At 33.1% G+C, this 137,815-nt stretch overlaps 3 protein-coding genes across 14 annotated transcripts; 2 read left to right on the top strand and 1 right to left on the bottom strand.

Annotated features, from left to right (window-relative positions):
* The first annotated feature begins 1,898 nt into the window (after positions 1-1,898).
* Positions 1,899-14,300, top strand: LOC143231907 (peroxisomal membrane protein 11B-like). 3 transcript variants are annotated; one of them, XM_076466723.1, is made up of 4 exons: positions 1,899-2,003; positions 3,944-4,150; positions 11,660-11,775; positions 12,780-14,300. In XM_076466723.1, exons 2-4 carry the CDS (start codon positions 4,116-4,118, stop codon positions 13,322-13,324), a joined length of 696 nt encoding a protein of 231 aa, XP_076322838.1. In that variant the 5' UTR covers positions 1,899-2,003; positions 3,944-4,115; the 3' UTR covers positions 13,325-14,300. The 3 variants fall into 3 exon arrangements, with proteins under 3 accessions (XP_076322838.1, XP_076322837.1, XP_076322836.1); XM_076466722.1 differs by lacking the exon at positions 1,899-2,003 and adding an exon at positions 2,179-2,408; XM_076466721.1 differs by lacking the exons at positions 1,899-2,003; positions 3,944-4,150 and adding an exon at positions 9,125-9,356.
* A 7,095-nt stretch (positions 14,301-21,395) lies between these two features.
* Positions 21,396-51,392, top strand: LOC143231909 (transcriptional repressor p66-beta-like). 3 transcript variants are annotated; one of them, XM_076466734.1, is made up of 4 exons: positions 21,396-21,776; positions 32,865-32,977; positions 44,148-44,360; positions 49,546-51,392. In XM_076466734.1, exons 3-4 carry the CDS (start codon positions 44,187-44,189, stop codon positions 50,443-50,445), a joined length of 1,074 nt encoding a protein of 357 aa, XP_076322849.1. In that variant the 5' UTR covers positions 21,396-21,776; positions 32,865-32,977; positions 44,148-44,186; the 3' UTR covers positions 50,446-51,392. The 3 variants fall into 3 exon arrangements, with proteins under 3 accessions (XP_076322849.1, XP_076322850.1, XP_076322848.1); XM_076466735.1 differs by having other exon boundaries at positions 21,396-21,751; XM_076466733.1 differs by lacking the exons at positions 21,396-21,776; positions 32,865-32,977 and adding an exon at positions 33,563-34,162.
* A 174-nt stretch (positions 51,393-51,566) lies between these two features.
* Positions 51,567-88,470, bottom strand: LOC143231908 (OTU domain-containing protein 7B-like). 8 transcript variants are annotated; one of them, XM_076466730.1, is made up of 9 exons: positions 88,313-88,470; positions 71,518-71,603; positions 69,352-69,426; positions 66,681-66,926; positions 65,168-65,266; positions 61,575-61,702; positions 57,773-57,897; positions 55,372-55,679; positions 51,567-55,179 (listed from the first exon to the last, which is right to left on the bottom strand). In XM_076466730.1, the coding sequence occupies exons 2-9, from the start codon at positions 71,588-71,590 to the stop codon at positions 54,335-54,337; spliced, it is 1,899 nt and encodes a 632-aa protein (XP_076322845.1). In that variant the 5' UTR covers positions 71,591-71,603; positions 88,313-88,470; the 3' UTR covers positions 51,567-54,334. The 8 variants fall into 8 exon arrangements, with proteins under 8 accessions (XP_076322845.1, XP_076322847.1, XP_076322843.1 ...); XM_076466732.1 differs by having other exon boundaries at positions 51,567-55,132; positions 69,352-69,570; XM_076466728.1 differs by having other exon boundaries at positions 69,352-69,570.
* Positions 88,471-137,815: the final 49,345 nt, after the last annotated feature.

Genomic DNA, 137,815 nt, shown 5'->3' on the forward strand with positions numbered 1-137,815 from the left:
CCCTTTCAGCCTTGGGGACGTTATAAAGTTACTGTCAATCCCACTATTCGTTGATGGGTGGTGATCACTAGCTGCCTTCCCTCTAATCTTACACTGCTAAATTAAGGACGGCTAGTGCAGATAGCCCTCGTGTAGCTTTGCGCGAAATTCAAAATAAACCAAATTATGTTAATAAAATTATACTTATTGAAAGATAATTTCCGATATATTAAATTATACTAGTAATCCCTGGATTCCAATAGAAAACTGTTGATTTTATCGAAATTTCGGCTAAATTATATCTTCTTCAGCATTATAGATTTTGGATTTGCTAAATCTGGTTTCGATTCTATGTGATGGGTAGAGCGTAAGTAGCTCACTGTGTAGTTTTACTCTAATGAATGTTGGATGTAACTTCTTTAGCTGCAAGAGAACTGGCGTGGAGCCCGAATACAGTCTGTTTAACTGCAAGAGAATTTATTTTTCGCCCATTACATGAGGTTTCATTCAAATTTTCCATAGTATTTTCACAGTCTGCCAAATAGTGTACACAACTACCCGCAAGTAGTTTCGATTCTTAATTGGTCATTTCCTTTGGGATCGTGCGCATCACCTAACAACAAAAACAAAACTGCTCATCCACTGGTTACAGATGGATCGGCAGCTTTTTCTCTTATATATATTACCATTTTCTTGTTATCTATATTTCATCAAAGTGCCGACTCACTTTCTTTTCAAGCAGTTCTAAGATTGATAATCATCCGCAGCCTTAGCACAAGCTGTCAAGGAATCATTTTAGTTCCGTTTTGTGAATGTAACGTCCATAACTTTCATAACCCTTTACTGACCTTCATTGCGTCAGTCTGATACAATATAAACACGCAAGTGGAAATTTTCCCAACATATTTCTCTTCTTGAGTCATCGTAGTTGTATAATCACTTTTTATATACTTTTGTACCTATACTTCACTACATCCCACTTTTTATTACGATGCATTTGAAATATTCAACAGTTCTTCAGTTATCAAAATTATCCGTCGCCATTTGTTAAACAAATTCGAACTTTATCTTTCTGCAAATGTTCTACAATGAAACAATGAACCTTCTAACAACTTCTTTTGCCTTTGATAAATCGAGTTCAGCCTGGTATCGGGCGAGAGAAGGCTCAGCTAAGTAATTGAATGGGGGCCCTCACAGAGTGTTTAATCAATGTGAATATAAGGCCATAATACCATTTTGACAACTGCAAACGAAAATACAACGAGCTAAAAAATAAAAAGATAACATTTGCCATTTAACGATGTGCCATAAAAAGGTTAACCAATTAAAATAAAAATTATTTTGTTAGTTTCTTGAAATCTCTGGTAAACAATACCAGGCAGAAAAAAACAAATAAACTTAAGTTTCTGATTAATGTTAGCGGATTTAAAAATATTTTTCTCAACTATATTTTTTAAGAAATTTTTACACAGCATGCAATGTAACTATAAAAATTAAAATTTCAATTTACAATGAAAAATCCAAATGTGTCAGATGACTAAATTCCGTATCTGATGGCATGACCAGGTGGTTAAGGAAATCGACTTGTAATCTGAGGGTTGCGGGTGTGAATCCCCGTCACACCAAACATGCTCACCTTTTCAGCCGCGGGATCGTTATAATGTGTTGGTCAATCCCATTATTCGTTGGTAAAAGAGTAGCCCAAGAGTTTGGCGGTAGGTGGTCATGGCTAGTTGCCTTCCCTCTAGTCTTACACTGCTAAATTAGGGATGGCTGGCGCAGATAGCCCTCGAATAGCTTTGCGCGAAATTCAAAACAAACCGTATCTGATTATTTGTACAATAATTATTGCAAAGTGATTCATTTCCAATACCACACGACCTCTGCGTTTATATTTGTGTTCTCAAGCAAGGGGATGCTATAAGTCCGGTAACGACTGTTATCGAAAGTTCTACACGATAGTTGATAATATTTATAACTTGATTGAAAGTGATAATTCTTATAAATAATAAATATTCAAACATGTATGTATGTATATAAATCTATAGTGTGTGTGTTTTTTTTATAATATTAAAAGAAGGATGTTTACATTCACTTTAAGGTTTAGTAAGTACCGAGTTATTAGCACCTGTAGTACTCTGCTATAGCACCAGCAGTTGGTGAATATGTATATATGCGTAGTAACAAAAGTAGTTTAAATTATTTGAAATACAGTGACAGTATTAATATAGGTATTTGAAACAGTCCGGAAAAGTTATCCAATAGTGAAGTAAATTAAATGTTAAATTATGTGAAATTTGTTTTAATCAATTTGAAGTTATGGGCAAGGGCTGGTCTGTCCCGGTTTTTGGTTTTGCACTCTGGTCGCACAAAGAAAATCACATCAAAAATATTTAATACTGGTGTATTGATATTTACGTTATGTTTAGGTCTGTAATCCATCATACAAAAATGAAACGTAATAATGAAAGTAGTGTTCAATTAGTTTCCACATTTGTTAAAGTAAGAATAAAGGTTTAATTTTATATGTATGACATCAGATACAATAGATGCAGAATATTATTTTATTTTGTGAATAATGTTTGTATAGCAGTAACTGATATTAATACTTACTTAAGTCTGTAACAAAATAGAGAGAACAGACAAACAACTGTGATCTTTCTTATTTGACCAGTTCTTTACCAAATACCATAGTTCTGTAGGAATTTGGAAACCTTTCTTACTAGATTTAAACTATTTTGAACATATTTTCTTTGGAGTAGAAAAATTCTGTGAGGAGATTTGATTCAGATTTTCAGAAGTTTTTGGAATTGTGTTTTTGATTAGTTGAATGAAAAGGATGGAAATACAAAGTTGGTTAAGAAGATATTAAGTTTAAACTTTGGAATCCAAAATCCATAGTGTTCTTAAACAGAAAGTTTAAATATACAATACCAAGTATAGTACTGTCATTCAAAAAAAAACAAAAACAAGTACAGCTCTAACAACTTAGTAAGGCAAAAGAACTTTCCTGATAAAAATGTTAATTGAATTCCAACTCTAAATACTCTTCAAAATAAATTTTGCTTTTGCAGTAACTTTGAATATATATCTAATAGTAAACTCAATTAATTAAACATTTGTTTCATGGTTTCTCCCTGGCATTTTTTTGACATCTTAAATAAATATCACATTGGTAATCTTCCATTAATTGTGAATTTTTTCAGAATTAAGAGAATTTTGAAAAGGAAAATAGTTTAAGCTCTCATTTCTATGCTTAACAATTAATCTTATTAGGTCCAGCAGCTTATTCTGGGTATTTCCCATGGCATTCTAAACAGCTTTTACAACATAATGAAATTTGATAAAATTAATTCTCAAATTTGAAATATTGGGAATTACCTCTTCTTCTTTTTTTTTTTTTTTTTTCTTTGTAGATCATTTATGTGCACAGGTATGGGTCAAAGTGTATATGCTATAACCTTTTACAGAGTGCCATTCAATATGATATTATGTATTTGATGTCAAGGTTATTTCATTTTGTGTTGTTTATTTATAGACAGTAAATACCATATACAATATACAGGAATACTGAAAAAACTGTAGACATAAAGTTTGGAGGTTATTGGAGCTATGCAAGTGATGCAGGCTGTACGATGGACCAAAGTGTTTTTATTCTTAACATGGACATCAGCTTGCACTCTTACTTTTAAATATCTAAGTCAGATCAATGATATCAGTTCATAGACACAGCTTGAAAAGATATATATTTGTACCGGTATTGTGCATTTTATTAAAAGGTTACCACATTTTGTGTAGATAGGTATAGAATATTAAAAAAATGTAGTTACCATTCCTTCTCCACTGAGAAGTTGATTCATTGGGCTAACTTTGTGTACATTCAGTTAAACTTACAGGATGAATCACTTGTCATATTTTAAGGTAAGATTGCTGTTCTAATGCTTGATTATTCCTTTCTTTGTAGGGAGTACAACAAGGTAATCATGCGATGAACTAACATCCAGTACTTCTAACTAAAGTAATAACTATGGACTGCTCAGAATTGAGTCACTACAGTGATCACACTTTAATTGGAAACTTGGAATCAGAGAAAGATTTAAACTCTTTAAATACAGATATTCCACATTCTCTCAGTGATGGTTCTGGTGGCAGTTGGAATCAGAATAATAATGTGAGTGACCTAAAAAAAGAACTGACTGTTGATCAAAGTCTTTTGTTTCAGAAAATGGTGAAAAGCGGTGGAAGTGTAGCCTGTGTTCAAAACTTTATACTGCTAAACATATTTTTGTTACTCACATTCTAGGCCATGCTGGAGTACGAAGGTTCACATGCGAGGTTTGCAACAAATCTTTTAAACAATAAAGTCATTTGAATGCTCACCGATTAATACACTCAGACAAAAGACCACACGGATGCCCAACATGCCAGAGAAGGTTCTGTCAAGTAGCTCATCTTAAACGACACACGTTAATACACCAGAGAGGAAATTTCCACAAGTGTCACCTGTGTGAATGTAAATTTGCTTTTCCTAGTGAGCTAAGGGTGCACTTAGAAAAGCATTAACAAGAGGACACATATGTGGATGGTGAAAACCAGGACCAAAAGACAGATAATATGGAGGAGTCCACTACAGGACAAAGACAAAAGGTACATCAGATCACGTGTGAGGTTTGTCATTGTGTTTTTATGTATTCAAGTGAACTGAACGACCATATGATTATTCATACATAGGCTTATCTTTATTCATGCAATGTGTGTGGAATGAAGTTTATGAAAGAGCATCATTTGAAGGCTCCGTAAAACCTTTCTTTTGTCCGATATGTGGACAAAGTTTGTCTCTTAAGGCAAACATGGAAAGACATCTATTGGTTCACACTGGAGACAGGCAATTTTTCAGTGAAATTTGTGGTAAGAAGTTCTCTCAAGTCCAAACACTACGATCACATATGATTTCCCACTCAGAAGTTAAACCTTATTCATGTTCAATTTTGTGGTAAAGGCCCTTCAAGAGACCATAACCTCCATGCTCATATGGCTCTTCACACAAATAGCAAACCCCACAAGTGCTTTTTCTGTGGAAGTTCTTTTACACTCAAAGGTAATCTACAAAGGCATACAAAAGAAAAACGTTAATGTTAAGGAAGCAACAACTAAAGAAGTGACAGGCAAAAAGATTGATTCCAATAAATCCCAGATGAACTACAGTAATGTTTTAGCACCAATTCAACCAATGAATAATGCTCAGGATTGCCACACACCATCAAATGAAGCTGAATCTAAAGAAATAGAACAAAGAAAATAACACCCCTGAGAGGCTGAAAAAAGTTTGGTTGTACTGAAGAAGAAAATTATCAGGATTCTGATAGAGTTGGCCCTTTGCAAGGACCTGAAAAATCTAATAAGGAGGAAACAGAATGTCCAGAAGTCTGTACTCATCCTGAATCTGTTGTTCCTGAGACAGTTCTCTCAGGAGAAGAGTGGAGAGAGTTCTATCACTCAGTCTTCTAGACAGGGGGATGTTTTTCTTCCTGCTATTTCCCACCTTTCTCTACACCTGACTGTTCCTCTGAATACAAACCTTTTACTTACCTCCATTCAGTACAGCATTGGCAAGTTCCTATGGTAACTTCTCCATATGGTCCTGTGAATCCTAGTCCTGTTTTCAGCACAGCCCCTATTAATTCTATTATGAGTTCCTTGGCACAGAACTACTATGTTGAACATCCAGGCTTTTCTTCTTGTCTCCCCTCTCCTGCTGATAACATCACCATAAAAGTTCAGGCCTTGCATGCAGCAATAGATGAGTTAGCAGGAAAACTGAATTCACCACATGACAAATGTAGCTGTGCATGCTGCTGTTAGTAAATTAATAAACTTCCCCTCCTCTACAAATGTGTTCCCAGTAGATGTAGGCTAAGTCTTTTTTTCCCCAAAGTGTATTGTTTATGTACATTTTTAAGTAATTCATTTCATTTGCATATTAATGTGTGTCAAATCTAATTTCGAATTCTGTATTTCTAAGCAAAATTACCATATACTGCAGTTATGGAGTGGTCAACCAGCATGGGACAGTCTATATAGTTAGGTATGCACAAGAGGACATTTAGTGTGTACAACATATTAAAAGCAATTGTGTTAATTATTTAACATATGCAATAAATCAAGATAAACTATATCTGTGTGTGTATATATATATATATATATATATAAATACATTTCAGGACCCTGCAAATCACAAACGTTTTTTGAATCGGCTGTGCACGTACAGATTACAAGGTATATACTTTAATATAGGCTGAATTAAACAAAGTGAAATATGGAATGTTTTATTGTATTTCTGTTTGATGTTTCTACACAAAATTAATGATAAGTATTACAACGAACCTTTCTAAAAACAAAAGGTATGATGTACTTAAACATTCAGAAGAAGAATGGTACTACAGTATTATAAGGTTTCAGTATAAAGACTGAATTAAAAGCTAAATTTTAAAGTTTACCGAAATCAGAGCTGTAGCTGACAAATTAAATGAAACCCCAATTTTGATTTGCAGTCAAATCGAAGCTTCTCAGGGCACTAATATATGTTATTTATGTTGTTTTGTTTATGTAATTTCGACCCAAATTTACATTGTCACCAAATAATATAAATATATTAGAATGGAACTCTCACGAAGTAATCTTCATTGAATCTTTGGGCAAATACTTAATATCCATATTTGCAGATGTAATTAATTATGTATAATGTTTATGTATTAAGTTGCCAAATATTATGTTTCATGTATGTAGCACACAGCATATTATACTGGAGTATTTTTCTGTGTTATATGATCGAGTCAAAATAAATGTCTCAGACTTAAAAACGTAGCTAAGAAAGGCATTTGGGGTATTCGTCTATTATTTTACCAATTGTTTGTTACCTAATGATGCAACATTTTAAAATGTCATATCTTTAACATGTTTTATTAGATACGATGTAAGAAATGATAGTAACTGTTTATTATTGTGTATCTTTTAGTTTGTATAGACATTTATACATTTGTGTGTAGGAGCTTGAAAACCTACTAGTTCATATATGTGTGTATATGAAAGTTGTTTTGTTTGTTTGTTTGCTCTTTCAGCCCTCTCAACTGTAAGCTCTTAAAATATGGTTACAAACTTAACTCATCCAAAATCTCAGTAGGTGATCACAAGTTAAAAAAATATTTATTTTAAAAAAGGTTGAAAAGATGCTCCTCATTTTCATATAAAACGAAGATGTATTTAATCACTGTCCTCTGGTGGATCACTGGTAAGTTTCATTATTTATTTAACACAGATAAATTCAGATAGTAATATATATCTGTACACTTTTAATTCAATTTTGAAAGAGTTTACATCAGAACTCTAACAAAGAAGAATTGTACAGTGTAATTAGTTTGTTTTGTGCTGGCACAAACATGAGGGTACTTGTTCTGTTTATAGTAGATACTGATGCTCTTTCACTCGATTAAAGGTGAGAGTTTATTGTTAATCTAAATATAGTTCATATAGAAATTATATACAGAATTTATAATTCTTATTGTATCATAACTTTTACTAAATCATCAATAAAAATTTTAACTGTGTAGAAAAATAAAGACTATTATTGCACTCTTAAGACTGTCGGTATGGGTATTAAAACTTTAATTAAAATAAAGACCAGAAACTAAGACGTGCCCAGCAATGGTCCACTGGAAACTTTTTATTAACCCGAAGATGACCTTCCGCAGTACTTAATAGTAGGGATCATGATGAAACAAAATGGCGGCCCCAAAAAACCATATTTAAAATATTTTAATATTACTAAAGACTATTTCACAATATCGGCTGAACAAACCTAAAATTTATTATACTTATAAAGCCGTCTAAATCGCAAAATACGCTTTTATGGAGCGAATCAAAATTTCTATGATATTTCAACGAATTTTTATCGAAGCTAGTAAGTAAACGAATTACGGAAAAGCAAACAGAAAGAAGAGATGAACATTCACACAGAACTCTCTCGTATGGAATCCCAGTGATTCTTTTTTTGCACCAAAAAGGATACTAATAAACATTTATAAAGCACTTTGCGCATATAATTAGCTTTAAGGGGAGGTTAGTGATATTCTGCTGAGTGATAAAATCGAATTGAGTATACGCGCGTCCCACACTTAGCATTGCTGGCGCACAAAAATATAGCTAATAAAAAGGGAACAAATAAGTATACAAAAAAAATAAATGTTCTAAAGAAAAAGGGGGATCAATATAAAGCTAGCTTGCCGTAGGAATATAAAAAGGTTTCATGCTACCAAAAGTACTGAAACAAAAAAGTCAAACCACAAAACGTAAGTTACTTATAATTAAAGATATTTATCCCTACTTTGGCAAATTACTGTAATTATGTTAGTCTTAGCCAAAGTAGAGATAATTTGTAACAATTTGAAGTAACTCAGTTGTTTAACACTCCTACGAAAAGTGGGGCCTAATAGGCCCCAGAGCAACTTGAAAGGTTATTAATATTAGGCTAATAATTTTGTATTTAAATGAAATTGCCATTTAAATCCATTAATGAATGGATTAACGAGATTCCCACTGTCCCTATCTACCATCTAGCGAAACCACAGCCAGGGGAACGGGCTTGGAGAAATCAGGACTAGAAACGTCTTTTCGTAGGAGTGTTAAAGTTTTGATTGTCCTACTTCATTCTATACGTTTTTTAGCATTAAAATTTTTATATCAGTATAGCTAGCCAAATTACGTATATATCGAACACCATTTGACTTTATAAGGCCTGACATGGCCAAGCGTGTTGAGGCGTGCGACTCGTAATCTGAGGGCCGCGGGTTCGCATCCCCATCGCGCCAAACATGCTCGCCCTTACAGCCGTGAGTGCGTTATATGTGGCGGTCAATCCCACTCTTCGTTGGTAAAAGAGTAGCCCAAGAGTTGGCGGTGGGTGATGATGACTAGCTGCCTTCCCTCTAGTCCTACACTGCTAAATTAGGAACGGCTAGCACAGATAGCCCTCGAGTAGCTTTATGCGAAATTCAAAAAACAAACAAACAGACTTTATAAAAAATTTTTTTTTTTTTATAAAGCGTTTATTTTTTTACTATTTTGGACCAAGCTCAAATTTTGTCGTGTTCTTGCGAGGGCATCTAGTAGTGAATATTTTACCTACTGAACTACGTGTCGTGAAATAAAGTATAATTTTCCTGGTTGTAACTATATTTTCATAACTTAAAAATAATCGCATATTTGTTGTAGCAAGAACAAAAAGTAATTAATATGGCATCAAAATCACCCCTGTCTTCAGATATATTGGGAAATTTAGTAAAGTTTAATTCCCAAACCGCAGGGAGAGAGAAACTGTTGAGGTATGTTCTCTCACACGAACAGTGGAAGCTGGAAGAAATTTGTTTTTTGTTGTAACAAGAGTTTGAGGAAATAAATTTAATATTTGGCTTATAATTGATGTTATAAAACAGGCATTTTAAATTGTTAATGTTAGGAATGTTATATCACGTAAGAAGTTACGCAAATCCTGCTACTTTTAATTTGTTAATTCAGTTATTTTAGTCAGATGTGTGTGAATAAAAAGTAATAAATTCTGTATTCATTGAAACAAGTCATAATAATAGTGAAATTTATGAATTAACAGTTTGTTTAGAAACATTAATTTTACTTTTTGACTCCAACTACTGTTTTTAAACTTAACAAATGGTAAGAATTTCCTGATGAAGGACTGTAAATGTTGAAATTTGAATATTTACACAGCCATTAAGACAATAAATAAATATACCTAGCACGCTATATGATTTGGCAATTAATTATGTACATTTATATGTCTAAAAATGTCTGATATTCAAAATATTCTCATATTTCAATGTTAGTTCTTAAACAGCCCAGAAAGGTGGTCATCAACACCTGATTTACATCATACTGAATCCATTGTCAAGCCAAGAAATAATTTGAAATTTTAAGAATTTTTGTTACTTGTTGCATAAATTAATTAAGATATTCTAGTATCTAGCTGATTTCAGCTCTAATTTTTACAATTTTCCTTTAGTATGGACAAAGGGCACCAAAACTGCATGTTTGATATACTGCTCCTTCAGAGGTTTAGGATATAGAAATAAATGTGTGTAATATTTTTAGGAAGTATCCTCTCAGGGCGGTGTTAGGAATGAATAACTAAGCAAGCTTAAGTCACAAATTATCATGGTTATAAAGTTAAAGTTAAAGGTGAGCTGAGATAGTTTATAGGGTGGTGATAAATTATATGCTAGAGATTGGGTCTATGTTAGCAGACTAGGTATTTGTTGAAAGTAATTAACTAAACTTATATAGTGGTGAGGGAAATTGATAGAATAGCTAGTGTAAAAAGATGTTTAGAAATATGAAGTTTAGAGTACAAAATGTTAAATATTAATTTATTAGAATCAAGAATAAGATTAGTTATTGTTATTCAAATGTTAGGAACAAATCAGTATTGTCCATAGCTTTACTTGAAATTTGAAATGGACCACAGTGTAATGGGATTCACTGAAACTTTATTACACTTGGAGATATTAGAGGCAAAATATTTTTAATTGGCAATTTTCTGTTATAGATCATTAGATCAGACATAATATCAATGAGAAATTGTTTGATAAAAGTTAAATTAACTCCCTTATATTTTTCTTTTAGGCATATGAAGTAGTATCCATTACATAGATGATTGTCAAGTGCCAGAGAATGGAAGATTATTGAATAAGTCCTTATTTTTTAATCACGAGCAAGATTATTTTATGTAATTTTAATCAAGAATATTGTGGTGAGACCTTATTTGAAGTACATTGTACAATGTTTTGTTTTTGTAACTATAACAACAATGTAGTAAAAACTTCAAAACATGGTAGTGATAAATGAGTATTAATCTGATTAGAAGAATGTCTGTAGTGGAGCCCTTCATACGAATACCTCACCAAAAGCAGGAATAGAATATTTCTTCTCATTTTTATCCAAATGGAGATAATTTATATTCTCACATCTTTTATCATTATGTTCTTTACCTTTAAGGTTCACTAATAAATATTTGCTTATAATTAATGAAGAAATAAAATGTGAAAAACGCAGTATGTTGGAGTGAATGTAACTAATTCCAATTGAAGTTTTGACAAATATGTTAAACATTTCTAGCTTTTAACTCTTTTTGCATCTCCTCTCTTACATTGTGTCATTGTGAATTTGTCTGGGGACCTTTTTTTAATTCATAACTTGTCAATCATTTGGTAACTAATGTTGTCAGTAAATTATTTTTGTAACATCGAAAATGTTTAATTGAGAGGATGCTGGCAGGCTTTGGTGAGTGGGCATGAGCTTGAAAAATATGTTTTAATAATGGAAAAATGTAAGTTTGCATGGCTAGATATGGATATGGTAAAATAACATCTCTTATGAGAAGAGCACTCGTCCTGTGAAGAGAAAATGGGTGGGTGAAAAAGACCTGTGTGTGGAGATGTATAAAACTTAACCTTTTATTTAATTTACTTTAGATAAAAGTAATTAAATGACAATTTGGAATCAACATATATAAACATGAAATCTACTGAGGTCTATTTTCAGAAGCTACATAAAAGATGACATTTGATAGGACATTTTCACTAACTGGTATACAATAGCTACTTCAAATTTTCAGGTTAGTCCAGTATGGAACAAGAATGTTATGGGCTTTGATGGAAAAATACTCTCATGACAAGGAAGTGGTTTTCAGATTAAAGAACCTTGAGCATACCTTCAGTGCAGCCAGAAAATGTAAGTCATAACCTCCTGACCTCCACCAAATAGAAAAGGGATATTTTTAGTATAAGTGCTTGTATGAAAAACAAAGAGCCAACATGTCTCTCGAAGTTATATGTGGGAAAGAATGGACAAAGGTATATCTCTACTCTCCTTATGGTTTGTATTACAATAAAATATTGGAACATAAAATTGTTAGGCAACAGAAGGTCATTCAGTGCCATTGTAGTCTGTTCTCATCCATATAACAAAAAATCATTATTGTTGTGGATGTTTTTTTTTTCATCTGTGAAAAGTGAACTTAAAGATGTTTCCATATTTTTAAGTGTAATTAAATATTTGATAGGCTACCATTGCTTCTTTCATGTAGTTCTGAAAAATACATGAAGGAAACCTTGTATGTTTTTTTTTCTCCGTGGTATGCTTCAGAACATGTTCCAGTTTCAAAACACTATTATTAATGTGTTGTTTTCATATAAACTCAGCAAAAATGAATAAAATGTTTTATTACAAATTAATTATTTAATAACATTGTTTACAATCATTTTGCGTCTTTCAAAGATTTACAATTAAGTATTAGAATTTTACTTTAAAAATCAATTTACTTTTTATACGAATTCAACAAGAAACAATTATTAAACAGTGAAATTATATATCATAAACAATACACATTGTGCTACGCAAAGATAGAAAGTTATTTTTAAAAAAGCAAGTTGCATAATGTCCACAAGCATTTAATAGGTTTTTCTTCAGAGAGTGGGTCAGTTGTTGTAAATGTTATCGTCTGTGATAAAAGTTAAATTCCTCGTGTTAACAGTTGAAAGTTTTTTAATAATTAAATGAATTATTGCTTAGTATTTATTGTTTATGTAAAATAACTAAGTGCATGAAAGTTTCTTATAAGTTGTACATAATGATGAGTGTAAACCATAACATCACACAGACAAAAAAACATTTAGCAGTTATAAATGTTTATTGTGTGTATGTCTGTAATGTATGTTTTTTTTTTTTTTTTTTAGTGTTTCGATTTGGTCGAAGCCTTGATGCCTTCTACAGTGCATTGTCGACTATAAACATTCCCGACCAGATGTTGCGTATAACAATCACGTTTTCTCGTATCAATTTAGCACTGTACTTACTGGCAGACCACGTATTGTGGCTTGGGCAGGCTGGAATTGCTAATGTCAATAAAGATAAGTGGTCCAAATTGAGCAACAGATTTTGGTTATATTCTCTAGTTATGAACTTAGTGCGGGATATGTATGAAATTTTAACCTTATTACAAATTCAGGGTTCACAAACGTGTGCTCTTTCTGTGTCTTCTGTTTCTCCTTATGCCAGAAGTTCGTGGGGCATTTTAATACAAACTCTTCTAGACTGGATGGTTTATCACCGATCAGTAACTGTTGAACTCATAAAGAATGGATGTGATATTTGGATTCCACTAACTAATTTAAAAATTGTGAAATTCTCACCAGCAGCTGTAGGACTTTTAGGAGTTTTGTCGTCAGTTGCTGGGATCTTGCAGTTGATTAATGTATCGTACAAACTCTCTCCAAGCTGAGGGTTTCAATTGTACTTTTCTTGGAATTAATATTTTCAAAAGTTTATCATCGAAAAGTACGCATTTTACTTTAGTTCATTTTATAAGTTAATAAATTTGTAATTACAACTTTAACTCCTTGGTGTCAAATGTTTAAATTGTTAATATTCATAATACATAGTTTTTGTGATTTGGGAAAGGTAGATTTTGTCCAGTACTGAGAATTATTGTTTCATATTTTTTAATCTGTAGATAATTTCATATGTGAGGAAATTTGGTATTATTGAATTTACATAAATACATCTACGGGCTTAAATCAATCATTATTATCATATGTTCATAAGTACGTAATATGGAATATAAAACTGTAGAAATTGAGTGTTAGATTTACTTTACTTTTCCCATTATTAACATTATGTTGTTAATTATTCATTATAGAAACCAATGTAAATATTACTCAAACATTATAGTGTAGAAAATTTTGTGAAATGGACAATAAATTTATTTCCAGATTATTTTTATAAAGGCATAAATATTTATTATTTGTTTTTCATATTACTCAAATATCTTGTGCATGTTCAAAACCATTAAGCCATATATTTTTTTTATAAAAACTATCCTCTATAGGTAAGTTGACCATACATATATTTTGCTGTAAAAATTGGTGTACTATGTTTGTCACCACTCGTTATTGTCTTTTTACCTCTCTGCATGTCCCTCGTTGGCACAGCTGTAAGTCTACGGATTTGCAACGGTGGATTCAGCAGATAACCCAATGTGGCTTTGCTATAAGAAAACACACTCACCTCTCTGCATATTTAAAAGGTTCTCATGTAGTTTTAGAAGGAATATTGATGTGAATATTTTCAATTCCTAATAACTAAGCATCAGTTACTGTGAGAATAATAATTAGCATATCCTTTATATACATACACTTAGTTTACTCCAAAGAATTTTCACAGTATAAACTGTTTAATAAAATATTCATGCAACAGGAGTCCAAAAATCTTTTTCCACTGTTGTTTTTATCTTAAAATATTTACGTTTTTGCATTTCTTAAAAATAAATTGAGTGAATTTTTTACACACTATTTTTCCCTTGCATGGAAAGTGTGTGTTTTGGAAAGTTGAAATGATGAATCACTATTATTTATAAATTATAAATAAATGAAAGAAACTAACTTCTGACGCATTTTTCAATTATAAAGGAAACAGGAATAAATGTTTTGAAATTCTGGTATTTATGTATAATAAAATCATGTACAAAAATCTCACATACAAATGTGACAATTAAGTAGTGCACATTTTCATTATTTGAAAGTTTTGTAATTTTAGTGAAAGGTATTTTTACATTTAAAAAAAAGGCATGGTTCTTTTGTATAAAAATAAATTGTAATTTATTTTCCTGAAGCTAATTTAATTACAGAAACTATTTTCTGTCATAAATAACAATCTGGTATGTGTGTATATATATATATATTTAACATCTATAACCATTGTTTTTTAAAAAAAAACACACATAAAAACACCTGTTACACCTATCACACAGATATTGAGCCTATTATATTTTGCAAATATAACATATTATTATACTCTGCCTTTGTAATGTCATGCCTACATTATTGGTAAAAAATGTTTTAGCATTTGGTTTATATTCCAGTTTTTAAACACCAGGAGCAGTTATCATACACTTAAAGTGGTTAATTTAATTTTTTTCTTCATTGTTAGATCAGGTAACAGAGCCTGAGTTCTCTTTAGGCATGAGAAGGACAAAAAAAAAAAGGTAAAATTTAATATGTTGCTGTTTAATTTTCATGTTTTGTAAAGCTTGTGTATAAAGATAAAAGCTATCCCAGTAATCAGCATGATATCAGAGGTCAGATAATTTAGTTTTTATGTTGTATTATCTTGGAGATCAGAGTTCATGGTCATAGAGGAGTCACGCCAGTTTATCTTATTTAATATAAAATATGAATGCAGTCAGGATAACCTCTTAGGTCAATGATGAACATCAGATAGAGGTCAGATTCAATTTTAATAGTTTTTTCTGTCCAAAATTACACTGCACAACAATTATTTTGAAAAGTTTTGCTTCCTGAAAAGCTTTTGCTGATTGTGACAGGTACCTGGTAGTTATGCACAAATATAGTGTTGGTTTTGCTTCATCACGTAGGAACTCTGAGAAATAGACAGTTAACTGTTTACCGGCAATAACATATTTAATTGTGTTTATGTTTCTAATACACAATTAAGTTCAACATAATTAAAAGTGTTTTGCTCCTGGTTTTCGTTTGTATTCAATGTCCGGTGCATCACGTTTCAGTGTCCAACAGTAGTCAGCAAACATTGAGTGATTCCAGTTGTCCTGATATCGTTTTTCCATTGTAGCAATGTCCTGGTGAAACTGAAGATTTTGATGAAACGGTACGTGATGGGCAAATATGGATGTGATTTTCGTGATCAGCAGCCAAATATCTATAAGGAACACCCAACAGTGTTAAAGAAACAAAAACTTTGTTGTGTAGTGTTATTAATATTGTAAATTTTAATTTTTTGTTTATAGTTCTAGCCAGACAAGTAAATATGAAAGTGGATTTATTGTTTTATATAATGTTTAGTCTGTATAGATGACATTAGAGACACTAATGTTTGTGGTAATAAGACAAGAATTATTCTTTTTTAAGTACATTCTAGTCAAGTAATTACTGTTCTGATTGGTGGAAAACTATTTGCTTACAAGGTTGCAGCCAATTGTACTATTGGTGGGTGTTTCACAGAGTTATATAGTTAAAATATCTGTATATATGTATTTTAGTTTAAGTGTCAAATAAGTTTGGAGGGCTAGAGTGATTATCCCTACACCTTCAATTTTCTGTGAATAATGCTTAAATATAAATTTCCATTACTCATTGTGTAGAGAGTGTATGGTTAATCACTTTCTTTGAAACAACTTGTGTAATAGAGAATGCATCAGTAAATACATAAATAACTTTTGTACAATGAAAAGGGGTACAAGACTTAAAAACCTCAGAAGTTGCAAGGTAAAAGTTGCAGTGCAAAACAAAAACAAATAATAAAAAAACTATTACTTGTTGTGAAATTTTGGTGCACCAATATCCACAATGTATTTAAAATATATGAGAGAATGCAGATTTCAGAAGTGTCTTGCAGAGAATAATTTCAAGTAAGGAAAGCGGAAGAAACATCACTGAATAAGTAAAACAATATCTTTATTCAGAACAAATAACTTTTTCACTCTTCAAACTTACCATCTTTTCACTTTATGCTGAGACATTACTTAGTAAGTAGAGTGGAGAGAGACTTTTCAAATACATCTGCAGAGGACAAGAATACCAAATATTATAATATACATTTTTAAAACATACAGAGGATTCATATGTAGTATCCCATAATCCAAAGCTATAAACATCACTGACTGTTCCAAATAACATATACAGGGGATAAAACTGCATCTCATGCCAATTTGTACAAGTATCTCTGTAACTTTTTGAGATGGGTTTTACCTCATGAAAGAATGGACATAAACACAGAGCTAAGGTAATAAAGATATTTAACAACTGTAGTGTGTGATCTTTATTTAAGTAAAAAGATGAGAAAACTAATGATTTTTCAACATCTGGTTTATGAGAATATTATATCTACAAGTAGGATCACCTGAATGATAGTTTACAAAAGTTACCAGTTACAGAAGGGTAAAATTTATCAGCAGTTTCAACTAAAACAATAAAACAGGTCTCACTTCCTTATTTTAGAGTCTTTAAGAGCTTAATATTAAACTTAATGATTAACATTAAAATCGTAGAACTACTAATAGGTTGCAAGATGCTATAATCTTGGTGGGATACAAAGTATTATGATACCTATGCAAAGACAACAAAGAGTTAACACAAGAACTTTAGCAGTCACTAAAAGTTGATCAAATTAAAATACAGGAAAGGTATGCCAAAATTATAATGACATAAAATACAATAAAATTAGAATCATAATTGCAAATAATGAAAACTGTACCATAAAATAAACTCGTAAAGCGAGACAATTTTAAACAAAATACTTGCACATAATTTATAAAACAAAAATTAAAGAAAATAATTATAACAATGAAAACACACATGCGTGCTATTCCAGTGTGTGGATGCTTTTCTTGAATGTAGTTCTTCAAGATATCCAACATTCATTCTTGTCTGTTCTGGTAGCTGCATCACATCGTTAGCAGTTGAAGAGGCATATGCTTCACTGACTTGTTTTGGGCTGTCACTGATGAAGTTGTTTTACATTGTGAGGCAGTGGGCTGAAGTCTACTGTTGGGCAACTGTGGTCCTCTCTTGACTGCTTACAATTTTAAGACACTTCACAAAATTTGCTCTGTTAACAAATTATGTTTGCAAACTGTAAGTTAACTCGGGCTTTAAGAGGTCAGAAGTTCAGGTAGCAGTGTAAGATTACATGTTACAACTCAACCCCTTTATTGGAAAAAAGTCACCTTGGTATAGATGTAGCACATGTGTGATGTCTTATATTATCCATCATGAATGTGCTCACCAACATGATGTAAAAATATTTTGTGTCAAGTATTAGCGGATTTGCAATTTACCTAACTTTGTATGAAGCAGTGCATGCACTGCAATCTTGAACAGACACATGATCATGCCAGCATCTGGCAACAGTCAAGAGTCATGGAGTTCACTTATCTCATGTACGTATAAGTTCTTTACCAGAGACAATGAAAGGGGATGAAATGTAATAAATATTGTACACTAGTAAGTGAAGTTAATCCAACTGATAAACAAGCTGTAACTGACCCAAACCAGCGTTTTAATACAAATTAAACATAATCTGAACAAACAAGTGAAATAGGGTCTAACTTCACAAAGAAATTTGGAATTATGTACATGCTGTTCAAAGAAAATTTATATTGAGATAAAATATTCAGTGACATCTGTCAAAAGTTTTAAAATTGTTTATGTGTGAAAATCAAAACTACTTTAAAACAGTATAAAAACAAGTTATAGTATTATGATTTCACTGTGTAAAGACCAAGTCATACAAACTGTAAATATTTCAGTTACCTTAATGGAAAGATATTTCTTCATCAGCACCACTGAAAGTGGTAATCATATTTTTCATTGACCTTTAGCCTGTCATGGCCAGGTGCATTAAGGCTTTTGACTCATAATCTGAGGGTCGCGGGTTCGAATCCCCATTGCACAAACCATGCTCACCCTTTCAGCTGTGGGGGCATTATAATGTGATGGTCAATCCCACTATTCATTGGAAAAAGAGTAGCTCAAGAGTTGGCAGTTGGTGGTGATGACTAGCTGCCTTCCCTCTAGTCTTACACTGCAAAATTAGGGACAGCTAGTGCAGATAGCCCTCATGTAGCTTTGTGCAAAATTCAAAAACAAACAAACATCAACATTTTTTTGTTCAGTGAGAAAACGTATATCCAGTTTGGGATCAAATTGTATATGCTTTTACCTCATTAAAAAACCAACAACACATACTTTGTTTTATATTTCAATGCTGTTCAAGCTAACCACTGCATTTTCCATCAAATGTACTTGATTTGATGGAAAATACTCCAAACTAAAGATCTTTGTTATCCTGGAAAGTTCTACTGTGATAAAACTCCATTTAAGATTCAGTGTGTGTGTGTGTGTGTATGTGTATCACATATCTCCTCTTGAACCTCTGGTCTCACTGACTTCTAAAGGGTACCAAATGAATCATCTTGGTCCCAAGGTTTGCTTGTCATCCCTTGGGGAATTTAGGGATTGCCTAAAAAACCCCTCTAAACTGCTGGACTCACCAACTTTTAAATGGTGCTAAACAAATCTTGGTGATGCTAGGGCTAGTTAATGAGCACCTTGATGTCCTTTAGAAATTTGTTCTTGAAGTTCTGATACTTTCAGAGCCAGTCCTCACTTAAACAGAAGCTTTCTTCTTTCTCCTTTAAGTTTTACAGAGTCTCAGAAATGTACTTACATGATAAAACATTTATCAACATTACAGTTATCAGAAGGTCAAATGGAAATAAAGTCTGCAATAACAAACCTTTGGTCAAGCCACCAAAGTTTTACTCTATCATTAGTCCCTGATACACTTATATCCACCACAGGGTTAAAAACTATCCATAAAAACAAAGATTTGTATCGTAGAGAATAATTTTAAAGTTAAACAGTAAAGGAAACAAAATTAAACAGGCATAATAACATATTTATTCACATACTTGGTTGTAAGGATGGAGAAAGGCTTTTCAAACAGTTCCTCACAATTATGCAGCACATTTAAGTCTTACATCAGAGTCCAGTGCAGTATCCCATAATCCAAAGATACACATTTTGCTAATCATTCCAAATAATATATACAAGGGAGAGATTGTATCTCTAGATGGCTGGTATGAGTATTAAAATTTTTATTAAAATAAAGTAGAGAACAGTGTTTCAAGAATGTTGTAATACATACTAAAATGTATCTATGAGATTCTAAACTAGTGAGAGAAGGATGGCATTGGTAGCTATTTCAGCTACAACATTATCTTTCTAAATGAGGATCTTTCCTCTTAATAATTCTTTCAGAAATGCTGCATTTGAGTTCAGAAATAGTAGAAAGCATTTGAGTTCAGATATGTTTATATATATATATATGTACCATTTTAAAGGTTTCTATGAGGTTTCTGAATGCAGTTTATCACATCCAGGTTGACTTGATGTCTCAAAGCTGTAAACATGTTTATCATACAGTCTACCCATTGCAACCTTTTTTCTTAAATCTAACACTAGTGTTTGTGTATGTTTCTGTATGAACGTTTTTGGAAGGTAGCTTACTGAAAAGGCAATACAGAACCTGTACATCTTACTAGGCTCATGAATGTATATATACCATTGTTTGAAGTCTGTAAACCACAGAGTTTTGGGCTAACTTTGTTTCACTAAAATACTTAAAACAGGTATTTCCACACTTCTGTCTCTAGTATGAAGCAGTATCCCATAGGAGAGCTTACAACCCTAAGAGACGATTGTAAGTAGGGAGAGTGAATATCATGAACCTCCACAAACATTACAAATGATAAACTCACCAAGAAGTTAACTCAAAATTAAAGAAAACTTAGAAATCACTCAAATTATTGAAATACCAAGTACCTCATACCAAGTGATAAACTACTTCTGAAATTCACTAAATTCAACTCACCTGTCTTCTCTGTCATTTTACCTTCCAGTTCCATCTTGGCTTTGTTCACACAAGGTTCATCTCCCATTTTATAAACTAACCATTGTAACTCTTATCTTTACCTTAATCCTACCTCATAAAAACGTAAATACTTTCGTCATTTTCTTCAAATAAACCTTTACAGACTGGATGAAGAGGGACCTCAAACACGAAATATTCTTGGGGAAAATTCATTATTTATATTTGTCTCTTGCTTTTAATTTTAATTTTCATTGTTTTGTAGCCATCAGCCAAACCTGGATAGAAGAAGCCCATTTAGTTCAAGTGACACAACATTGTATTATTAAATAAAGCATTTCTCCGATTCTAATTTATTGATAACATTATTGATGAACAGTTCAATGTAATTGATCAGTATTGTTGTTTTAGTTCTAGTTGATTAATAGTATTGTTAATGAATAATACCACATACTTGATCAACATTGTTGTTCTAGTTCTAAATCATTAATAGCATTGTTAGTGAACAATACCACACACTTGATCAGTATTGTTGTTTTAGTTCCAATTGATTAATAACATTATTGATGAACAATTCAATATAATTGATTAGTATTGTTGTTTTAGTTCTAATTGATTAATAACATTATTATCTGAACTTGTCGCCTCTAGAGGGAAGGCAGCTTGTCAACACCACTCACCGCCAACCTTTAGGCTATTCTTTTACCAACAAATAGTGGGATTGGTCACACTTTATAACGTCCCAATGAGATAAAGTGCGTACATGTTTGTTGTGACAGGGATTCGAATGATTTAGCTTATTATATGGGATAAAAATCAGCAAATTAGTTTCGAGTAATAGCCCTTATCTTAAAATGTAAGATGCCTTTACGGGGTGAAACGCGTTAGGATGAAAGTGACAAGTATATCAAGTTGAACTTCCGATCAAAATATGCCACTTTTTAAAGCGAAACTGAAACGTAACATGGTAATTGGTATAGCTAACTGAAGCTAGTTTTATTAGGTTCTTACTTACAAAGACTGGCCTTCAGTGGACCATTTTGATGTTACGGCGTATTATTATAATAAATCTGGTAACAATTATAAATTCGTTATCGCATCCTTGAACTTACTTTTGTAACCCCGTGTGTGCGCGATGATTATGAATAACGACAAAAATACGCCATGTTGTCTTGCGGATTGCTCGGTTCATTGGTATTAAATATGTTCATACTATCAGCTGCTTGGATTAAGGAAACAGAAGGTTTGTTCTAAAGCTGTTTCATTCGGTAATATTTATAGTTTATTAACATTCTATATTCAAGAAATTAATAGAAAAATAATAAAGTGTAGACATATGAAATTATTAATGAAATTAATTTTAGTAGTGACGAAATTATTATTTGTTAATAATAATAATATTTCAGTAGTTCAAGAACTATTGCGGAATCCATTTTTGTATTATTATTTTGTAACTGTAACGAAGTACGCTCGATATAGTGTAACTGTCAGCTTTGTAAACTTGAACAGAGCATTTATTCGTCGTTTAAACATAAGTTTAGAAATAGAATCTAATAAAATTAAAAGGAATCTCATTAAAAACCAACCTACTTTTGATTTCTGAAAATAGATTAGATTTTGATATTTATAATCTATATAGTCATAAAGTTACACTACCGCAATTTTTAACATGTTAGTAATAAAGGACCGGAAAAATGAAAAGTTTAGGTTCACTTTCAGAGGTACACCTTTTTAATCTTACTGTTAATATAATCTAAACTAGGGTAAGAAATTTACCGTAAGGCTTAATGATAAAGAAAAAGATTTACATGACACAGGATATATATCTAAAACTGTTAAAATTGTGTAAATTGGAACTTAAGTTTGCAATTAAATTTTAAGTTATAACTTATTGTTACACAAGTTACCGTGAACAGTTTTTTGTTAGACTAACTAGCACTTGGTATAAAGTATTAATGTTTTTAAGTAAATGGAAGTTAGAAAGTCTTGTACCTCTACTGTATAGGAGATAGTTCAATGTTGCTTTGCTGTAAGAACACACACATCTTTGCTGTAATTATAAATAAATATACATTGTATTATTTTCCTTTCTTTAGTTTTAACTTAGAATGTTAAAGTAAGTATTTCTAATATGCATATTTTATGTTTGAATAAATAAGTGCTTTTAATAAATTAATTTTAGACTATTAAAATTATGTAGTTTTGGTGTTGAATGAATGTTCATTAGCTAGATTTGAGGCTTTAAAAAGTTAAAAGAATTTATTAGGATGATGCTTTAATCCATCTAAGACTTTATTTCAATGCAATTTTCAGAATTCTGTTTAAAACATTCCAAGTTTATTTTAAAAAAGGTTGCATATTGATATTTCATATGATTCCAAGATGTTTTAAAAACTGTTCTTGCACTTAGTGCTACTGTGAAAATAATTTTATAGACCCAAGATGACAGAAGGTCTGGAAGATATATATGTAAAATGGCTGGTTTGGGTTGAGAAAATTTTTATGTAGTTTTATGTTGTTCGCTCCTCTACACAAAAAAAATTTTCTCAACCCAAACCAGCTGTTTTTACATGTATATTTTTCTTTACAAGTGGGTTTTCTCATCATCACTGAGAATATCTGGAAGGTTTTCATTCTTTTGCTGTAAGTGTTTAAAATGTAACCACCTTGATTTAGTTAGACCACTTGTTTTTGTAAATGAAAGATTGCCTTGATGATTCATATGTTCCTGTGTTACCTTGAAATTTTTACATATTGTGACAAGTCTGTTATGGAAGAAAAAGGCTTAGTGATAGTGTTTTCAGTCACTTGTTAAAAAAAAAACAATTTCTATTCAATTTTTGTATTATTTTTATTTATATAAATTTGAATGTTAAACATGATATATGAGTTTTTTTGAAGATACAAGTTGTATAGTAATATCATATAGAGTTTCAAACTAAATGTGAATATGTGTGCATTGTTTAAAGTGTCATCTTGGTAAAAAAACAAACACAAAAAAAAAAAATAAGAACAAAAACAGTTAATGGTAACTATATTGAATAAGTTGTCAATACAGTTAATGGTAACTATATTGAATAAGTTGTCAATACAGTTAATGGTAACTATATTGAATAACTTGTCAATTTAGCCAAGATGTTTTTCTTCTGTCATCTTAGCCACATCTGTGGTGGGTACACCCCCCACCCTCAAGTAAAGTTTAAAGTAGGACAAAATCTCCCCTTAGTAAAAGTAGAAAATAGATGGTGCTGTATAATGTCAGAGAAGTGTTTCATAACCTTTAAATAATTAACATTTTATGTTGTTATTTGTCTTAGTGGGTTTTTGACCAAGGGGTTTTTGTCCTGCACTCTATTTGTGGACATCACAAATTGAACTATTCTAATGAAGAGGTTTTTTGAATATTAGAAGACAAAACAAAGTGTGTATATTCCTTTATCTTTGACTTATATGGGCTGATAATAGTATATTAGATAATGCCAAAACTAATTGCAAAACACAATGTTAAAATGTGAATTGCCCTCCCCCTCCCCCCCAATATTGTTACCTACATATATTCATAAAATATGGAAAACACTTCCACCTAATGAATTATTAATCAGAGTATGAGTTTCCAATGAAAACTGCATTGAAAATGCAGTTCAAAATATCACACCTTTCTGAAATGTACCTTGGTATTTACATTATTATAATTTACCATCTATACTTCATATTGATGGCATTTTGGGAAGCCCCTACACAGTTTACCTCAGCCCCCCTCCCCCCACAAAAATATCCTGGTGCCACCACTGCTTACTGATATATGTTCATAAAATAGTAATTTGGTGATAGTTTGAATATGAGCCCACAAACATGATAACGTCCTTTGACCCCTGACCATAATGAAACTCGTAGGAATTGTTACATTAAAATTAAATATTAAAGGAAACCCTAAATATTGATTTTTGTGTTCATCATGTGGGGTGTTGAATGCAGAATTTGAGTTAGATGTATGTGATGTCCAAACATAAAGTGTGTAGTTTCTTAAGAATTAGAAACTTGTATTACTAATTTTGATGAGCTGGAATATAAAATAAGAATCTCTTAGTTTGTTTTCTATTCACTGAGATATGACTATATTTAGTGAATAAAACACTGTAGCCCTGCTCACCTCTTCCTTTTTTAGAAGTCTTTGCTTGCCCACATCTATTTTGATCTGTCGTATGTTTATAACCATTCAAATGTTCAAAATTTTGCCCATATAGCTTTTGAATGGTTATAAACACAAGACAGATCAAAATACATATTTATTGTGCAAAATTTTGCTCACTGAAGGTGTTAATTTCCAAAGATTAATATTTTTGTTCCTAATCTTGGAAATAAGGGGTAAGAGAAAATGGTGTTCCAATCAATTTTTTTAAACTGGAATAAAGCTTAGTTAGTAAGCTTGATAAATTACAGTAGAATTCTATGATATTGATAAAGTAGCTTATTTTTTATTTCAAAATTCATATATAAATGTAGTTACATTGCTTTACACTATATGTGTGAAATTTGGCAAGGCTTAGCATGTGAAGTATGGCAAATGAGTACAAACTTCTTCGCAATCTTAAGTAGTAGAGATGATTGTTTTATGTATTTCTTAATTTACGATCCTTTGTTTTAAGAAAATAACTGAAATTTAAGAGTTTGTAAATAACAATACTATATATATATATATAAAACTGTATTATAATTATATATTTCAAAATGGCTGGTATAGGTAGAGAAGGCATTAGTAGAGGAGCAAACAATGTTTTGACCTTCTTCGGTCATCATCAGGCTCACAAAGAAAGAAAGGGTTACTGACCAGTAACTGACTACATGTTTGAAGGTGGTTGTGTAATTTAGTGTAGGAATATAGAGGGCATGCTTAGATGTTTGATTATATTTATTAATATAGGTATAAAGGTATTTCTTTGAATTGGTTTATTTTGGGATTGAGTTGTTGTATAAGTGAGGCTTCTTTATTTTTGTGTTTATGCTTGTTTGTTTAGTATTTGGGTGTTTTCTATGGTTATGTTGTGTTTATTTGATTTGCAGTGTTTGAAAATGTGTGAAGGTGACTTTTTGTGTTCTTTGAATCTGATATCTATTTTTCTACTTGTTTCTCCAAGATAAAGTCATGTCAATTATCACATTTTATTTTATAAATAATGTTAGTCTTGTGTTTGTCAGTGTAGTTTTTACATAATATAGGCCTTAGTTTTATGCCTGGTTTTTGAATTTGGTATTAACTGGAATGTCATATTTTGTTACTAGTTTTTGCCAAATGTTGGTTATTTTTCTGCTGATGTCAAGAATATATGGTATGCAGCCACATATGGTATCATGATTTTTTAAATCGTGGGGTATATTTACTTTTGTTAGTTGATTTTGGTTTTTGTCTAGGTGTGTGCATATAATGTTTTCTATGGTTTGTGGAGGAATCTTGTTAATGTTGATGAAATATTGTTTTACTTTGTTTAATTCATTGTTAATTTTATCTGGTGAGCATAGTTTTATGGCTGTGTTTATTTGGTTTCTTAGTATGTTGAGTTTTGTTTTGTTTCATGTGCTGAGTCCCAAGAATGTATAGTCTAGTATGGGTGATTTTTTGGTGGATTTCTGTTTTAAATTGTGTATCGGTTCTTGTAATTTTGAGGTTAAGAAATGATATTTGATTGCTTCCTTCCTGTTCACATGTGAAGTTAATGTTGGGATGTATAGTATTAATGTGATTGAAAAAATTGTGTGTTCTATAGATGTAAATCCCTAATCGTGTCATATACACATCTGTACCAATATAATGGTGGATGTAATGCTGTGTTAATTGCTTGTGTTTCAACTTGTGTCATAAAAATATTGGCTAGAACTGGTGATACTGGGTTGCTCTTGCTTAGGCCATTTGTTTGTATATAGTTATGGTTGTTGAACATGAAGTTCGTCTTCATTGTGGTTAATTCTATGGGGGTTGCTAATTGGTTGCTGGGAACATCTACTGATGGGTTGGGGTCTCAGGTATAGAGTTCTAAGGCTATCTTGCAGGCTTCAGTGATTGGGACTTCTGTAAAGAAGGATATGGCATTGAAATTGGCCATTAAGGCTTTATGATTAAGGTTAGATTTGAAATTAAAGGAGTCTTTGATGAATGAGCTGGCTGATGTTACATATTTTGAAAATGCCCATGCTATGTATTTACCAAGATTGTAATTAAACAATTCATATGTGGACATTATTGGTCATAGTGGACAGTCTGGTTTATGAGGTTTGGGGATACTGTATATTTGTGGTGTGCGTGAGTCGGTCTTGTGTAGGTAGGAATAAAGTGTTTTTGAAATTGTGTTGGTTTTTTTCATTTTTAGTTGTATTTTCTTTAGTTATGTTTCATGTGTCTGTTGGATTTGTGTGTATTGTTTTAAATTTGTGTCTGATAGGATGTTCTTCATTTTTTGGATGTATTCATTTGTGTTCATTATGACTATAGTGTTTCCTTTATCTGCTTTTAGAAATTTAATGTTTTTGTCTTGTTTTAAGTTTTTTAATGGAATTAATGTCTCTTTCTGCAAGGTTGGTTTTTAGTTTTCTGTTTTGTGAAATTATATTGATGGTTTTGTGAGAAAATTCTTTGAAAAAATCATCTAATATGTTGTTTTCAGGTGTTACTGGAAAATATAAATTTTTAATTTTTCCTGAGAAGTTTGATTGTTGGATGTCAGTAGAATTGTCGAAGTTGTCTTCTTTCTGTTCGTTGTTTTTGTTTTCTGTGGAAAGTATCACAAGTCTCCTGGCTGGGTCTTCTAAACATACTTTAATTTCTAACATTTAGATGTACCTAGGTGCTATTGCAAAGTTAAGTCCTTTTTTAAGTAGGTGTATCTCATCTGTGTTTGTCAGTCAGATTTGTTAATTATGAGGTTAGTCGATGGTTTGTCATGTTGGTGTCTTTTCTGTTGTTTGCATCTTAGTTTCTCTAGTTTTTTGTTGTAGCAGATCTGTTTGTCCCTGTTGTTTCTAGTGTTGATTTGGTTGATGTTTCGTTGTATAAGTCCGTAAATCTCTGGTTTAATGCAGCATGCCAGTTGATGGTCTAAGTTCATTTTTTTGTTTTTGTAAGTCGTATAGTTCTTTGTATTTCGTGTTCAACATGGCTTTAAGTAGTTTTTTTGTAAATTTTGGATAATGTTTGTGCATTGATTAAAATTTTTTGATAGTTTTACCTTTACCAAGTTAGGGGTTAGTTGTTCCTTTCTACATTGTTGAATGAAATAGATGTCATTTCTTCTGTTGATAATTTTAATTAGACAAAATAAAACAATACTTCATCAACATTAACAAGATTCCTCCACAAACCATAGAAAACATTACATGCACACACCTAGACAATAAGTAAAATCAACTAACAAAGTAAATATACCCCACGATTTAAAAAATCACAAAACCATATATGGCTGCATGCCATATATTCCCAACATCAGCAGAAAAATAACCAACATTTGGCAAAAACTAGCAACAAAATATGACATTCCAGTTAATACCAAATTCAAAAACCAGGCACAAAACTAAGGTCTATACTATGTAAAAACTACACTGCAAATCAGATAAATGCAACATAACCATAGAAAACACCCAAATACTAAATAAGGAAACAAACAAACACAAAATTAAAGCAGCCTCACTTATACAACAACTCAAGCTCAAAATAAATCAATACAAAGGAACACCTTTATATCTATATTAATAAATATAATCAAACATCTAAGCATGCCTTCTACATTTCTACACTAAATTACACAACCACCTTCAAACATGTGGTCAGTTATCAGTCAGTAACCCTTTCTTTCTTTGTGAACCTGACGATGACCAAAGAAGATCGAAACATTGTTTGCTCCTCTACTAGTACCTTCTGTACCATTACTAGCTGTTTTTAAATATGTAATTTTCTCTAAAAGGAGGTTTCTCATTATCATGGAAAACTGTATTATAATTAAAATGTGACCATATTTTACAAGTATTGGCCAATTAGAACAAAGCCAAGACATATCGTTTTGTAAATGATTTATATTATTGGATATGGTAACGTGACATGCATGTGTGTCATGATTGCAAGTTTTGTAATGTTAGCCAGACATGGCTCAAAGGTTGATAAAATAAAACATCTAAACAGATGGATAATGTTACAAGATTTAAACTATTTAGAATGAACATTTGTATCCACAGTTGTTGCAATCTGAGGCCATTCTAGAATGAAAAAAATGTGTAACTTAAATATTATTTTCTAATTTTATATGGTGGTTACGAGGTTGGTCAATTTGACCAAGCCAGCACAGAGATAAGATAGAGAAAAATACAGATAAAATAGAAAGTTTTTTTTTAAATAAAAGCATTTGATATTTATCCAGATTTTATTAGGAGGTTATAGTGATTTTGCAAATAAAATTTAACAATTTTTTGTTACATATATTGCTTTATTTCCTCCTCTTAATTTTTATTCTAGCTTGAACACTTGTACATTGTTATGGTGTATTGTAAAGCTGCATTAAAAATTGTATTTAAACCTTTCTAACAATACCAGGACTAATGTAAAATCAACTTACTTGTGCACACTACTATTTTCTTAAAATGTCTCTAAAATAAAGCTGCAATCTTCTTAATTATATTCATGTTCATTCACTTTTATCTACCAGCTTCTAATTGAGTGTTCAACTTGTATTTAATAAAAAACAAACTGAACATACCTGTTTGGGATATATTACATGATTGCTGGATCATTACATCACAAAAGACCTGCAGGTTCCTCTAACTGACAGACTGTTAAACACCTTAGAAAAATACAGCTTACAATAATGTTGTAATGAATATTTTAAGTGTTTTAATATAGATGTTAGAGGGTGTGTGACATTAAGGTCAAGACATTTTGACTAAATCTGAACATGGGTGCATTAATTGTAAAAATTCACTAAGTTGTGAAGATGTTAGTTCATTATATAATATGTTATTTAGTGTTAGACAGTGAGAGATATCACGTCTATTCTGCTATTCAGTCACTTGCTGAATTACTGATCAGGCTTTATTTAGAGTATTATATTTATTATTTTTCTCCTTAACTTTAGGCAGGATATTGAATTGTTGGAAAGAGTTGAGAGGAAGGCTGCAGAGATAATACCTGGGATTGAAAAATTGTATTAAAAGGGCTGGTTAAGATCTGTGAAATGGTTTTTCACCTTGTAAACACAGAGCTGAGGTGATTTGATTGAAGTGTTTGAGATTGGAAAGGGAACTAATAGTGTTGATGAATGATCTTTTTTCATACTTAATTTTAAGAATGGTAGGATTAGGGAACATGGACATACATTTTCTCAGGGTAGAAGTGTTTTTAGTATATGGGACAGCCTGGATAGACCAATAAATTTATTATTATCCTTAAATTTTATGTTATTGTATATTTTATTTTAAAAATAAACTTTTAGGTTGATGTTGCTGTAATGTGAGTAGGTTTTAACATTCAACAGCTCAGAACACTATCAACTGAAAATTTAAGCATTTATTAGTACTGATTTCCATAATTTACTGTAACTAATATTTTAAAAATCCTTTTATATTACATGTAATCCAAATACGCTGAGATAGAACACTCGCATATAGTTTAACTTATTGGCTTGGTCATTTTGATGAACTTTTTAACTACCATGTTACTAATAGAATGTATATATGTGCTGTAGCTTTTAATGTAAAAAGTCTGTCTTTATAAAATTTCACAAACTCTTAATAAACATTATAAATCTTTTATAAACAAAAAAGCATTTTTTTTAAATTTAGTATTTCTACTAAATATTTGTGAATTTATTAGGTTATAGCCTTGTTTCTGACTGACTAATATGAGTAGAAGGTGATTAAAATAAATATTTTATAGTTTCCAAATTTTGATGTCATGACTTTTGGAGTCTCCAAATTAAATATCAAGAGTTTTATCAGTACATTTACATCTTGTTAGTTCTGTTTTCTATCCTAAACATTGTACAGGCTAGATCCATTTTACTGACTTTGTAACCTCGTAAAAAAAAATCTAAATTAACATTTTATCTTTCTAGAAGGAATGCAGATTGTAGTAAAAAAAATACAGCTATTTATCCAAAACAGCCTTAAGCTTCTAACAGTTTATATCTGTCTTATTTAACTGTATTGTTCTTTGAACCATGTTTAACTACCACTAAATGTGTACAGCAAAGCTGTTGCTGGTAGTAGGGTAAATAGGAGTTTGTATTTACAGAAATATTGGTAAAGGTTGTAATTAAATTTTATAGGTCATTAGTTGAGCCACATTTGAAATATTGTATTCAGTCTTGAGCTCCATACTTTAGGAAAGACATTGAATTGTTGGAAAGGGTTCAGGGAAGGATTAGTAGAATGGTGCTTGGAATGAAGGGGTTGTCAGATGAGGAGAGGATGAAATCAGGAGGGATCTGACTGAGGTGTATTAATGTTCTAAAATGAATTGGCAGTGTTTATACCTCATCTTGTTTTCATAATTAACAATGAGAACAGTAGGACTAGGAGATACAAACATAAATTTGGCAGGGTAGGAGCTGCCAAAGCTAATAGAGTATTATTTCTCTAACAGGGTAGATTGTTTTTTGGAATGATTTGCCATCAGATGTTGTACAGGGAATTGATAAAGTTTATAAAACATCTTTCTTATACTTAAGACAGAACAGTAGGACTAGGGGACAGAAATATAAATTTTGGCAGGGTAGGAGTCATCTTTAACTAAGGTATTATTTTTCTGATATGATGGCTGGACTTTGGGTGTTATGGAAGCAGTAAATTTAAAAGCAAGCTTGGTAAGTATATGAAAGTGCTGGCTTTTAATATTTTTCTAAAAACATTATTGATAGTTTTTGTTTAATTTAGAGAACAGAACAGCCAAAATGGATCAGTAGGTCTCAGAATGGCAGTTATAAATTTTATTTGGATTTAAATTACATGCTAGAAAATGTATGATTATAATAACCTTTGTATTTTATGACTTATAAATGGGTTTTTAAGTCATTGCACTCACGACTTTTTAATTAATCAGCTGTATGTATAAAACCTAAAAAATATTTTGTTTCATATTCTTCACCTGCAAAATTTTGAAAAGCTTAGCATCTGAGTTTAAAAGTCATAGCTACAAGAGAATTGTTTGTTTTACTTCTTTTTTTTGCTGTTTTGTATTTTAAGAAAATAAGTTTTTAATAACTTATTATTAAATGGAAGTAATAGACAAAATATAGCCTTACTGAAAAACAAAAGGTATTCAATGTAGGATGTTTCAGATATTACACAAATAATATTTGAGATTTTTGGGATAAAGAACAGTTTTTGGTTTTTTTAACTATAACATGAAAATCACTTCCTACTTGAACAAGTAACAAAACAGATTTGATATTTTTACAAACAAATCCTCAGTAGAAATACTGTTAAAACATTTGATATTTTATTGACAAAAAATGTGCAGTCTTAAGTAAAATCTACCAAATTTTGTGAAGATATAATTACTGCATCAAAAGTTGTACACTATCCAGATGTGTATATGAATGAGTGTATGTTATACAGAGCCAATCTAAAAGGGTTAATACTTGGTACAGTTTTGGTCCCCTTATCTGAAAGAGGTTTTGAACCTTTTTTTCTCTCTCTTTTAATAAAAGGAGCATAAAATTATCTGAAGGATTGATGAGGTAGGGGCTTTGATTTCTTTGTGCTTTGTTCTAAAAATAATGGAACACAAAAAGAATTTAGAACAGACAGGCTAGACCTTAATTAAGACAACTTTCTTTTAAAAAAAGGTTGATGTACTTACAAAATAAGTGGCTATTAGCAATAGTGGACACTACAGCTTTACCTAGGTGTATTGATAATTTCTAAAAATTCAAAGGGTGGGATTAAATTTTTACTTTTCTTGAGAGTCAGTTTCTTAGGAAAAGCCTTAAAGGACCAAATGGTTATGTTTCTTAATTTTTTTTTCCCACAATGTGAGTTGTGTAATGATACAATGTGCATGCCAACATGTTTTATATTCTAACTTCCTCATCTATAATGAGAAGAAAACAGGTTTAGCTCTGTTGGTTCGACTACATTTCATCAGTGAAAATCTATAAATGTGTGTGTGTGTGTGTCACAAGAAATAAAACTGGGTTAGAAATATTGTTTTTCTGATAATCATTTCTCCAAAAGTATTATGTTGAAACAGTCCAAAGTATGGAGCAGACATTATAAGAATATAATATAATTTAGATCAAATGTGTAATGCACCATAATGGTTATTTTATATGAAATGTATATATTAACTTTCCTTCTGCCTTAAATGAAAAATTTTACAGGCTTAAGTAATAATGCAGAGAGAAACTTACAACCATTGGCCAGATATCACCAATATCCCAGGAGGTGAAAATGTCACTGTGGGGGAATTGGAGGTAGCAGATTTGTCAATAAGGTTAGTTTAAAATGTAATTGTTTTTGTTTTAAGGTTAATTTTTCATTTTGTGTGATTTTGCATTTATGCACCCTTTAAATGAGGAAGATATGGTTACGTGTCGAGAAACATAAAAACTAATTTCAGAATTAATAGTTTGCTTACCTATTAATACTTGTCTGTCTGTTTTTTTGAATTTCACGCAAAGCTACACGAGGGCTATCTGCACTAGCATTCCCTAATTTAGCAGTGTAAGACTAGAGGGAAGGCAGCTAGTCATCACTACCCACTGCCAACTATTGGGCTACTCTTTTACTAATTGACTGTCACATTGTAATGCCCTCACGGTTGAAAGGGCGAGCATGTTTGATGTAACAGGGATTTGAACCCGTGATCCTCAGATTACGAGTCGAACGCCTTATCACACCTGGCCAAGCTGGGCCTAGCTATTAATACAGTTGTTATTAGACATTTCACAGAAAACATTTCTTGTGATGTGTAATATATGAAAAAACGTAATTGGGTGATACTCCAGAATGTTACAGTTTTAATAGTATAATCAATGAAAAAATTTGCAAGTGACTTGCAATTGTTTTTGTAATCTAGGAAAAGGAAATACAGAGGTAATGATGAAGTTTCTGAGACTATTGATTTAAGCATGAAGAAGAGAAAATTTAGTGGGAATCGGGAACTTCTTGCTGATGATGATAATGTACCAAATGTTGGTAATAGTGATGGTGACAAAATGCAGTTAAAGCCGTCATCATTCAGAGCTGCTTGTTTTCATGAATCTTATGACGAAAGTTATTGCACTGATCATATAGAAAGTTACCAGAAAGTCAAGCAGAATGATTATCAGCCTGAATCTTCTGATTCAGATGACGTTGAACTACCTCCATTACCCAAACTTAAAGATCTTAGTGAACAAGAACTGTGTGAGAAAGAGATGAAAATTTTAAGTTACGAGAAGAACTAAGAAATGAGGAAGTGAAGTTAGTTTTATTGAAGAAACTAAGGCAGAGTCAGACTGTGAAAGATAGCATGTCAGCAACTCAACCACTGCCTGGGAAAGTAGCATCACCAGCATGCCGTAACGTACAGTCACGTTCTGGTTCAGTTTTTCTAGATAGAGGACGGAACTCTGTCTTATCAGGCAAGATATTTGAACAAAATGCACCCCAGCATCCATTGACAGTTTCACAGATGGCAAGTATTTTTAAGGTTTTGTATCTTAAGTGTAGTACTGAATTTAATAACATACTTATGTCCTTGTTCAAAGAAATAAAATGTATTTTTACATAAAGTGTTTTTGATAGTGTGATCAGTATTTTAAACCTACTTATGGTTCTCTAATCAAGTATGATTGAAGATTATAATTATGCTTTGCCTAGGTAATAACAATTATAATGAGTAACTTACTTTAAATTCCATCTTTATCAAAGGGATAGTAAATAAGAGGAGGAAGACCTAGAAGAACAAATGTACAATTCTAACACTAACAGAGATTGAGGATTATTTAAAAAATATTTTTTATACATTTAAGAACTCAAAACTTGTATAATATTAAAAGCTGATTTATTAGCTGTATTTTGATCTCAAGGTTGTTTGTATGCCATAATAGTAAAGTAGTTTAAACTGTGAATGTAATCCAGTAAAACCATGTGATGTACAGAAAAATGGTAGTTGTACAGAAAGAGTTAACATTAAATCATATTTTGTACTGGCACTTTTATGAAAACATTTTAACTGATATTAGTTCTTGCATTTAACTAAGGCTTAAAGCATCACCTTTGTTTTGTTTGTCAAAAGAAATTTATAACTGGGTGTAGAACAAAATATTTAGTTAATTACACTTCAGTATTTGTACATGTCAGTGTAATTATGTGTTACTGCAGATGCAACCTCTGTTATTATAATCACATTTGTACTTGGTTCATGGTAAGTTATTAGCCACTTCATAGTACAGTAATGCCATGGTTAGACATTACCAGCTGATGTGTCATAACCTTTTCAAGGAAGGATATTCATATTATGAAATTGTTAGTTATATATAACCAAAGAGCATAACATTTTGAGGAAGCAATCCTTCAGCATTGCCCCTGGAAAGGAGAAAACTTGAAAACCATGGTGTGCAGGAACCCCAAATGGCAATGAAACATTATCTCAACATTCTAGGGTAATGGTGTCATTTATGAAGTTACAATTGTTTATGATAGACTGTCCTCGTTGAGTTGAAAATGGGAATATCTGGTACATGTGACAAGATAAATGGAATTTAAAGTTGAGAAAGACCCACAGTCATTTAGCCACATATTGAAGTTATTGACTGTTTTTGTAAGAAAGAATTTTGAAGGAACTGGAACCACAGCATTTCTTTATTATTTCAGACTTCTAAAGTCCCCTAATATGGCTATGTTGTCCCCAATGCCTTTTGATTTGACCGAGTGTGGTCTTGGAAGGCAGCTTCAACATTAGATGGGAGGGTTTGTGGAAATCTTACCAAGATATGTGGTCTAGAATTGATTTTGTTATCCTTTGCAAAATCTTGTTACAGTAGTCTTTAGGACAGTAGTTGTGGCAAACAGATTGAAGAATTAGTTTATACTGCAGAAGATCTAAAACATTATTTTCTCTTAGTGTAAGTATTTCAGTATAACACTATGTGATAGCCCATGTATGTACATTCTCCATTTAAGCAACAGGTATTTGTGCATTTAGGTTGTACTACTACGTGTTAACATCTGTGTAGTTAAATTAAAACATTTTAGATACAGAATTTTTTATGACATGGTATTTCTTATTTCCACATTAAAATTTGTGGATAAAAACTGAGGTATAAAATATTTCATCAGAATTCCCCATATTGCCAGTGACTGACTGTTTTCTAAAATGTTATGATTTATTTTAAAAAATTAGTATGAAAATTTAATTTTATTTTTTTATTATTGTTGTAACCATGCATTTTGAATTGTGTGTTTACTGTACTAGCAGGACTTGTATAGTTTATGTCATGCTATCCTAAAGATACTTTAAATCAGCATTTCCTATCTTGAAAAAAAACAGATCATTGGAAAATGACCATGAGTGGACGACTCTGTTGTACATTCAATATTACAGCTAGATTCTGCACCTTAATTTCCGATTATCCATTCTTTATCTGAGAAATCCTTGGGGCAGATGTCTTCATTTTTTATTGCAAAAGGATTAGAGGGTCTTGCTGGCTCCTGAAAATTGGTAAAGAAGTTATGCTCAAGAGATATTTTGGTGGGAAACATCTTCACCACAGCATACCAAACTCCTCTTGAAATCAAAGGCCATTGGGGATATACCCATTGATGTTACTCCCCATACAACTTTTAATTCTTCCAGAGGAGTTGTAGTTAAGAGGGATTTAAAGAACATTTCTGACTCGGAGATCTTTGCTGATTTCTCCAGCTAAGGTGTTACTGCAGTGTGCTGAATCTTCACTAGTAAAGACGTAATTAAGGACCCTTTCAATGTTCTGATATTAACGTTTACATCACCACACCATCCTGCCACAGTCAAAATAGGCTATCTGAACTGCAAGGTATGGCCTTACATTCTTAAGCCTCTCAGATGTTTTTAGTGTCAGCAGTTTGGTCACTCAAAAACATCATGTTGTGGTTCTTTGATATGTGCTCATTGTCATGGTAAAGACCATGATGTGTACAAGTGCAACCTGGAACCACACTGTGTTAACTGTAGTGGCCTCCACTTCTCTTACTCTATTTTTTGCCCTAAATGGGTAGAAGAGAAAGAGATGCAATGCTTGAATACTTAATAATATCACCTACCCAGAGGCTCAGCAATTATTATTCCCAACTCAGACATGTGCTACTGCACTCCAACTGCTACAGTGAGAGTGCAGACAGATATTTCTGTGCCTCCAATAGAATTGTTTGCAAAGCATCTTAAGAATCTTGTGCCCTTCATAAAAATGCATCTATGCCTACTTTCATCTCTGTCTTTACCACTCCTTTCAGTGACTGCCCATTTCCACTTCCTTCAAGTTCAAATGCTTCCTCAGGTCCATCCTCTTGTGCATGCACTTAGTCAGTGTTTTACTGCTATAGATCTTTCTATCTGCTCCCCTTCACTTTTCACTTGCTTTTCTTGGGGGTCGACAGTGATCCACAAGGCAGTGGTCATTTTCCTATCATTTTGAGAGAGACTCTATGTGGTTGATGCCATCTGACCTGTGTGCCTTGATGGAAGTTGGACCAGGCAAGCTGGCCTTTTTTCATCACTCTCTCAGAATTTGATCTTGCAATCGTGTGTAACCATCAATAGATGACTGTGTAGCAGCAATAACTGACTGTTTTGTCCAGGCAGCTGCTCAGTGTATTCCTAAAACTTTGACACATTTCCCATAGTATCCTCATCCTTGGTGGAATTCTGCCTGCCACATGACAAAAAAAGCTCAAAAAAAGCTTGGGAAGCCTTTCATAGGTATCCCACATTTTTAAACCGCATTGCATTTTAGTGGGCCCATGCACATGCTCGGCAGGTCAGATGTCAAAGCCAAAAGGAATCTTGGATTAAATACACCTCTAGCATCTCTTCTACCACCAGTTCCAAAGTCATATGGGACAAAATTCAAAAGATTAGTGGCTAGTATACTTCTTTGGCCCACTTTTGATCTTGTTCTCTGATTGCCAGAAAGTTGCTGATGCCTAGAGCATTGCCAATACTCTTGGTAAAAGCTTTTCTTATGCATATAGTACTTCTGTTTCATCCCCTATCTTCTCATCCATCAAAACATGGGCAGAATGAGGACCTTTTGGAGTGATCGTCTCTACGACTATAATCGCTCCCTTACACTGGTGAAACATGATGATGTTCATTATGAAATGTTGTACCATCTCTCTCCTGCCTCTCTTGCTATTCTTATGGTTGTTTTTAATTGGATCTGGCATGAGAATATTCTTCCTGATGCTTGGCACCATGCTATTGTACTCTCTTTTCCTAAACCTGGGAAGGATCCCAAGATTCCTTTGAACTACTGTCCAATTGCTTTGAAGAGCTGTCTATGTAAGATCTTAGAGAGGAAGGTTAATGCTCATCTTGTTTGATTCAAGGAATCAGTCAACCTCCTGTAACCCACTCAGTGTGGGTTCCAAAGACAGTGCTTTACCATGGACCACCTGATTCCACTTGAAATATCAATTGGGGAAGCCTTTATCAAGCAGTAACATCTTGTTTTTGTATTGTTTTACCTTGAAAAAGCTTGTGATACAATGTGGAGGTATGGTATCTTGCATGACCTTAACTCGTATGGGTTGCTTGGCAATTTATCAATTTTCATTTAAAAAAAATTTTGTGATCCTGCAATTCCAGGTCTGTGTGTGTTTTATACTTTCCTATTCTTTTCCACAGTAACTTGGAATCCCTTAGGTCTGTGTCTTGAGTGTCACACTTTTCATTACAAAGATTAATGCCATCAGTGGAAACTACCCCTCTACAGTTGCAAATGGTCTCTTTGTCAATGACTTCCACATCTCATGTCAGTTATCAAACATGAAGTATATTGAATGGCAGCTACAGACTGCCCTCAGTCATCTACTAATGTGGACCACAGCAAACAGTTTTAACCTCTCTCTTTCCAAAACTGTTTGCATGCACTTTTGCTATCAACAAGGTATTCACCCTGTTCCAGAACTGTGTATTGGTGAAGTTCTTCCCATGATCCTTGAGGCAAAGTTCTTAGGACTTATCTTTAACCATAAGCTGACCTTTATTCCACACATCAAGCAGCTACGTGTCAAGTGTACAAGGGCACTGAACATCCTCTGTGCCTTCTCTTCTGCCTCTTGGAGGGCAGATCAGTGTTCCATGCTAAAAATCTAGCTCTTTATTTGATCCAAACTGGACTATGCCATTGCCTTGGCCTTGAAAATGTTGGACCCTATTCACCATCTGCACTTCTCCAGTCCAGAGTTTGTACACAGATCCCCATGAACCCCTCTATGCCTTCATCATTTGTAACTGTCTCTTATGTATGCTTCAAAATTTCAGTCTTTACCACAGCATTTTACATGGGGTTGTGTTTTCCTTCCTTAGTGGGCCACACTTTTTCATAATAGACAGTCTACCATTGTTCCTTTTAGCCTTTGTATCCAGGTGCAGTTAGATGAATTGGGTCTATCTTTGGATCACATAGCAGTATCCACAGATCAGCCCATCCCATCATGGCTAATTACTATTCCCAAATATGACCTTTCTTTGAGTCATCTGAAGAAGGCAGATACTCCTGATTGGAAGTATCTCCTTCTATTTGCCAAACATCTTTCGAACCATCCTTCCATTCCCATATGTTCAGATGGTTTGAAATCAGGTGACACTGTAGGCTCTGCCATGGTTTGCCATGATTCAATTGTTGCACATATAATCCCCTCTACAGTTTCTGTGTTTGCTGCCAAACTGTGTGCCATTTCTTTTGCCCTGGATTACATAAAAGCTATGCTGTACATGAACTGTAGTTTTTATACCAATTCACTTAGCTCTGTTAGTCGTGGGATCGCCTCACATCAGTTCTCACCCTATTCTCGTCAATACTTAAAATCGACTGGCCCATTTCTCTCTATCATCTACTTCTGTCCAGTTTTTCTGAATACCGGACTACGTTGGTATTTGTGGGAATGAGCTTGCTGACATCACAGCTAAGTCAGTCTGCTCTGATACTATCACTGCCATGCCTGTCCTATACATGGACCATGGTCCTGTATTCAAGGCTCAGCTCCATGCCAGTTGGAAGTTGACTTAGAGTGAGCAACATGATAATAAACTTTTCCAAATCAAACCGTCCATTGCTCTTTGACTGTCTTGCTTCCATAAGGATTGAAAGGAGGAAGTTGTTCTGGCTTTGCTACTCATTGGTCACAGTTTTTTAACTCACCACTTTCTTTTATCTGATAGTGATGCACCAATGTGTGGTCTGTGTGGTACTCAAGTCACAATAACACACATCTTACTGTCATGCCATCATTACAGTTGAGAGCAACGGCACCATTTTAAACATTTTTATGGTGGGTGCACCCTTGACATTGGTCAGTGTCATTGATGAGGGTGATAATGTCCAGCTTAGTTGTGTTTTTAAATTTTTAAGGGCGATTGGTCTTTTAACTCTATTTAATATTTTAATCCAAAAATTGGGCTATGTTCTGTTTTAGCATGATTTCTTTTCACATATTTTACTAATTTTGACCTGTTTGATGCTGATAGTTCAGTTGCTTTGCTCTAATAAACACTGAACAACCAACCAACCAATGTAGAGAAAGTTTCAAAGAAAGAAAGTCTTTCACTTAAGTATTTTTTTTTGTAATAAAGAAACTAATGTAAATCATAGAAAGTGTCCTTTAATTTTGTATTAACCAACAAGGTCTGTAGTCCTTGTATTCAGTGTAAGTTGTAAGAAAGAATGGAGAAGTTATCATGAATTACAAATGTAGGTAAAACAATTTCTTGTTAAAGATGTGTTTATGTAAATTATAAAAATTACATAAAATACTATGTTATGAAACATTATGTTGCATGAAATAATACTGGTCTAGTAAACTTTGGGAAGGATTACTCTGTCCTTAAAGTAATGAATGGTCCAAGAGACAAGCAAGGAAGAATGGTATATCAGTATACATGCTGTTATATATATTATTTAACTTTGTCTTGTGATTAATATGTATTGTACATGCAGTTTGAGAGATTGAAGCTGACTGCTTTAGCTTTTAGTTTATTTAATCACAAACCGAAGAAAGATAATTATATCTACAAAGATAAATTGGGACAGCTTGCATCTAATGTGTATTTTTCTAGGCCAAACATATTTTTTGTAGATGTGCAACATGTTTATTACTAAAACAGTTACTGAGATAAGGTGACTCCACATTGCATTTGTAAATATTCCATACATTTGTATTTGTCTGTATGTGTTTGATGATGGTAGGTACATATTGTCTAATATAGATAAGTGTGCTAGGTTCCTTTGGAGTTAAAATGTTTCATATTTTGTGATCTGGTCATGTTAATTAACATCTGGTATACAAGTGTCAACTATTGTGTACACACAGTTGACAATCCATCATTGAATTAAAATAAAGTATGTCAGAGAGTAAATGAACATCTTTGAGTAATAGATATTCTGTGGTGCAGTATACTAAAACAAGGAAAGAGAAACAGAAATGTAATGGGAGATACATTTATGTAGAAATTGTATCTTTAATGGAATAAATTGTAAACTATCTGAGATACTGAAATTGTCAAATAATGCAAAATGTAAGATACCCAATGCACTAAAATTTGAAAATATTGAGCAACATTTAGTCATGAAGAATTATTTCACAAGAAATGTAATCTGTGATGTAACATAAAATTAAAATTGTCCAACAGTTTTACAGAATAATTAAAAGTTAATAAATGATGCTAGTATACCGGTATCTTAATTTGTTAGTGGCTACCTAACTTTATAAATTTTGAACAAATCAGAATTCTCTGTGTACCATATCCAGTCAAGGTTTCTTCCTTGCTTCTCCTCTCCTAGTGGCACAGTGGTGTGCCTGCAGACTTACAACACTAGAAACCAGGTTTTGATACTGGTGGTGGGCAGAGCACAGATAGCACATTGTATAACTTTATGTTTAACTTGAAACAAATCAAAACTCTCCTTTTTGATACCAAAAATATTTAATGACAGTGTGTTTTATATATCCCTGGTAGTAAACTGATTAAACTAGTGATTTAAGGATAATAACATGTTTCATACAGCTCTAGTAGTGGTCTGATGAAGTTGAAAATTTAAGAACATTAATGTGTTTTATAGAGTGATACATTAATCACTTTAGACTTGTGAAGTAAGTCAACTTCTAACCTACACAGTCTCTCCTTCCTCTTGTCTTTCTTTTCTCTTCCTTGTTAGTTTTCTGTGTAACACTTGAAAGCTGTATCACAAATTATTACAAAATGTGAAATATAAACTTCATTTTAATTTGTTACTTATCATGTGCAGTGTATATCTCTATTCTGTTACTTATCATGTGCAGTGTATATCTCTGTTCTGTTACTTATCATGTGCAGTGTATATCTCTGTTCTGTTACTTATCACGTGAAGTGTATATCTCTGTTCTGTTACTTATGTGCAGTGTATATATCTATTCTGTTACTTATCATGTGCAGTGTATATCTCTGTTCTGTTACTTATCATGTGCAGTGTATATCTCTGTTCTGTTACTTATGTGCAGTGTATATCTCTGCTCTGTTACTTATCATGTGCAGTGTATATCTCTGTTCTGTTACTTATGTGCAGTGTATATCTCTATTCTGTTACTTATCATGTGCAGTGTATATCTCTGTTCTGTTACTTATGTGCAGTGTATATCTCTATTCTGTTACTTATCATGTGCAGTGTATATCTCTGTTCTGTTACTTATGTGCAGTGTATATCTCTGTTCTGTTACTTATCATGTGCAGTGTATATCTCTGTTCTGTTACTTATCATGTGCAGTGTATATCTCTGTTCTGTTATTTATCATGTGCAGTGTATATCTCTGTTCTGTTACTTATCATGTGCAGTGTATATCTCTGTTCTGTTATTTATCATGTGCAGTGTATATCTCTGTTCTGTTATTTATCATGTGCAGTGTATATCTCTGTTCTGTTACTTATCATGTGCAGTGTATATCTCTGTTCTGTTACTTATCATGTGCAGTGTATATCTCTGTTCTGTTACTTATCATATGCACTGTATATCTGTTCTGTTACTTATGTGCAGTGTATATGAATTTTATATTTACATTTTGAATAATGTAACGTATTGCATTAGAAAGTAGAATAGTTAAGTAATCTCATAAAAATATTGATTTTTTATTGATATGTAAATTTTGCTCATAGTGAAGAAGAAAATATACGTTTGAAGTACATTATAAAACTGTTGTTGGTTTATTTTTAGACTTTCTGCTTAAACAAATAGTCTTTCAAACTCTGCTATGTTTATTAACTAGAGAATCGGGTTTAGACTACAGTCAAGAGTTTTTAATACGTTAAGTTGTTTTGTTTCTTTCAAAATTTACATTAAATACACAGTACTGTTTGAGGAACAAGTGTACCTTATCAAAATTTACATTAAATACACAGTACTGTTTGAGGAACAAGTGTACCTTATCAAAATTTACATTAAATACACAGTACTGTTTAAGGGACAAGTGTACCTTATCAAAATTTACATTAAATACACAGTACTGTTTGAGGGACAAGTGTACCTTATCAAAATTTACATTAAATACACAGTACTGTTTGAGGGACAAGTGTACCTTATCAAAATTTACATTAAATACACAGTACTGTTTGAGGGACAAGTGTACCTTATCAAAATTTACATTAAGTACACAGTACTGTTTGAGGGACAAGTGTACCTTAAATGGATATTAATAGCTACCCAAAATAAGGAAAGGTTAATTAGGCTTGGCAATAACCAAACTTGTATTTACTGTAACCAAAACTTCCCTTCTTACTACAGTTTGTCAATGTAATTGCTAACATGGTAATATAAGAAAGTAAATGTCTTGTAATTTTCATGATGAATATTGGTTACTTTATAGACATTATAATAGTATGTTTTATTCCAATACATAAATTTCAGTTATTCAGAAATTACTGATTTAAGATTTCCAAGTTTGATTAAAATTAAATCTTCACTGAAGAATGTTTCATTTACGTCTTTCAACTTTCCTAAAGAACAAATATTGTCACAATAATATTGAATTGACACTTAACCTGTAAGAATGTTTTGATTCTTCAGTTTATATTGGAGAGTTTCTACATTGTCTTATATTGATAAAGAAACACAAATCCTTAAACAGTTTAATGTTATTGACTGTAAAAGTAATTATATTTGTAGATGGACTGTAATTTTTGTTATTTTCAGGAACAGGGTTTAGTAAAAATAAATTGTAATAATACATATAAAGTGCTAAAAAATTTGTTTGTTTACACAAGTGTGGCATTTTTCATTGGTTAGGCTTGGCACATGGCAAGTGGGCTAGTCAGCTTAGACACAAAACAGATAAGTAAAACTGTACATAAATAGTTTATTGTTCAGTGAAGTACTAATTAACAAATATTTATACACTTAGCATATTGTGTCTGATTTGAATTTTTGTATATTTTACTTTTTCTTTTTAAGATAAGGAATCAAAATCTCCAAGGATCATCCTCAGTTCTGATGGGATCTAAAAGTGGATTACATTCAACTTTACCTGCAAATGTAATGATGCGACCAGGTGTGGGACCACCTTCTCGAATTCATGTAACCACACCACCTAATGTTGTAATGGGTTATCCAGCCTCAAACAGGTCAAGCAGTCACCAAATAAACAGTGGACATGCCTTGTCTTTGGTGAGTGTAATAATTACTGAGAGATTTTACCAAGAAGTATTAAATTTATTTATTTGTGTTCTATATGTCCTAAGAATAAAATTTGTATTTAATCAACCTTTTGGTTTATTTGCCTTTAGTAATAATTATAACTTATTAAAAGTATGTAAAAATTCTTATTTAAGTATGTCTCAAGGAAGATCATAAAATAATTTCAAACTTCCCATATGTTTCAAGTCTCTGTATGTTTTTAATGCTTTTAAATAAAGGGATATTCCCCCACATTGAAATTTTTTAATAAATTCTGATATATATCTGCACATAGATTAGTTTGATTGTTTTGCACATTTGTGTGTCAGTGTTGCATGTCTTGAGCTACCTCATACTTGTAAAACATGCTTAACATAAACTTTAGTAGTACATGATGATGATATGATGTGACAATAACCCTCTACCAATAGGAGGGTGAAATAACCTCCTTGTACATTAGTTCTCTTTAACTCTTTCCATGTGAGTACATATTTCCCTACATGTCATCATGGAATAGGAATAAATATGGCACCAAAATGTAGTTAATAAGTCAAATTTTAATACAAGTTTTAAGTTCTTAATTTCATTACAGTTTGTATTTAAAAATTCTTCAATTTTTCCTAGTGTGAGAACTGTGACATTTGTTCTCTCGATATTTCCCATTCTTTATTTAGTAATTAGTATAGAACTTAACATGAATTACTTAATATAATATTGTTATTATTCAAGCAAAGTAGAATTTTTATAGCTTTCAATCTTATTTGGTGTAATAACCATAAACTAGAAAATCAGATCCCTCTTGCCACATTATCTCTCTAAAAAATTGTCAATAATTATATTTACTATTTAGTACTGCATTACTTAGTACCAGTAAAAAGCAAGTTTTACTTTGTCAAATGATCTATTTTACATTGTTTTCTGTATAGAGAAACATTTGATGAGTTTAACTGAATTTGTAATGGCTCTTACATTGCACAGTTAAAAAGCTACAAAATTATGATAGTTATAGGACATTGCTTTTGACATGTTATTATTCTGTGTTTTTATGTGCATTATTTAATTAATTATTTAGTGCAGTAATGCTGTTAGAATAAAAACAAATGTGGTTAAGTTTCACTGATAGTTGACTGCAAAAGAAGAAAAAAAATCCAGGTAAGTACTATATTTTTTTGTTTTTCATGTCTAGTCTTTATTTATTATTAAAAAAAGTAATCAAATTGTTTTAATTAAAATCTTTTAGTTTATGTTAGGTAAAACATAAAAGAATAACTAGGAAAATATTTAAGGTATTACTTTGAGCAGCCTGTGGATTATATAATGTGAGCTACATGTTCAGTGATTGATTTACTTATGTGACAGAATTATTAGGTATACACAGTTGAAAGAATAATAAAGCAATCAAACTTAAGCATAAACAGGTGTATATTTTTATGAGCTTTAAGCTATTTATGATAAAGAAGTGTTGTTTCATGTCACTATATGAAGTTGTTTTAGTTAGGTAAAAAAGGATAATTTAGATTTATTTTGTATGGTGGTTACAAGGTTGGTCAATATCACCAATCTTGCAGAGTTAGGGTAGAAACAGTTACAAATAAAATGTGAAGTTTTACAGGAAGAAATATTTTTGAAATTTTTCTTGAGGGTTTAGAAATTATGCAAATGAAATCTGACAGTTTACTGATGAAGAAAAATCACTTTGCAGTCAGAACATTCAACACTTTGACTTAATAATTTGCACAGACATTTGTAGTGAAAATACTTGACTAAAAATTCTGTTTTTAGTCTACAAGATACTTGTAATACTTACTGAAAACTTGCAGAATATCATGAAGATAACCAAACATTAATCATCTATGCATGAGAATTCCGTAGTGTACACGTCACAAAGTTTTTGGTGACTTGTATTGAAAATTTAATTAAATTATTTTTGTTTATGTTTACCAATTAGTATGTGAAAAATGTTTCATATTTTCTTTCTCTAAGAATCTCTCTCTTCCTTTATTTATTCATCACCCCTCCAGTAAGTGTGAAATTTAAGGTAAATTACCCACTGTTGAATTATTATTGCTCAGACAAACCAAATTTTTATAGTCTACAATCTTGTTTAGTCACAGAGCAATCAAACTGGACCCCTCTTGTCCCACCCATCTTTCATATCCTCTCCTTCAGGATTTGTTAAAAGTTCTATCTTGTGTTTAATAATATAACTAATAGAAAGCTAGTGCTTTAATCTGTAAAATGATGTATTATATTACACTGTTTTATGAACAGAAAAATGTAAATTTTTCTTTGAGTGTCAGTTTAGTTCCCATGGGAAGCATACTGACTAGCTTGTATGAATTGTTTAGTTCCCATGGGAAGCATACTGACTAGCTTGTATGAATTGTTTAGTTCCCATGGGAAGCATACTGACTAGCTTGTATGAATTGTTTAGTTCCCATGGGAAGCATACTGACTAGCTTGTATGAATTGTTTAGTTCCCATGGGAAGCATACTGACTAGCTTGTATGAATTGTTTAGTTCCCATGGGAAGCAGACTAGCTTGTATGAATTGTTTAGTTCCCATGGGAAGCATACTGACTAGCTTGTATGAATTGTTTAGTTCCCATGGGAAGCATACTGACTAGCTTGTATGAATTGTTTAGTTCCCATGGGAAGCATACTGACTAGCTTGTATGAATTGTTTAGTTCCCATGGGAAGCATACTGACTAGCTTGTATGAATTGTTTAGTTCCCATGGGAAGCATACTGACTAGCTTGTATGAATTGTTTAGTTCCCATGGGAAGCATACTGACTAGCTTGTATGAATTGTTTAGTTCCCATGGGAAGCATACTGACTAGCTTGTATGAATTGTTTAGTTCCCATGGGAAGCATACTGACTAGCTTGTATGAATTGTTTAGTTCCCATGGGAAGCATACTGACTAGCTTGTATGAATTGTTTAGTTCCCATGGGAAGCATACTGACTAGCTTGTATGAATTGTTTAGTTCCCATGGGAAGCATACTGACTAGCTTGTATGAATTGTTTAGTTCCCATGGGAAGCATACTGACTAGCTTGTATGAATTGTTTAGTTCCCATGGGAAGCATACTGACTAGCTTGTATGAATTGTTTAGTTCCCATGGGAAGCATACTGACTAGCTTGTATGAATTTGTAACGACTCTTGTCATATAGTTAGAAAGCCAGAAAAATTGTTACAGTTAGGGGATATGTCTGTTTTTTGTATGTTATTATTCTGTGTCCTTTGATGCATTATTTAATTTAATAAAAATTTAGTACATTATGACCATTAGTATAAAAACGTAGGGTTAAGTGTTGTTGACAGCAAAAAAAAAAGGATGACCCAAGTAAGTACTTCATTTTTTATTTTTCGTGTATATTCTTTCCATATATATTATTGTAAAAGTAACTAAAATGTAAAATGAATAATAATATAATAAAAATGTTTCATGAGGCATGCACACAAGTAGCTCAGGGTAACTTGTGGGTAATGTAATTCATTAGAGTAATGTGAGTTCTACCTTATGGCACATTAGTTGTCATATCCTGTTGTGGAACCTCTTTGGCCAGCAAACACCTGGCTTTCTCTACTTCAGCATTTGGCATCTAGACCCTCTTTCTCATCCCAGCCACACATCTTTTTCACCCAGGATTGTTATCCCTTCATCTGCAGTTATGAAACTTGTCCAGTTAACTTCTCTCAGAAATGATCTATCCAACTGTGTAGCCTTTTTTTTTTTTTAACTTCATTTCCACCATCTTTCTGCTTTGCCTTTCTATCAGTGAAAGTGGTTTCTTGATGTTGGGCCATTTTGCTGTTCTACTGTGGATTATCTTTCAGTGTTTTCAATTTTACCTTTCTTGTTTCTGATGAATTTCTTTTTTCCCCCTCTTACTCTTTCCTCACTTGATATCCTTCCACCTTAACTGACCCCTATTCCTGACTGGGGTCTTAATGTGGTTTTAAACTCTCTCACACAAGCTCCTTTAGAGTTCATTATACCATCTTTCCCTGAAGACAGTTTTTCCTTTTTGTATGTGGTCATTGTCATTTGGAGGTATGTACCATTAATGCTTCTCACTTTCTCTTTCAAAATATTTACTTCTTTACTTTAACTAGGCCTTTCATCCTAGTACTTCAGCTACTCAGAAAAGAGAGAGTTCTTTATTTTTAATCTCACTCCAAGACAAGAAAAATCAAAGAATCTTTTTATATGAACACAGTTAAACTTTCACTAAACAGAGATTCTGGATTAGAGGAAAGTAACCTGTGGCAACCATTGGTTTAATCTGCAGGAAATCTCTCCAGTAAGAAATGGCGATAATCGAACCGATCTTAACATGCTCTCCACAATCCACCATGACACTATTAAAGATTGATAGCACCTGGTGCATGCACACACACACACAAACAGTGACCTGAAGACGAAAGACTTTTGAAACATCATCCTTTACGCTTGTGTCTCCACAACAGGCTGGTGCCATCCTTTGTAGAAGGTTTCATCATAATACTCTGCCTAAACAATCTATTATAGAATGGGTAATAGTTAGTTTGGTAAATATTTCTACTGTGAGGAGGAAAAACACCAAGGGATGTCAGTGACCCCACCTCCATCCCAGGTCCAATAATGGTTGAAAGGTTATTCAACTGACGTCATCACAGATTTATTCATCAGTTTTTCTTTTCAGTTGTGAGTTGCATGCTAAAGTTATAACTATACATTAATGATATTCTAGTGTCTCAAATGCGAATATGTTTGCATTCTTAATGTTTACTTCAGTCTGTTTCACATAATTTACAAGCAATGAAATTTTATCTGCATAATGAATGATTCTCAATAGTTATAATTCCCTAACTTTAATAAAAGTTTGAAGCAAATTGTAAAGGAAACTATAAGCTGTCTACTGTTTTTTCTTTCTATATATATATATATATATATATATATATATATATATTATTAAAGTACATTTGTTACATTTCTGTGTACTCTAGAAAAAATTGTATGTGGTGCATTTCTGCTTCTCAAGTGATTTTTGAATAAAACCAAAGTTTAGATCTTAACAGTCTGCTGATTTGATGAAGTAGGTCTTTCACCTGTTTTAAAGTATCAGATTTCAGGTATTAATCATTAATTTTTTTAGTTATACTTAGTAATACCAATTTTATTTTCAGCTTCAATCTTCAGCAAGCATATCTCCTCAAATTTCACAAGGAAGTGAAAGGGTAGACAACCAGACACCTGCCCAGCGACAGGCTGTGGCTAAGCTGGCTCTTCGTAAACAGTTAGAGAAAACGCTACTTCAGATTCCACCGCCCAAGCCTCCACCCCCTGAAATGCACTTCATTCCTAATGCTAACAACCAGGAATTCATATGTCTTTTAGGGTTAGAGAAGGTTGTGGATTTTACAATGCATGATAGCACTGGAACAAAATCTCCTCCAGACCCATTCTTTTGTGTTCAGTGTGGCACGGACTTTACTCCTGTTTGGAAGTGGCAAGATACGTTCGCAGACTTTGGAAAGAAAAGAACGTCTGTGATCTGTGAAACATGCGTTACTACAAATATCAAAAAGGCTTTGAAAGCAGAGCATACTAATCGTTTGAAAACTGCCTTTGTGAAAGCTCTCCAACAAGAACAAGAAATAGAACAAAATATGTCTCTTGTTATTCCGAGCCCTCCACCTTCCACCTCGCCTTTGACGCCACCTCTCAACTCCATTCAAACGACGGTGTTTTCAAACAGTCATGGAACCCCTCCACCCTCCTCTCATAGTCCCATTCCGAGAATTGGCATTTCTAATCCCAGTGCTGCCTTTCTGCAGCAATTGCCCAATTTAACTCCAGCACAGCAATCTATCCTGCAGGCCCAAGCACATCAGCTCCATCAACTTGCTCAAAGTTTGCCTCAGCCTGCTCATATGCTTCCCTTTAACCCATTACTACCCCAGCCATATTCCTATCAAATGCTAGGAAAATCGGCAATCACCTCCACTGACTTACAGCGCCAATATCTGTTGGACATGATCCCTTCTCGCCCTCTTCCTCAAAGTTCAACAAACTGGAAATCTTGATCCAGTTGGATTTGGTTAATCACTTTTTAAAAAATCTTTTTTTTCATTCAATAATTATTTCTGGTTGTGACTAAAAATATGTCTAGTTTGTGAATACATTTTGTTTCATCATAACTGTAGAATTCTTTTTTTTTTAATCTACCCTGTGTTACATCTTGCAGACCTTTATCCAATGTTGTAGGAATGAATTCACAGTTCTTTTCCTACCTGCTCTATGGCAGTAGTAGTTTATTTCCTGTGTGGAACACTTTCTGTTGTTCATCTGGTGTTTGCTACATCATTGCAAAGTCTCTAAACAAAGTTGATTATGATTTTGTGATATTTGTTTATATATTAGCATCATCCAAAAGTGGCTTGTGGAAATTCTTAGACCTTCCACTCTTAAGTTACACAATTTATTAATCTTTATACATACACACACACACACGTTACAGATATCCAGTATTTCAAGCTTATGAAATTAAAACTTTTTTTTAATTCACTTTTAATTGTCATGAAATATGGAATGACATAAAACTTGATTTGCATAATCAAATGTTTTTAGTGTAACTGAATCAATGAATATGAAAGTTTTCAGTATTTATCCCAACTTTTTATGGAAGCCTATTACATGCTGAAAATATTAGGTAATCGTGTGAAATTTGTTGTAGATTCTATAATACAGTGAAAGGGTTTAATATTAGATACAGCAAAGTATTTTAATTTCTATACAATTGTAAATAATTTTCCACCTTGTAAATTATGTATGCATTTTTTTCACTAGTTTCTTAAAACATCAAATGTATTTTGTGATGTTTAAGTTTTTAATATAATTTAATATTTCATTTGTAAATTCAGAAACATTGAGTTATGACAGTTTTTTCAATTATTTAAAGTCTTGTGTACATACTTATGTTGCACTTTAACCTATTATTATGAAAAAATAAAAATACAATCATTTCTGACAATATTTGTGGAATTTCCTACCACAGTTTATAAAGAAGCATCCATTGTGTAACATCTTCCTGTTGTCACTTGTAAATTTTGACAAAATTAAGTTCTTTATGAGCTGTGTTCCCACCTTTTTTTGGAAAAATGGTTTAGAGTCTGAAGTGATACAAAAAAAATACACAAACCAGAAACTTTGAAAAAAGTGGTATTATTCTCCATATACACATGACTTGAGATAATATTCAATGTGGAAGAAATCTGTATGACAGAAACCTGCAAACATTATGTTGGAGATAACTGTTACCATCTAAGTCATTAGTAATTAATCTATTTCTATACTTAAGGTATATAGGATGTAGAACTATTGTTCCTGCATTGGTATAGGTTTTCTAACTAAGATATATTGCCTAATACATTAAATTTGCAGCTTATATTGCTCACTCTCAATACTTGGATATTTTACACAAACTTGCATGTTAGCAAATTGCAATATACAAATATTAAAACTTCCTATGTGTTTGTGTTTTTCTTATAGCAAAGCCACAAAGGGCTATCTGCTCAGCCCACCGAGGGGAATCGAACCCCTGATTTTAGCGTTGTAAATCCGGAGACATACCGCTGCACTAGCGGGGGGCCAAAAAAACTTCCTAAAAATTACTTTTGGATCACACTAGCACAGAACTAATAACGGTCAACCTCCAATCATCAAATAATATACACAGTTCAAATACAGAGGAGTTCATGACATGATTTTTGTTATTTCATAATTGTTCACTTACACCAAGAGTTAACTAAATTTTCTATTGAAATCATAATAGGTATCAGATTTGGGCACAGTGTCTATTTCAATCTTAATTCTTTCTTCATTTGACAAAAAGGTAAAAGTTTTGTTTCAAAGAGAAATCGGAAAAGAGCCAAAGAAAATGCTTCATCAACGAGTCAAATATGCTGGTGAGCGAGATCAAGTACACTTTAGTTATAATGATATTAACACTTCACAGAAACAGAGAGATAAAGGGTACAGATTTGTCAGCTAAGTACATATAAACAAAGACCATTTTATTTTCTGTTTAAAGTTAATACGAAGTGTCCCACCCTTGAAGAACTATACATAATTTGTTACTTAAAACATATATGCTGGTTTTAAATTTCTGACACTTGATTGCACAGTCTTGAAGAACTTTATAAGAAACCCCCACATTAAAATATATCTAAAAATGATTGTAACATGCAAAACTTGATATGTGATAATTCTACATAAGGAACCCAGTTATTAGTAGTCATCAAAATCAATACTTACGTAGAAATATTCACTTTTATATCTGTGAAGAGTACATTTTTTAGAATGTTTTAAAAAGGACACTTAGAACACTAGCTCAAGGTGAAATTAGTAAACATATATCGAGAACAATAGTTTTTTTTTCATCTTAACTGTTGGTCCTTACATAGTTTTACAATATTATAAATTTCTTGCAACATGAATTTAATAATGGAGCATGTCAAGATAAAATGCACCTTCAGTTTGACAAACATTAAACTACAACACAAATCTTTTGTTGTGGTTTAAGAATGATAAAAATTGTTTTAACATTGTATAAGAATCAGACATGCCAGATAAAATGTCCAAGTTTTCTTCCTTGTAATGTATAAAACACCTGGGAATGATACTATTATTTTTAGTTTCTATTGTGTAAATAATCACATACAACAGTTAATATAACCTTTCTTAAAGTGTACAGAAAGATGTAGTCAATAGTATTAAGTTTTCTTAGTTACAGTGTAAAGAATATACACAATTGTTTTCTTTTCATACTGTAAAGAACAATTGCACTTAACCAACAATAGCAGGAATTTGCTTTATTGTGTAATAAATTATTTCTATAATAAATTTTTTTTAAATGTAAAGCAACTTAACTTGTGTAGTCAACAAAATTATTCTTTTTTTTTCCATTCTTGTGATGTAAAGAATCTTATATTGCTTAGATGAAATATTAAGTTTAACTCTTGTCAACCTATCTGGGACAAGTGAAACTTACCCAACTTTATAGGGAAGCTAACAAAGTTTAAATGACCATTTTAGTTTGTTTTACCAAAGCATATTCTAATACATAGTGGCTTGTTTATAATAACCAAGAACAAAACTTAAATGCAATAGATAAGCAAGGTTAAATACACAAATATACAGTTGTACTTTATATAAGTACAGCATAAATACACAAATATTCCACCACTGATACAAAACTGTTCTTAGTTAATAGTTATTATTGACAGCATTCAAATGCAGTTATGTTACAATTCTATCAGTGAAAACAATGTACACTGTTGAATGAATGATAATAAATGGTCTGCTAAAGTACACTGATGCATAAACTAAGGAAAAAAAAGTATTATTACACCCGGAAAATATCAAGAGACCAACATCAACTGTCTCATATTATTGTAATGAACAGCCTAAAATGCACTAATGTCTTAATGGTTTGCATGAAAAACTATATAATATTTATGTTAATGTAGAGTCAACATAATATATCACACTAATTGTTAAGTAGTCTGAATGTACAAGTGTGCCAACACTTACAAAGTCTAAACATAACAGTGTGTCAACTTTCACAAAGTCTGTAGAACAATAATTTGTAAAGAAGGTACTGACATTAAGTATGAAGGTATATGTCAACCTGGTCATAAAGCACAGCCTGAATATACCAGGTCAACAGCTATAAGAAACATAAACACACTAATTTAGTGATGTACTTACAATTGTATAAATATTTGTTAAAACTACAATTTACCAGTATTGGATTAACTAATAAAAGAAATATGAAATTCAGACAGTATTATAAAGTGCAAAATAAATTTCCCTATACTGCAGTCCTAATAAATATTTTGTCAAAAAGGGACATTTTTTTTTTACAGTGAAATGTCATTGATGGAGTGGATTATTAAGCCTAACACTGGCACTCTAATTTTTAAGAGAACTGTTTTTTGCTAACTCTCGAGTTTCACGTTCTTTTTGTTTTATGTAACACGTTGAACACAGGTAGCAGGTTGCTGCTGTGCCATACATGGAACACCCAGGATTTACACAAAGAAATGAAGAAAAACCAGTTTGAGGAATTTCAATATTTGTTGTATCACCAGTTTTTTGCTCTTTTTCCTGCAAAAACCTAGCCCTGGCGGAATTTAAGTAATTACGGATCATCTCTTCCTGGTATTCGTGTTGCTTGTCTGTATGCAAAACAGCACCAAGGACAAAATTACAACTGTTTGATATCTTGCAATCCCAGTCTTGGGTTCTGCCTAAACAGCTCTTTTCTGTGGAGACATCCACAATAGTTTTAGGCACTTCTGTAACTTCCTTCACTTGTGCACCTTTTCGAGATATACTACCAAAATTTTTCTTAAACTTTTTACTCATGCTCCTGCCAAACTGTTTAGCAACAGTGTGAAATTGTGTGGCAGACTTATTCTTTGGTTGTGATGAACTATTCCCTGCATCAGTTAACGTTTCATCAGATACTGAACTATTAATAGTAGTATTTTTTTCATCTTCACAATATTCGTTTATTGAAGTAATTTCAGTTAATGTTTTTTCGTGTTGAGGTTGTTTCTGAAGTGGAGAGATACAAATATTTATTATGTCCAGATGCTCATTAAGTAAATCAACCTTGTCCTTGTCTGTTAGTGTTAATTTTGATATGATCCTTGGATTATTCTCATCATGATTCCATTGAACATCTATTCCTGGATCCACAGCAAACTGAATAGGAAGAAGTTTGTTCTGTGAATCAGTCAAAGGAATGGCTGCTGCAAAAATATATGACCAGTAAAGTCTCTTGTATAGAAGGTTTTTACAATGTCACAATGAAAGTACACTTCAGCAAGAAAATATATATATGGCATCTTTAGTCAAAATCATAAATAACACAATGTTAAAATACCTTTAGTCAAGAGAAAATCTGGAGAAATGAATGGATTTCAACAAGCCTCTGAACTTACCTGGTGTACTTAGTAATTTATCAACACAGTGTTCAGTTTTCATAGCAACCAATGCAGAAAAATGGGCAGCATCATATGTGAGACACAGTGGAGACTTGTGACAATCACCTGGCAGCTGTTCTAACGGAAGATAAATCCCACCAAAAGAGATAGGGGCAAAAGGTTCTCCTGTTGCATCTTTTAGCAATGTGTCAGATATAACAATGACTACTCGTCGCAAGACGTGAGCTAAGGCAAAGATGTGTATCTCTTCCAAGCTTTCATAAACATGAGACAACACTTCATTTTCAGGCACACTGTCTAGGATGCTGAAAGAATAATATGCACTCAAAATGATATACTGACTAAACAAACTAATTCACTTGTTAATTATACTTGTCATAAGACATTAGACTGACTTGTTGGTAGATGTGTACACTATTTGAAAGGTTGTAAGGACACCAGAAAGTTTCAGTACAATAACACTTGTTTGAAGCCAGAAAAGTCAGTTCTCCGAGGACCAGAAAAATTCTCTACAGCAGTTAAAGGCAGACAACCTGTTACAAGTTAGTCTCCCAGCAAAGAAATGAAAGCTCTATAGCCTCAAGTCTCTTGAAGAAAAAAATTATGTCTACAACTACACTGCGTGTGTTAAGTGTTTATTACTTAAACTCTATGCAAGTAAACTATGACCATATCTTTCTAGGATTTAACACTCCTATGAAAAGACGTTTCTAGTCCTGATTTCTCCAAGCCCATTCCCCTGGCTGTGGTTTCGCTAGATAGTAGATAGGGACAGTGGGAATCTTGTTAATCCATTCATTAATATTTAAATGGCTCTATGCAAAATTATTAGCCTAATATTAATAACTATGACCATATCTTTCTAGGATTTAAATGACATAGCTAGAATTTAAATTTAATGTATGATGTTAAAACATGACTGAACCAAATTTAATCAATGTAAAATTGATAGCTTATTGGTAATGTCAAGTAATTTAATGGAAGCTGTTGAAAGAATATAAAATGGGAATACATTTACTAGTTCAAATTGACAAATTTGATAGTTTTGATATTAATTTGTTCCAAGATACTTTAGGTGATTTTGATACAGTTAAATATCTTGATATAGTCTATTAAAAATGTTATTTTTGAGTCTCATTCTCAAGAGTCACTTATTTATTCTAACCATAATTTTCCTCAGGTTAGTGACTTGTGTGCTCCATTCACAAATGCACACCTCAATTAATATAAATTTGGTGCAACAGGCAGTAAAGTTGAAACTCCAATAACTAGCCCACGTGGCCCACTTAGTATATGCAGGACTTTACCATATTACAGTTAATCCTGTTCAGTCGCATATAATTAGTTTCTGCTGTAATGTTCTTCTCAATTGTTTTAGGTTTTTCAGTAGCCAAGATTCACAATACAATTTTGAAAAAGGCTGGCTTGTGTAGTAAATTAGCATGTTTATTTTATACACATATGAATGCAGATTGTTTTAAAAACAATTCTTTGGCAACTTAAAGGTAACCTGTAGGATAAAATAAATAAATTGCAAAAGAAACTACACAATAAATATATATGAAAAACAGAATTTCACTCTTAAAATGAGTTCTGAAAGTGTTCAGGGTTTTTTGTTATGTAGAAAAGGTCATAACTTCTCAGAATATTCACAGAGATCTTTCTACTTGGTTCTTTACAGTAACAACAAATTTCAATAAACTTACCAATTAAAAAAATATAAAAAGCTGAAATTAATAAATACAAGAATTAATAAGAACTCGCTTTTATTGTTTGTATTTTTTATAAAACAAATGAAGAAGCTGGATACAGAAATGCTTCTTATTTGAAAAGCTTTACCTTTGTAACATTTGCTTCAATTTGAATTTACTTTAAATTCTAATATACCAAGAAGAAAAAACATGTAGCTACAAATACCCCAAGTTATGAAATCATACAGTAATGGCTGCTTCATTATTGACCAAAACTGATCTATTATTATGAAGTAAAGTGAAATAAGTAATTTGTTACAATTTTAATCAAGGTGTTGTAAGCATTTGAACTCGAGTTGGTCATATTAAACTTATCAAGGTAATAAACAATAATGTTTTATGTTAATAAACTGTTTTTCAAAAACTTTGTTATTAAGGATTTTGTAACAACAACTTTTATTAAGTCCTTGTAGAAAAACATAACATTTTAGACATTTAGCTGCTTCAGGTTAAATAACTACAAGTCCTGCTTTATACTTTGTACATTACTGGTTTTGTTGTATGTATCTCTCTCTCTCTCTCTCTCTATTATACATATATATAAACAGAGGATAATTTGAACAGTTCTAATACTGATCACCTTACAATTTCCAATAACAAGCTTCAGATATCCTTTATGTAACAATATGTATTATTTTAAATCTAACCTTTTATTCTGCCAACCTATACTGTCGTCCATATCTCTGTTACGAGAACGAGGTTCTGATGATGCCATCTTTAGTAAATCCTGCCATTCTCTCTGCCACTCTTGTTCACAGTAGACTAGACCGGTCTAAGATAAGCAATGGGATATAAGTAATATATTACAAACATACAGATCAAAACAGATTTATTGTGTAAAGGAAAAATTAAATATAGGCTTTCTGGTTAGATGCGTTTGACTATTTAATGGAATGTGCACTAGGTCAGTCCAATGGACTGAACACATATCGGAAAAGGAATATTAACAATAATTTACTACATATCTCTGCACAATATGCATCAAGCTCTTTTAACATGTATGCAATGAACATTAAATCTGAGAGTATGCATGAAACCAACACCTAGTGTTTATGTTCCATAAGTAAGACATGCTCTTTCGTTCTTCAGTGCGATTTTCATTAATGGTATTGGTTAGAATCTTTTATCTTTCCAATTTTATTATTATACACTTATCATAGAAACTGTTAGCCTTTTTATCTTCATTTAGGATTGATTCAAATCTCCTAATCTGGCCACACCTTATGAAATATTACTGGTATTATGAACTAAGCTATCATTATCAAATGAAAGTGCTTAAACAATGCCTTGCAATTTTGATAAGTAAGAATGTAAAAAAACATTACATTTACCTAACTATACTTACTGTTAGGTTGTCTTTTAAGTTTATCTCAGAGTAGGTACCCTCCTCTAATTAGAAGTTAACATTAATTATTAGTGAATACTAGCATCTAAAAATATTTTTATCCTAACTTATTTATGAGTTCAAAATTACTACTACTTCCAATATTAATAAACACTGTTAGTATTGCAATATTTCCATACACGGGGTTTTCTCCAGTTAATTTAGTTTACGTACTGCAAACTTAACAATTATGAATTTAACAATAACTACTTTAAATATAAATTTGATGGGAGAAATGTTAAAGTTAATATTTCAATATCATTGTTAAATTTACTAAAAATTTATGAGCACTGAATAAACTCAACAAAATTATTTTAGCTAATGTTTTGAGATAACAGACTAAACTTTTCAGGTGGCTAAATAAACTGAGTGTACTTTGTAAAAAATGTTTTTGAGAACAGGTAGTTTGAACACAATTTACCATTTCTTAAGTAAAAGTCTGCAGATTAACAGTGTATTTTGGAATTACAAGATTATTGTACAACAATAGTATTTCACATGGCTAAAACCTTTCAAGAAATCTGGAAGTTTAATGAATATGCAATGAGGAATCTTTCATTTTACTTTTCCTAGTCAGCTTAATCTTTTCAATCTGACACGTAAACAAATGCCACACTAAACTGGTAAGTTTACATATAGTTTTGCCATGTTATAATTATATGTACTCATGCACTATCTTCTAAACTAAAATTCAGGCCTAATTTTGTGAAATAATTTCTCTTTCTTCCCCTAGAGGTTGGAATGCTAACTAGAAATATTACAATGTAAAGCAACTGAATACATTACTTTCCACTTTATTAATTTGATTTACATGCTAAAGAAGCTTAGCACTGACAACACAGGCTTTCCTCTCTCAAATTAACAAGTCTTATCAAAACATATTTGACAGTAAGCAATCCAGGTGGGTAGGTAACCAGCTAGAAGCAACCATTTATAGTTAACTTTCATTATTATTTATTGTTGTGTATATTGTTTTTTATATTCATTTTAATTTTTAAATCAACAAATATACTTACAAAAATGTAAAGGTATTAAAATAATCTTGTTTAATCTATTTCAGTAATTAATTTTCTTTGAAATTATTTTTTAAGTTTGAATAACATATCTATGGTGGTTATTGAATCTGTTTAACAAAAGAAAAATGTTTGTCCAAGTTCTGTTTATTTTTACTACACTTATGTGAAGCAACTTCTCTAAATGATCAATAAAAATTAACTGATATCTTAAATTAATTTATGATATACAATTATATTTAAGTAACTGAATCAATGTTTAAGTATTACCTGGATTTCAAGAAGAATGCCATAGTAACAAGTTTCCCCCCCCTCTTTCAAATTCAGTTCAATTTTTCTATAAGTTTAATCACTATTGCTTTCATTAACCTTCAAAAGAAATCTTTGTGGTCTGCCTTCATAAACAGAGCTTAGTGTTTGATGGAATTTCATAATATATTAATGGTCTGGTTCATTAATTGATTACATTCAACTAATCTATTACTTTCATGTGTAACTTTAATAGCTGGAATAATCAGAAACACTAATTTTAGTTGCTTGATTATTTTAAGGAGTCGAGATACTACTTGGTCATGCTGAGTAAACTTGAAATAACTGAAAATTATAAAATATCATAAAAGGAATTGGTTTTTATTCCTTGGATAGCTGCAATATTCAAAAACAGTAATAATTGAAAAAAATATAATTTTGAGTGGTTGATTTATTTAATAATAATAATAATAATGCTTATTGATAGACTATTTTACATAAAACTAAATGACACAATTAACGCTCAAAAGGTAATCAACTTAATCTTCAAGGTCTCTATAGTCATAGGTATTCCATAATAACCAAGAATTCAAACAAACACATCCTCAGAATTAGTCAGGATTTCTTTATGTGTGATATTAAAAATGTGTTGAAAAGGAAAATATAATCAGGCACCTAGAAACAAATGCTTAACTTAATTTTATCTGAACGAAAAACAACATTCTGTGAAGCCAAAAACAAGTTTAAAAAATGTTTTAATACAGTGTAAAAGTGAAAGTCTTACATTTCTTTTGGAAGGTTTTATGGGACTTTTACATCTGTTCAAAAACTATTTTTGCAAAGTTTTAATCTTTCAGTGGTGAACTTCCTCACAGAAAATAAATACCTTTTATATCAGACTACAAATATTAATTTTCAATTACCTAGAAATTTGTACATTTTATAATTCTGTTTTGCGACTTTAAATTTAATAATTTCTGGTGAAGTTACTTGGTGTTTACTTATTTGTATGAACAGTTTGAATAAGAAGTGTATCTTTTACTCTCTAATAAATATTTTTGGTACCCAAAATTTTTAGGATGTACATATAAACAACAAAATCAAAAGAAAAGGTTGGCAGCAGGTGTTGCCACAGAGTTTGCCTTCCTTTTAGGTAGCAAGCAATTCACAAAAGTTGGTAGTAGACAGTTGAACATCAATGGCAGATGACATTAGTAGCTTTGCCACAAAACATAAAAGATGTGCAATATTTCAATTACTTGGAGAGTTGGATCAATCAAAAATAGCAACTAAAAATACTAATTTTTAATTAATAATTTAACTGTAACTTTGATTAATTTATTAGTTTAAGTAACACTAATCTACATCATCGCTGTTCATAGGTAACTAATTATATTGAATAATTAATTAAAATTGCTCAGCTCCATGAAATATCACAAAAGTCAAAAGTTGAACATATCAGTTGCATAAGGATGTTTTATTCATTCATTATTTTGAACACAGCATAAAGGTTGATCCATATTCTAAATATCACGAAAAATAAAAACTGAAAACTTTATTAAAAAAGAAGAGAACAATGCACAGTATTAAACAAACATTGGCCACACTACAATAAAGTTAATACAAATGAACATATTAATACTTTACTGACATTTATGTAGCAAACTAATCATTAACTGATCAAAAAAAAAAACAGATCACCTCTCTACACCTAGTTACAGAAAAGACATTATTTCAGCATAATAAACTTCCATTTCTGAGATACTGCACGTGAAAAAACTACTAATCAAGCATTACACATACCTCTTTGTTTAGAAGTGCCGTCTGCCAACGCCACCTTCGATAAAAAGCCTGCGTAAATCTACTGTGAGTCAAAAGAGAATGTAAAGCTTTTCTTAAGGTCAGAAGACGATCATGAAATCCCCAAATTCCTGCAATAAAGATAAATCTTCATATAAATACAGTAATTTATATATAAAGAAAAGGCCTCAGTTTATTTTATAAGCAAGGAAGTCAACATTCCCTAAAAAATAAACCAAATGAAGAGTTGAGAATCCCTACAATGAATGCAGCAAGATTCACGTATCAACATTTCATGTTGGGCAATGCTGATATCCATCACAATGATCTGATATCAAAATATCTTTGGGCCCTAAATAACTTGCACTTTTAATTTTTTTAGCCCCTCACTCAAAAATTGAATATTGTGCATTAGGTGTGATGTAGCAAAGTATGAATATTCTTTCTATAGATTCATACATTATTCTAAATACTACTGCATAAGCAATTCTATATTATAAAGAAATATTATGAAGGTCAGATAGATTTTTTTATTAATTGTTTGTAGTTAAGGACAAAGCTACACAATGGGTTATCTGTTCTGTGCCCACCATGAGTGTCAAAAACCCAGTTTCTAGCATTGCAAGTCCGCAAACATCTCTCTGTGGCACTAGGAGAAAAATAAGATACAACAGTAACCCATGATTGAAACTGATGTTATCTCTACCATTAAAAAAAAAAACAAATTATACAGGTTAATATATAAACACTTTTATCATATGACAATAAAAAAAAAAAGTTTCTGTTTATGGATTCCACAAAGCCAGTGGTCTTTAAAACTATTCTGATCATAAACCATTAAGTATGGGTTTTAAACCTTTAAAAATGGACATAAGTGCTTTACAACCCCTTATAAATATTAGAACTGGAAACAATGCTGAACCATGCATTTTAATAATTAGATCCATTTAAACTTAAGAAGAATAAATAAATATTCCTTTATTTAAAATACTTCAAGAAAATATAATCTGTGCATCAGCAGGATGCATGTGAGAATTATTTTAAGTACCACTTTAGTAAAGAATATTTTAAGAGGCCATTAATACACATGTGCATAAACCCTTTCACCATAAACTCAGTATAATATACACAAGTTCATCCACGCATTTGCATGTTGAGTATTTGCACTCGAACTTTTGATACAGCAGGTGTACCTTCGTAAAATTTTGTAGACTTTTAGTAAAGATTATAAATATTTTGTACAAAAAAAAAAAAAAGATGTTTTAATGAAATATTTTTACCAAAGCTTTGTTTGTGAAAACAGAGTCTGTTACTAGTCTGAGTGCAAAGTGATTTCATGTTATGATTAAAAAAACTATTCGTCATCCCAAAAATCTCAAATATTATTTTATATAAACTGTAAAACCTCCAAAATACGTTTGAAATGTTTGTTTTCAGAAAGACTTCATATTTGATGTTACCTTCTACACTCTAACCATGTGGGGGTCTGCTACTTGACCAACCTCGTAACCATCATAATAAAATTAGGAAATAAATATAAGTTGTGTTTTTCATGCTAGAATGACTACATAATATAACACGAAAATATAAATGTTTATTTTAAAATGTTTAAGTCTTATAACACTATATACAAACAAATATATTTATTATTTTTTATTATATTGACCATCCAGTCATGCTCACCTAATATCACATAGTTTGCAAAGACATAACACACATGCATTCAGGTCAGTCTCCAGTAACATAAAGCTGTCATTTAAATTTCTGTCTTAGCTGTGTTTCAGTGGACTAGTATTTTGTAATATACAGTCACATTTTAATTATTATACATTATGTATATAGATTAATAATTTATTTCTAAATAGTATTTTTTTAATACAGAACAATAAATCAAGAAGTAAAACAAACAATTATTTCTTCTCACTATGACCTTTGTTGCTGCTGGACATAGGTTGCAAAGCCATCGACAACAATTATGCATATGGAGGGTATTTAAAACAAAAAAAATAAATGCAAATTTAGGTTTCATATACATATATAACACACACACACACACACACACTTGAATAACAAAAAAACATAAAAATAATTACAATGATACTATAGAATTCTACTATAATTTAATAAGCTTAGTGACAGATTTATTTAGATTTTAAAAAAATATGAAACTTTGAGTAGACTAAAGACAACACCTCATTGAAATCTTGGATCATAAGAACGCTATAGTGTTTTCAAAGATTGAAATGGTCAGGAAAACTATTCTGGGGACATTCTAAGCTGTTGATTTGTTATTCAAATGTCAAATATTGAAGTAAGTATATATAAGAGACAGTTTCCAAAAATGGAAATAAGTGAACAGGGCTGCCGAGTTTGATTCAGTACATAAGCCATATCTCAACATAATAAAAAAAAGTTCTTATTTTATATTCCAGCTTGGTAATATTAGTAATTTAAAGTTCCTAATTTGCAAGAAACTATAGACTAAATATTTTGACATCACAAACATCTAATTTTAAACAGTGCTGAATTCAACATACCATGCGTCTCACTAAAATCTACATTTAAATGTGTTCTTTTGGTATTTACTTTTAAAATTAAGAAATTAACCAATATACAGTAGTAAAGTTTGAATTATAATCTACAATTTGATTCCAAACTTATTGACACAAATTCATAAAATAGGAGTTCATTAAATTTTCAATGCAAGTCAACAAATGTGACGACATGGCCTTTGAACCCTGCCTGATGTGTTGCAGAAGGGTTAAAGGAGGATCCAGAGGGATATTTCTTGCTTCTGCTAAACAAAGCTAAAACTAGTTTCTGTTAAATTAAAAAACAACTCAGTAATCACACCTATTTGAAAACAGTTGAATCATTATCAGAAACCAACACACTGTTAGTTTAAAATTTAGTTAATAAAATTATTAAAGTATATAAAAATCAGACAAAATACTTCTTCCAACAGGTGCAATATCTTTTTGAATAAATACAAATCAAAAATTTTATATAAAATACTAAAGAAAATCTAATTTTTTATAAAAAACAACAACAAAAAACTACCTACTTTTCAGCACTATAAAGAGAGGGCAGAAAATTACAAAATAGGATAACCAAATTATGTATCATAACAATTTCCAATAACTGTTGTTTATGTTAAAACATTTTATTGTAATAGTGATACACTATAAATGAAAACAATAAATCAGAATGAACTGTGTAACTGTTACTTTAAGGGAGAATGTGTCAAACTTATTTTATCATATATTCCTGTGGTATACACAACACGTGTACTGCATTATTATGTTAAAAATATTTCACTCCTGCAAAATTACATTCACTTTGAAACTAAATCCTTTACACTATTTCCAACCATTACACACATTCTTTAAGGAATTTCCAAAGTACAAAATTTCCTAATTTCAAATCAATACCTCTATTCAGTGCTTTAAGAAAGTTTGACCCAAAATTCACATTTACTTACAGTATAGCTCAATTATGAAAAAATGAAAAATTCTCAAGATTCTGAATCAAAATAAACTTCAGAAAATAGTAAACTCTATCTTATACACTATAATTTTTATGAAACAAACTTTTACCAAGAGAAGCAGCATGCAAGAGACAGTTTCCATCACCAGTAGTTGCAAGAGGCCAAAGACGCTGACATGTTCCTTGGTCAGCCCACCAATTCAGTCTTCCTATAAAGGACATCACTGTATTATATTTTAAACTTCTGTGGAAATTAGGCTTCCACAAATTTTATAATTGTTTATACCTATAACTCTTAAACAAATAACTTTAAATAAAAGAAAAACTTTTTCATATGATATTTACCCCATCTGGTTAAGAGTTTTTTAATTAAAATACAGGTGGGTTAAAATAATTCCCTTACTTAGTCGAGACGACCTTTGTTATAGCAACAATGAAACCATAGGCTGACTAATTCAAAAATCTGTCATGAGAAAGAGCTAGCCTTATAAGGAAATCAGTAAACTGAATTCTTCTCTCTCTATTGGTTATAAATAATCCAATACCAAGTGTCAAAAAATATTATTCACATTTTTTTTCAAAGAAACATATGATAGGAGGGTGCAACATGTGAATTTGACTTTATGGTTCATGATTCTACAAGATAAGGAAATTATAAAATTAGATTATATCTTACCAGTATGTATGCAATAAATGTATAACTTATGTTAAACTCTGGACATAGTGTTGGTGTAGAAATAATATCAAAATTGGGCAATTTGGGGGTGAACAAATTTCAGGTAATTTAGAGAAGTGAAGATTGAGAATTTATTTACCTTGTTTTTTTTCCCCCAAAAAAATCAAAATTTATATTACATTAAAATTTCATGTACTAACTATGTTGGATGAAAATATTTATTGTTACATGTGGATAATAACACACTTTAATTAAATTTTGAATGTAACTCTAAGCTGTTGTAATGTGCACTTTGACTCCACACCCATGCACATATGATTAATATTTAATGTTTATACTAATTTTTATGAAAACTTTAAAGTCATACAATCATACAATATTAAGCAACTGAGAGTATATTTTCAGAAAAACTTTAAAAATTTCCGATTCTAAAATGAATAAAAACACAGAATGAGCATCACATTCATGAATTTAAAAAAGAAGTTTTTAAAAAATCACAATATGACACTAGATTAAACTGATATTACCAAATCAAAATGTATCTAAAACTAATACTTATTGTAAGGTTGGAGTTATGTAGCCAATAAATAACGTACTATTACAGTTGTGTTTTATACACAAAATTTTAAATTACATACCAAAACAGTATTTTTAATTTAAAAATACACAAAATTTAGTCATTTATATATTACAGATTAAAAATTCTTTTAGCAAGTCTCTACTGGACTTAGTGTAATTTTTGAAAGTATGTAATGACACTAAGTTATCATAGAAAGATTTAATATCTTAACAGCTGCCCTATGGCACAGCAGTATGTCTACAGACTTATGATGCTAGAAATCAGGTTTCGATACCTGTGGTAGACAGAACACCGATAACCCTTTGTGTAGCTTTGTGCTTAACAGCAAACAATCCAAACCAATATCTTAACAACTCAAGAAACTTACCATTCTGTTCTAAAGAGATTAATGTAGATGTTTCAATCAAATCCTTTTTGAGAAATTCTTGAAAGTTTTCTGGGTGAATTGAAAGATCAGGCAGGGTAAATGTATACACTGGCATTTCTAGCGATACTTGTGGAGGACTCTCCTTGTTATTAGTAGCTTTGAAGTCCAGTGCAAACTCACTTCTTGCTCGAGACACAAGATTAACATTATTAGTTGCCCTAGAGATTCCTCTGGTTAGTTTCTTGGCTGCAGGAAGCAATGTATTCTTACAAACTGAACACTTGACTCAAATACAGGTACCAAAGAAAGTCTGCACTTTTCTCATTATTTACTTAGTTTGTTTTAAATTAAGCTTTTGTTTTGATTAAAAGGACAATATCTATCACAAAAAGAAAAATATTCCTTTTATACCTAGAAATTAAATTTAGAATATTTCATATACAAAAAGCTTTAGCATAAATAAACAGCACTTTAACACCTAACTTTTTAAATCAAAATAGAAAAGAACACATAAAATGTGCATTCACATCTAATATAATAAATGTATCATGCAAACAGTTTTTTTTAAGAAACTGATTTCAAAACACAAAGGGACGAACATCTTTCATTATCTTTACTTTTTTAAAAGATCATAAATAAATGTGGTCAGAAAATAAATACATAAGGATCATCTTAACAAAAATCACAAATAAAGAAATGTCCAAAGAGAATATAAAAAATAAATAATTTTACAATTCTCTTTCTTCAAACCAGTTCCTTACCTTGAGGTTTAAAATATATTTCATTACCTTTCTTGTCTCCATTTGGTACAAGCATACAGACACGCGCATATATGTGTGTGTGTGTGTGTTCATAGCAATTAATAGTGAAAAAATCTGAATTCTACATTATTCAATTCCTTATCTGTGTTTTCAGAATAGCTAATTATGATTTCTTTGGTATCAGTATAATAACCATTTGATAAACTTGAGAAAAACAAATCCTAAACAGTAATAATCATGTGTCCAGTCATGATTATCTTGTATAGCTAACAAGTTTGTTTTCTTGGCCTAGATTCTATAAAGCATATAAACAGGATCAAAAGAAACTTAACAACTATGCTATATAAAAAAGAATGGATACATTATCACTTACTACAAAGAAACATAGCACTACATGCACACCTGAACATAGATGTTTACACAAGCCTTACTTTTATACTTTAGTAACTTTGTACTAATTGTAAACTTAGGTCTAACAGCAATTGGATGCACATATATCCAGTACGTACATGTTACATCCACGTGTCAGCTTTTAAAAGCACGAATTTGCATTCATATGTTGTTTGAAAACTTACAATTAAAATCATTTTATACAAAATAGATTACTAATTAAATATTTCAGATTTCTTTTTTAACTACAGATTGACTCAGAATTATGCTTCAATTAGGTAACATCAAATACAATTATCTTATATGTAACTTATTCATTCTCAATACTTAATATACTTCTCAGAATTTTATTTTAACATTACATGTTTTTAATGTCTTTTCTCAAAACACTTTACCATGATTTGATCAAATGTGGTCTATTGTAACAAAGATATCAACTATATAACTATTTATGCAAAGTAGAATTGTATGCCTGCCTGTCTGATGTCAAGTTGCTGTGTGAAACTGGCAGAACCATTTTTAATGAGATTTGGTGTAAGAACTCAGGAGGATCTTACATAAAGTTACAATGAATAAGCTAAGTGAGGAACAATTCAAGTCTGGCAGCCATTCTAATTTCATGCTGAAATGAGAGTTCCACTGAATGAGACTGGTAGCAAAATATACATGAAGTTGACATCAAATGAAAGTGATGGGTAATGTAGAATTGATATCTTTGTAGTGGATGAAAAGCTCACACTATAGCTTAATGAAATAAAAGTATAGCACTACATTTCAGGCCTGAAACTGTGAAGTACACATTTAGTAGTGTTGTCATAAAGATAAACCAAAACGTTACTATATCAGAAAAACCAACCTCCTGCTGACAACAGTAATTGTTTTCAAAATAGCATTTTTGAATTGTAAAAGTTTACAAGATCTGATAATTTTTTTTCAAATCAAGAACACAAGTTGTTTCTACTAAAAGTGAACAGGTTGGGTCCGTTAGGAATTACCTTGTATAGAAGAGGGAATATCGATTGTAATTTCAAATTTACTAAATGTATTGACACAAAATGTGGTAAGCTATCAGTAGAACATACAAGTCTAACGTATACAAAAATCAGGTTATTACATGCCCAGTCACGATTCACTTGTACAGCAAATAAGCTTGTTTCCTTGGCCTATATTCTATAAAGCATATAAATAGGGTCAAAGGATAATTAACAACTGTGGTATATAAGAAAAGAAAAGTATTCATTATTACTTACTGCAAGGAAATGTACAACTATGTGGATCTCTTCAGCATCTCTACATATTGTATTTTGTATTCATTTTCTTTTACTGTGCTAAATCAGCAATGCAGTGTATAGTTAACGATTAATAACTCTGACACCAAAAACATAATTTCATATTGAAAGGCACTTTGTAAAATATTATGTTTTTACACTTTGACTTGCCTACAAGATCAATCTGAACACTTGGTGTTCACTAGGTAACAATTACCCAACACAGTTATACAATGTAATAACCTGACTTACGTGCAGTTTCTTCCACTTCAAATCCATTCAATCTTTGTGATTTAGGTTTGTCGGAAGGACCAGCTTCAGGAGTATTTGTTACAAGTAATGAATTGTGATCATTTATAATGTCCTTCGCTTGAAGGGAAGCTTTGGTTATGGAGTTATCTTCTGAAGATATAGGAATTCCTTTTAAAAAGTAGAAAGATGACAAGGCTGCTTGCAAGTCCCAATCATGAGCTACACATAAAGATGGAATAAGTGATGCTTGAAAGAAACAAGATTTAATAAGCATAGTAACAAAAAAGAAGTTGCCAAAAAGATTGTTAAAGATGACAATCTTTTATTAATATTACAAATTACTAAAGCTGGATAATTAACTTAATCAACTAGCTATAAGTATTAATGACATCAATTAGTAGCACATAAAGTAACTACTTTTGATTATACTAAATGTCCATGTAATTGAAATACTAACATTACAATTTCTCACTAATTCAAGATTCTTCAGCTTAATAAACTAGTGTCATGACTCAAGAAAATGAATAAATAACCAAAATTGGATTTCATGATTATTCCAACAACTTAAGTCTCATGTGAAAATACTCAATTAGTTGAATGTAAACAAAGAGTGACAATTAATTGATTAATTACCCAGCTCTAAAAATTGATTAGTTGAATGTAAAAAATTAACGAGACAGACAACTGATTTGTTATCAAGTTCCACTAAATAACTCATTTCTACAAATTATTTATGTAAAAAAACAACAAAAAATACTACACGAGAATTTCAGTGTTTTTAACAATAATTATCTGAAAAAAAAAAAGGCTTAAGGAAACCATTCATATCATGAAAATATTGTTCTGGAAACTTGTTTCATTTGTCTTGTTAAAACCTCTTTGTTAAAACTTCTTTGATCATCAGATGGAAAGCAGTAAAAGGAAGTCCCAGAAAGAACACGGAATCATTATTCTCAAGAGATATAAAAATGGAAGCAGTTTAAGTATTTTTAATCTAAAAGATGTCTTTATCTGACTAATTTTAAACAGCTGGTTTAGGGAATACACCTCTTTGAAATCTACATTTTAAAATTACTAAGCACACTCACATAACCGATTTAACTGAATACAAAACAGTGAAGGTGTTGAATTAATTAACTGAAGAGTTTTACAGTATTCAGATTTTCTTTAGATACAGACATATGTATTTAAAAATACATATCAAGCTTTCAGTTATAAACTTTATCAAGAGACTAAAAGTTATAGTGAAAGCTCAGAAATTCTAGAGATGTTCTACTGTTGTCATTGCAACATGTACCATGTACTGACAAAGGTACACAACTAACACCATCTACTGACAAAAGTACACAACATTTCCATCATAAAATGTTCAAACATCTCCAGTCAGTACTGTATTTTCTAAAAAAATAAAATATACATTTTTCTAATTGGTTTTAAACAATGGCATTACCAAAAATATTTAGTACTAAATTAACTAAAAGTACAATAGTTTTGCCAATAAACTGCTAGTCTCTTCAGATTTTTGTTTAAACACAAAAAGGAAATTCGTCAATACAGTTAACCTAGACAACAATTAAAAATAGTGAACTATTTTACATCTCACCTGAATGAAATAACACTATGTAGTACATATTTTTTTTATTGCTTATTAGGCACAAAAAGAAACTTAATGGTAAGGAAACTTCCTATAATAAAAAATATATGAAACAGATGTTATTTCAAACAAACTGTTCTAGTATATAACCTGACTTATGTACATATAAAATTTGTTTTTATCAAATACTTCTGCGTTCATTTTAAAACATTCATGCAAAGTCTTAATTTATATAGTATGCTTCAACCATAACTTTATTTAACAAATGAAATTAACAGTTACATATCTTTGAAGATATTAAAGCTTCTCCTCTGTTTAACAAAATGTATTTTATGAGGATGATTTGAAATTCCATTTTTCAATTGTTTATGATGATGAAATTTCAAAATGACTTTTTTCCATTATATCAAGTTCTCTTTAGTGTTATGGAGCTACATAAATATACATATTCTATTAAAACAAATCTTCCGACATACTTGCAGACTCACCGAATTAAGTAATCTATCCAACATTTCAATATTAATATGTAATATAAAGTTTTAAATTACCAATATAAACAAACATTTTCTCACCATCTAAGAGGTCCCTTGCTAGTCCTGGCTCGGCAGAGGTCCGAGTTACAAACTCTGACAAGATAACGTCCATTCCGCATGATGCCCTAAAGTACATAAATGCATTAAAAAACAACCCGAGGAAAAACAGCGATGTGTAATAAACAATCCCTTTGTTTAAATTGGTTAGTATCTTCTACACTACTGCAGTATTAGCTGAAGTGATGACCAACCTATCTGCCAAAGAAGGAGTGAAGAAAAAGAGCAATAAATATTCTTTGGAGAGAAATATTAATTTCAGAATATAAAAATAATTCATTCTGTTGAATATAAGTGTATTAATTAAAAATAAAATAACTTATCATGGAACAATCAATGTAGATACTTAGATTTTGGGTTATTTAAGATTTCCAAGAAATGTTTAAAATATTAGCATGCTACATTCTAGGAATACACATCTTGTTGTCATAAAATAAATTTGGAAATGCTAAGAAAGTTTTTTCTCAGCTGCTTAGAAGACAATGATTTCATTGCTTGCTGATAGCAAGCACAGGAAGTGAGCTTCAGTATTCATTTTATTTCAAAATCCAAGGTTTCAGTTTTAATTTCAAACCCAGGTAAGTCATCGTGTAAATTATGACGTCTTACATAAAAGAGTCATTAGTAAATTCAGTAAAAAACAAACAAACTCCATCCTACATCACAAATGAAATACATTTAAAAAAACAGTAAGATGTTCCAAATAATAAAATATTCTGGGTTAAAAAGCCTTCATATTGCAAATCTTGTTAGATTTCTAACCTATATTCATAGAGATTTTGAATTAACACTTGGTATATTTAATATACTCGTAATATGAGCAACAAATTCTTGATACATTTTTGAATTTGATTAATTTATACAAATGTCTTGCTCTTAATTCATTTTTTTCCCCCCAGTCTTCAGTACTTTTCAGAACAAATATATTACTACTGGTTTACACCATAAAACTCTGCCAAAATTAAGATGGGATCAATATAACTACTAAGAAATAAAACATTTTCTTTAATCTGTTTAGTAATATTTTAATTATGATTTAAATTTGTTCAGGAGTGGATTATATGTTTTTGTAAACTTCCTGTTCTGGGAAAAGTAAACACTAAGTTATTTTAATCTGTATTTTTTTCAGGCATATTAATTATAATGACAAATTAATTTTTCCAATTAGTACTATGTTAAGGATTATGTAGATAAAAAAATCATTTTTAAACATGTTTTAAGAAAGTTTAACTGCTCAAATCACATTATGCAAGTCTTCAAAGGCTCAACCATTGATTAACAACTTTCATTACACTGAAATAACTGGTAGAACTGCATACAAGTCATTATCTGGCAATATGATACAATACATTTTATTCCAAAGAGTGCTAATACCTTTTGAATAATACCTCAATTTAAAAGAACAGTATCTTGTAAAAAAATTAAGAATTATCAACAAATACACTTTATTCATTTTTACATGAGTTAAATGCAGATAGATGTTTCACACTTTTGATTTTTTAAATGGTTACAAAACCAAACAGTTTGTAACAATCCACTATTTTTCTTGTATGTTGTTTTTCAAACAATCTTTTATTACTTTAACTTAAAGAAAAGAAAAAGCTTGAATTATTTTTGAAATAACTCTACTAAAAACTTGACATTTTTTCAAATGTACATTTAGAACCAGATTTTTTTAATACGTTATAACATTCCCAGATTCTAGCAACACATCATAACAAAGGAATATGGATCAACTTGGGGTCCCAGGACCATCCAGCTACAGACCTGCAACAAGTTTTAGTCCAGCTTTCATAAAAAAAAGTGTGGCATTTTGTAACAGGCAAGAATCTATGAACATAAGTGGATGGCAAAAGCCATCCATGTGCCCTAAGCAACAGCATGAAACATGACAAAAATTTCTATTAGGAAAAATATCACAATTCATATGTTCAAAACATATTAAACAACATATTTCTTTAACTGCTGCATATCTAAAGCAGCTGGAAAATGAAATGTGTATGTATGTTACTCAATGTAAAGCAGTAACTATGAATTTGTGTGCTACTGTATTGCTAAATGGGTGCTAAGAAACTGTTGACTTCACATACAAAATGGCTTATGGAAAGTATGCAAGCAGGATAGTGTGTTTTAGCTATGACAGCCTTATGGTGGAATCTTGCAATGAAAACTATATGCTGCAGGACTGCTTTGAAAGTGTACAGACTTTAGACAAAGTATGACCAAATGTGGAAATATGGACTGTAATAATGATGTGGCGAGGCTTCCAAATTATTTTAATGTACCATACCTATCTACTGTACTTGATATTATTATGCTACACAGAAGAAGGGGTATTTCTTTACACTTTTGTTAATATCTGCAACACCTAATAGTATAATGCTGGGCCTGGCAGTTAGGCCACTCAACTCACAATCTGACCTGGTCATCAGGGTGTAGACATTCTTGGGTTATTAAAATACCAGTTGATCATATCATGCTTAGCATTTCCATTGTGATCACCAGTGCATTAAAAGTAGAGAAAAATCTTGTAACAGAAACTTGTACTGAAAATGCCTATGCTTTAAAAAAATATCCAAGTCTTAGATTCTATTAGGAATAATTTAAGCAGTGTAACTACGTGACTAAACTTTTGCATAATATTAATGAAGATAACACACACTGATTGATTTCAATCTCAGCTATAGTTTGCCATAAAGGATGATACTCTCTTGTAAATCAAAGGTTTAAACTAATGTAAAAAACAGTACATGTCCCCCTTACATGTAAATATACAATATAATGTATACTGATTCCTATGTTATTATCCAATATCATATTATTACATTCAGCAATGCTTAACAGAATCTCATTTAAATGCTTCTATAGAAAGGTATACATAAAATCATACAGCTCTATATAAATCAAGTCTTATGAAAATAAGTAACACCTTCATGCTCGCTCAATGTTACCTATGATGTCAATGTTGATCAAACAATACCCAAAATACAAGTTTTATTTTAATAAATTATTATTCCTAAAAAACTTGGGCATTTTTTATACACCTTTGAAGAAACAGAATTTTTATTAATGTTAAGACTTTTCTTTTAATTTTTATAACTAAGCAGGTAAAACTTCTGCAAGTTCCTTCAAGCATAAGTCAGTAAATAATGTCACTATTTAACAGAACTTACAAATTAGACAAAGCAACTTTAAACTGTTCTCCATTAAATCCAGTTTCATACGTACAAAAAAGCAAACACCACTGTAAAACATTCATTCTGAAGTGGAAGCAAAATGTTTTTATCTCTTTAATATCATAACTAATGACTTACATATTTTAATTTTATAGTGAATTTCCAAAATAATAAAAATATGCAATGATACATATCACTGGGTATTTAAGTTCTATCATAATATAATTTTTTCCCTTGTATATGTACAAGCTAACAAAAATTTTTTTTTGGACATTGAAACAATGCTCTTTTTTTATTTTTATTTTATCAAGACTGTTAAAGCGCAGCACTGTATCTGTGTACGAAACAGTATTGTGCATCATCTAAATATTCAGTCAGATATTATAAAAATGTTCTATCAAAAAGGTATTTAAACACAAGGTCAATATTTTCACAAGATGAAAAATTTTCAAACACTCCAAAGAAAGTTTATAATACTAATAAAAAATACTTTAGTTTGCAACACATCCTAGAACTGAAATTATTCTAAACATTTACAAGTGTACTTCCTTTTCTACATATAATTCTTATTACATTCAACACTTCACGTACATCTATAAAAACAAAATCCATAAATATGGTTTCTCCCAACGTTCTCCCCCCCCCCATAACTTGGAGTTTTTGTTTTTAGAGTTTGAGGAAATAACATGGAAAACACATTAAAAACAATCTGTACACTGAATGTCTACTACTTAAATGCACTGATATGCAGACATATCTAACTCATTTCAAATGGATTTAACTACAAAAATGTGCATTTTTCCTTTCCCTCCCTCACACATTCACAAAAACAAATTAAAACTTACGATATAATAATAATATTATACAGGGTAATCAGAAAAATTCAAATGATAAACAAGACAGTCTATCCTGCATATCAAAACATACTGGTTAGGAGCATCATAATGTCTGAAGCCAGAAAAGAAAACCAAAAACTTATAGTGCCTGTAATAACACACAAAATTTAAACTTAGGTTTTTCAAGTTTTAACCAGGTCATTAACAAATAAAGACCCAAAAATAATTCTAAAGTACTTTAAATTTTAAAAACATTCATTCAAGTACAATAAAAATTATGAAATCACACTAAGTTAACAATCACAAAAACGATAACAAAAACGCATCCCTACCTTCTTGCTAATGGGCTATTACGTTTTGCCCTTCCACTACTGGGGTAACTCACACAAATTATACATGCCATCACGTACACTTCGTTTGGTGATTTCAGATGCACGTAGGTAAGTTTACACGTCCAACTCGTACCATATAACGTAGCACTACCATAACTGTTCTCTCAGTTCGTACTAAATTACAACAAAAACTTTTTACCTTTACTTTGATACCAGCTTCTCAGCGCGTTAACTTCGTGATTCATTCTGTAACTATCAGTAACGCAACGTCTGCGAACAACGAAAGAGTGCCACCGGTACGGACGGCTAACCACCTGGCTCGAGCGGCCCGATGTGTTGGCACTGTGCCCACATATCGCAGCATATACAATATTGATCGAAATGTGCGATATGCTTTAAATTGTCTGCACCGTATTAGTGCCTCGCCCAATATCAACTGCACATGCAATTTATGTGTTTTACATGGAGGGAGGGTAACACATAAAAATAACAAAGATCGTGGCACCAATGTCAATAAAACGTTCCAACCAGCAACTAATCAATCCTGAATATTCAAGATCAGCCGTGTTTGGTCAAAACTGACTACATGTTGCCCACGTGAAATAATGTAACAGTAACTAAACATAATTATAGTCTGTTTGTAACAAATATCACATCACGAAGGTTTGCCGAGTTGCACTGTGAAACACTACACAAATTACAAGTTGTTGTCGTTTGTTGTTAAACATAAAGCTAAATAAAAGATCTTTCTGTGCCCAACATGTGTATCGAAACCCAGTTTCTAGCAGTACATGTATTTAAATATACTCCTGTACTAGTGCAGGACAACAAATTACAAGACAGTGTAACCCCCTTCCCCCGAAAATGGGAAGTCACAAATTGTTTTAACGATACGTGTAAACCCACCTCGTTCGATCTGTGCGATATGTAACGTATGTAAACCCTCAAACTGCAATGATAGGATAAGTTTGGAACACTGACCCGGCATGGCCAGATGGTTTAGGCACTCGACTGGTAATCTGAGGGTCGCGGGTACGAATCCCCGTCACACCAAACATGCTCGCCCCTTTCAGTCGTGGGGGCGTTATAATGTGATGGTCAATCCCACTATTCGTTGGTAAAAGAGTAGTCCAAGAGTTGGCGGCGGGTTGTGATGATTAGTTGCCTTCCCTCTAGTCTTACACTGCTAAATAGGAACGGCTAGAGCAGATAGCCCTCGTGTAGCTTTGCGCGAAATTCAAAAACAAACAAAAACTTTAGAAACGAACGCTAATTCAAAACACAATGACCCAGACATGAACAACTATTTCTACAACAAAGTAAACAACCATGTAACAAACAACATAGAATTATATGAACCATATTTTACAATCAATATTATTAAATAGTAACACTAGTAACACTTATGATTATAATACTCTACTGCTAAAAAAACAAAAAAAAAAACACACTAACTGAACTCAAACAATCATTCAAAATTTCAAAAAACAAAGCACCAGGAAATGATGGCATATAAACAATTCTCCTCAAAAAAAGGCACTCCAAAATTATTTGACCATCTATTAGTTATCTTTAATTTATCTTTCTACTCAGGACACATTCCAGTTTCTTGGAAGCAAGCCAATATATTAATGTTCCACAAAGAAGGTAAACCAGCCAATAAGCCAAACAGTTATCGACCAATCAGCTTGACCAGCCGTATAGGTAAAATTTTTGAACGAATAGTAAGTAATAGACATTTTTGTCTATTTTTGTCTCTCCACATTTTTGGAACTTACTTCAAAATTACCAGAAGAACAAAACGGATTTAGAAAATTTAGACAAACAACAGATCATTTAATTAGGTTAACTGAAACGATAATAAATAGCTTTAATAAAAAAGAATGCACTGTCTCTTGTTTCCTCGATATTGAGAAAGTATTCGACACTGCATGGCACAATGGTCTTCGGTTCCGTACGTACGAAATGAGACTACCGTGTGGTTATCTAACGTTTTGGAAAATAGAAAATGCAGAGTAAAAGGTAGAGGGAACTTTCTCTGAGTTCTTCACTCCAGAAGCTGGTGTCCCTCAAGGAAGGGTGGTTAGTCCTATTCTCTTCATCATGTATGTGAATAATATGCCAATTAAAGACCTAAATCATGGATACTCGTCACAGTTCGCTGATGATGTAGCAATTTGGAAAAGTGCCCCTACACCAGAAATTGCAGCCTATAACATATAACCTCAACTAAACAGAATAAGTGAATACTGCCAAAAAATATAGAATCAAAATAAACACAGCAAAGACACAATTAGTGATATTTTCAACATCAACGAAACATCAAAAAGTACAACCCCAGATTTACATGAACGGATCGCTTCTCCAAACTGCTACATCTGCAAAATATTTAGGACTAACATATGATTCTAAACCTACCTGGACAAAACGTGTAAATAACATAAAAACTAAAATTTGGCGAAGAATAAACTATGCTAGGAGTCTTAACTGGTAAAAATTATGGAACAACACCTGACAACATCCTTAAAATATACAAAACATATATAAGACCAGTAGTAGACGATGCAGCTCCTGCACTGATTAACGTAAGTAAAAAACAACTGAAATTATTACAAAATACATTAATTACAACAGCATATAGAGTACCCAAAACCACTTCATCAAAGTTCATACACAAATACTCTAATATATAAACAATACCAGATAGACTTCTACATAGTACAATAAAATATTTCGATACAAATTTGAGAAAAATTGAGCTGTTATACGAACCAGACAGGTATTGCATATATAATGAAGAGAGACCTAAACACTTCTCCCCGATTAAGTTATACATTAGATCATTAAGTTAAAATTAAGTATTTAAAAAAAAGGCAATGAAAAAAAATACCAGTGTTAAAATAAAACACGCCACCTATGTTCTAGACTTAGAAAATCTGAAAGAACAATATACATGGGCATTGCCCTGAAAAGGGCCTGAGTATTGCTCATCACTCTGGTCCTTATGTATTTACTTTAAATATGTTAACAAGCCCACTCTAACAATTAAGAGGAAGAGGTCTTGTGTACCTGACCCTCCTGGCCATACAAATTTATATACCCAAACACCTAGAGAGAGAGAGAGAGAGAGAACGCTATTTAGCCTCGTTCGATCTGCGTGCTAAGTGATGTATGTAAACCTCTAAACTAGAATGTTAGTGTAACTTTAGAAACAACGCTATTTAACCTTATTATTTAATTCGTTAGTAAAATTTAACATAATCTATAAATTATTACATCTCTCTTAAGTGTTTGACACTAAGAATGGCAGATTAGTACACAAACAAACGTTACATAAATGATAAACACCCCCCCCCCCACAGGATCAACTACAGTTCTAAACACTCGCTAAAGGAAATTCAGCACACAAACAAACGTTATATAAAACACCAGGACCCCACACAGAATTGACCACAGTTCTTAATTTCACATCAGTGCCTAGCTTAGACTTATCGTCTCGCGATGCTACAAAACGCAAGATAATTATCTCACAAAGAAATAGATACTAAAGTGTTAATGTCTGTCTTTTTAAAAACTGCATATCAGAAAGTTTTGTTTACTTAATTTAAACATAAAGCTACATAATGAGCTATCTTTGCTCTGCCCACCATAGGTATAGAAACCCAGATTCTAGCGTTGCAAGTCCGCAGACATGCCGCTGTGCCATTGGGGGGCAGGGGGTTTGTTTGTTTGTTTTTTAATTTCGCACAAAGCTACTCGAGGGCTATCTGTGCTAGCCGTCCTTAATTTAGCAGTGTAAGACTAGAGGGAAGGCAGCTAGTGATCACCACCCACCGCCAACTCTTGGGCTACTCTTTTACCAATGAATAGTGGGATTGACCGTCACATTATAACGCCTCCACGGCTGAAAGAGCGAGCATGTTTGGTGTGACGGGGATGCGAACCCGCGACCCTCGGATTACGAGTCGCACGCCTTCATACGCTTGTCCATGCCAGGCCCAGGGGCGGGGGGAGGGAAGACATGAAAAAGAATGAAAATTTCGGGTACTGCTACCAAAGGTTATGTCAGAGGTCACTCAAGGAGTAATTTGAATAAGCCTGTTATTATGCTTTCTCTTCACAAGGAAAATATAAAAACTCATTAAGAGTACAAGATCTTAGTTCGTATATATTTTCTTACCCTAAAATCAAGGCTCGTGCATCCGTTTAGTAGAAAAACCGTATGTATAAGTTTAACAACTAAATACGTCTCGAGAGAAGTTATAACAAATTATGTTTCCCAAAACTGACGCATTTCCAGTGAATTTTTCTATAGACTGATCGTATACATTTATCTGTTAACCTCCTTATGCTGATGAAAATATGCAATTTATATTTCACATGTTCACTCTCTCAAAACGTTTTACAATTTTATTATGAAAAACGTTGACGGTCTTGCCTGACAAGTGAGTAATCGACATTCTTCGTGATGACGAGAAATCCACTCGAAGCTAAAATGTATCTCAAGACGGCTGGTATGGGTGTTAAAACTTTAATTAAAATAAAGTACAGAACAACGCTTCGACCTTCTTAGGTCACCATCAAGTTAACATAGGCGGTCTCTTTGTAAACCTGGAGATGACCTAATAAGGTCGAAACTCAGCACATGAAACAAAACAAAAACTCAACCGTTCTGTATTTTATTTTGATAAAAGTTTTAATACTCATACCAGCCGTCATGAGATACATATCGATGTTCTTATCCACATACTGGAGTCGTAACCTCGAAGCTATTTAAGACCATAGTAAACTACAATCGATAAGTAATTATCAGATTTTTTCTTATTATCCATCACAAAGGTTTTGATGAATCCCTGTGTGTAATAGATTGTTATATGATACATATATTTTCGTCCTCTATCCCCCGTTCTCTACTGTCAAACAGATATTAATTTATTTATCAGGCAACATTTTTCATTTCGATTACAGGTCACGATACAATGAAACGAACATGGATATTTGTTTTGCAGTTCCATTTTAAGTACAAGGAAGTATTAATGCCGAGCAGTAACGACATTTTTATAATTATTAAAAAAAATTGTTTTCTCAGAATCTCCTGAGGATCTCACGATAATGCTAGAAATTTTAACAGTGGGGCTTTTATTGGTTTCGTTTGTTTTCAATTTCGCGCAAAGATACTCGAGGGTTATCTGCGTTAGCCGTTCCTGATTTAGCAGTGTAAGACTAGAGAGAAGGCAGCTAGTCATCACCACCCACCACCAACTCTTGGGCTACTCTTTTACCAACGAATAGTGGCATTGACCGTAACATTATAACTAAATGTCGAACTAAAACCTAACACTAAATGGCAAAAATAATAACGCCAATGTAGTATTACGCTGCAAGACTACTTGTGTTCTGTTCACTACAAGAAATCAAACCCTGGAATTTAGCTTTGTAAGTCCCCTAACTCTACTTCTAACCTGAAAAAAAATTTTAAAAACTGAAAGCCGAAATTAAAGTAATTATAAGAAACGGTATTACACAAAAAACATAATTTCCTTCCCTATATAAAATAAACGATACTATATTGCTATACTCAAATACAAAGGGAATATTACTTAAATGTACTTAAACGTCTTATACACGAGGATGGAATTTGGACGCATGTTTCGTTTACGTGATACACATGAGCACTACTACAAAAAGGTTATTTTCTGTTTTCATGATACAACTATAAGTATTAGTAGGCGAAACACGTTCACGGCACACTTTTATAGAAGAAAAATATGTAAAACGTAATATTTACAAAGGTTACCAGATCTATTTTTTGCAGGATGATACATGTTCTTCGCCGGAAACGAACTACCACAGGTTATTTAGTCGATATGTGTACTTACTACTACATCTGAGGGTATTTATGTCAGATGTGACAGAAAACCTTGAGCAGTGTTACATTGATGGTTTTATATGTATCTCCATATAATTTCTTCTACAGTTCTGTGGTTACAAGATCCAAATTTGGCAGACGGACTCGGGATGGTCCGGGGTGTTGCTATCTGTATGGTGTAACACGTTACCAAGGGGGACATAATGCGCCAGAGAGGACAACCACTCATAATGAGAGTTTAAGAGTGGCTGAACCCGAATTTTTTCACAGTTTCTGAGCTATTAGAACCAACCTTGACAGGCGGACTCGAGGTGGCCAAAGAGTGTCCTCATCTGTAAAGCATAGCACTTTCACCGAAGGTCACCCATAGTAACGAGGATTATAAAGGGGCTTCCAAGTGTGCTGAACCCGAATCTGGCATCAGATTTTGTGATCCCAACTCCTTTCGAGATATCAGTGAAGCAATGTTTCCAATTGTGTTCATACCCCCAATTAACAAGCTTATGGAAACAAATGTAGTACATGTTCTCAGGTACCACGGGAAGGTGTCCCATTGGTTTTTCTTTTCCGGGGGCAATTTCTATGAAGATAGTTGTACAAATAATTTGGGATAATGGCAAAAATTGACTGATACATCAGGTTCTCTGTGTATCATAATAGGGCTTTTGAACTTAGAAGAAGGGTGCGGGTATTTTATACTAGTGACCCAAATTCAGAAATCAAGGATATTACACTTTTTATCTCTAAATAAATGCGTATGCACACTGTTACCTTTACACTTTGTCCTTCACTGTACCTTTTCAATAAAACTAAGCAAGCCTGCTTCCTTAAAATAAAAGGAACGACATGGCCAGGTGGTTAAGGCAGTTGATTCGTAATTCACGGGTTCGAATCCCTGTTACATCAAACCTGATCGCTCTTTCAACCGTGGGGGTATTATAATGTTACGATCAATCTCACTATTTATTGGTAAAAAAGTAGCCCAAGAGTTGGCGGTGGGTGTTGATGACTAGCCAAACCTTAAAATAATAAATGTTCCACAAAATAGAACCAATTAAAACAACGTACTGAATATGAGCTAGAAATTATTTCGGGCATCTTAGCCAAGCTATATTCAATTTTTTTTTCTATATGTAGGCTTTTCTGAAAACTGACTGAAGTTACTTGACTGGGCGTGTCTTTTTATCATTTTTACGTTGAAACCAAATTAACGGTGGAAGAAGTTTATGAAGAGCTTTCCCTACTTTATGATTACGTTTTACATGCACGGTAAGAAACGGAATAGGGAATCATTTTACCGATAAAGCACATAATTTCTTGATCGTCTATTGAAGGTTTTACCCTTTTTTAAACAATTGTGGAATTATTTTTGAACCCAGGGGCGTAGATCCGGGGGGATGGGGGATATATCCCCCTTCATTTTAGGTGGGGATATGGTGCATACAATCATCCCCCCTACAGTTTGGTCTGTTGAATTGTTTTATTGCATCACAGGCCTACAAATTGTGTATTTATTCTTGTGATTGTCGTGTTCTTACCAATCGAATTACATAATTAGGCCTAGATGTAGGCTCTTTCAGTAGCCGAAATGTACATCTTTAATACAGGCGTGCTTCTAAGCTTTTCGATCTAAGCGACAGATCGTATGTGTCAGTCGGTAGGCCTAAGTATATATGCGAGTATCATAGCAACAAGATTACTTTGTAACTGTATGTTTACAGCTTTCAGGTTAACGTAATCAGAGAGTACCAATTTGCAAATTGAACAGTTCACATAAGTGGTTACAAATATCATCCCCCCCCCACATCGGGTGTAAAAAATCTACGCCCTGTTTGAACCCTTATCCCTCAGTTACTTGTTGCCCGTTGGTTGAGCGGCCGCATCCACCAAATTATTATTATTATGTGGCAATTATGTAGGCTATCACATAATTGGTACAAGTGTATAAAATTAAAATAGTATATTTGTCTCGGAATGTAAACGAATTTAACAATAATTTAGTATTACGATATATTATGAACTATGAAAATAGTTAAAACAATCAAAATGTTTCTCTTAACATCGCGAGTTTTAAAAGTCCCATTTTAATCAACTACCACCATTAACAGTTTAAATATTTCATTTTTAACAGTATTTCTCTAATTCTATTACTTTGTGATGGTAAAATACAGGGATTGATGCAATGTAATAGTCAAAGGAGTTATAACGGTAACGTAAAAAAAGGAGGGATTATAGTTTGTTTTGAATTTCGCGCAAAGCTACACGAGGTCTATCTGCGTTAGCCGTCCCTAATTTCGTAGTGCAAGACTACAGGGAAGGCAACTATAGTCATCACCACCTACCTATCTCCAACAAATAGGATGACTGGCCGTTACATTATAACGTCCCCTCGGCTGAATGGGCCAGCATGTTTGGTGCGACGGGGATTCGAACCCGCAGCATAACCACTTGGCCATGCCGGGTAATTTTTAAAGTTTGTGATTACTGGAGTCCTATTTAAGTTAGCATGTTTTATTAAAAGTTTTAAAGTGAAAACTACATAGTATATAATTGCATGGCCTAACAAAAAGTATTGTTTGGTTTAGAAATATGATACGAAAATTCCACTCTTGACCTTAAAAACAAATTTAATCTTTGCCAAAAAACAATAAAGATTGTAATAGCAAAAAGAAAATTTTGTCACCTGGAGTTTAGGGCCAACACAGCAATTTAAAAAAAAAAAAAAAATCAAGATACGTTTCACTGTATTTGAATTATTTTCTACATCCACTATATTATTTAACAAATATTTTTGTTACTACATAATTTTAGTCATTAGTGTGTAAAAATATAAATCAAGTCGTAATATTTAAATCAGTTTGTTTTCCAAGATTCACATTACCTAAATTGCATTTTTGTAATATGAATGCTTACAATTACTGAGTTAACACAAAATAATTTCTTGCTGCCACAATAAGAGGTGTGCCAATATTAAAATACATGGTTTAGAAGTATTCGGATACTTTTTTATACTGGTTTCAAACTGTCTATGAAATCAATGTATTTGTAATTTAATTTTCCAACTAAATTGTTATCAAATCGTACATACGTACATTAAGATGCCCTTGACAAAAGAATAATCCAGCCAATACAATGAACGTTAAAAAATAAACCTAATTCTTTGGAGTTAATGGTAATTATTAATAATAAAGCCAATGATATGTCAACTGATGTTGATGAAATCAGCCTTTTTTAATGCAAATATTTAATGAAGATTAAGGCACTTAAGAATTAGCTGGCACATAAAGTGAAATGAATAAATATTACAGCCTTTCTGGACTTACATTATTTCAAGGCTTTGCAGGAACATAATTACATAAGTAGGTACAGCTTTAAAAACCTATTCCTCTTCACCATTGTAAAGCCACACAGCACTGATGACTACTATCTCTGTGTATAAAAGCCAGTATTAATTTTTCCAGGAACAAATAACAAATTCACAACTCTTCCAGGAAGGAGCATCTAGGTGTTTCATTTCATCAAGATTAGAATTCCACAATTTAGTCAAGACCATGCTGCTCTAGGAATTATACAGTGTATATTTCAGCTCAACAAATATGGTTTAATACATGTTCCACTAATTACAAAATTCTTTGACAATACTCTAAACTGTTTGTTTTCAAATTCACAAAATGCGTTTCCATTTGAAAGTATATTTCATGTCCATACTTAGTTTAATATAACTGAAAGATACAGATTACACACACTCTGTATGCATGAGTTATGTACAAGTTAACTTAGCTCTTATGAAACTGAATACTTTAAGAATTTATTAAGACACTCCATTTCATAAGGCTTTTTGCATATTTTGTGATTCGCGTGAATTTAAGAAAATATAATTTATATTTTCCAACAGACATCACCAGATGGCTGTAGCACATAGTTGTGAGATGGTCAGTATTCAGCATTAACTGTCCACATTTTTTGATGGCATTCAATTTTCAAATGCAAATGTTGAATACTGTTGGTGTGATGAACATCATTCAATGGGAAATTAACATATTCCTCATAGTCTTATTACTGGCAGAAGTGCAATTACATTTGTAGTTTTCACTTAAAGCTAGTTGTATCAATAGTATATTTATTTATCACTATATATATATATATAATGAAACAGTTGATGTGGTATGTCATGTATGCATTTTATCTGGGGTTTGTGCATTGCAGGCTAGGCCTAAAGTGAATCAAATTAGGCACACTATGATGACAGGCCATAACTATAATAATTAGGCTAAGAATTACCTAATGTAACTGTATGTTCAAAATCTGTATTAGCTCATATTAAGTACACTTTGGCATGCAAATATGTTTGTTAATTGTTTGCCTAACTGATTTAATTCTAGATGTAATTTTGATGAGCAAAGTTCAATTATCTGTAATCAAGTTTAAATACAAATATATGCATGTCAATATTAAAGATTTTAATTTCACTTTTCCTAACAGTGAAGTTCCTAATTTCAAACCTATAATTTCACTATTCATACACACAAATGCATTTCATAGACACTTTTTTTTTAACTTTTAAAAACATCAAACACCTGAAATAAATTGCTCCTAAAGCTCAATTTGTTTAACAGTTAAGTTTCTTCAATGGGCCTCATTTTGCAAATCCATTTCTAAACCCTTTTCACCATGTCAATATCTTTCTTTGTAAAGAGAGAATCAAAATTGAACATAGTATCCAACAATGGTTCTTAACAGCCATACTTGAAACAATTGTTTTACTTTAAAATTTCTATACATATATATTTAAGTTAAGCTCTTTCCACATCAGCTAAATACCCAGCAAAAGTTTGAATACTTTATTTGTTATCATATGCAAGTTTTAACATCACTTGTATCTCACAGGAGACAAGTTATTTCCAAACATTCCACATCCTAACTGTACCATTTTATACTTTTTAACAGTGAAACACCAGAGATAATTTGAGAAGTTTAATGTTATAACATAACATCTTGGATAATATACTTATGTTGTTGGTCTATCTGTGGAGTTTGAAATAAAAGACTGTACACAAAAATGTGCATTATGACTAACCAGTACAATATTTAGTGCCACAATGAGGCAGGTCCACATGTTCTTTAACAATTTTTGTTAATGTTGTAAGCAAGAGCTGCCAGCATGTTTTGCGTGATGATGAGGTTTGAACTGTTAGTTTACATTTTTATTACTAAACTTTTCTTGAATGAATAGATATGGACATGAAAGGTTATGCAGACAAACAGTGCCTTGTTTGGATTCTTAGATGAATGCAGAAGTGTTTTCATTCAACTGACAAACCTTCTGTCACCTTGCTGTATCATACATATTTTTTTTGTCAAAATTCCAATACGTATAGGATCAATTAAAAAGTCATGTACTATCGTAGTATCTCTAAGCCTAACTATTACTATGGTTTCTTGAAATTATGGTTTTGTTTCACAAACTGTTTCTTTTGTTGCAGTAAGTAGTTGGTGTCATAACTTTGCAAAAATAAGTAGAAACAGGGTTCACACATTTTATATACTTAGTCTAAAAAAAGTCTTGTTTAGACTAATCTGACTTCTAGTTCTAAGGACTTTTTAAAACAAAACCAACGACGTAGCTAGTATTTTTCTTTAATTTTTTTGTCAGTGTTGGTGACATTTATAAAATATTTTGTGTAATGGTTCGATTTTACTAATAATTAAGGGAGTTTAAAAGTTAAGGGAATTGTGAATTCCGCGAGAATAATTAGATAATTTTTGATCTCACTCAAATAATTGAAATTTAATTCAACTGCGACTCTCAAGAGAACTGTCTACGTGGGCAGCTGAAGTGAGAGAAATACGTAGCTCAAATATATAATCAGACATTCTTTTTTTTTATAATTCGACATTTACTGTTATGCCAAAACTCGAACTTTATAAATGAAATTTTCACGAGGCTAAATTACAGTAAACATAGGCTTAAAGCGCCATCTCTCGATTGCAAGAAATGATATTATAATACTTATAAATACGTCAAACATACACTGTTTGTTTTATCACTGAATACTTTAAACTTGTTTGATAAAATCTCAATGTTTATAGTTTATGTTTAGTTTACTGAAGTTTTTTTTCGAGCAAATATGTTTAAAATAATAACATTCCAAAAATAAATGCTAGGTTTAGAATTAGGCCTTGTAGGGAAATTTTACTGACGTTCGGGTTTCATAATACAACAAGTGTCAAATTGTAAAACTAAAAATAAAAATACACCTAGCTTAGTATTTGGACTTAAGAAAACTGCACTTCAAGAAGAACAAATACACATCTAAACTAGAAATAGTTAAGACGTACATATTTTGTTGGAAATGTCAAGGGTAAATTTTGAAACAGGGATTTCTACGTGCAATAAAAAATATTATGAACAGTAAGCGGAAAAATAGGCCTTGTCTCCATCCCAGTTATACGTTATGTTTAGTCTTACGCTATTATTATTAATGTGATATGAAACAACTTTCAACACATTACAAATAACCTTAATTTGTTAATAAGTATTTTACACAGCAAAATGTTACTTACGTTAAATGAATTTCTATATATTTAAACAGGAATTCTCCAGAATGGTTTATATCTCATTTGTCTGCACTCGTCAAGCATTCACACGTAGTCACTCGTTTAGCCTCGTATTTATCAGCCAGTGACAATGAAACATTTACAGAGTGCTTTCAATATGAATATGTAATACAATAGAATAAGATATAACCTAAACGGCAAAAGTTGATCATTACAACATATCTGCGTAATTAAATTATTTGTTATTTTCACCACTCATTCAATTTAACAAGTTAATTACAATGTTTTGAATGCAAACACGCTACTTATGGTGATTATTTTATACTATATAAATCAATACATTAACAGAAGATAACGCTATTGTATTTTTACTAGCTTGATAAAAAACTAAGAATAATGTTTGTTTAATAAATTAAGAAATACAAAGATACAAATTTTTAATGTTATAAATGACCTGGCTACAGTATGTTTTTGGAGTACAAATTCATAAACAATGACAACGATTTTATACAATATAATTTCGAAATATCTACAGAAAAGAACTCTTTTTTTTGTTTATCAAACAAAATACAAATAGAAGTATGTATATTTTTATCTTACAATAGATAAAACAAAGGTGTTGAATTTTAGCTTTTTTTGAAAGTGTAAAACTAAACAATGTGCTATTTCCGCAGTGCCCATCTTGGGTATTGAAATCCAATGTTTAGGTTAAAAGCCTTCAAGCTTGCCACTGGGCAACTTAGAGGCTAAAGTAAAGAGGTGAACGAGGCAGCTAAGGACAAATTAGCTGTCAAATACTCTTACCTTCTTGTGCTTTGTGTATTAGTCATAATTTCACTGAAGGTGTATTTTTGTCGGACACACTACTCGGTATAATAGAATATTTATGCATTATCAATCTTCGACAAATGTTTTTATTATATTTGCATCCCAACGCTTTATTAAATTCCTTTTACTCTGTAACAAACGTGGCGATTCAGATATTTTATTAAGCAGTACCAATCTTTAAAAATAATGAAATAAAAATATATCATTCTCTCATGAAGGGTTACATTTTACTGTTATAAAACTACGTAAATTTAAAGAATATGAAGCTGAGACTTCGAAGTTTTATATAAAGTTTTTATTAACGTGTCATTTTTATGAAAACATTTGAGAGAGTGAACATGAGAAGTAAAGAAACTGTCGATTCTAATTTAACATCAGTTTTACATATATTAATATGTGTTGAAGTATATTTCTGTAGTCAAACTTAACTATTCATAATATCGTTGAACTTTTGTAAACAATAAATTCGAAATTATTGATCGCAGTAATCGTAATGTGTAAAGTGTTGCAAAATTATGAATACATTCAACAATAGAAATGCTACACCATTCATTAAAAAGACACATAATAATACAATATTCAAAACAAAATTTAAAAATGCAAGAGTAGCTTGAAACCGAGACGTCTATAACCTGCGAAAATTATTGCAGAAAATACAAAGTTCTAAAACTAGTTTCATAACATTTTTTTCATAAATAAAGAAACCGTTTTAAAAAAACAAACACGTGATAACGAGTTGCAAAAAAGTAATTCTGTGAAGTTTCTGACAATTGTTTCGGATATTAAAGGTTTTACTCTTACCTTTAGCTGTTATTTTTAACATAAAGTATCATAATCACATTCACATGCATGTTAATTCTATGAATTATAACTAAAGCAAATCACTAATAACTTAAAGCAGATATGTGTTTCTTTCAAAATTACTGAACAATCTAACAGTTCCTACTTAATAAATAACTCAGTGTTTATCTCAATTAGTGTCGCTCAATATACGTCAAACAGAATATTCCAAATATATTTAACTATGAGAGTCATTTATCAAACGGTAAAACAAAGCACATTTTACTATAAATACCTGGTATCGATTTACTATTTCAATTTACCATAGTCAGTATAAATACACACAAAAAAGTTAAAGTAAAAACTAGTGTAAATAGAACTATTAGACTTCCAACTATCAAATAAGTGAGTTTGTAATAACCAATCCTCCTCACTCACTCCTGTTTTATATTTTGTAGTAAGTTTTAATGTTAGGCCCTTTTAAAACGTTCAGCTGTACAATTATATCCATGTATAAGTAAACATTTACTACTGTTTGTTTAACTAAAAACCAAAACAAATTAACTTGAAGCAAACTTGTAGTAATGAGACAACATTATTGCTACTGCAGTATGTGAAACGTTAAATTACTTTTTACTTATCTATACATTTCAGCAAAAGGAGTAATTTTGTTTGAAATTCAAACAATCTTTATGTTTTATATAAATATTATAAGAAAACAGCCTTCTAGAATAGCACTAAATATTATATTAGTGTTTAGCCCTAATGAAGAAAATTCCACTTTTCGAAAGTATCTAGGTTATAAAGTCTCGTTTTTTTTTTAAATAATGATTTTAGTTGATTGATACAACTCAATAACACGTTTATCAGAACACCTTTTCAATTTTAATGAAAATTTGATATAAGTTTTTTTAAACAGTGTTAGGGGCGTTGAGCTAATCCGAGGAACTTTATGATCTGTGTTTTATGTTCTACATATTATTCTTTAATTTAATGGTTCTTACCCAAAATTAATAAGTACTATAGAGGTGGAGTCAAAGCAGAGCTTGAGAAAATGATGTAGACATTATTTCCAGCCTACTTTGTAGGTTAAATATATTATATTATATTATATTATATTATATTATATTATATTATATTATATTATATTATATTATATTACATTACATTACATTACATTACATTACATTACATTACATTACATTATATTATATTATATTATATTACATTACATTACATTACATTACATTACATTACATTACATTACATTACATTACATTACATTATATTATATTATATTATATTATATTATATTATATTATATTATATTATATTGTTGTATGTTAATTCAACCTGTTTCTGTAATTGTTTAACGATTCCCATTCCTTCTTTTCAAATTAACAATTTTTAATAATCTTGTGCATTGTTTAAATGATTTTAAACATTTGTTAAATTGAGAAAAAAAGTTTAAAATGCTGTTCAACATAAAAAGGTTGTTAATATATTATGAGGAGAATAATATTTTCCGGTATTAGTGAATGCACCTACTACAAAAGCCTGATAGAAAGTGGTTATAATAACAGCAATCATATTTAGAATAGCTAAAAACTGAAAACATAATTAATTGTAGAATTTACATGATGAACTAACGATATGCAGTTTCATATAAAAACGGTAATTTTAATTCGAGGGTGTGCTAACACTTTTTATGTTGGTATGGCACGGACGTCTGTACCAAACAAAAGACATCTAGATTTTTTTTATCTACAGGTCTTAAGAAGTTAAACATGAACAGCTATCTGGCCTAGTTGCTCTATCTCTCTATAAACCGCTTTTCAGCCATCCAGAGCGTCCAAAAGTCGAAACTTGCCGAAGAGTCCAAATCGAGAATTATTATTTTCGTTCATTATTATTTTTTGCTGCACAGGTCTAATGCCTACATGGTTGTAGTAGTAACTATACTTTTATCACCATTTCATGCGTGAAAATAGTGTTCAGTCTTTGATTATCTGTTTTATTAATATTATATGCAAAATTTATAAAGCTTCAGATATATTCACCCATGTACGCCATCTTTAAAAAACACAACAAACGAGTATAAGAAAACACAGTTATAGGTGAATAAAAAAGCTACTTAGAGTTGGCTATTGAACTTAAAAACGGAACGAAACAAGAGAGTCACATTAGTCTATCTGTTGTGTCCACCACGGGTATCGAACCCCAAATTATAGCGTTATTAAAACTCAGTTTATGCGCAAAGACAGCAAGCTGAGTTTAATAAAGTCGAATAATACGTATAAAATCTCAACGAAGATCCCTTTCTGTTTTACTCTCGTAAAACTGTAGGATTAAATCTATGTCAGTATGGTGCTAATCATAGGTCATATACAAAGTAAGAGAAACAATTATGAAGGAAATAATTTCTGACGCAGTTTATTTATTTTTGTATTAACTAACAGATGTAAGAAGTATAAGGTTGACTTCAATGTATGTCGTAAGGTAAGAAATATTAACATTTTTTTTCACACATCGTAAAAAATCTCAAGGTTATTTAACTAACGTTAACTGATTAAATCAAAACATTATATGGAAAAAGCTGTTACCATAAAAGGATGTTTCTGAACATAGAAGGTGGCAGTAGCATCGATTATTCAATGGGATGTGTCCGTCTGGAGACAGGAAGTTGGTGGCGTGTCTGTCTTTAAGCGGGATTTTCATCAGTATGCTTTAATAATCTATTTTATTTGTACTTATTTCTCGACAGATGGCAGATGTTTCTTTCCTATGTCTTAGTTTGACAGACGTAAGGTAAGGAACTATTTGCATATATTAAAAAAATAAATTGAGTAGAAATGAACTAGATTCATTGTGTTTGTGTGAAAAAAACAGTATTTTGTTAAGATGTTAATATGTGAATACAAACTAAAATAATGTGTAAAATCAGTGGTAAAAATATTTTACCACCTTATTTCATGTCTAATGCACTTTTTTTTATGTCCATCATATCTTCAGTTGTTTCATCGTAGCTTATATGATTCCAATTTATAAAACTTTTCCCCACGTTTATAACTATATATAGTCTATCACGTGTTAGCTTTAGAGTTGCGCTTTTGTGTATAAATGTTCTCATAGGGACGTACTCGTTCATGTATACATTTTGATAATTCTATTTATATTAATTTAATATTTCAGATTAATTTGATCATTGATGTGGTTTTAGAATTTATCCATGTATGATTGATTATGTAAACTCTGACGCTATTTTTGTGTCACGTAAAGTTACAAACTCTAATTATTTTATCATTTAAACTAAATAGAGTAAAGAGATTATTGCGAAAAACCTTTATCTCAGTTTAACGATTACTAAGGAGAAGTCGCACGCGAATATAAAAGTAAGTCCAGGGGTTTACAAGGCCAAAATCAGGAGGTTAAATTCCCCTCGGCGGACGCAGCAGAGCTCGATACGGCTTTGACATGAAATAAACCAAAAAAAAAAAAAAAAAAAAACGCGCACGCGCAAAAGATAAAATAAAGTTTTTGTAATACATCAGAGAAAAATCAGAGGTAATTTTCAAAGTGTAATATATTACCATTATATCAATAACCACACCAATGGGAATTTGATTATTCAGAAGTGTCCTTCCATGACGAAGCAGATTTCAATTGTCTTTAATACTCTCTAACGAATATTGCTTTCTATATAAAAGTTTGTTTTGGGGTTTTTGTATTGAACAATGATTTCAATTTTTTTTACTGCGACTAACTTTTGCAGAATGCTTCTTTATGCATTGAAATAAGTTATTTAATAACTAGCTCGAGTACCCGTCTTCTGGACAGAAGTTATGTAAGTTTATGAAAAGTAGCTTCCCTTATTACATATAATTATAACAAATTCAAAAACGACATACAAATTGAATACCACAAATATGTGAAATCGCAAAGTTGCTTGTATTTTCGCATTGACCCAACAAACATTCATGTCAGATTTGGTGAAGGTCCGTCAGCATGGGGGGTGGGGAGTGACTAGTGGTAAAAAATGCAAAATTCAAAATTTGTATATATTTCTCCATGGACATCCATCCATACACACACTGAGAAGTCGTTACATGGACATACAACAAACAATATTAGTATATATATATATATATAGATGTCGTAGTATTTTGCTTTTGAAATTGAGGCATTAATCAAAATGATTCCAATAATCAAAAAGAGGGATTCATAATTCTAATATTTTTTAAGAAGTGTTTGCTTGTTTTTGTCTTTGAATTTTGCGCAAAACTACTCGAGAGCTATCTGCACCAGCGTCCCTAATTTTGCAATGTAAGACCAGAGGGAAGCCAACTAGCCATCACCCACCCACTGAATAGTGGGATTGACCGTCACATTGTAATGCTTCCACGGCTAAAAGGGCTAGCATGTTTGGTGTGACGGGGATTCGAACCCGCGATCCTTGAATTAAGAGTCGAGTGCCTTAACCAACTGGCTATGCCGAGCCTACAATATAGGTATTTTTTTCTTAACATTTTAAATGGAAATGAATTAGATCTTTGTATTAGGACATAACAAAAGGTTTTACGTCTTCAGATGATCTTTTTAATGTAAAAGGAATGAAGGAAATCCATTGATGTTTTGCACATCCCAACACAACAACCTTAGATAGGTGTTTACATATTTCGAAATCCATCCTAAACCTGTAGAATTAACAACAACCAATGTATGTCAATAACGGTGTGTCTGCTGACTTACAGCACCACAAACCGGATTTTAATATCTATAGTGGACAAAGCTCAGGTAACTCAGATGACTTTGTTCTTAACTTCAAACAAACAAATGATAAATATCAGGTCATCCCATAAGTAATGCCAAAATTTAATACAATAAGTGCATCATCATTTCTGTCTTTGTAGAAGGTTTTAATGACTAAAATATGTAGTAGGACGTGTATAAAAGTGTTCAGACAAATAAAAGAAACTAACCAAACTACACTTATTCAGATCATTAATCAAATAAACCCTTATTAAGATGGATGTGTCTGAGGAGCACATTAGGTATATAATGTTTTATGAGTTTAAAAAAGGCAATGGTGTAGGCAGAAACTACACGAAACATTCAAGGAGTCTCTCAATGAAAGAAAATGTCGAAGGTGTTTTCAGAAGTTCAGATCAGGTGACTACAGCTTAAGTGATGCACCATGTTCAGGTCGTCCTATTGAGTTTGATGATGACTTCCTGCTGACTGCACTTGATGAAGATTGTAGTGTAACAACTGAAGAACTAGCACAGAAGTTTAATTTAACCCATTCAACAGTTTAAAAGGTGTTAAAACTTGGAAAATGAGTCTCCCATGATTTGACAGAAGCCAACCTTAGAGCAAGACTGGACATTTGCACTTCTCTGCACTCTTGTGAGCGTAACTCACCTATTTTAGACAAGTTAGTGACTGGAGATGAAAAATGGATATTTTATAAAAATGTTAAGCGCAGCAGACAATGGCTCAGTGCAGGTAAGCTGGACCAAAATGGACCTACACCCTAGGAAAGTCTTGTTAAGCGTTTGGTGGGATATTGTTGGTGTGATCCACTTTGAGTTGTTGCCACTCAACGTAACGATTATATCAGATTTTTAATGTCAACAGTTAGAAAACTTGAATGTTGCACTGAAAGAAAAGAGGCCTGCTTTCATCAATCGTAATGGTGTTGTGTTACGCCAAGATAATGCACGACCCCATACAGCAAGGATCACATCTGCAAAGAGTGAACAGCCAGACTGGGAAATACTTCCACATCCTCCTTATTTTCCAGACTTTGCGCCATCTGATTATCATCTGTTCCGAAGTTTGGAGTACTATCTTGATAGAAAAGAGCTTGGAACACATGAAGATGTCAATACTACCCCTTCTAAGTTCTTTTTCTCCAAACCCCAAGAAATTTATAGAAGTGGCGTTCAGAAGCTTGTGAATCGTTGGCAGGAAGTAATTAATAATAACGGAATATACATTATTGATTAAATAACATTAAAAACGTTTGAAATCCTTTCTCTTTCTCTGAACCTAAAATCTGACATTACTTAAGGGATGACCTGATACTTGTCTTGCTCATTGATTCTATTTGCTGGAGTATAGGGCAATCCAGTGGTAAACGTGTCGGATCGTGGGCCCAAGGCTCGACAGTTCGCGTTCTTTCACCACAGAAAATAAGAATAAATCGCACCTTGAAATATGAGGTTGTAGATGCGTTGTAGAAGTAATAGTTATATTCCATTATTCGATTAGAGCAGTGTAAGAATAGAGGGAAAGCAGCTAGTCATCACCACCCACCGTCAACTCATGGGCTACTCTTTTACCAACGAATAGTGGGATTGACCGTCAAGTTATAATGCCCATACGGCTGAAAGGGCGAGCATGTTTGGTGTTACCAGGATTCGAACCCGCAACTCTCAGTTTACCAGTCGAACGCCTTAACCCACCTGGCCATGAATTGTTTTCGACAATATATACATATATATATTATTAAGAATAGGTTAAAGCAGTGTCTTCTAGCTCTAAGATAATTTGTTGACCAGAAGACACCTTTAGAAACAACAACAAAAAAAACTTGATTTATGTGTAATAATGAATACTTCTGAGTAGAAATCCAGGTTTAATATCTGCTTGTTTTAGGGCAAAGCGAGATTGGGCTATCTGTTATGCCCATCCCTTGGAATCGAATGCCGATCTTTAGCGTCGTATGTAAACTTACCCCAGCCCACTAGGGTACTGTAATATTTATATTAGAAAAATGTTTAATGTTAATGTTTGATATAATTATTGTTTAAATATATGTTATTATTGTGTTAACGTATACGGTTTATACAAAAGTGTACGTTAGGGAAAGTGTTAATTTAAAACTAAATGTTTCTATTTTTTATTTTGTTTTGTCCATTAAGAAAACCAGTTGTTAAAAATGTTTTTTACGTATAAAGCAAAAAAAGGCATTATATTTTTTTAATAATTTAGCATTCGTAGAACCGTAACTAACAAATAAAACTTTCGCTATTCGTGATGGGTATGACACAGTTTGGTTTTAATTTAGCGCAAAGCTACACGAGAGCTATCTGCGCTAGCCCTTCCTAATTAAGCAGTGTAAGACTAGAGGGAAGACAGCTAGTCATCACCACCGACCGCCAACTCTTGAGCTACTATTTTACCAATGAATAATGGGATTGACCGTCACATTATAATGTCCCCATGGCTGAAAGGGCGAGCATGTTTGGTGTGACGGGGATTCGAACCTGCGCCCCTCGGATTACGAGTCGAGTGCCTTAACCATCTGGCCATGCCGGGGTCTTATTCGAATAAAAAAAATTATAAGTATTCATAGTTATGAATCATTGTATTAGTTAATCTGAATTTTGTTGTACTAAACGCTGAGGAAGAGTATTATATTAGACCTTGATTTAGAGAAACACGTGAATTTATTTTAAATCATTCAGAATATTTTCAAAATCTGTTTTAAATTCCCCTTTATTTGAGACCTTGTTCCCCGACGGAACAGCGGTAGTGTTACAGATTTACAACACTAAAATACGAGCTTCAATTCCCGCAATGGACACAACAGATTGTCCAATATAGTTATGCTTTAAAATAACTTTGATCCCCGATTTCTCAACGTGTAAGATTCACAGCTTAAAATACTAAAATTTAGTGTACGATTCTCAGAGTGTGCGTAGAAACGTACAATGCTACAATATAGTTTAGGTTATTACCCATTTAAGCCATCTTCAATCTTTATCGTCTCAAAGAAAGTTCTCGTGATTAAACTTACTCCCTCTAGGTAGCGTTGCGCTAAAACAAAAACAAAAAAAATTATTTAATTTTCTCTTAAATCATTTAATTTTTTTCCAAAATACAAAATTTTTCATTTCATTTTGACCATATTTTCTTCCACAATTTTAGCTATAATCCACAAATTAAACGGCACGTAATCGGATTCGATATTAAGTCGATCAGAATATTTTATCAAAACAAATGTCTGAGAGTGACAAAGGACATCACGAAATGTACACTGTACATCGAAATGGTTATAACAAGCTTCAAAAAAAGCTTAGGAAGCTCAGGAAAGTTTAGGCTTGCTACGAAGTTCTGTGATGACAAGTTTGAACTAGTCTCCGAATTCGCGACAAGCGACATGTACAAAAAGAAGTCCACAAAAGCTCTCGAAGATTATATATATATACACACAATTCGCAGTATGTTCAAAGGATTTCAAATTTTTTATTAATGCTGGCGACATTGCTGATTCTGTATACCTGATGGCGACCGTCTCGCTACAAATTCCTTACTCCTATTGGCTGTAAATGGAAGGCAATCGTATAATCCATTTTCATCCGATTACAGCAATTTACAGAGTACATCATGATAATATGATTACATTGTGAAGTTGGTTTAATGAGCCTGAGGGATTTGTTTAGATCCGATCCAAGGAAACAAGCGGACGTTGGGGATGGTGTCTTATTGTATGTATGTCTCCGGGAGATTGATGTACATATTATATGGAACATACAAAGGACAGTATTTGGTTTCCTAATAAAAATAACTCTAATTAGGTCTTCTGAAACACTAAACTTTTTTTTTTTTATGCAGACAATTACCTCACCAGATACATATAGTGAGTTTATGTAGTCTGAATTGATTTATGTATGTTTAATGTTCTGCTTATTATATCATCTGAAAAGTTTCGTTATATTTATATTAAACACTGTGCTTTGTCAAAACGTATATGGAAACTCAAGATATCGGTTATGAATTCAACAAGTGTGAAGTGATATAAATGTAATACAATTTTTAATAAGTGTTATCACTGTGTAATCCTAATAAAATTCATGTAGATGTATATTTCTACGTACACTATATGTTTCGAATAAGTAGAAAAAAATATAAAATTGTAAATTAGAGGAACAAAATTTTGCAATTTCTGCCCAATCACAAACAAGAAAAATTAAAAACTGTATATCCTCTCAATGATGGCGACCGTCTCGCTACAAATTCCTTACTCCTATTCCTGTAATAAGTTATAAGGTTATAACTTTCAATGTCAAAAGCCTTGGGTGCGTTATTAAAGTGGCTGTCATGCTCAATTATTCTCTCAAAGTAGCTCATGATTTGGCGGTGGATACTGTTGACTAGCTGTTTTTTCCCCGCTTTGTCACTTCAATATTAGTTACAATTATAGCAGATATTTCATGAATATCCGAAATAAAACATAAAAATTGTATGAGCAGCAAAACTTTAGGTTTTGTTAAATAAATGGACAAAACACAAAGCACTTCAGAAAGGATGGAATAATCTATCAAGCAACTCGAAGAAGGAGACGTCTTTCTTTTCCTTTATAAATGTGTTTTCTTGTGGGGTAGACAGAAACAACAATCGTCAATGAGAAATATGAAATTCATACTTGGCAAGTCCTCTCTCCACTGAGATGTGAAGTGGATCTTTCCCAATGCTTTCTTGCTCTGTTTACATATTTGAAATTTAAAACGTGTATCCGAAACAGCAATGGTTTGGTTTGTTTTGAATTTCTCGCAAAACTACACGAGGGCTATTTGCGCTAGCCGTCCCTTATTTAACAGTGTAAGACTAGAGGGAAGGCAGCTAGTCATCATCACCCACCGTCAACTTTTGGGCTACTATTTTATCAACGAATAGTGAGATTTACCATCGTACTATAACGCCCCCACTGCTGAAAGGGCGAGCATGTTTGGTGTGACGGGGATTCGAACTCGCGACCCTCGGGTTACGAATCGAGTGCCTTAACCACATGGTTATGCCGGGCCCCAAAACAGCAAGTAAGCGATTAATAATATTTTCAATATTTAAATGTCAATATTTATTTTACCAGTTTATTATTGTCTGTATGAGAATGACCTAGTCATTAGCATGCTTGATAAGTAACCTGATGATTCCAGAATAACGTCCCAGCACTCTAAAGCCTTGGGTGCGTTATTAAAGTGGCTGTCATGCTCAATTATTCTCTCAAAGTAGTTCATGATTTGGCGGTGGATACTGTTAACTAGCTGTTTTTTCCCCGCTTTGTCACTTCAATATTAGTTACAATTATAGCAGATATTTCATGAATATCCGAAATAAAACATAAAAATTGTATGAGCAATAACTGTTTCACACCATCGAAATAAATTCCTTCAAGAAGAAATGGCAAATCTAAGGCGAACCACTTAAACTGTTTGCCACAAGGTCCTGCTATTCTTGGTTATTGCAGACCTAGCAAGTGATTTAGACATTCTATTAGCTGAAATGGCCCTCACGCGCGAGGAGTATTTCATTCCTACGGAGGTTGATTACGTTATATTAAAACGATTTTGGAGCTTTATAATGTCGTTACGGTCCATGCCGTCACAATAGCACATTTTGAAAATAGCTCTGCAGTGTAGTTTTCGTTTCCAAAGGTTCCCGTTGTAAGGCTTCGACTGTTCCCTGCAGGCTTTCCATAATCCATATGAAGAAGCAAAGTTGACGTTTTTCCAGGGATATTTTCAACATTCGAATCGCACAAAAATCCATATTCTAACGATTCGTATGAGACTATTAAATGTATATGCCGTGGAAGAAACTTATGTATAAGTGACTTAGGTTGATTTACCAGATAGTGATTATGTTATGTGCTGTTTCCTGGGGCGCGTGGACAGCTTTTGCCTCTGAACTTTGTGTTCTTGGATTTTTAACTGTCCCAATACGCCTTTCTTCGCTTACCACGGTAAGGGTATAACTATGTCAGGTATCTTTTTAAATGGCCTTCGTGCTTCAGGACTAATACTATTAAATATAAGGGATATCTCCGTCTTGGAAATTGTTAATACCCCGTTTGAACATATCTTTATGATTTTAGTTTATGAAAAGTCTGTGCTGGAGAGTTTGTTTGTTTGTTTTGAATTTCGCACAAAACTATTCGAGGGCTATCTGCGCTAGCTGTCCCTAATTTAGCAGTATAAGACTAGAGGGAAGGCAGCTAGTCATCACCACCCATCGCCAACTCTTGGGCTACTCTTTTAACAACGAATAGTGGGATTGATCGTTAAATTATAACGCCCCCACGGCTGAAAGGGCGAGCATGTTTGGTACGACTGGGATTCGGTGCTGGAGAGAGCTGTTAGATGCCTTCTTAAAATACTCCAGTTTTCAGAGAATCACAGGCACAGCCTTCAAATGCTAAATAATGTCAAAATGTAGTTTTAATATACTCCGTTCCTTTTCGACTTTATATTGGCTGTATTTATCACGTGGTTTACTTATTGGTTTGTTCAAAATTATTTGAATACAACGTACTCAACCATCTGTGTAAAGAAAGTAATACGTCGATTAACTTTTTAAGACTGAATGAAATAAAGGTAAAATTAATGAAAATATCAAGTGAAGTGGATTTAAGGAGTTGGTATGTTGTTGTTTTTTCTACAAAAATTATTCCAATTAACATTGCCAAACACACTTAAGATAAAATTATTTATTGAAGTGTGGCATAGAGTTTTAGATAAATTCAGACAAAGGAGAAATTCACCCTGAGAATCAACCAGTTTGAACAACCACAAAGTTTCAAGCTTTGGCACGTGAGGAGGACTTGGTTTGTTTTTTGAATTTCGCGCAAAGCTACACGAGGGCTATCTGCGCCAGCCGTCCCTAATTTAGCAGTGTAAGACTAGAGGGAAGGCAGCTAGTCATCACTACACATCGTCAACTCTTGGGTTGCTCTTTTACCAAAGAGTAGTGGGATTGACTGAAACATTAGAACGCCTTCACGACTGAAAGAGGGAGCATGTTTGGTGGGATTCGAACCTGCGGCCTTCGGATTACGAGTCGAACGCCTTAATTCAGCTGGCCATGCCGTGCCTGATCCCAATTAAACATCTTAACTCAGGTTGGACTGTTGAGAGCTTTCATTCAAACATTTACATTTCTCTCTCTAATAAGAGTGCAGTAATATAAACGCATATCTTTCAGTTTGATTAATTGCTTGTTGCATAACCAAATAAACCTTTGTCCAGTCTCTTTCTTTATGTCAAACCAAGATAGAGTTAAGGCAATTCGGGATTCTGATCAGTAATACATTTTTTGACCAATCACTTCAAGGGAAATTGGACGAATTTGAGGAAACCGAGACATTTTTGTTATTTAAAAAAGTATTTGTGTGTTATCGTTATGTGAGTTATTGTAAAGTTATATAATATCTTTTATTTTTGTTCTAATAGTTATACGGTGCATCTCGATACCAGTGATGAAGGAAAAATCTGACTTTTCGTTTATCCACTGACTGCAGCAGTGCACAAAGATAATTTCTTACTCGATGAAAAACTAAGCTGTTTTAGTCAGAGTGAATGTAAAAATAATAATAATTTGATGGGTTGATAAATGTATATTAAACATAAAACAGAGATAAAGGTTGGCGGACAACAAAGTATTACCAAGCAACAGTGCCCTCTATACAATGTTTTAAGTGGCCATGCTTAAGTATAGTGAATGGATCTAAAGCTTCGATCCTAAAGTTGGTTATTTCTTTCGGATATATTCATTGATATAAAAACATTAAGTATAGACAGAGTGGGAACTGACAATAATACGAAATTATTCATTGAGTTGGAGTGATAATTTTATATTTCGATTCAAATTAAGTGTGTTGTGTAACATTTCACGAAGATGCCACTACTCTAACTGGTTATCGTTAGACCAGCCCATGCTAAATGAAGAGGAGTGACTCAGATATACTCGTTAGTACAGATACCCTCGCTGGTTGTAGGGCGACCCATTTAAGACGAGAATGACGTTAAAAGATTTGTTTGTTTGTTTTTTAATTTCGCACAAAGCTACTCGAGGGCTATCTGCGCTAGCCGTCCCTAATTTAGCAGTGTAAGACTAGAGGGAAGGCAGCTAGTCGTCACCACCCACCGCCAACTCTTGGGCTACTATTTTACCAACGAATAGTGGGATTTACCAGAACATTGTAACGCCCCCACGGCTGAAAGGGCGAGCATGTTTGGTGCGACCGGGATTCGCACCCGCGGCCCTCGGACGTTAAAAGAAACACAGGCCTGTGCGCGGAATGTTAGCTTTCATTTAAGAATGTAAGCCAAAGAAAAACTTGCTGAAATGAATTATCTCAACGAGAGAGCAATTAAAATACGAGTCTCTCAACAAGTAAAGTGAGCTAAAAATATCAAAGATAAGGCTTAACAAAAGTTGTGATGGAGATAGCTAGTTATACCTAACGTGGCTATCAAAGTCTTATCGCTAAATAAGTTGTATTAAGTTGGTTAGTAAAAGTTTCCGCTAGATGGCGGTGTATATAATATAATATAATAAGATCACGTCATCAAAAGTTCCTCGTATTTCACTCCTAAGTTTTAGTAATATTTTGTGAACCAAACTTTAAGATTCAGTTCTGTGATAATAGAAACAGTGCTTTCCTTTTATGTCTCAATATACATGTGCATGTTTGTGTCTCATGGCGGAGGTCTACAGAACAAAAGTTCTCACGAAACTACAGCGATAGTCATGTCACTACTTGTCGGACCGCGCTACTAATATAACCAGTGTCTTTCGTCAGTTCTTGGTAACTGATCACAAACTGATGGAGAGAATTATCTCCAACCGTCTCCTCCATTTTTGCGAATCGAATAACTTCCTACCAGAATCTCAAAATGCCTCCAGGAAAAATAGGCAAACAACAGATCACCTCACACGACTAACCGAATCAATCTATAAAGCTTTCAACAACAATCAAGTAACCATCGGGGTATTCCTAGATGTCAAAAAACTATTCGACAGCGTATGGCACAATGCCATCAAATACAAAGTAAAACACCTGCAAATAAATCCCACGATAGTTAAATGGATTTCAAATTTCTTAACAGATAGAACAGCACAAGTAAAAGTCAATAAAACTATATCCAAATCATTTAATATAACCGCATGAGTGCCCCAAGGATCAGTCCTCTCTCCACTTCTATACATAATTTTCGTCAGTGACATACCTTTTCCAAATCTAACATACACACATAATTCACAATACGCAGACGGCATCGCTATCTGGAGCACCTCCAGAAACCCAGTGATGGCCATGTCTCGCGTACAAGAATCACTAAACAACGTCTCAACATGGAGCAACAAGTGGAGAGTTGTGTTACATCCAACCAAAACACAAGCAATTACCTTCTACAGGAAATTAAAAAAGCAAAGAAAAAATCTAGAAAAAATAAAATTATCTCTCGGAAATACAACCATTAACATGAGCAAAAACATCACATTCCTTGGCATCACTTTCGACACAAAACTAACATGGAAAAAACATGTAAACAATATACACTCATCAATTAGAAAAAGGATTTCACACCTAATGACTCTAACCAGTAGACAATCGAAATGTTCACCAAACGCCATTATCCAAATATACAAGGCTTACATCCGTCCACTAATAGAGTACGGATGTCAAGTAACATACAATATGCAAACAACACACTCCAGAAAATCCAAGTTCAACAGAACAGAATATTAAGATCTGCATTCAGTCTACCGTCATTCACGCAAGTAAATTATATACATCAAATCAGCAACTTACCAACATTAAGAAATAGAATAACGGAAATACACACAAATATTATCTAAAAGCAGAAAATAGAAACAAACTAACGGCATCACTTTACAAATTAACTAGTGCACCAACAAAATACATTTCACCTTACAACATATTTCAAGAATCACAAATTACACAACAAAGCATCTAAAGAAATAAATTAATGTCAATAATATGTATTCCTTTTTTTCAGATATCAAGCACACGATAGGCAAAACTTTCGGCGCCTGTCCTGCGAAAGTGGGTTTTCTCGGGGCACTCCCTTTTCCCCACAGCAGAAACTTAGGCATTGGATTTTTAGATCCCAGCCCAGGCAAATTTATTGCCAGACCCTGAGTCGGGTCGTTTGAATTGAATTCATGTTCATATTTGCTTGACTTCTTCCTTTCGGGAAGGGACCTGGCCATTCTCTCCGTTGCTGCCTTTGCCTCCGTCCAAGATAACATTTAGAGTGACATTCTCCACCCAAAAAAAAAAGAGCCAAAAATTATTTAATAAATAAATAATAAAACTAAACCTAATAACAATTCACGAAAGGGAATGAAGAGGAACCACAATGTTCCTGAACACCCCAGTTGGAGAGAGAACTCTTCTGATTTCTCTCTCTCTAAACTAAACCTCTGCCACGTTAGTTTGCGTTTGCGTTCAGGCAACGTACATGAAAGTGTGAATACATATAACTATCAAACATTAACATGAGAAAATTACAATACACGATTTGGATAAAAACGGATGCATATTTTAACATCTCGATTAAGTATTTTGCGGTCCTGGCATGGCCAGGTGGTTAGGGCGCTCGACTCGTAACTTGAAGGTTGCGGGTTTGAATTCTTTTACCAACGAATAGTGAGAGTAACCGTAACTTTATAACGCCTCTTACAGCTCAAAGGGTGAACACGTTTGGTGTGACGGGGGATTCGAACCCGCAAACCTCAGAATACGAGTCGAGTGCCTTAACCACCTGACCATGCCCGGCTCCAATCAAACACCTTTATCACTTCAAATCATTCGTACCTAAAGAAAAAGACTCTTAGACCTTGGATTTATGACAAATATTCTGTGAAATTCGTTAAAACATTACAAATTTGTTCACAGGTCTACACGACTGTACACGAGCAAAGTCTGTTTTCCCAACACAGAGCTCAAGGTAAGTAGTGTCTTTCTGGCGTGTTAGAATGCAGTAAAACATACACAAACTATACTTCCAGAAAGAGCTTGGTTAATTAGCAGTGATAAACCCCACTAGTAGTATTCTATCGAAACTTAACAAGCTTATTTCTGATAATCGCTTAAGACGGTGACTGCCGGCAGAATGATGTAGGGATTATTCTGGACTCCAGGGACAAAAGTCTTGCTAGGATTTTATCCTCATTAAACCTTCTGAACGGAGTTGTACCAGCCCGTACTGTATATTTCGGATTAAATCTGAACCAATGAGCATTTAACTAACTGGACTAACTCTAGATACATGCTATGCATTTCCATGAGTGGTTTCATTTCTCTTTCTTTCGTTGTTTTCTTTCCCAGACTGTCAATGGTGTATTTGGTTGTACATTTTTAGACACAATTAATTAAGGTACAAGAGATTTCCATTTGTGGAATAAAATGCAACTGAGTTCAACCTAAAAAAGCTAACTAATTAAAAAGCTTCACTGATCAAAAACCATTTGTACGCGACAAAGGTATAAAGAAAATCCGACGAAGCAAAACAGTGAAAGAAAGGAGCTGTTTCTAGTTTAAAAATTGTTTATTATTTTAAATACTCTGACATAGGTTTTTCTGGTTTGTTCTTTTAACTAAGAGAATAATGATGACCGACCCAAAAGATTTGTTTTTGTTTTGAATTTCGAGCAAAGCTACTCGAGGGCATGTTTGGTGCGACGGGAGTTTGAACCCGCGACCCTCAGATTACGAGTCCAACGCCTTAACCCACCTGACTATGCCGCCCTCGACTCAGAAGAAGTTTTGATCCAGATTTCAGGAACTTAGCGAATAGCTAAGAAAGAATACATTTTCATCAGCGGCAAATTTTCAAAAAATTGTATCTTAAATGTCATTCAATTGTCTCACATTATTTACTGCTTAGCTACATAATAGGTATTCTGGACCGTATCCACTACGGGGATTGAAACCGATTTTTTAGCGTTATAAGTCTGCAGACTCATCGCCGAGCCAGTGGGGGCTAAAGTATAGTGAGTAAGCTATTGATCTCAATAATTAATTTAGAAATACAATGACAGCAACTTTTACAGTGGGATGATTCTGACTTTAATCATTACAATGTTTCGAAACATAGTATCGACATGATGATGATGACTCAATAAAACATGATGTTATTGTTCTTTTAAATTAATTTGTATTTTTTAAACTGTCTTAAATATACATTTTAATTTTGCCACAGACAGGTTTGTAGTGTTCAATGTTATTTTAGTCCTTGTCTACCACAGTGCTGAGTGTTATTTTGGTGCTTGTCTACCATAGTACCCAGTCTTCTTTTAGTCCTTGTCTATCAAAGTGCTTAGTATTATTTTAGTCCTCGTCTACCATAGTGTTCGGTGTTATTTTAATCCTTGCTTGCCATAGTATTCAGTCTTCTTTTAGTCCTCGTCTACTATAGTGCTCTGTGTTATTTTAGTCCTTGTCTACCATAGTACTCAGTCTTCTTTTAGTTCTTGTCTACTATAGTTCTCAGTGTTATTTTAGTCCTTGCATACCATAATGTTCAGTGTTATTTTAGTTCTTGTCTACCATAGTGCTCAGTATTCATTTAGTCCTTGTCTACTATAATGCTCAGTGTTATTTTAGTTTTTGTATACCATAGTGCTCAGTATTCATTTAGTTCTTGTCTACCATAGTGCTCAGTGTTATTTAGTTCTTGTCTACCATCATTTACTGATCGAGTTTTTAACGATTGTTCGTTTTTCATTAAGCACAAAGCTATACCAAGAGCTAGCTGTGCTCTGCCCACCACGAGTTTCTATACCACCTTTCTAGCAGTATAAGTATGCAGCCACACTGCTGTGCCACAGGGGGAGGGGGCAAATTTTAATTTTTTAAGAAATATCTTTGTATGTATATTATATATATATATATATATGCATGCATATTAACACTGCCCCCTGTTTGTATTTTATACTTTCAAGTACTATGCTTTATTGGTTAGTAATAATTCTTATGTATATTGGATTCGACACAACTGATAATACTGAGACAGGCAAGGGCAATATTTGAGGCTTTTTGAATAATAATAGTAAATCGTGTCATAATTATCTAATAGACAACGCTGAAGTACAAGGTTTTACGATACGGTTAACAGCCTCTTCTATCAGAGACAGGAAGTCAACAAATGGACATTAAGTGACCCACCGTCTTGACCACGGTGTAACCACAATTAGAGAAGGTTCAAGTATAGACCATTGAAACGTTCTGTAGGAACATCATTGTGTCTGGAAATTGGCAAGTCGCGTGATATTTGCTTCAATTGTATCTAAATATGGCATGACTGATATAGTGTGCTTCTACCTACAGTGTTCACTAAGTGGAAGCAGACATTTTCACTTGTTTCCGCGCGTGAACTGCTAGCACGAAGATAATTTATGACCGTTAAAACCAGGTAAATGTAACTATACGAAAAAAAAACAAATAAACTCAATAATAATGAGCACATAAAACTGGGCTATATTATATGATTAATTTACCTTAATTGTATTAGACCGGAGCCAAACTGACCCCATATCTGATTGCCATTGAGGCTAGTAATGGATCTGGAGGGAGGGTTTACATGTGTCTAAAAAACGTTCATAGTCCAACAAAATTAAATCCTTTATATTAATTTTTCTTTGTCTGTTTTGATACCGTTCGGTATCACTTAACTAATATATTAGGTTTTAATAAATCGTTGCTTCTGCATTACGTATAATTTCCTATATTTAAAATTATTATTCCCCATATTTACAAAATCTGATTAATGCTCTTGCAAAAATGTTGTTTTGAATTAAGCACAAAGCTACACAATGGGTTATCTGTGCTCTGCCCATCACGGGTATCGAAACCCGGATTTTAGCGTTGTAAGTCCACAGACGTACCGCTGGGCCACTGGGGGTCTCTTATAAAAGTATTACAAAATATCTGAACAGCCATTTCTTGGGTTGGACAGATTAGCACACTATGTACAAGAAAACACTGTTATCCAAAACATCAATAAGGTTCACCTGTGGATGTGTATAAGAAATTAACATTAAAAACCGGGTTTCGATACCCGTGGTGGCCACAGCATAAATAACTCATTATGTAATTTTGTGTTTAACACCAAACAAACAAAATGAATCGAAAATATGTATTTTCAATACATGGTAAGTTATAAAATTATGCAAGTTTATTCATTTGGATGACCTTAACTTGACCTTTATATTATGACATCATTTAAGATAACAAATGTGCCTAAACAGCCTAAGCCAGTAAATTTTCGATATTTCACAAACCTGCATTACAACAATAGGAAAAACCACGAATTTTGAATCGCACTAAATATTTGTTATTCATGACTTTTGGTGTAATTCTTTGTTGTATTAAGAGGGCTCCTTTCTTATAAATAATAGTACCTTAAGAACTGTGAGTTGAGTATTTCAGTTTGATTAAATATATATATATATATATACGTATTTATATAGAAGAAAATAAATATATTTTGTTGAAAGAAATGATATTCTTGTGTAGATAATAGGAAAATATTTTATGAACATTATATTATTAACATATTTAAAAGGACATCAAATGTTACGTAGTTTAACATACAGAACGAGTTCAGAACATATATAAAACTAAAAGGTTTGGTTTGCATTTCGCACAAAGCTACACGAGGGTTATCTGCGCTAGCCGTCATTAATTTAGCAATGTAAGACTAGAGGGAAAGTAACTAGTCATCACCACCCACCGCCAACTCTTGCGCTACTCTTTTATCAACGAATAGTGGGATTGACCGTCATATTATAACGCCCTCACGGCTAAAAAGGCGAGCATGTTTGGTGTGACGGGATTCAAACCCGCGACCCTCAGATTACGAGTCGAGTGCTTTTATCACTTGGCCAAGCCGGCGTGGTTTTACATTCATAAATAGTCTTATTTGAGAAAGCATTACTTTACAAACTGAAGAGCGTACTGGATGATACGCAATCGGTATTTTATGATTTTATTAGTAGTAATAAATAAAGAATCTTAAATATTTTAAAGTAATTTTTTATACTGTTTCAGTTACATATATATTTGTGTGTGTTCTTACAAGAAGTGCCTCCCAATGGCAAAGCGGATGTGTGTAGACTTACAACGCTAAAAACCGAGATTCGATATCCGTAGTTTGCAGAGCACAGACAGTCCATTGTGTAGCTTTGTGCTTAATTCATAACAGCAAAACGACAACCCTGAATTGGCTCTACAAAGCACAATTTTAAGGTTTTTTAATGTAACGTTTATACCACAATATATTTTACAATCAATGAATTATTGTTCTTTTTGCACTGACAATATTTATCTTTTTATCATATCAGTCTTACTGTGATCCGCTTGATGCACAGTATAAACCACTATTGAACTAACCCTAAAGAACATATTGTGTGAGAAGTGTCCATTGTTTACTGAAAAATACGTCTAGCGTCTATTAAAGATAGTTAATACGTTACTTTTCTTCCATGCCGCTTTAGGCATCTTTAATAAAAAAATCTGTTTTTATTAAAAAAGTAAAAATATATAAAGTAATGGATGGACCACTACTCTTCCAGGCAACAATACTTCACAGAATGTTTGTATTATGTACATGAAACACTAAAGCGTTTGTAATTTAAGTTGCGAGATCAGTTAGCTCAATTCTATATGTGCTACTGAGTAGCTTGAGCTCTTACAAAGTGCCTTGTTGGTAGCCGTTGTTTTGAATTAAGCACAAAGCTATACAATGGGCTATCTGTGCTCCGCCCACCACGGGTATCGAAACCCGGTTTTTAGCGTTGTAAGTCCGCAGACATACCGCTGAGGCTCTTGGGGGCGTCTTGTTCGTAGCAATTACAGTTAACTCCGAATTTAACTTAGATGGCGGAGAGCTGTCACTGTAGTGGCAATACGCATGTAGCTCGGGGTATAAGCTATTAGTACAGATTATATCACTGTCACTGTGGTAGTTAAAGATTTTGATTATTTAACTAACGTCCTACCAGCAGTAGAGTTAACCTTTTAGCTCAGATTGTAAAGCACTTTGACTCTGGCAGCTACTTAGTTTGAGTAATTAACAAGTGTTTTAACTGCCGATTTCAAATGGTAACAAGTGTTATCTTGCGACAGCCAAAAAAGTTGAAGAACTACAACTTGTTCACAGTCATCTCCAAATGTATACCAACACACATATATACGTGTGTGTGTATTTTCGTTATTACGCTGTGTTTTATTCTAGCAATCAGCAATGCAAATTGAACAAATAAAAGAAAAAAACAATGTAAAATAATTCTGTCTAAATAATATGCCATTGTATTGCATAAACAAACAAACAACAACATCAAACAAAAAACGTTTTCAAGCACTTGAGCCTGTGGAGTAGTTACTATAAGAATTCTTCAATATGTGTATATATTTGGCTGTTACAGTTATGGACAATTATTAAGAACAGTGAATGTTTTTATTATTTACTTGTTCTTCTCTTACGGGTGAAAAACAACTAGACGTGACGGTTGGGGGCGCTCGAGTCGCAGTTTACGTGCCAAGGGTTCGAAATCTAGCATTAAGTATTCTTGCCCATTCAGCCATGGAATCGTTATTATATGTCAGTCAATCCCACTCTTTGTTGGTGAAAGAGTAGCCCAAGAGTTGATGCTGTCTGTTGTTTATTTTCTTTTTAGTCGACAGTCAAAAATTAAAAATGTCAGCAGAAAGACTTGGTAACTTAATCGTATGTAATAAAACAGACAAATGTTGAGCTTGCTGTACCAGAGGGCGCTAACAATTATACATACTATGTTAATTAGCTTACGTTTCATTCTTGGTGTTTCAATAATAAAGTTGGGATTTTATAACGTTAAAATTAGAGGTTTGATTCTTCAGGTAGATATAGGTTAAATATCCCATTGTATATCTTTGCGCTTAAAACTAAAACAAATCTTCACTTTACAGAAAAAAAAATAGATTCGAATAAAAAATAAGTTTAATAGTAGTGTTTTTTTTACCTGAACGGTACCTTATATACATTTGTGATTAAGCTATCAGACAAGGGACTCTTATGGATTCGAATATAACAGCTCCTAATTTTGAATGTACGCTAGTGGAAAGATAACCAGTCAAAAGCACTCCTTGCTACAAGATTTGTATCTGGAACTTTGAATGGAATAACGGAATTGACTGTCACCTTTATAACACGCTTACAGTTGACATTATTAAGTGTTCAGTGGCATAATGTCTCAGATTTTATAAACTTCGATATATAGTACTTAACGTTAATCAGTAAATAATGCCCAGTCCCTAACTTAGCAGTGAAACAGTGAAATTGATCGTCATGTCATAACGCCCCTCACGGCTGAAAGAGTGATCATGTTTGATAGGACGAGCATTTGAAGACGCGATTCTCGGATTGCGAGTCGAGCACTCCAACCACCTGGCCAAGCCAGGTCCCTCTTAATAATTGAATATTTAAAATCTATAAGAGTTATTAAATAAATTAAATCACGACTAATAAAACACAGTATAGAGTTCGCTTACGTTTGTTAATTGTGGAGTACAAATTTACACAACAGGCTGTGTGTGTTGTGATGACCACAGTTTCTATCTTATTAATTACTTAGAGTACCCGTCCTATGGACAGGAGCTAGGTAAATTCGTGATTATTGAAAGGTTATCCTAGGATATATAATTGTAAAAAAAAAAAAAAACTCGTAAAAGCTACAAAACACTAAATATGAAAAAAATCAAATTTGCATGTCTCTTCGCATAAATAAAAAAAAAAACCTTCATATAAAATTTGGTGAGGATTCATCAACAGGGGGAGAAATAGTGGTTAAAAACGCCCTCAAAAACAGCAACATGCAACACTGAACATTTGTTTGCATCCACTTCTCTCCACACACACGTGGACCTCACGAGCCCCCGCATCAATTTTTGACTATTCATTCCCACCCTACACCCGGCATGGCCAAGCGCATTAAGGTGTGCGACTCGTAATCCGAGGGTCGCGGGTTCGCATCCCCGTCGCGCCAAACATGCTCGCCCTTTCAGCCGTGAGGGCGTTATAATGTGACGGTCAATCCCACTATTCGTTGGTAAAAGAGTAGCCCAAGAGTTGACGGTGGGTGGTGATGACTAGCTGCCTTCCCTCTAGTCTTACACTGCAAAATTAGGGACGGCTAACACAGATAGCCCTCGAGTTGCTTTGTGCGAAGTTTAAAAACAAAACAAACAAACAATCATTCCCACTCTGCGAACGAGCGATATTGACACAGAACAGACAGTACTATCACAGTTATAAATATTAATTAACTTAATGACAGAGAGAACCATCTCAATGATGGCTGGTCAGTTTGTTGAAATTTTTTTTTTCTAAACTACTTATTTTTCTTCAAGGTTCCGTCAGTTAGCCAGTAGGAGAGTAACTCATTTAAGTTACGTACGACACGTAACTCGCTGGAAAACATCTTTCTTAAATAATTCTTCTTCATGGAATTATACCAATTAGGTTTACAAATATTAAATATTAGGAAAGGCTGTTTAGGTCACTGTGATAATCCCACTGACAAATCTATCTAAATTAGCTATTGTTTAAGTTATATAAAGATTTGTATGGAAAATCTAAGTCTGAAGAATAATCACACATCCTTAATAATTGGTGATAGAGATATCAAATAATTATTAATTAGCATCCGTCTCTGGCAGAAGACGAATGTCAGCTGCTAAACACATTGTTTCTTTTTAAGCGGTTGTAATACAATCATTGTTAACATTACCTAATGAAATTACATGTCACACAGGAGTTACTAACTTATTGTGTTAAAATGTTTCATAAGAAACACTTACGGGACTCGACAATTCTGATTTTTTAGAGTAAACTTTAAACATAGAAAGTATCACCAAAAACATTGTCGTTAAAAAACATTTATTATGGCTAAGAATTAATCATACTTGTGGTAAGACATTAGTGATATATTACATTTTTAATACGACATCCTGTATCTACTCTCTTTAGGATTATACTTGCCATAATACATTAATATTAGACTTAGTGTATCTTTAACACTACATTTTTTATCTAGTATCGTAGGGATTTTCAAGAAATTTTGTGCCCCAGTCGGTTTGATGAGCTCTGGATTGACTGAAACGCGTCGTCGACCATGGATATGGTGCACACAGGATGGTTCAAAAGCTATTATAAAGCACTTTTCCAATTTCTGGAAATTCCTAAAAGAACTATATACATTTGTGCTTTTCTTATAGCAAAGCCATATCAGGCTATCTGCTATGTCTACCGGGGAGAATTGAACCATTGATTTTAGCGTTGTAAGTCCGTAGACTTATTGTTGTCGCAGCAGGGCTCAGAGGACTAGGTAAGAAAAAAGTAGTGTTAAAAATATAATATATCAAATTCTCATGTCTTACGACAGATATAATTAATAACCATACCAGATATCGGTCACGAATTATAGTTGCTAATAAAACATTAGAAACGCTGATTCAGTAATAATCTTGAGGGGTAACGATGCTAAAATTATGGCTCGATCCCTACGGTGGTCACAGCGCAGCTGAACCCCTGGTGCAACTTTGCATTAAAGACAAGCAAATATCAGGTCGTTAGTGAAATGAATGTTGATGAAAGTGAATCTTATGTGCATAAAGAAAATATAATGTACCATCTGCAGTGAAGTCGCCATCGAGATAATTTTGTAAAGCGGACTGTCTGATTCACTCTTCTCTGCTTCAAACTGACGGTTAGAGCTACCAAACTAGCTCTCAAAATGTCTAATCTCGTGATAAATGCTTTGACATACGACATGTCTATTTAGACTCTTAAAACTGTTAGAGTATACAGACTGGTTGTCATGACAACTAACAGAGGCGTGACTTTCATTAGAAAGCAAGTCATGTAACGTTGTATTTATGGCTATCGTAATACGGTCCACTGTTTACTGGGGGTTGACCACATGCAATCTTTTTAATACTGTTTTAGAACCAGCGAAAGAATTAATAATGTATAAACTTATGAACATATTGCGTGGTCGGACTTAATTGCACTTGTAGGTTTTATTTCGCCTGTTAACGGCAGTCCCACCTGCTGCGGTCTTCCTTGTGGCACTAATGCAGTAATTAAATTAATGGGGCTATTTGACATTGCCCACAGTATAACTGTGCTCTCTATACCTTCACAAGAAAGCGGCAATTTTTTTCTACGCTTAATTCAATATTAATGTTATCTGTACTTTAAACACTAGATAAAGATTAAACGTTTAAATCGTATCTAACAATTTATTAAGCATCTTTATTTATTTTTTCTCAAATAACAATTAAGCCCTGTAGATTAAAAAGCTTTACGTCTGAGCGAAGGTTTCCTCAATTTTTGTTTCAGGGCAAACCCACATTTGGGCATCTACACTCTCTACCGCGAGGAATCGAACCTCAGATTTTGGCCTTTTTAGTATTTTAAATATTTAAGCAAGACATTCAGAAGACCCGGCATGGCCAGGTGGGTTAAGGCGATCGACTCGTCGTCTGAGGGTCGCGGGTTCGAATCCCCGTCGCACCAAACATGCTCGCCCTTTCAGCCGTGGGGGCGTTATAATGTGACGGTCAATCCCAGTATCCGTTGATAAAAAGAGTATTTCAAGAGTTGGTGGTGGGTGGTGATGACTAGCTGCCTTCCCTCTGGTCTTATACTGCTAAATTAGGGACGGCTAACGCAGATAGTCCTCGTGTAGCTTTGCTATGATAAAAAAGCCAATTTAAATTCATTGTGGAAAGTAAACCTTTTTAGTACAACGTTACGGCTTCCTGCAGTCTTTTTCACAACGTAAGTGTAATAATGGGTTCTGTTCAGAAGTATAGGCATGTAACCAATTACGGATCCTTCTAGTGTAGTCTGTAATTTGAATTCAATATAGTAAACTACAAATTTAATAACATAATAATGGTGGATGAATGAAGAGAAAACTATGACGTATACAAGCATAGTGTTCTACACAGTTTTTTCTTTTGTGTTTTTGGAAACTACAAAATTATGTATACTTAATTGTTAAACGTATAAGCAAAGTTTACAGTTGAGTAACGTTAGACTGACTGTTTGCTTACTTCTACAACCTGTAAATGAACCCAATTGTTGTACAGGTTCTTTAAGTAACTGGTGATTATAGTTTCGGATTAGAACAAATAATTCTATATATAATACAAGAAACTACTGTGATGTGGGACTACCGAATTAAAAAAAAAAAAGTATAGACATCTACGTCATTTTTCCTTTAATGAAAATTCACGTCTCCAGTCAATCAACGTGTCTCATTTGGATGATCTGCTACAACTATATGGTAATTATTAAGAAGCTGTGTGTGTGTAGATATTTGTATGTTATTTTATATATGAATATTACATACCACTACATATAAGCATGTATCTTATTCTTGATATATAAATATGAATGTGTGTTATTTTATAATATTTGTTTTGATAGGTATGTATTAAAAAGTTTGCTAATAGTTTTAATGAAATAATCGAATCAATATGTGCTCAGTGGAGAGCTTAAAGACTTCGGACACTAAAAACGGGCTTTCAGTATTCGTGGTGGGCAGAACTAAAATAGACCACTGTGTGGCTTTGTGCTTAACAACCAAACCAAGCTAAAATATCTAACTGTAGTGAAGTACAGAGACTATGATTATCTAACTGTAATGAAGTACAGATCCTAAGATTATCTAACTGTAATAAAGTACAGATCCTAAGATTATCTAACTGTGGTAAAGCATAGAGACTAATATTATCTAACTGTAGTAAAGTACACAACCTAAGATTATCTAACTGTGGTAAAGCATAGAGTCTAATATTATCTAACTGTAGTAAAGTATAGAGCTTAAATTTATCTAACTCTAGTGAAGTTCAGAGCCTAAGATTATCAAACTGTGGTGAAGTATAGAGACTAAGATTATCTAACTGCAGTAAAATACAGAGCCTAAGATTATCTAACTGTAGTGAAGTATAGAGACTAAGACTGTCTAGCTATGGTGAAGTACAGAGCCTAAGATTATTCAGCTCTGGTGAAGTATAGACTAAGATTATCTAACTGTAGTGAATACAGAACCTAAGATTATCTAACCGTGGTGAAGTATAGAGACTAAGATTATCTAACTGTAGTAAATTGTAGAGCCTAAGATTATCTGGCTGTAGTGAAGTATATAGATTAAGATTATCAAATTGCAGTGAAGTACAGAGCCTAAGATTATCTAGCTGTAGTAAAGTATATAGACTAAGATTATCTAACTGTGGTGAAGTACAGAGCCTAATATTATCTAACTGTAGTAAAGTATACAAACTAAGATCATCTAAATGTAGTGGAGACCAGAGCCTAAGATTGTCTAACTGTAGTGAGTACAAAGCCTAAGATCATCAAACTGTGGTGAAGTATAGAGCCTAAGATTATCTAGCTGTAGTGAAGTACAGAGCCTAAGATTATCCAGCTGTGGTGAAGTACAGAGCCTAAGATTATCCAGCTGTGGTGAAGTACAGAACCTAAGATTATCTAGCTCTTGTGAAGTATAGAGACTAAGATTATCTAACTGTAGTTACGTATAGAGAGAAAGATTATCTAGATGTAGTGAAGTATAAACACTAAGATTATTTAACTCTAGTGAAGTACTAGCCTAGGATTGTCCAGCTGTGGTGAAGCATAGAGACTATGATTATCTAGCTCTAGAAAAGTACAGAGCCTAAGATTATCTAACTGTAGTGAAGTACAGAGCCTAAAATTATTTACCTGTAGTAAAGTGTAGAAACTAAGATTATCTAAATGTAGTGAAGAACAGAGCCTAAGATTGTCTAACTGTGGTGAAGTACAGAGTCTAAGATTGTCTAGCTGTGGTGAAGTACAGAGCCTAAGATTATCTGACTGTGGTAAAGCATAGAGACTAATATTATCTAACTGTAGTAAAGTACAGAACCTAAGATTATCCAGCTCTGACGAAGTATAGAGACTAAGATTATCTAACTGTAGTGAAGTACAGAGACTAAGATTATCTAATTGTAGTGAAGTACAGAGACTAAGATTATCTAACTGTGGTAAAGCATAGAGACTACTATTATCTAACTGTAGTAAAGTACAGAACCTAAGATTATCTAACTGTGGTAAAGCATAGAGTCTAATATTATCTAACTGTAGTAAAGTATAGAGCTTAAAGTTATCTAACTCTAGTGAAGTTCAGAGCCTAAGATTATCAAACTGTGGTGAAGTATAGAGACTAAGACTGTCTAGCTGTGGTGAAGTACAGAACTTAAGATTATCCAGCTCTGACGAAGTATAGAGACTAAGATTATCTAACTGTAGTGAAGTATAGAGCCTAAGATTATCCAGCTCTGGTGAAGTATAGACTAAAATTATCTAACTGTAGTGAATACAGAACCTAAGATTATCTAACCGTGGTGAAGTATAGAGACTAAGATTATCTAACTGTAGTAAATTGTAGAGCCTAAGATTATCTGGCTGTAGTGAAGTATATAGAATAAGATTATCAAATTGCAGTGAAGTACAGAGCCTAAGATTATCTAGCTGTAGTAAAGTATATAGACTAAGATTATCTAACTGTGGTGAAGTACAGAGCCTAATATTATCTCACTGTAGTAAAGTATACAAACTAAGATCATCTAAATGTAGTGGAGACCAGAGCCTAAGATTGTCTAACTGTAGTGAGTACAAAGCCTAAGATCATCAAACTGTGGTGAAGTATAGAGCCTAAGATTATCTAGCTGTAGTGAAGTACAGAGCCTAAGATTATCCAGCTGTGGTGAAGTACAGAGCCTAAGATTATCCAGCTGTGGTGAAGTATAGAGACTAAGATTATCTAACTGTAGTTACGTATAGAGACAAAGATTATCTAGATGTAGTGAAGTATAAACACTAAGATTATTTAACTCTAGTGAAGTACTAGCCTAGGATTGTCCAGCTGTGGTGAAGCATAGAGACTATGATTATCTAGCTCTAGTAAAGTACAGAGCCTAAGATTATCTAACTGTAGTGAAGTACAGAGCCTAAAATTATTTACCTGTAGTAAAGTGTAGAAACTAAGATTATCTAAATGTAGTGAAGAACAGAGCCTAAGATTGTCTAACTGTGGTGAAGTACAGAGTCTAAGATTGTCTAGCTGTGGTGAAGTATAGAGACTAAGATTATCTAACTGTGGTGAAGTATGGAGACGAAGATCACCTAAGTGAAGTGAATTATAGAGCCTAAGATTATCCAGCTTTGGTGATGTATAGAGACTAATATTATCTAGCTGTGGTAAGGTATAGAGACTAAAATGATCTAATTTTGATAAGTTTTCTTCATCTCTCTAAAAATACATTTCAGACAAACACAAAGGAGACGGGGAAGTCAGTAGAGGCTGGTTGTATTTAATCCAATGCGAAACTTTTATTTTTATCTGGTAATTTAATTTTATTACGGATCGATGTCGAGTTTTGTGTGTTTTTTTAACTGATATAATCACGACAGAATTATTGTTGTAGTGTATTTCTCTGTACATATATCTGTATATACTTACAACACTGGACACATATTCCATTTGTGTATACTGTACAGTAAAGTATTTTGCGAGGTAAGAACATGTGCATTTTATTCCTAATTGTTGAGCTGTAGGATTACTTTTTTTTGTTAGATTGTCTTGATAATCAAGCAGACAACCCGAGCGCCGTAAGCAATCAATATTTGAATCGGAAGGACTTTATTAGGGCAGACTTAATACTAAGAGCTAACTGCCTGATTCCGGCCATATTAAGTACACGCAACCCCATTCCGACCACCAGGGCACGCACATAGTACACCACAAGTGCGTGATCCCGCCCCTACCAGTGCCCATCAACACGGCGGCTAATTGAAGTCGTTACTCACGGCACCCTAACATCGTTTACATTTTAATATCCGAAGTCTCTGAGGCATGTCGCGCCAGACAGCACGTGGCACGCGATATGAAGTATTGAGCACCACACTCATCGTCTGCTCTGACTTTACTTTTGACAATATACCTGTAACACTACCTGTCCAAGTAGTTCTCTAGAGTGCACCAGTTAAACCATCATCCATATATAGATTTACTTCGTGTATTTTTTTTTTTGTGTGTGTGTATGTGTGTGAATGCAAAGGATTTTGAAAGTTACGCAAGCTCTGTTAATCTATTATTGTGTACGACATTTAACCTCATAAAATAATTGATTAAAGCTTTGGAGAAGAATGAAAGGAAAAATATAATTTACTTTGCAGGATTTTTTTATTGATTGTTTATAGCTCTTTGTGTAGCTTTCTGTGCTCTGCATAACACGGGTATCGAAACCCAGAGCGTTGTAAGTCCAAATACATACCGTTGTCCAACTGGGGGGACAATACGTTTAGATACGAAAGTGCTAAATCACCTCGGTTTGATTTATATTGTTTTGAATTTCGCGCAAAGGCTACACGAGAGCTATCTGCGCTAGCCGTCCCTAACTTAGCATTATAAGACTAGAGAAAAGGCAGCTAGTCATCACCACCCACCGCCAACTATTGGGCTACTCTTTTACCAACGAATAGTGGGATTGACAGTAACATTATAACACCCCAAGGCTGAAATGGCGAACATGTGCAAAAACGGCTCGTTTGGGTTGAGAAAATATTTTACATAGAGGAACAAGTTTCGACCTTCTTCGTGAACTGACGATGACCGAAGAAGGTCGAAACGTTGTTCGCTCTCTATGTAAAATATTTTCTCAATTCAAGCCGTTTTGCATATAAATTTCTCAACAAGTGGGTTTCTCGACATCACTGAAATGGCGAACATGTTTGGTGTAAGGAGGATTCGAACCGTTACCCTCTGATTACGATTCGAGTGTATTAACCACCTGGCCCTGCCGGGCCTAAGTAAGATTGGGCTTATAGAAGCTATGTTTCGAATTCAATATATTTTAATCTATCAAGTATTCTTAAGTAAATTTGATTAATATACAACAGTTGCCAAATCTGAAATATTTGCCTATTAATATACCCCATGTTATAATAGCATTTTTTATCGGGGGATGGATGAATCAGATATAAGGAAAGTGTTGAGGCAGAAATCTTACAGGTTCATTCTATCCTCTCTTCCTTTTCTCATGGCCCGGCATGGCCAGGTAGGTGAAGGCGTTCGACTTGTAATATGAGGGTAGCGGGTTCGAATCCCGGTCGCACTAAACATGCTCGCCCTTTCATCGGTGGGGACGTTATAATGTGACGATGAATCCCACTATTCGTTGGTAAAAGAATAGCCCAAGAGTTGGCGATGGGTGGTGACGACTAGCTGCCTTCCCTCTAGTCTTACACTGCTAAGTTAGGGATAGCTAGCGGAGATATCCCTCGTGTGGCTTTGCGCGAAATTCCAAAACAAACAAACAAATCCTTCTCTCACAGCTGCATGTGTGAAAAACTTTTGCCATAGCTATGATGAAACACTTTTGAGTAATATGAAACATGTTCACTCGCTGGCTAATACCGAGTCTTGAGAAACCACGTTTACTCCTTTTGGTTCCTAAACAAATAAACAATAATGCCTAACTGAATGAAACTAATCAACCCCTAAAACTATACCACAAAACTGACGGATCTTCTGTTTTTAACACTTAATATGCACTAATAATAATATTATTTGAAATATTTCACAAGGAGACGTTGATAAACGCTGTGGGTTTCTGGACAGTTCAATCTTATCCACGTGTTCGTCCGTTAAGAGCCCCGTATTAACGCAATCGAATTAAATATTCATTGAACGATCTTTCAAATCATCTCTTTATGACCAGCCGAAACAGCAACAACAAAAAGTCTTCAATGTGCTATGCTGAAATTTACTAATTGCAATATTCATGGACTAATTTTAATTAGCACTTTATTTATAGCACTCATATGCAATTTATAAAGGCTACATATTACGTAATTACAGCAAAAAGTGGATGTGTTATTTAACGGTACAAATGTTAGCTAATGTTCTTCACAAACAATGATCATATCAGTTGTCTGATCATCATACACCTAAGATAACATTACTTCTGTAACGACAACGTTCCATTTGATAATATATATAGCTTGTTTGTTTTTGTCTGCTATTGTAATGTCTTATATCGTTTGTTCGAATTTAAAATTGACAATCTATGGTTCAAGTCTCTTTACACAAAATCCTTTTTCGCACCTTGGAGTTCTGAATGTGTTATAAGAGGGACTGTAAAATCCCGCTAATGGCCACGTAGTTAGGGCGCTCGACTCGTAACCTGAGGGTTGTGGGTTCGAATCCCCGTCACACCAAACATGTCCGCCCTTTCAGCCGTGGGGGCGTTATAATGTGACGGTCGATCCCATTATTCTTTGGTAAAAGAGTAGCTCAAGAGTTGGCGGTGGGTGGTGATGACTAGCTGCTTTCCCTATAGTCTCACACTGCAAAATTAGGGACAGTTAGGACAGATAGCCCTCTCATAGCTTTGCGCGAAATAAAAAAAAAGAGCCAATAAATTAGAATAGACAGTGAGCACTGTTGATCTGCTTGCCTTCTTTCTTGCCCATCAGTTCAAAATTAGGAGCAGCTAACGCAAACAGCCCTTGTGTAGCCCAACGTAAATATCTGGAACTAATTTATTTGTCATTACTAAAGCAGAAACAGAGTTTGACTGTCATTGCACTGATATTCAGATTAATTTGTAGCCTAGCGTAAGTATAGGGAACTAATTTATATGTCATCACTAAAGCAGAAGCATCGTTTGGCTGTCAGTCTACTGATATTTAGATTAATTTGAAGCCTAACGTAAAAATTTGGAACTAATTTATTGGTCGTCACTAAAGCAGGAACGTAGTTTGGTTGCCAGTGCACTGATATTCAGATTAATGTATATAAGTGTGTATTTCTTAGTGTGTTTATTATATAAGTCGCTTGTTTTTTTTCTTTGTTTTTTCAGTATTTCTAACTATTTTCATTTAAAGGCTATTTTCATGGAAATAGAATAGTGTTAACATTAAGCGGAAAGTAGATTTATTATTTAATAATGGAATACGTCACCTATATATTATGTATTTGTTGTTTTTTACTGAACGAAGCATGTAACCTTTATTATCGACAAACGCAAGGCGAAATGTAATTTTTAACTATAATATTCCTCTCAACAACGTTTCACATTAGGTTTAGGTTCGACCATGGCTAACCCGTATATTATGTAAGGTAATATAAAAAGTTCACAAATTATTATTCTTTCCTTTTTTTGTTTTTTGTTCATTCGTCCATATGAATAATGTAAATCAGAAGAAAATATTTCATCATAACAAAACTTTAATCAGTAATTTCTTTGTAATATTCACATGTGATTTATAAAGTTGTATATTCTATGTACTAGCAGCCTGAAGTTCATTAAACGGTAATATCTATGGACAAATGCTATTATCCAGTAGTAACTAGTTGCAGAGAGAAACTACTTAAAGTGTATATGGAATCAGATTGGAAGCTATGTCTCATTACTCTGTAGAATCAGTTTGGAAGCTATGTCTCATTACTCTGTAGTAGATTAAGTGCAACAACGAAAGTTTGGTTAGAAAATAAACGTGTTTTTGTAATACAAAGAGAGTACATTTGTTCATAGAAATAGAAGCCTCTCAGTGGCAGAACGGTATGTATGCGGATTCACACCTCTAGAAACCGGGTTTTGATACCCGTGGTGGGCAGAGCACCGATAGCACTGCTGATCACGAAAATTAAATCCATATTTGCCCATCACGTACCGTTTCATCGAAATCTTCAGTTTCACCAGGACATTGCTACAATGGAAAAACGATATCAGGACAACTGGAATCCCTCAATGTTTGCTGACTACTGTTGGACACTGCAACGTCATTCACCGGTCATTGAATACAAAGGAAAATCAGGAGCAAAACACTTTTAATTATGTTGAACTTAATAGCGTATTAGAAACATAAACGCAATTAAATACGTTATTGCCGGTAAACAGTTAACTGTCTATTTCTCAGAGTTCCTACGTGATGAAGCAAAACCGAAACTATATTTGTGCATACCCACCAGGTACCTGTCACAATCAGCAAACACTTTTCAGGAAGCAAAACTTTTCAAAAAAATTGTTGTGCAGTGTAACCTATTGTGTAGCTTTGTGCTTAATTTCACACAAATAAATATAACAAATAACTGAGATAAAACATCAGGATGTACACAACACTTTTTAAAGTAAAATGAAAGCAAATATTAAATAAATAATTGGTATTCCTAGAGGGCAGTTAACTTATGCAAATTTACAAGATCGTGAGTAAACAAGCTCTGATTACACTCTGGAACCAGGTTTAGATGTATCATCCAATATGTGCAGATTAAAAAATATCTAAATGTTTCTTTGGTTTACTTTTAAATTTCGCGCAAAGCTACATGAGGGCTATCTGCGCTAGCCATCCCTAATTTAGCAGTGTAAGACAAGAGGGAAGACAACTAGTCATCACCACCGACCGTCAACTCTTGGGCTATTCTTTTACCAACGAATTGTGGGACTGATTGTAACATTATTTCGTCTCCATGACTGAAAGGGCGATTATATTTGGGGTAATGAGGGTTCGAACCTGCGACCCTCGAATTATAATTCGAGCGCCCTAACCGCCTGACCAAACAATGAATTGTAATGTTTGCTGTTTTGTAACGTTTTGCGTAATGTGTTACACCCTTTTTAATAATCTTTGTATGAACTTTTTCAGCTTGTGTTTCCTTAGCATATCTATAGCCTTTCAATACGTTTCTGTAAAATACAGTTTTTGACTACACTTCTAACGTTTCAATAAATTATCCTAATATATAGTTCCTTAGCATATCTATAGCCTTTCAATACGTTCTTGTAAATTACAGTTCTTGACTACGTCTCTAACGTTTGAATAGATTACGCTGACAGTGTAATCTAACCTATAAATAACACTACGTAACACAAATTTTGTTTCTGGATAGTATGTGTTATTTCTTAATTACTTATGTTGTAAAAGTACAGAAAATGGCCATTTTTCCCTTCAAACTTTGCTTTTGTGACCTGGATAATGAAATTTAGAATTTAACCTATTTTCTTAATGCACAGTTTCATTTGCATAAGGTCTGAATAAAACAACATATGAATCAAGATTTGCATGCATTTTTATCAAAGTTATACAAAAATGTTAAGTAATGAGTAGTTTTTTTAAAGATTTTCACGTATCAAATATAGTTTCGGCATCTGACTTTGTTGAACCAAGGTCTCTGATCAAGTCATTGAGATCTCTTTGATTGGGGTAGTATGGGTTTCTCTCACCAGCTGCACCTCTGAAATTATAATCTGGATCTTGAACGTCTACCTCCTCTTCCGATTTGCTGCTCTCTTCTGAGGGTGGCTGCTTTCTCTCTGGTGGAGTGAGCACAGGGAGCTCAGAGCAGTGTGGCACTGAGGAGATGAAAGGTCCGGATACATGACAGCAGATGCATTCTTGCCAGCCCGACGTGTGGAAGGGTCCACCATGCAGAAGTAGTAATTGCTTGAGTGGTCAGTGGGTTCACGCCAAATTTTTGGAACAGCGAACATCATGACTCTCTTTTTCCCTCTGTACCATCCTGCAAAAGAGCAAAATAAAATTGTTATTATGAAGAATAAATTTATTTCATCCACAGCTAATGTGTAAGAGGTTCATGTAAACTATTTTATATGTGATATTTTTTCTATACTATTGGAATTTTTAAAAAATTAATTAAAAGATATTTAAATTTTAAAAGGTCTAAAACTTGTGTAATATAAAATCTTACTATTGAAACAAACAATAATTGTCCGTCTTGCCTTCTAGAGTTTTTTTGCAGTGCTCGCAGGTAAAATGAGGTGCCCAGTGTTTGTCTTGATCTGTGACAGACATGCCGAAATATGCCTTGTAGGCTTCACACATATTAGCAGATGCTGTCACGGAGTACTTTTTCGCCCTTGTCTTGATAAATTGGCCACATACATAGCAGAATACGTCTGGAGAATGCTTTCAGCTTCTTGATGCCATCTCTGATAAAATCAGATAGGTATATGTGGTCACTTATACAGCTAGAACTAAACTGAAGTGATGAGCCCCTGTATATATATTACTATGGAAAGTTCTAGGAAATTCTAAAAGGTTCTTGAAAATTCTCGTAAGTTCTACAACATTATAGAAAATTCTTGTAAGTTCTACAACATTCTAGAAAGTTCTTGAAAATTCTTGTAAGTTCGAGAAAATTTTCATTCAGCTACTCAGCACTGAATCTACTTAAAATGTGCTGGAAAATGGGTAAATTTCAAAATTTCATTAGCCAGGTCACAAAAGCAAAGTTTGAAGAGAAAAATTGGTCTTTTTCTATTTGCTTTAGGCATAAGCAATTGGGCAATAATACTGCCCAGGAGCAAGAAAAAGTAATTTTTTTGTTACATAGTGTAATGGCAGTACGTGTCACGTCACGTTACGTTTGATTTTTAGAAATAGGAGAATCATAAAAATCAAAATGTATTTTTCTGAATAGAATTGTTCGATTGCTGTCTGCCCATTACAACTTTAGTTATGGAGGTGCAAGGGGACCGTGATTGGAGGAGAGTGCCGTGAAACCTTACAAGCATTGTGGGTGTTGGTTTAATAAGCTTAATGTAAAGATGTGAGACTGCCTTGTTTGAAACAAAGTGCATATAATTTATCATGAAAGTAAAAATATCGATTCAGCCTTAAAGTTAAATCGTTTCTGAATTAAGTTTCTTTCTATATATTTAAAGTTATTATCCTAACCGATTTTTACCACAAATTATTCAAAGAATACGCTTCATTCCTTTTGTTACTCTGTAAAGAACGCTTTCACACTCCTTTTGTAAAAAGAGTCAACAATATATATCTCGCTTCACAACAAAACAGTTACGAGATGTTACAGAGTATTTCAGCTATCATGGTATGTTATAGAGTGTTTTAACTATTATGGGCTGTTATAGAGCGTTTTTGTAACTATTATGAGATGCTATAGTGCTTTTGTACCTATGGGATGTTATAGTGTTTTTGTAACCATTGATGATTGTATTGTGGTGTTTGGACTATTGTGGAACGTTATAAAGTGGTTTTTAATTATTATGGAATGTTATTTCAATTAGCTATGAAACGTGAAGTTAGGGTGTACTATTGGGGAGGGTGGGTGATAGTACATGACCCAACATTTTTGATGCTAGTTCCTAACAAAGGGTACTTACATTTACTCTATTCCTTGAAACAGTTTAACTTACAATTCCTGTGAATATGTTTATCTTTTGGTTGAGTTACAGTTAGTTAGAGATTCTAAGCATACTTCTGATGTTTTAATGATATCCTGTAATTAGAGTTGTCGCTGAGTATACGTGCCAACTGTAACTACAGGATATCATACAAACTTCAGAAGTATGCTCAGAATCTCTAACGTTTGAATGACGTCCTGAAATTAGAGTTGTCGCTGAGTATACGTGCCAACTGTAACTACAGGATATCATACAAACTTCAGAAGTATGCTCAGAATCTCTAACGTTTGAATGACGTCCTGAAATTAGAGTTGTCGCTGAGTATACGTGCCAACTGTAACTACAGGATATCATACAAACTTCAGAAGTATGCTCAGAATCTCTAATGTTTGAATGGCATCCTGAAATTAGAGTTGTCGCTGAGTATACGTGCCAATTGTAACTACAGGATATCATCCAAACTTCAGAAATATGCTCAGAATCTCTAATGTTTGAATGACGTCTTGTAATTACAGTTGTCGCTGAGTATACGCCTATACTTTGGATAAGTTCTCTTAATACTCAGTTCCCGAATGCATTATATATGTTCTGAGAACATGCCCAGAAAATGAATCAACTAGGGCATGAATATATCCCTATAGCTGGTTCTTTTCGGTTTCTGAGCATTTAAGGTGCGAGTGAAGTTCGCTGAGACATTTCTCCAAATCAGATTTCCCTCTAAACGATTTATTGAAACATATATGTATTTTTGATCTTAAGTGTTCACTGGAAATGAACGGATTTGAACACCTGTTTTCTTGTATGAAGTAAGAACGATTTTCGTCAATAGACGAAGAAGAACACGTTGAAAGTATAGTGGAACTTAAGTAAACAAAAGTAATACGAAAACACGGGTATAATTTTTGTAGCAATATTTCTTCGTGTTATAACACTAACATCTGATCTGTAACGAAATCCCTCGTGAGTAATTTTGGTCACGTGCCACGCACCAAACTTGTTTCGGGCTCACATGAGCCAATCAGATTATAAGACTTATGCACACCGTGGGAAGCATGTTAGACTAACAGCTCACTCCACAGTACCAGTTGCAAGTAAAATGACGACTATGGAAACTCGTCAGCATTAAGGCTGAACAAGGGTACTAGCTAATTTATTGTCTAATTACGCTTGCCTCTAAAGTTGTGAGAGGAAGTGGATGAGCTGCTTATTCATGATGTATAATGTTGACAGAGTTGCTCGCATGCAAATTTTCATATCTTCATTCTAAACTTGCGGTTCTGAAGCGAGTTCTGCAGTTCTGTCGAAAGCAAATTCTGAAACAACGATAGCACAATGGAAAAAAAAATTCAGAAGGTGAAAAAGAACTACAAATATTTATATAAATATTCAGCTCAAACTGAAAGATTAAGGTAGCTTTCCGCCTGAATAATATTTAAACAACTAGTTTTTTTCTTTCATTATCCGTGGAAACATTGAAATCGGTCTACGTTTTGGCGGATAAAATGAGATAATCAGGTAGTTTGTTTGTTTGTTTTTGAATTTCGCGCAAAGCTACACGAGGGCTATCTCCGCTAGCCGTAACTAATTTAGTAATGTAAGACTAGAGAGAAGGCAGCTAGTGATGACCACCTACCCGCCAACTCTTGGGCTACTCTTTTACTAACGAATAGTGGGATTGACCGTCACATTATAACGCCCCCATGGCTAAAACGGCAAGCATCTTTGGTGTAACGGGACTTGACTCCGCGACCCTCAGATTAAGAGGCGGGTGCTTTAACCATCTGGCCATGCTGGACGCTAACCAGGTAGTTAAGGTGGTGAGCTTAGAGCTGAGTTCGTGCCTTTTTCTTGCGAGGTGAGGAATGCAGTTGTTTTAATTAATGAAAAGTCCCTCACTAATATTAGCTAGACACTTAACCCTTAACCTCATATGGTACGGCACTCGCTTGGTAAGCGAGATCTGGATGTTAGTTAAGAATTGTGGAAGTTGAATTATATGAATCTTTATTTCACAAATTTCTTCGTGAATCGTTAGAAATAATTGGTTTTTTTATGTTTGAATGATTAATTTAGATACTGTAGGATTAATCCATCAAATTTAGCATAATAGTTGATTTATGCTTCAAAACTTAAGAGTAGTTCGTAAACTCTTTCTTTCTCCTGGAATCGATGGAATTGTTTGGGGTTATGGCTGCAAAATATTATTAAAAACTAAGCAGGATAGAACACAAAGACAAACAGCGAAAATGCAAAAGTAGTTGAATTTGTTTTAAAATACTGAATTCACAGGGCGTGTATTGTACTGAAAGTCGAATATTCTAGATGTTTTACAATAACATTGTACAGATGTATTTGTTGGTATTGAGAATCGTTTTCCTTTCAAGGGAACCAACGTTTATTATAAAAACACAAAACATGTTTTTTGTCGCTCGACCCTTATCGACTTGATACAGAAACTCTTTTTCCTTGTTACTTATTACCAATGTACTTGTCATAATTGGAACAACTTAGTGAGTTATTTCACATTCACAGCTATGATATTTTCTTCTAGTGCATCAGAAGGTCCAAGGTTTGAGATCACGAGTGCCCCAGCATGGCTAGGTGGTTAAGGATCACGAGTTTAAATCCCCGTCACACCAAACATGTTCGCCCTTTCAGCCGTGGGGGCGTTATAATGTGTCAGTCAATCCCACTATTCGTTGATAAAAGAATAGCCCAAGAGTTGGCGGTGTGTAGTGATGAACTTACTGCCTTCCCTCTAGTCTTACACAGCTAAATTAGGGACGGCTAGCGCAGATAGCCCTCGTGTAGCTTTGCGCGAAATTCAAAATAAACAAACTTTGAGACCACGGTATGCTGGTAAGTACACTTCGCAGTTTCAGCTACGGGCGTGTTACAAAAGTGACAATAATCCCCGTTAACTGGTTGCTCTCTTTCCGGTAAACAGTTTAAAATTAGGGACATCTATGCCTAAGCCTTGGGCTAGAGTTCGAGTGGAGTCCAACCAAGTACTTGGACTTTTTTTCTTTACATTTTAGTGAAAGCCTTGGAGCATTATGGAGTTTAATGATATGTTTATTTATAATTGAGTAATGTGAGAATAATTTTTAATAATTCAAAAATAGAGTATTTAATTTGGTTTATTCACAAAGTGAATTTCTGGGTAAAAAATCAACTGATGTTTTACGGATGTCATTTTCTGAAACAAACACAATATACATGATTTTGAACGTAATAACAGGTACGTGCGTTAGGTTTCGGTTTCCTTTAATATTTGCTAAATAAAGAATGAGAAATTGTGAACATCACCTAATAAGTTACATGTGTGACTTATGAGAATGCTACGTGTAATAAAGTGTCCACTGTTGTGCTTCTAAGAGACTCTAGTACCACTCTGTACGATAAACCTTTCAAAACCTGACTTACTATGACGACTTTGATCAAGGAAGCTTTCAGGAGGCCAAGCGTGTTACAATAACATTATCGCGTGATTACATGTCAGATAACTTGTCTTAGCACAGAAAGACTTATCAGTTATAGTTATAGATTTACACAATAGGGGGCATGACGTAAAGTTGAAGTGCAAAGTGAGAAGAGCGTTATTGTTGTTGTCACATAGATATAAATTCAATAAGTTCAAGGAAATAAATAGATGTGGCGGTGAATTTATAGACAATTGTGGATTTTTTATTTATTTTCTACATGAAACCATCACTGCAAAGAAATTTTGTAATGATTTGTTTACTTTATAAGCATCTTGTGCATGCCACTATTAGAGAAACGCAAACCATCAGTTGGGCTTAAGGCTTAGTTACCTCAATATTGGGATTGACATGGCCAGGTTGTTAAAGCGACCGACGTGTAATCTTAGGGTCACGGGTTCGCGTCCCCCTCACATTAAACACGCTCGCCCTTTCAGCCGTGGGGGCATTATAATGTGCAGAAAATTTCACTGTCTTCTCTCTAGTCTTACACTGATAAATTAGGGACAGCTAACACAGATATCTTTCGTGTAGCTTTGCGCGAAATTCAAACCAAACTTTAATATTATGAAAGCCGGCGCGTTTGCTCCATCCAAATAAGTACCTTCATAACAATACTTAACAAATTCATCCAAATAAGCACCTGCATACCAATCAATACCTAGCAATGTCATCCAAGTATGCTACCGTTAAACAATTTTTGCATAAGATCCGTCCAAGTAAAAAATTATATATCCATACTTAGCAATTCTATCCAAATAAGCACCTACATAACAATGTACAACACAACACCGTGTTCTTGAAGTAATAGTGATGTTATTGTGATAGATTTACGTGTTCAAAATATTCTAAAAAAATATATCACATTTTCAATGAAATTTCTAAAGATACGAATTTTTCCATTTTGCACAAGACAGACAAACGTCCTATAATCTACAAGGGAATTGAGGTTATTTTTACTACCACCAAAATAACCTTTGTTTTAAGAAAGGATTAAATTGGTTCAGTTGGACCTAGCTTCTTTCTATCACCTAAATTTTTAGAGTCGGTTTACTTTGATGTTCCTAGATGATTTTTTTTTATTATAAAAGGGAAAACTGAGTTAAGAAAATCGAATATCACTCGCAAATGGCCCGGTATGGCCAGGTGGTTAGGGTACTCGACTTGTAGTCTGAGGGTCGCGAGTTTGAATCCTCGTCACACCAAACATTTTCGCCCTTTCAGTCGCACGGGCATTATTATATTACGGCCAATCCCACTATTCATTGGTAAAAGAGTAGCCCAAGAGTTGGCGGTGAGTGCTAATGACTGGCTGCCTTCCTTCTAGTCTTAAATTGTTAAATTAGGGACGACTAGCACAAATAGCCCTCACGTAGTTTGCGCGAAGTTCAAAAACAAACAAACACTGGCAAATTGTATTTGGTTCTGTCTCTTTAATATATATAGGTCCGGCACGGCTAGGTGGCTGAGACACTCGACTCGTAATCCGAGGGTTGCGGGTTCGAGTCCCCGTCACACCAACCATGCTCGCCCTTTCAGCCATGGGAGCTATAATGTGACGGTCAATCCCACTATTCGTTGGTAAAAGAGTAGCCCAAAAATTGGCGGTGGGTGGTGATGACTAGCTGCCTTCCCTCAATCTTACACTGCTAAATTAGGGACGACTAGCGCAGATAGCCCTCGAGTAGCCTTGCACGAAATTCAAAACAAACCAAACCCTTTAATAAAACCATAGAAACTTAAACACGTTTTTTTCTTGTACTGTTAAAAATTAAAGAAAAAAATTCAAAAGTTAAAAATGAAATTATCAGCTGATAAAATTATATCATAAACAGTATTGTTATATCATTCCACCAATCTAGTTTCATTAATAAGATTAAAAAGTACTGGCACTGTAAATGGTTTTTGTTGTGCCTTTGATTTAGTTACATGTGAATACTTGTTTTATTTTTGGACTTTATACTTCGTTCTTCTGGGAGAACCAGATTCTTCTATAAAACCAACTGTGTTATATCCACTCCACCATAACCAATTTCAGAGAAGACGTTTTTTCTTAAATTTTGTTCTTTTAATTTAAACACTTCTCCCGAGTAAAAAAAAAAAAAAAAGATAGAGGGAGAGAGGGTGAAGATGCCACACTTTCCCAGGAAACAAAATGTCTTTGGCAGCGTTCATATTGTTAAAACGTATCTAGTTGTAAAAGTTTAACATAGTCATGAAACAAGTTCGACCACAGTGTCCATTCAACATCCTGTGAACGAATCTCCGATCTCCAGGTGGCCAATAAGACTCGATTGTACGACTGACCACACTACGATCTCTCCTGGACCATTTGAGCGCTTCAGTAGCCAACTAAGTTCTACCACATTAGTTTAATGACCAGTTACCTTGGACAGACAGACTTCCATGGCTCGCTACCCAGCGTGAGCACTGTAACAACAGACGAATAACACAGACCACATTAAGCCTTCTTTCATTATGGTTTGAACTAACACCCCAGTGATTAATTACTGAATTGGTATCACTTAAGCATGAGAGTCTTGAGAAAGTAGACACGTGTGTCTTCTTTCATTTTTTCATACTGTTTTCTATTCGAGCTTATTTCTCCGTCATTACTGTTCATGTATTTTTCGAATTATACTTGGTGTTTATTTTGTGTTACTATCATACCCACAGGCCTAGTTTTATAAGTCTTTTGCTGTTATTTTATACCGTGTTATAAAACATATAAAATATATTCTAATAACACCATGTATCGGTGTCGACAACGTTTTATCAGTTTAAGTGCCATAGTATTCCTAGATTCACTTGATGCTTGATATGACATCCGAAAATATGCCAGCCGATAGCTTGCGGATAAAGTAACTAATAAAAAAATCGTATATTGGGGTATATTTATGCTTAGAAATTAATACAGCCAAGATAAAAGTGAAACTTAAAGTGCTGCCATCCCAAAATATAAATAGTGGGTACGACTGTTTTATGACCCCATGGAGTCTATATAGTGCAAAAGTATATCAGTGAAACATTTGAAGTTATAACGTATGTCGCGGTACATATGGAAAATAGTTTTTGTTAACAATGATTTGATATTTATATTATTTAAGTTTTTAGGTTCGTGGTTTTGTCAATCTGTGTTGTAATTTTGACTTTTGTAATATCTACGACTTTGCATTTTGTGGGCTGTGGTAATATTTGATGATTAAACTGATATAAACATTGTACAGCCCTATATTTACTAATATGGCAGGATGTTTTGTATAAGTTTTGTGGGTGAAAGATTCCGATCCATGTCTAGGTACTTTTTCTCAAAATTTCTATATTACTATATGTTCATTTTGTACTACATTTTGTACGGATTTACAGATGTTGGGGGCCTGATCCCCTTAATCCCGAGGATCTGCAACGATGTTTCATTGTTATTGCAGTACTCTTATAATTCACAACAACTCTATGCTAAATATTTCATGAATTACTTATATTATTTTGGTGCTTCTGATAAGGATTATTTGTACTTTGTCATTTAGTATTTTACTGGAATTTTTGTAATTCAGGAAGGACGTTTGACATTGTTAGGGATTTCGGCAAGTTGTTTGTTATTGTTTCGTCATTCAGTTTGTGCTTGTTGGAAGTTCATAATGAGTTGGTTAATTTTTTTTAGAGCAAAACCACATCCCGAATTTTAATGTTGTAGTCCGTAAATTTATCGCTATTTTGGTATTTCTTTCAGTGGAATCATATTTAAGTTAAACTGTAAATAGAAAACTGATAACCTTTTTTGAGAGGGTTACAATACACCCCTTTCTGACGTAAAATATTCATATCTTCAGATCAATCATATTTAAGTTAAACTGTTAATAGAAAACTGATAACCTTTTTTGGGAGGGTTACAATACACCCCTTTCTGACGTAAAATATTCATATCTTCAGATCAATCATAAAGATTTATTTAGATCGAACATTTATGTTTTCAAAGACAGGAATGCCCTTGTATTTAATATCACTGGAAAACAAAGGAATATGGATTACTTAGGGACAGTGGGATTATCCAGAAAGAGATCCACAATAATTCAGACCCCATTCGTTACAAGTGAGGTACGATGCATTGTATCAAGTGAGAATCTACAAACACAAGGGTCGGTGGCAAAAACTATCAACGTGTCCCAGAAAATATAATCAAGAAATTTTGTCCAAAATGGTTACGTACTGTTCTATATTGATGTTAGTACCTATATGTATGGAATAGTTGTTGAGTAAATGCTCAAGTAGAAACAGAGAAGGTAACGTATGATCGGACAAACATCTACGAGTGGTTATTCTGGTCTGTATAAGGTGTTTTGAACATTTGTTCGTCAAAACACACACACACACACTCACATATGTATATATATATATACACCTGTTTCGTGTAAAAGAGTGCACTTTTGATATAATATTTTTCGAAATAGATTAACGCTTGTTTCGACAATTTTTCTGTACTTAGTGTAGAGTCCTGTCTTGTCACGTGCCATAAGTTATATTGCATAAAATTGTTCGAATGTTTAGAAATGATGTGAAGCAAACGGACAATTTCAAAACATTGTATTCTATCAAGAATCCTGAAATGTCAACGGTCTAGGGAAACATTGTTTCAGGAAAGTCTTCTAGCAGACACCGAAAACTACTGTCCAAGATGACCATGTTTTGGTCAGGTTAACAGGTCAAGGTCGAAAGAACGTTTTCAACATTCTACGACAGGAGTGGGATGAACACATTAATTTCAGTACATCCAGTGAATAGGAGACTAACCAAACAAGGTTATTTGGCAAGAATGGCTGCCTGCAAACCAGTATTAATTATAATTCATTACTGTCATCATTTTACTGGGGAAAGACAGTACGCCAACTTGCAGTTAGGACACTGGCAATATGTCATCTTTTCAGATGAGTCTTATTTCCGGCTTGTTAAAGCTGATTTTAGAATTTGTATTCATCATTTGTATGGAGAACAGATAAGGAAAGGTTGCCTTTTTCACAGCGAACACACAGAAGATGGTGCAGTACATGTTTGGGCTATTCCTAATAGCTGCTCTTTATAATCTCCAGAGAAACTCCAGTGGTGCCTTCTACTGATATCACACGGAGAAGATATTTCAGCCATATGCTGAAGTAAGGATCGATATTTCAACCATATGCTGAAGTAAGGATCGGTAATAACTTTATTTTTCAAATAAAATAAGGGTAACAATCAGGGATTAATGAACAGGTTATATAAGGTTAATCTATACAGCGTTTAACTAGTTTTATTTTAAAAAACATAAAATATTATATTTTGTTGGAGTGTTTTATTATAACTGAATCTTTCCTTAATCTAAAACATTGACATCTCGAATTCTAATGATATTTTGACATTTACAGTTATGTTCAAACACACGAGACTGAGTGTGTCTGTGCTTCTCAAATCTAGTGGATAATTTCTTCCTTGTGTCTACAACATAGACAACACTACAATACGTACATTTAACCGATAAATTACATTATTGGTGGGCTTTCGATTCTAGTTGTTTTTTTCTTTCTTGTTTTTCTATAAAAAGCCGCCTAAATTACAATACAATCGCTGATATATATAAACGTGTTCAACTTCTGTATCCAAGACAATTTAAAATAAACCGAACCGTGAAAGGACAATACCGACTTTGGGTCAGAAAAATATGTCATCAACGAACAGAGTGGGATAAGCAGTTGGTAGAGACTTAGTCTTAATGCTAGCCGGATCTGATGGAGTGGGTTTCTCCATACATTACCCCATACTAATTCTTGATGGTAATTTATACCTCTATATTGAAAATTACTAAAAATATTCGAGGTTTCGATTGGATTGTTTGTTGTAGCATAAAGCTGTTCAAAGCAGGGAATCGATACCCTAATTTTAGCCTTGTAAGTCCAGAAACTTACTGTTGGTCCTCCTGAGGACAAGTTAATAACTTAGTCATTTTTCCTCACATTTTTTCAGACTCATTTAAGATTGTGGAATGGCTTTCAAAATAACTTACATTACATGGAAATAGGGTCCGGCATGGTTAGGTGGTTAAGGTACTCGGCTCGTAATCTAAGGGCCTCGGGTTTGAATCCCCGTCGCACTAAACATGCGCGCCCTTTCAGCTGTGGAGGGCATTATAACGTGAAGATCAATCACACTATTCGTTGGTAAAAGAGTTGTCTAGCAGTTGTCGTTGGGTGGTGATGGCTAGCTGCCTTTCCTATAGTCTTACATTGCTAAATTAGGGACGACTAGCGCAGATAGTCCTTGTGAATTTAAGATTTTTTTTTCCACTAAGAAAGCACTGTCACCAATTAATACCTTCTTTTTGTATAATAAGTTAATACATTAGCTCCATTTAGTAAGTTAATGCACTGACTCTTTATAACAAGTTAATATACTAACCCTGTGTAAGACGTCCATTGACTCATGATAGATGTATTATTATCACTCAGATTATTTGTAACGAGAGTGTAACCTGTCAAAAATGATGAAGCAAGTACTACCACCCCACTCCATAGTATACTTCAACCTCATATTTCATGGCAATTGAAATAAATACATTTTGCAAAATCAAGCTTCACCAAAAAAGAGGCAGACCCCTCTCCCGTGGCATAGTGGTATATCTGCAAACTTGTGACGCTACAAACCGGTTTTCAATACTCATGGTGGATAGAACATAGAGAGCCCTTTGTGTAGCTTTGTTCTTCCGGTGGGACACCGGTAAGTCTACAAATTTACACTACTATAATCAGAGGTTCGATTCCCTTCAGTGGACATAGCAGATACCTCAATGTGTCCCCTCGTGGAACAATGGCAATTCTTTGGATTTTCAACACTATAATCAGAGGTTCGATTCCCCTCAGTGGACATAGCAGATACCTCAATTTGTCCCCTCGTGGAACAGTGGCAAGTATTTGGATTTACAATCCTAAAATCAGGGGTTCGATTCCCCTCGGCGGACACAGCAGATGGCCTGATGTGGCTTTGCTATGAGAAAACACACACACACTCGAGGCAGTCAAACGTTGGTAAATTTCTTTACGGACCCATCAACATTAAGATCATTCATGAAATGAATTTGTGGCCTATTTATAGAGTAATTACTGGTAGAAATCAGATAGACTAACAGTTTCTAATATATAGAAAAACCACTGAGTTCTGGTAGCACTATGCTTCAACAATGGCTTTTATGTCATGCTGTCTAGAAACAAAATTACAACTTAATATTGTTGTTAGTTATGTATTGAAAGCATAAAGTAAAATGCATAGGCAACAAAACTTAAAAAAAAAAAAACATTTGTCGATTTCTTAATTTAGAGT

This window comes from Tachypleus tridentatus, chromosome 11 (genome assembly GCF_004210375.1).
Source record: "Tachypleus tridentatus isolate NWPU-2018 chromosome 11, ASM421037v1, whole genome shotgun sequence".
In the NCBI taxonomy this organism is placed as follows: Eukaryota; Metazoa; Arthropoda; class Merostomata; order Xiphosura; family Limulidae; genus Tachypleus; species Tachypleus tridentatus.

What these genes read in the sequence shown, in the direction of transcription:
- LOC143231907 (XM_076466721.1), top strand. Translation starts at nt 9,268, where the DNA reads ATGGCATCAAAATCACCCCTGTCTTCAGATATATTGGGAAATTTAGTA. An exon ending in GGGAGAGAGAAACTGTTGAG is followed by an intron (nt 9,357 to 11,659) that starts GTATGTTCTCTC and finishes TCAAATTTTCAG; the next exon opens with GTTAGTCCAGTATGGAACAA. An exon ending in CTTCAGTGCAGCCAGAAAAT is followed by an intron (nt 11,776 to 12,779) that starts GTAAGTCATAAC and finishes TTTTTTTTTTAG; the next exon opens with TGTTTCGATTTGGTCGAAGC.
- LOC143231909 (XM_076466733.1), top strand. Translation starts at nt 33,998, where the DNA reads ATGTCAGCAACTCAACCACTGCCTGGGAAAGTAGCATCACCAGCATGC. An exon ending in CATTGACAGTTTCACAGATG is followed by an intron (nt 34,163 to 44,147) that starts GCAAGTATTTTT and finishes TTTCTTTTTAAG; the next exon opens with ATAAGGAATCAAAATCTCCA. An exon ending in GTGGACATGCCTTGTCTTTG is followed by an intron (nt 44,361 to 49,545) that starts GTGAGTGTAATA and finishes TTTTATTTTCAG; the next exon opens with CTTCAATCTTCAGCAAGCAT.
- LOC143231908 (XM_076466724.1), bottom strand. Translation starts at nt 75,950, where the DNA reads ATGGCATGTATAATTTGTGTGAGTTACCCCAGTAGTGGAAGGGCAAAA. An exon ending in AATAGCCCATTAGCAAGAAG is followed by an intron (nt 71,604 to 75,879) that starts GTAGGGATGCGT and finishes TATGTACTTTAG; the next exon opens with GGCATCATGCGGAATGGACG. An exon ending in ATAGGTTGGCAGAATAAAAG is followed by an intron (nt 55,680 to 57,772) that starts GTTAGATTTAAA and finishes TTATTCTTTCAG; the next exon opens with CATCCTAGACAGTGTGCCTG.